Source organism: Zeus faber, assembly GCF_960531495.2.
Source record: "Zeus faber genome assembly, chromosome: 12".
NCBI lineage: Eukaryota > Metazoa > Chordata > Actinopteri > Zeiformes > Zeidae > Zeus > Zeus faber.
The window spans coordinates 5,215,295-5,359,473 of NC_137196.1; the positions used below are offsets into that span (position 1 = coordinate 5,215,295).

Genomic DNA, 144,179 nt, shown 5'->3' on the forward strand with positions numbered 1-144,179 from the left:
GGTTAGTTTGACAATCTGAATACTGAACTGACTAACTGTACAAAATAAAATTACAACAAAAAAAACAAAACAATAACAAACGGGCGTTGTGTGATGTTGGACAGATCGCTCTGTGGATGCAAGGTTGGGGTCTTAAGGAGAGTGGTGAATGTTTGTTTCATGTGCCTTTTATTTAAGTTGGTTGGTTCCGGGGGGCCCGATTACAATGTTGGTTCCAATGATTTATAACTGTTCATAGCACAACATCTCTGAATGCTTGACTATTGAGAAACGTACCGCTCTGCTGCAGCTTCTGACTGTGATTAAATGCAATCCAATGGGGCAAATGTCAAACGTTGAATCCTTACAAAAACATTGAAACTCCTTTTCCAAAAACATGAAATTCACATTATAGTCACACACATATTTTGTATTTTATTTGTGATAAGAGTAATACCACATTTTATCTAGAGCTAGTTTTTGCAATTGCCACATCACAAGCGTGTTGACCATACTAGTTGCCAATACAAAGCGACAAAACTTCCTGTTTCTAGTCTCATAGTTTAGTCGATTTGCAGAAGTGCAAAAGAGTCAATAAAACCCTGCAAGACCTGAGAAAATGCACGCTTTGCAACCCTTTTATTTTTCTGTGGTATAACATATGAAGACTGACAATATTGTGAGCTTCTTGTTTTTAAAAGGAGATTTATTTCAAGGCGTAAATTTTTATTAAGTCTTAAACATTTGCCTCATTGAATTGCATTTAAGCACAGTAAAAAGCTCCAGCAGAGTGGTATGTTTATCAGCAGTGAAGCGCTCAGCGAGGTTGTGCTATGGACAGTTTTAATGATGGAAGCTAAAATTTTAACAAGGCCTGGGTGGAAGAATGGTGAACCTCTCCATCAGACCAAACCACAGCTAAGAGATCTGTGCTGATTTGTGATACTGTTCCTGTCAAGATGCAGGTGTTGATACAGCTGTGATTTTTAGGTTTGTTGTCATATCCGCGCTGAGCAAAGCAAAGCCATGTTCACATGTTTTAGTTTTTAGATGAATAAGAAACCGAATTACAGTTAATTATTATTATAATTATAATTAAAATAATAATAATAATAATAATAATAATAATAATAATAACAATAATAATAATGATAATAATAATTGTTATTATAATTATAATTATTATTATTATTATTATTATTATTATTATTAGGGACCCACTGCCACCATGTTTATAAAGGTGAATATCCCATCAGTTGCGTTGGAGCACAGCTTTAAATCTTTTTTTCAGAATGTTCTCAACCAGGGCGCCGGAAGATCCTGGTCTTGGAAAAATAAGATAGGCATTCACCCGATGAATAAGATCAGGTAGTGGTTCGGCGGTTAGGTAACACAATGCGAAACATAAATCAGTGACATTAAACTCAACGTTGGAGAAAGCCAGGAGAGACAGGATGGTTTTTTTTGTTTTTTTTTGAAGTTGTACAAAAACCTGAGAGCTCAACGCTTGCATATCCACACTTTTTCTTTCCATTCAAACAGCAAAAAAAAAATAAAAATAAAAATAAAAATAAAAATAAAAATAAAAATAAAAATAAAAATAAAAATAAAAATAAAAATAAAAATAAAAATAAAAAAATAAATAAAGTTAAAACTTAACAAATACATTATTAAAAATCTACAGGACGCAGTCGGGGACTGTACAGTTGGGTTCTTTTAATCACCTTCTCATAAATGATCTATTTATGAAAAGGCACACAATTTATAAATATACTAAGAAATTATCAATATCCAGCTCCAGATTCCTCTTAGATAAAAACATAATTGATTAATGATATTGTAACAATAATACATCCGAGGAGATTGCGATAGGAAGTAGACTTAGCTGTAAGTAGAAGCAGCTGTAATTCTATACACATCCCATTGCGACAGATGCAATTTCACACGCGTGCGGTGGATGATCCGTCGCCAAACGCGTGATCAAGAGCACTCTTGTGTGTGTGTTGCGTGTGCGTATACGTATATGTCATCCAGGTGACATAATAAACACACACATCGAAAAAAAAAAAAGAAAACCATTAGCGCATTAGTAATGTAAGTAGAGCACTACCAAAAGGCGTCAAGTCTTTTTCGTTAAAGTGCCAGAACATCACCCGCAGAGGGAGGTCAACGCTCTACATTAACATGTCTGCACTAGCTTTCAGAAACACCACAAACGCACACGCAAATCTCTCTCTCTCTCTCTGCAGATATCACACATGCTTATGCTCTAAATTGCAGTGTCAGCGTATTACAATTCTCTTAGCAAAAGGCAGTAATAATTACGTCAACGGCATACAAGCATGTGGAACCGGCGTTCGATGACTCGGGCGCCAGATATCAACCAGCAAATCCAAACTGTGGCCAGCGGCCGGGAAGTCAAGCTTCTTTAGGAGAAAAATAAAAATAAAATATGGTTCTCAGGTGTCCCTAAATGTATTAGTTTTCGCTTCCCCAGCGCTAAATACCACAGTGTTATACATTTTATTTCCGTTTCGCTTTTCGTTTTGAACCTGGCCACGTCCTAGCCGACACAGAAAAAAAAAAGAAATGTTGAGCCCAGTTACATGAACGGCGAAGATACAAAGCAAGTCCCGTCGTGGCAGGAGGAGTCCTTTTCTGTGTCGACGGGATAATATTTTCATACCCTGACGTGGTAAGAGAGGAATTTGCTATATGTCATGACCGCGTCTCCTGTATCGGTTGCATGATTTTCACGGGCCCCCGAACACCTCAGCATCTGGGTTCTTCTTCATACACTCCTGGCATACACCTTCACATGTACCATCCAGACGGATCAAATGACCCCCTCTGGCTGAGGAAAAACAAAGTGGTGCACCCAACGATGCTCAGTCAACATTTTCAAGTCTTGCAGAATAGTTATTCACAAATTGTTAAGACTTTCACAAAAAATAAATACATTAATACCCAAAAATGGTTATTATTAAAATGATTACACCCCCCCCCCCGCCCCCCCCTTTTCTCTCTTGGTGTCAATAGTCCATAGCAGTGCAGGAAAAAAAGAAACAGGAAGTGCAACAAGAATTTACTGTTATCTGGCTGCAACGCTATATAAAAAGAGTTGGTCACAAAAATAAAATGTTCAGTTTAGTCATTAAGGTTCTCAGTCATAGTGAGCATCATATAGGCTCACAGGTCAGCTCACCACCCCCCCCCCCCCCCCCCCCCCCAACCGCCAGGCAAAGTTTCTGTATGCACATGAGCCTGCTTTTCCAGTGAAATAAAACAGTGACGCCCGTATGAGACAGTGCTTATAGACGGCCACTGTTTTTCAAGTAGTTTCAGCTTTTATCGACATGTAGTTCTGTCTTCCTTCACTCTTGAACCCCAACTCCCCTCCCCTCCCCCCTGCCATTATGGCACTGACCACTGAAACCCCCCTTTCACACATCCTCCGACTCCCTAGGTCACATGCTGGTCTCGCAGGGCGGTGTTACACTGCGGTCCAGAACGATGTGGTTCTCCACCTTCTCCTCATTCACCACCTCCCCTCCTCCCCTGCCACCCCCCGCCTCTGACCCCACTGACTCCTGAGTGCAGTTGAGCGGGCTGGGTTTTGGGGACAGTGGGCTTGCACTGGCTCCTGAACCGACACTCGACCTCTCCATGTGATTCCTCCCCCGGCGGCTTAAACCTGTAAGCTGTCCTTCACCTTCTAAGCCCTGAGCTGCTGCACCTTCCCCTCCCCCGTGGAAGCAGCTCTCAGCGCTAGATTGCTGGGAGAGCACAGGAGACTGCCCCAGGAGCCCCAGCATTGGGGACTTCGCCTCCAGTGAGATAGCGCTGAGCTGAGGCTTGGGGGACCTGGAGAGGGTGTCAACCCCCAGCGGCTGGGCCATCCCGGCCGAGATCGGGGCAATCACGGGTGATGCCCCAGCTAAAAGCAAGTCCTCCTGGGACCCAACAAAGTTGCCTTTGGCAGCATTCATCCTCTGGGGAGTGCTGTTGCCTCGCAGTGAGCTCCGGATGCCCTCATATGCCATCCCAAAGCTCTCCACAGAGTGCATGGAGGCGCCAGTGTCTCTGTTTCCACCTTCCTTTGGCTGGCCGGAGACAAACTCATAGAGCCCCTCTTTGATGATGGATGTGGGCTGTGTGCCCTCCGGACCCCGACTCGCCTCCAGTGAGCTTATCTGGCTGAGATCCAGTGGAGGGGGAATGCGTTGGTGTTGTCTGGTTGCGGTTTGACCGGCACCCACGTTTGGGAGCAGGGAGCCTCTCTCGCCTGCTTCCCCATCAAAGTCAACTCCGCTGGAGATGCTGTCAACAGGGCTCATCTCGGCAATAGTCTGCTCTTTGACCAGGAGGTGTCGGCCTGAAGCGGAGGCCACCACCTTCATCTCCATCTGCTCATCCTCAACCCTTTTTCCTTGCCGTTCTGGGTTTGTTGTCATCTTATTGTAGGCGTCTTCCAGTCGTTGGGCGTTGAGGTGCTGGGGACTAGCTTTGTTGGGTGAGGCCTTGATTCGGTCAGGGGAGCCCAGTTGGATGACCTCCCTGTACCTACTGAGCGGGAGCTGGCGGGTCGGACTGATCCCCTCCAAGTTCGAGTAGTGTTTGTGATAGCTCCAGCGGCTGGGTGACAGGTGGTTGTCCACAGGACACTTGTTCTCCTCCCCCTTTTCCACCAGAACGTCTGTCAGCTCCATGCTGCGCGCGAAGGCATCTTTGAGGTTCATGGAAACAATGCTTCCGTTCCTCTTGGCTCTCTCCAGAGCTTCTCTCCTTTTTATGGCCTTCTCCTGCCTCTTCTGCTCGCGGTAGAACTCAGAGAAGTTGTTGACAATGATGGGGATGGGGAGAGCGATGACCAACACGCCGGCGATGCAGCAGAGTCCGCCCACTATTTTCCCCAGCAGGGTCTGCGGGTAGATGTCGCCGTAGCCGACAGTGGTCATAGTAATGGTCGCCCACCAGAAGGAGGCTGGGATGCTAGTGAACTTGGTTGCGTCCTCATCCTTCTCGGCGAAGAACACCAGGCTAGAGAAGATCATGATGCCCATGGCCAGGAAGAGGATCAGCAAGCCAAGCTCATTGTAGCTCCTCCTCAGGGTGAAGCCCAGGGACTGCAGGCCCGTGGAGTGGCGTGCCAGCTTCAGGATCCTCAAGATGCGCATAATACGGAAGATCTGCACTACGCGCCGCACATTTTGGAATTGCAGCACGCTCTTGTTGGACTCTGTCAGGAAGAGGGTGACGTAGTAAGGTAGGATAGCCAGCAGGTCGATGACATTCAGAGGCGCCTTGATGAAGTTCCATTTGTTGGGCGCCGACAGCAGGCGCAGAAGATATTCCATGGTGAACCAGGCGATGCACACAGCTTCTACGTGAGCCAGGCTGGGGTTGTCATTGAATTGGCCAAACTCGTCCATTACCTGCAACTCCGGCAGCGTGTTGAGTGATAGGGAGATGGTGGACATGATTATGAAGAGAATTGAGATCATGGCCAGGACCTGGAGAGAGAGAGAGAGAGAGAGAGAGAGAGAGAGAGAGAGAGAGAGAGAGAGAGAGAGAGAGGAAGAATGGATGAAGTTGTTAGTATTGTTATCATTAACTCAATTTCACTTTCAAAATGTATAATTTTTTTGAGTGCTAAATAATGAAACCCATACTGTATCTATTAGGCATTTCCTTCCAGAGTATAAAAATTGGTATAAGAGTTATCATTCTTGGGTACTTGCCACTTTAGAGAACTAATACAAATGCTGATAGTGAAATAATGGTGAGATCACTGATTTTTAGGACCATGTAAATTATTTTTAGTAATTTGTTAAAACTGAGTTTCAAATATAAAACACGAAACAAGAATGCGGAGGGAAGTTGGAGGTTGCAGTTGCAGTATGATGCATCCGTAGTATCTGTATCAACTATGTATATCTAGCCCAGATAGATTAAAAAATAATTGTTATAAATAAGTCAATTATTTAGCTTCTTCTTTTTTTTCTATAATGGGCAGGGTTACTGGGTAGGACTGCATATTCACAACTATTTTCAGAATCCACTAAGCACACATGTATATTGAACATCATCTTTTAATATTAGTGATTACTAGTTAATATTCCATTTTTTTATATGTATCTTACAGAAAACAGTATAGTATGAAGTTAGAAGTAGAATGGAAGTTGGGTATAACATGCATGTAGGTCATTAGCCACACAAATCCACGCACTGTGACGCGTAAGGGACATTCTTTAATCCATGTGGCTGTAGACAGTCACAGTTAATTTTGCTGACCTTTAAATAGACGTATCCCATTGGGATGGCGGACATGTGGAGTAGCAGGAACAGAATTTGAGCCACACAAGACAGAGAGACAGCAAGAAAGCACCAGGTTCTATTCAATTCATAGCCAAAGCAAAAATGTGGCTGTAGACTGATACCCAATAACCTGAGAGGATTAATTACATTGCACAGCACAGTCATTTCAGAGCTGGGTTATATGTATAAATAGAGCGACAGACAGAGATAGATAGATAGATAGATAGATCGATCGATCGATCGATCGATCGATAGATAGATAGATAGATAGATAGATAGATAGATAGATAGATAGATAGATAGATAGATAGATAGATAGATAGATAGATAGATAGATAGATAGATAGATAGATAGATAGATAGATAGATAGATAGATAGATAGATAGATAGATATCATCATATTGAAACACAAAGTTATGTCCTGTTCCTTTATCAGCTGACTGGCAGCAGCACTGCACTACACCCTTTAACCCTTAAGCCCTTTTTTACCCATTTAACGTAAAGTTTTCCACGTGGGTGTGCTGAAAGTATCCGATTATTGCTTGATTCTTCCTGCTGGGCAGAGGAACGAATGAGTAACCATTTCTAACCTCTCTCTATCCTTCCTATAGATAGCAACACAATCCTATTACAATTATCCTTAAACGTCCTACCAAGTGGCACTGGGGAAAAAGGCTCATAAGGTGCACAGGCTTTTCACCGTCCACAGCAGGTTCAAACTTACAGCTCCCGCTGTACTGCAGAACTGAGGGCTTCTCTTCAAGATTTATTTTGTAAAGGGAGAATTGTTTTTGTAACAACAAAATGAATTTTAATGGCCACGTGTTGAATTTGCATTTGTACATGGGAATGACCAGGAAGTGTGGGTTAGTTCTGACGGCAAGGGTTTTGTTGCTGTAACTTGTTGGAGAAAACCATACAAAATCTCGACCATGGAAAGGCTCTAAGAACTATTTGGCATTTATTCACCGTAATCGTTGCTGTGCCTTCTTGTTGAGCGGTGGTTAAGTGTACCACTGCCTTCAAGAATGATGAGCATTTTCAACAGCATCGATTGCAGCACAAATTCAGAGTAATAGAGTGACATACAGCGCAAGTTGTTTTTCCTCAAACAAGACGGAAAATAAGAAAAGGTGTCTTGCTGCTGTTCAATTTAAAAGGTAGTTAAAGGAAGCAAATCTGCAAAGTTAGTTATGCTTTCTCAGTAAAATTGATGAAGACGCATTTTTCACATAACTTTATACACACAATTCTAGGCCAGTCAGTTAATTGAAAAAAAAGTACTATGAAAAGTACCATGAATACCAAAATATTAGCGAGAGGACTGACGCAAGGATTAAGAACCAGCACTAATTCAAGATAGATGTCGTATGTGGGACTTTATGCATGGTAAACTGAAAGGTATTTAGCGTTGAGGTGGCTTGTGAGTTGAAAGGCACCTTTAAGTCACCTCGTGAGGTCATAGTGGGTGGGTCTTCAGCCAGGAAACACAAGATTAGTCAACAAGCATTTGCCCTCAGTCACCACACTGAACTGAGAGAGAGCAGAGAGAGAGAGAGAGAGAGAGAGAGAGAGAGAGAGAGAGCGAGAGAGAGAGACTCCTTCAACGAAAGGAGCCAAGAGCTAAGTGCAGTCCAGAGTGCATGGCGCATGCCATTAACATAAACACACATAAAATAAAATGACTAATGGCACGAAAAACCTTGGTTGGCCAATTTTTCTATGGGCAGCGCAAGGATGAGTTCAAATTTCAATTCCCTTCCGTGTAGTTAAAATAAAGAACGACATCAAGCTTAAAATAAAGATAAGTTGAAAAAAAGAGTCTCTCACTATCATTAATGTTTTTTAGTTATTTGGCAAAGCGCTTGTGGAACTGATTAAACTTTACCTGCAGACCGCAGCCCTGGCAGAGGATCACCCACAATTAAAATAAATCCTTGCCTTCATCAGACAAACTCAATTTCCGTAGTAGATGGCTGCAGTGTAGTAAAATTGTGTGGCGTCATTGAAAAAAACAAAATGTTTTATCCTCAATATTTTCTCTTTAAATTAACCATGCACACTTTAAAACCATGTTGTGATGAACAGTTATACAGAGTCATGCTTAGCAGATGAGGAGGGCTATCCCGTTTAACTGTAATGACCCCAGCCATAACCTTAAGCACTGTAAAACAGCAGCTTAGCGGCCTGTAAGCCACAATAATTACCTGTCTGCATGCAATTCAAGACTTAACAAGCCTTCCATGGAGCCCATCATGCTTTGTGGTGTGATATCAGTCAGTGGGTTTTATACTTATTTGGATGCATTTTGTACCAAAACCAAACAATGGCAAAATTCAGTCTCCAGTCGGAGTTAAAATTTTGAAAAAGCGCTGTGCCTAACTTCAATAAATGCTATGTTATGGTAATATATTTTGAATAGTTTGAGGGCAAGAAAATCTAGGAAAATTCAATGAAAATTTAGAACGTAATAATTTGTAGGGGTTGTATGTGTATTTGCGTGTATCCTTTCTACAACAAAACATTGATGATCTGAGAAAATCCTGTTAAGTTCCTCATTGTGTGTTTTTAACCTTTACATCACCAATATGTCAATATTCTATAATGATGATTATATACATGTTATCAAGTTGGCATATTGATCTTGTTTCTGTAGCAAAATGTGCTGCGATCATCTTGCACATGCCATTTTGGAAATTAGATGATTTATCTCTTACAACAGATAACATGGTGTACATTGGCGACTTTATTCAATAAAGCTGCTTGTTAGGGCAAAGGGCCTGCTCCTCCTAACTTCCAATCATTTGGCTTCAACTCAATATACAGTATAAGGCATGCAGAGATAGTGATGAGGTTCATCTGTTAACTGATCAAACATTAGCATGGACAAGAAAGCATCATCTACGCATGACTTTGAGCCTGGTCTGATTCTTGGTACTAGACGTGGTGGTTACAGCTTCTCGTAGATGCCCTTTTAGGATTTCCACACAGTGCAGTCTCCAGAGATTATGGAGAATGCTGTGATGAACACAAATCATTTAATATGTGGCACTTCTGTGGCTAAAAACACCATGTTAATGACTGTGGTCAGAGGAGCATGGCCAGACTCCTTCAAGTTGTGTGTACGGCTGCAAATGCTCAAAAAAGGGCTGCTTACAGTGATTTGCAGGAAGACATCGCTAAACGCACAGCACATTGAACCTTGAAGCTGCTGGCTCGCTGGTTGTAGTATGGCAGGCGTCGCCTTTACATGGGCCGGGGATGGGCATGGGGTGGCTGGGCGGGCAGTTCTGGCGGCCGTCAGTCTGTCGGCCACAGGTCCTGGCTCCAGGCCTGTGCTCTGTGCCTGCCGCCCTCTGTCCAGGTTCTGCACCTGTGGCTGTGTCTTATGCATGTGCATGGGGGTGGGTTGTATGTGTGCACTTCAGGGGTGCAGGGTCATTTTGTGCTCTCTTTGTGGACCTCGGGGTCGTGGGTGTTGCTCTGCGAGTTCTCGGCTTCTCTGTTGGTTGGTGGGGTCTTCTGTGGTCGAAGTGTTCTTGCAGTCATGGGGTGTCTGTATGGTTGCGGGACTCGTGGGTGGCTGCAAGGCCTTTGGCCTTGTATCTACAATGAACACAGTCTACCCTTTTCATATGGATTTTATGCTACCAAGCACACGTCATTTCAAGCTGGTTCCACCAATGTGACAGTGACTTCGGTTTACCCCAATTGCCGCCGCAAAGTCTCCAGATCTCAGCTCAATCTTTTGGGTGAGGTGGAACAGACGGTTTTCTGCATGAATATCTGGCTGAAGAATCTGGATATCTACATGTATCAAAGTATCAAAATCTTGCAGCACCTCATATACCCTGTCTAGAATTAAAGCTGTTCAGGAGTTAAAAGCACTAGATGGGTATAGGCATTACAAGTGTTTTAGGGTCAATAGTTTTAGCAGCCAATACCAATGATCAATGACAACGTAATATACAGCAGAACCACTACATCAATTTGTGGATTTTGTTAAGGGTCCACTGTTGTGTCACACTTGCCTGCAAAAGGCTAATCCAAATGCTCATGCTAACCCCAGCTATAAGGCTCTTTATGACATGGTCACAGTGCACCACTGTCAATGTAGTCAGATCGCTGTCCTGTTCACACTACACAACTTTCTCCTGCCTCTCCTTCCTGGCTCCTCCCTCCCCTGTCACTCCTTGACTGCTCTCATTGGCCTCAGCTCGCTGCGTCACTCCCCAGTGGGTCACAACACAACCAAATATTAAACATGCTTGATATCTCGCCGGCCTCTACTAAACCATTGGCGAGCGCTCGGCGAGCAGTCAGAGGCCGTTGTGAGAAATTTATGCCACACACTCGTCGCTCTGCGGAGTGCGCTATGATTTTCCTCCGATCTGGGGCTTTTCTGTTCTGGCCGCGAGTGGAAAATCAGGCCAGAATCACGCAGTGATTCAAAATGTCAAATAAAAATGCCTCATCCGATGAGGCATGAATGTGTTCATATTCATGCCAAAACATGACAATACAACAAATCACTTAAAGTGGGAATTCAAATGTGAATGTAATGTTTTAACCCTAAACTAGCACCTTTAATTCTCTGTTTATTAATAAGACATTTTTCTCTCAAATATTTGCAGCAGTTAAACTGCACATAATATATGTCTTAGATATACACTTAATAGCAACAGCCCTTTACATTTATAACTAGAAATACAATCCTCTCATGACAAAGGGATTGCCTCCACCACTTCAGGATGAAGAACTGCCTGTCTGGCATACTACGGTTAGTGTCAGGGGTCGCCTGGCAGTATCTGTCACCTTTTCCATGACCTATCAAGCCAAACACACCCGGCAATGTGTCACTGCACTAGCTTGTGAACCTTTGAGGAAGAAGAGCTGCCACCTGCCTATAAGGAATAAGCTTAAGTGGAGAATAAAATGGTAGGGGGAAAAGAGCGGAAAAAGAAAAACTTCAAGAAAATGAGGGGGGGAAGGTTGAAACAATATAGAAAGAAAGAAAAATATAGGGAGAACAAGAAAATGAGAGACAAAGGATGAGTGGAAGGAGAAGGCAGGTGTCGGAAAGTACAGTAACATGCTGTCCACCATGCAACGTCTTAATGGCTTAATGGCTGCCAAATGCTGTGACCTTGGTGCCCCTGGGCCAGATTTAAACTGCTACCAGGAATGTACAAGCTGCTTTAGACACTGCATACTAGACAAAATAATAATTGGAAGTTAATGCTAAAACAAATACCATGTAGACACAGCATTTAAGTACAGAGCCTGCAAATTCTGTTATTTTGAATTAAACACCTGCAAGTCTCTAAATAAACTAAATTTCAGCGCACATGGATTACAGTATACTGAGTTGGCCCAAAGTTGAAGTAACAATTTTCAGAGAATTAAGACCACAATAATACACCATCAAGAATGAACCCTGAATGCAAGCTGGGGTAACCATATTGAATTATAATCTAGCCCGTCCCCACTTGATGCCTAACTCCAATAACTCCTTGCATCCCAAATTTGCTACATAACCCTCAAGGCCCTGCCACAGTCTGCTCAAAGCCCAGGGGGCCTCTGTTGAAGAACCCTGCATCAGCAGCTTTGTGATTTTCAAGTTTGATCATCCTAAAAAGAGAATGAATGAATAAAAACCAATTTTTTATACATATACAATAAGAAATAAGAAAGAATAATAATTTTTCTGGTGGATTTAAAAAAAAAGTGACATACTATTCTTATACTACTATATAAATAGTAATATAAGAATAGAAGTAATTGTAAGGTATATAATACCATGAAGTGTGAAGTCACCACATTGAGCATGAACTTTTACGACTTCTATATTTTAGCTATTACATCAGTCATTCATCATTGTGTGTCTTACAAACATCCTGGACATGCAGACCAACACACACAAAAAAACATGTGAAATACACTCACACAAACACACAGACACACACCCATGCACACACACACACACACACACACACACACACACGCACACGCACACGCACACGCACGCACACACACACACACACACACACACACACATCTGTGTGTGTGTGTCCGCAAGGCTTGTTAATGCTGACAAAGAAGTAGACATTTTAAGAGTCCACGCTGGACTCTGCCAAAGCCCTCATTAAGCAAGAGCTTGGTGGAAAAGCTTATTTGTGCCAACTCCAGTCACTCCTCTGGGTTTCAGCCTTGTGTTCCAAGAAAAAGAAAATGCGACGCTAGCACTATGCCAGGGCCAGCTACAGTACATGCGTTCTAGGGGCCAGGGGACAAGAGAAAATAAATCCTCTTTCCTCTGGAATCTATTAGCCATTATCAGAGGAGCAACAAAAAAACAACAACAAGATAGCTATTTTGACAGCCCTCAATGACAAAACATCTAGAACGTTGGGCCCCAGAACCCTTTGGATGCCATAGGCCTGAGCTGAATAATTATGTATCTAGAAATAACTTAGAGACAATAGCGTGTCTGTGCTGTGTGAACTGTGATTCTGTCTGACTGAATTGTAGGGTTTGTCATTTCTCTCATGTCGCCTGAGAAAAAGATTTTAATCTCCATGAGACAGAGCTCTACTTGCAGTCAGTGTCAGTCTTTGGGCCTGTGTTTGTCTTTAAGACTTTCCCTTTAACTTTTCTTTATATGGAGACGTTTCTCAAAGCATATTTATCATCCAAATACGGTTTTTGAGGCTTCCTGGCTGATGTTCATTTGTTAATAAATGACAGCAACTCTAGAGAATCTTATCTATGAGTGACTGCATTTGGTAAAATTATCACAGGTGTGGAAGCTTAGAAATGAGATGCCGGTTCAATACTGTTCCTTTGTTTCGTAAGAGACTATCTTCATAGATATGAAGTGGAACTGTTTGTCCCAATCTCAGTCATTTGGACCTACAGGTCAACTGACCAGTTGCTGATATTTTGCAGACTTATTCATCATTTATGAATAGGGATTTTTTAGTGAAGTTATTTTTTAACTCATCTCATTGAAAAAAGTATAACGTTAGAAATATGTATTTATATTTCTAAGAAAGGAAGAATCAATTATACTTGAGTGGTAACACTAATGAAATCCAATATAGTTGCTTAATTACAAACCTTGGCAAGGTCGCACTGAGGAATCACAGATCCTCCATGGAGGATCCACTCACTACTCCTAAAGCCTCGCTTATGCTTCTGCGTAGGTACACGTAAACGTCTCTGCAGAGCTATGTGCGCCCAGGTCAAACAAGCTGAATGGTTGAACTGTCCCACCTCCTGTCGGGAGGCGAATTTGAAACTGAAAAGAAAATGTGGCAGATAGAAGAAATCGAAAGTGGATTTTTATTTTCACATTGATATATTTGGGATTTCAAATAAAGTTTGAAAACCCTTTTTTTTCTTTTTTTCTTCTGTGTTTTCTAGACATTGTGGTTCACTAAATGTGACACTCCCTCCCAATGGACACATTATGTTACGCACAAAATCAGTACAAGCATAAAAGCAAATAGCCTCTGTGCACGTTCACTTGCATGCAGAAGGAAAAGCATAATCCAGCCTTAACTCACCTTACTCTCCACCGCCTCCTCGGGAGGACTTAGTACCGCCCTCCCCCACTGCTTCTCCCATCCCCCCAGACCACCTCGCCTCGTCACGCACAACTCGCTTGCCATCCCCATTTTATTGCCATCATCACTATCATCGCCATTTTCATCGTATCAAGTGCCAGTTTAAGATCTTCTTGCTATTCTGAGCAAAAATGTTCTATACATCTCTGCCGACACAGAGCCGAGAAAGGTGTGCATTTTGACATTGTGAAAAGAAAGAAAGAAAGAAAGAAGAGAGAAGAGAGAAAGAAAGAAAGAAAGAAAGAGAGAAAGAAAGAAAGAAAGAAGAGAGAAGAGAGAAGAGAGAAAGAAAGAAATAAAGAAAGAAAGAAAGAAAGAGAGAAAGAAAGAAAGAAAGAGAGAAAGAGAGAAAGAAAGAGAGAAAGAAAAAGAAAGAAAGAAAGAGAAAGAAAGAAAGAAAGAGAGAAAGAGAGAAAGAAAGAAAGAAAAAGAAAGAGAGAAAGAAACATAGAAAGGAAGAGAGAAGGGAGAAAGAAAAGCCAAGGAGAAGAAAGAGCAGAAGAGAAGGCTCGTTATAGACCCACGACGGAGGAGGAGGCTGATGCGACTCAGCAGGAAACCGGAGCCGGTCTTGATCAATACCTGGGGGTATTTCTGGAAGAACCAGACCAGATCTTTTTTGGGATTGTCTGCGTTTTCCACCGAGTCCAAAACGGACACCAGGAGCCACATCTATCAAGTTGCTTGTGTTGAGTAAAGACATCTTGTCCTCCATGTTGTCGCTCTCTCTCTCGGTTAACTGAACGGACATGACACTGCCGTATCTAGCCATCCACCCACTTCTAGAAAACCAGGCGGTCATCAACTCTGCGCTGACTTCACAAAACGTTGGATCATATAAACACGATTCCCTCTACTCTATTCAACCATACAAGCTGTCCAGCTTGATGTGTAAAAAGATGATCATTCATCAGCTTGTGTCACGCCTACATTCCACCGCCCGTACCTGACCGTCCCATCATTTCGGCAAACTGCAAACGATGGGTTTATTGCAGGAGGACGCTCTTATGAAATGTTCATACCAACCTCCTGTGATTGATGTATTGCTTTCACGAGACAAATATTCTGATCACTCTTTATGATGACCACATACCTGTTCATTCATGATAATATTCATTTCATTGTTATATATTGTGTGATGTCAGCCTGGACGACCTCGTCATTGAGTCCCATCTTAAAGTGATATGGACGTTTTGTTGAAAGCAGAAGTTGATTTCGATATTATAATTTCGATAGGCCATATACTATAGGGCACCAGAAGCTTCCATTTGCTTCCCCAAACTCTCAAAAAAACATATTTCTGACTAAAATATGAAGCAGGTCACTAAAATATGGAGAAATCAAAAATGTTGTAGATGCCTTTGCTTTTTTCCCCATAAGCTGTTTTTTCCTTCCTGGTATAAGGCTTTAATGACTTTTCTTTAAATGTGGGTTTAGAAAGACCTTGCAGACTCCATACGGATGCTAAGTCCAAGAACATCGGGTGCAAAGTCACGGGATGCTCCTCTTAAGACACAGTGTTCATTTAAACAGGTTGCCACTGATGAAAATGGTGTAGATCTGTGTGTGAGTGTGAGTGTGCGTGTGGGGGGGGCTTTCATGAGACAATTTGCAGAGATCCCGGTGAATCTACGGTTTAAAAAAGGACCAATGACGTTTTTTTTCATTATCATTAGTGCTTAGTGGGGAGAAGAGCCTTCATTACTCTCAAAGTGTGTGCGTGAGTTTGTGTGTGACACACACACACACACACACACACACACACACACACACACACACACACGCACTGTAGAGAGTGGAAAGGGGAGAGGGATGCAGTACAAGGACAGAAAGACAGCTACAGCTGTGATCACAGTGATTAGGCACAAGCGAGACCTCTGATTGGTCAGTGTGAGACACAGAGCCGAACCCTAGTCTCTAATTAAAGCGACACATAGTATGTAATCAGCCATCAGGGCGAGTCAACTGCATCCCCCTTACCAAAGCCTTCAAGTGGAAACAGCTCTGTTGTGGCTATTTGGGGTAAAGCCCCTCCAAAAATACTGTGTGTATGTGTTTTTTTCTTTTTTTTTTTATGTTAGTAAATCTTATCAAGAAAAAAATAATTCAGTGACTTCAGATCGCTGGACCAAAAGATATTGCACAAGTATGGCTATACTATACAACGCCACATCTCATTTCATTTTAGTAATAGTAGGGGAAAATAGAACAAAATAGCATCGAACATCGATATGTCGGAGGGTCCGACTCCAAATCTACAAGAAATGTTTTATAACTTTATAAAGATATAGAGGCGTATGGCAGTGGTTAGTTCACTACAGCTATGTTTCATCTCTGTCAGCCATTGGCTTTCCATTAACCAGCATGGGCTGCCAGTGAAGATGTCCTCCACACTTAAGTAACAGACAGACACAGACACAGACACAGACACACACACACACACACACACACACACACACACACACACACACACACAGGGCAGGAACACTGCAAAAGCAGAAATCCTTTGAAAATATTTATATATTTTTTTATTTTGTGATCAGATTTACTTGCATATGACTGGAAATTTGTATATGAAATCATTCAGATACATTTCTGCCTCATTCTGGGCTTTTTTCACCAAAACTGATTTTTTTTTTTTACATTTGTTTTTGCAGTGTAGATTTAGCCTCGTGGGGAAAATAAAAACTCCTCAAATTTTAAATGAAGTTGCATCAGTTTACATTAGCAGGTGAAGCAGAGCTGCTCTGCAAAAAAAAAAATCGATGCTAAAAAGAAAAAGCCATATAAAACTTAATTTAGAAGAAAAACAGCTTGAATCAGGTGCAATTATCTGCCAGTGGCATGGGAAAACTTTACTGTGCAGCTTTCTTAAAACAGGAAGAAAAAGAACTTTGACATGCCATACAGTCTTACAAAAACACAAAACATTGTGTTGATAATACAAGGAAAGATGTGTTTAAATGTCTTCTTCTTTCCTATGTGCTCTTCTGAATGACACCCGTCTTGCGGCAGTTTTCAGCATCACAGCTGCTTTAAAAACAATGCGCTGGCCAATTTGCAGCCGGGACTGGCTGAAGCGAAAGACCTAGGTTGCATTAGCCAGAGGTCGGGAAGAATTTCAGGACTTGCTCTGACACCGTTGACCCTGACAGAATAAATTAAAGCGTTACAGCCTGTTCTCAATCAAAGTTCAATGTGTTTTAGTCTCTTACAAAGCTAGGGGACTTTGTTGTGTTGTTGTGTTGAAGTGCGGTACAAGGCCAGTGGGTCCTAATAAAATGAGTTAAAACCAATTGACTGGTGCAAAACAAAAAAATACTTTATATGACCTATAATATTTTAAATGTACCCATAAAAGTGTTGATTTTTAAGCGTTTAAGCATCTACAGTTACAAGACTATCAAAATATGAAGTGGCCATTCTTGTGCAATGATTCCAAATGTCACAAACTGATAAACAGACCCTATTTCTATACATTTCCCCAACCCCTGTTTCAAAGGCACCACTATACTACGACTTACCCGCTTGTCTCGTCCAAAACTAATGCACACCCCAGCAGGGGTGAAATGGCTCTTTGTGGCACGACACGCATGTAAGAACCCAGGTTCTCTTATTTGAGCCGATCAGAAAGAGCAATAGCAATAAGCAATAACTGTGGAAGGCAAATTAAGTGATCGATCAGATCACAGTACGACATTCAATTTAGTTCTAAAAAGAAAGAAAAAAAAATAAAAAATAAAAATCCCTGTTAACTGGCAGGATTTCAAATGCTAATGTAACAATTCATTCAACAATCATTATGCCATTTGTATGTTTTCTTTCATTTATAAAGATACGCCTCAAAATAAGAGGATGTGGCACTGATGCTGCAACTGGGATTTGCCGAACCACCATTACATAAGAGGTTAAATTTAAACTTTTGCAGAAACAATACAGCATGTTTTGGACGTTTTGGTATAAGCCTGCTCTACCCATGCAAGTCCATAATCAAAGATAGAAATGTGAAATCATCACACTGTTGTTATTCTTCACGCACGCACGCTGAAGAAGTGTGAGTGCAGTAATCTGCCTAAACTGTATATGACACTGAGTTTCACACAAAGCGGTCCTTTAGGTTGTGTCGAACCACAACCAGCAAGAAAACTGCAGTGAACTTCCACACAGAGTAAGATGGTGAAAGCCATCGCACGTAAAGCTGTCTCAACACTCACCCCGGGATGCTTGCGGGATGATTTAGCAGTCGTCTCAAGTTATTCCAGGGCGAGAGAAATGCAATAACGAAATGAATGTGCTCAATATTGCCATAAACCTGTCTGAAAGTGGAGGGAACCATTATTTGAAGGGTTTAGCGTGCAGTTTGCATTGGAAGGAAGACTGGCATTTATTACCGCCGCTACACCTTAAGTTGAGTTTCAAAATTGATAACGACAGAGGTTTTTTGGGGGAGAGTGGGGGGTGGGGTGTTTAGTGACACGATAGGATCCAAAATCCAAGATACGCTTCACCCAGCTATCATGGAGGTTTTAACAACCTTCTGTCATTTAAATGTAAAAGGCCCTTTAATTAAATACGTAAAATGGCCAGGGCACCTCTGCCAGCTACGGATTACAGTTTTAAGTGAGTGGAGGACACTTTGGATTAAATGGATAAGGGAAGGTCATAGGAAGTGCAACTGGCTGCAAGGGTGGGAAAAAAAAGAACGATTAGTTAACTGTTAATTCTTGACATTTGTTAATTTACCTTTAGAAAATATAGAATAAAAATTAAATCCTGAGAAGATAGGGCAATCTTCTTTTACATGAATCTGGAGACTTGAACTGCAACTTTCTTGCTGTAATTTGTGTACCGCACATGCTGAATCAGCAGTTTTTCTTCACGCTGGGCCATTTCAGTTGTATGTCGTAAATCACTCCATTTGTTCAAAACGGATCATTTAAAACTTCAGCTTATTAATTATGAATTACAATACCTATTTGATGCACATGTCGGTGATAACTTGTGGATTTTTCGAGGATGAACGGACATTGGGATATAAAATTAGTGGCCCACCAGTGGCCCAATAGACACAAAGAGAAACTATTGAGGCGATTGGCTGGTACTGAATGATGGTTTTAGAGATTTGTCAATACTGAAAGGATGGTATGTGTGTCCATTTTCGAAATACAAAGCAACAATTAAAGGATAGTCCTCAATGTGAGTTTCCGATTTTCGAGATGTAGATTTAAGATGATTTGTAAGTCTTAAACGTTTGGCTTGTCAGACTGCATTTTAACCACAGTGAGAAGCTGCAGCGTGGTAAGTTTCTTAATAGTAAAGCAAGGTTTTGCTATGAATAGTTATATATGGTGGGAACTGACATTTTAATAAGGCATGGGTTGAAAAATAATGAACTTATCCTTTGATTTGAATATCCTTCAGATTCAAACAACCTCCCTCCTCTTCAATCCCTCTCTTCTCCATCAGCTGCCGTGGCTCTTTAATCCACCAATGGAAGAAAAGTTGCGACAGAAACAATGCACATAATGTTGGTGGCAAAGCGCTATCAGATGGTGCTTTCAAAGACGATGGTTACCTGGTTGATGAGACCTCCAAGAGGTTAAAAGGTCAGAGCATGGACCAAGTCTTTGCTTAAAAGTCACAAACCACGATAAGACAAAGTTAAGCAGCAATCATGGAAGAATGAGTATTTTAATGAGTACATTAATTCCCTTTACAAGGATGGTCAAATTTAATTTGTGCATTTGTTTTGGCCAGTGGAACTCTACAGTAAAATAGTGGGTTCTGTTTATATTATGACTAAAATTGACAAATCAGGTTCTTACTGTCACAAAGTGCTTTCTACGTCAATGTTCTGCAAATTGTTGATGTAGCATAGGTTCTGTTTCTTTGACCGGTCGGTTTTAGGTTACTACAAAAGTCCACAGTGCATCTTCAGTGCTTTTATACAAATATCCAGACAGACAAACAGCCAAATTGATCGACTGATAATTCTTGCCACACTCTTGAATTTTGTTCAACAAACAAAATAAAAGTCCATCTTTAAAGAAGCCATATATTTCAACACTTCCTTCTCCCTCTGAACTGCAAGGGGCCATCTTGCTTCACTTGCAACCATCCCCCCATCCCTCTACTCCAGCTCTGTTTGTCCTTCAGCGTTTGTCTGCATCTTTCTTCACTATCACCTTCTCGGTATAGCATTACTAGCAAATGGAAGAATGAGGATAAAGGGAGGCGGACTTGTTGGCATGCCATCCCTCCAAAGAAAGGGAGAGTTCTCTTTCCCTCTGCGTGCTCCTTGACAATGTACTGTCCTTTTACTCACTCTAATCGTGATTTCATTGGGTGCTTGTCAAAGGTTAATTGCAATACTAATAACAATTACAAAGGGATAATTTTGCCGTAACCCAAAAATCAGAACACAAACGCAGATTTGTCCAAAAGGCCTTCACTCATTCAGGGCAAAACAGGGATGCGTGGTAGCGTGACCCCGGAGTCGCAGGCCTCCTTCGAGCCGCGTCTTCACACATCTTCGCGAGGCCTGATCTCTCCGTGCCTGACTTCATCCCTTCCAGGCCAGACGGCACTGAGACGATTCAAACCCCTGACAACAGTTAGTCTATTTGCAGAAACCGCCCTGGTAAAAGCCCCAAAGGAGATTAAGTCACACTGCTATTGCCCACTGCATCCACCCCCCACCCGGCCCCTACCCCCCCCCCCCCCCACACACACATACACAATCACTCTCTCTCTCACTCTCTCTCCCTCTCCCCCCCCCCCCCCCCCTCTCTCCCTCTCCCTCTCTCTCTGTCTGTCTATCTCTTGTTCTCTCCCTTCCTCTAGACTGAATATTGGTGACTTTTGTGTTGTCACATCAAATCCCAGGGCCTCCACTATCATGATCCGGGGTTTATCATCTGTGTGACCCATGCGAAACAGAGAAGTGGATTATGTATCGCAAGAATACTTAACGTATAATCCAAGTCCTTTTGGTATTTCTCTTTACTGAAATTTTGCAATATATGATATTTTTGCCACTCCATTAAATCGATTGGACATTTTTATCTACTTGATGTGACACTGCAATTCTTATTATGGCAGGTATTTAGTATACTGTGAAATGACTAAAGTGACTTAGACCTTACTAATCACTATAATCACAATATTCCCTCTCCTCACCAGACTTATCTGAATTGCGTGTGTGTGTGCGTGTCTGTGCGTGCGTGTGCGTGTGCGTGCGTGTGTGTGTGCGTGTGGAGTGTGAAACTCGGTGACACTGCGAAGGGAACAAAACACTGAAAAAAAAATCCAGTCTAGGGAAAAAAAAGGAGATTACACAGATTATGTAAACTGAATGAAACTAATCTCTCTTATTTGAACTTTAAATGCTGATGTTTTTTTTTCTTAAAATAGCCTCTGTTGTGAATGTTAGCCCATCTGGAGTCCTCTGAGTGTGTGTGTGTGTGTGTGTGTGTGTGTGTGTGTGTGTGTGTGTGTGTGTGTGTGTGTGTGTGTGTGTGTGTGTGTGTGTGCGCGCGTGCGTGTGTGCATGCGTGCACGTGCGTGTGAGTGTGTGTGTGTGTGTGTGTGTGTGTGGGTGTGGGTGTGGGTGTGTGAGCACTCTGCCTGTGCTCTTTGCGTATGTGTGCACGGCAACCTTTCCCTCCCTGTTAGCAATAATCACAGAGAACGTAATTTGGAAAAGAACGTCACTATTAGCTGAATCTGCTGTGACACTGTCATCCCTGCGAGCCGGAGCTACTTGACCCTTGAGCCTTACTGATCGACGTGTGTTTACATTTTTTGTCCGTGTATATTTTAATGGAATGAACACAGTCTAAACATGCTTTCAGAGGAATTTCATAGACACCCTGCCACATGAAAGGTGTTCCCAACCTTCCAATTCCTAACTTCCCAAAAGTCATTTTCAGAGAGGTCGATTGACTTGGGCACTGTCTGGGTCACACTCCTTGGCACTAAATTTGTGGCTGGCAAGAAAATGCTTCGATATTTTGCAATGGGGAGTCCTCGATATGTAACATCATCAATTTTGTTGACAATTGATGGTTGTTATCAATTCTTAGCAACATCATCCAATGACTAGAAAACTGGTGAAATCTGAAATCAGTAATATCGACCAAATGGTTGGATTTCTTTGTTCTACAGCTCAGCGTGATGCCCACTCAACCATTTCAATGGGAATAAGGACAATTTGTCGGTTCAAATTGACAACGTGCCTGTTCTACGCTCCACTAGCAACACTCTGAACAGCAGAGCATCGCCCACTTTCTGTAAAAACAAGTATAACTTTGTCACTGCTAGTCCCAAAGGCTTTATATGTTAAGAAGTACATATAAATGACAGTAAACTGGGTTAGACACTCTGATGATGTCCGATTGTCTGACACACTTTTGATTTGAATCTAGATGGAGATAAGCATAAAACAAAGCCAATGGCAATGTGGTGCCGTAACAACTCCTTCCACAGTTCCCAAAAATGTGGCAAGACAAAATGAATTCTTGTAATTGACACAAAATCCTGCAATTGGCTCAAATAGAACCCAACCTCTCACCATGAAACAATCCAGATCACTGTCTCCCAAAGCACACTTACTCTAGTATCTGTGCAAAGCCAAAGTACCTTACTACTCAGTCCCTAGTGCTCATATCAAATGGAAAAAGAAAGACCTTGCCAACGGGTCAAGGGTCCTCCGGTTCCACCTCTTTCTTAACAGCTTGTGTCTAGACCACCATTTGACCTGACGTATGAGGTGCTATGAGTTCGGTGTTATAACAGTTCTTAACATGTCACATCAGTTTGGTTTTTTCTATCAAGCCACATTACCCCATTCAGTGACCCTATCTTTCCTGCCATCTTGGCAGCACTTTCATTTGCCAAATGCTAATTCGATAGGCCTTTCCATTAATTGGTCGAAGACATCGGAGGCTTGAGACACGTGCTGTAGTTGTTTACGATCCTGCTTTGAATCCATTTACAGAAAAAAAAAGATTCTCAAACGCTTCTCAACAGCACATTCCGTAATGGACTCGATACGCTGCTTTGTGCTGTTCCTGGAAGCTGGCTCTATGTCGGCTAGCTGCCATACATCGTTTTTATTTACTGTATACAATAAAACGCTTTGAAGTACACTCACAGCAAACAAGCAAACACAAGGGAACACAAAGATCAAGTGACTTTTAAAAATGAAACACGGACAGATTACAAACAATATGTGGACACATCTTAAGTGCAGCACGGTGCACATGCTGCACTGCAGCACCGTGGAGTGTTACTGAAGTATCTTTGCAAAAGCAATAATAGAATAGAGGTGATGTATCACAGCTAATGGGTGAACTTCTGCACTAGATATGGAGTGGGTCATATTAGATTAAGGAGAAATGCTTCCTCTACTAAACTGTAACAATAATTGTGTCCAATAGTTGTTACCTTATTGTTGTAAACTGTGACATGCTCCAGCCCATGGGTGGAGATGGCCAGACAACCTAATTGTGTATCCATTTTCAAATGTGCGTACCTTGGCAGCCACCGACGAGCTGGGCTTCTCCAGCAGGTCCCACAGCTTTTGCCTTTTGTCGGGGCAGCAGCCACGTTCCTCCACCTCGCCATCCTTCTCCCGGAGCGTCTCGGCCTCCCTCCTCAACTCCTCATTCATCTGCTCCTTCTTCTGGTGGTAGCGGGCCTGACAGCAGGACTCCAGGTAGATCTCGTCGATGCCCCAGTAGTCCAGCTCCTGGCCGAAGGACAGCGCACACATCTCCTCCATCATGTGGAGCTTCCCCGTGCGGTAGAAGTTGAGGATGGAGGAGAAGGCGCCAGGGTGGCGGTCGAAGAAGTACTCGTTTTCGGGGAGGCTGTAGTCATCGCAGATCTCCAGCAGGGACTCGTGGGTGTTGCAGTCTCTGAGCCTGCCCAGTCGGGTCCTGGGTAGCCGGTCCAGTGTCCTCCACAGGACCTCGTGGACCAGGCCCCCCACATTCAGCCGGACTCGCCGTGATCGGGCCTTGATGCGGATTATGTCGATGGGCTCCGGGGGGAGGAGAGGCGCCTGCCCGGGACGTGGGTTGGCCTTAGGCGTGCTGAAGGTCACGCGGTCAGACATAGCGGTTCCTTGGGCAGGAACTGGCTGAGAAGGGGGAAAAAAATGTATTCAGTTAATTATTGGAAATTAGATGTTTGATTTTTTTTTTCAAATGGTCAAAATGAGATGGCCCGAATTTACTTTATATACCTTGTGTTTGTGTACCTCTGATTTGTAGGAAGTTGTATTCACTTGTATTTTTATGACTCAGATACACTGATGCATCTCAGTTTATATCATGTGTTGGTCTAAGATTAAATTTCCCATTCGCGTGGCGCTGGCATACCGGGGAAGGGCCGAGTCTTTACCTCAGGGGGAGACACGGCAGTAGCTGGAGAAGGGTTGTGCCGTTTGCAGCTTCCTTGGGACTGGATTCAACGGTCTCTGTTCTCCTTAAACCACTGGGTGGGGAGTGGGGTGGGATGGGTAGATGGGTTGGGGGTGAGGGGCGATGAAGCCCCGCGAAGCTCAATAAGATCTGTTCGAATCTCTGGTCAGCAGATCAGGAGATCCATGGCTGAGGAAATGAGGAATCATATCTGTCAAATCATTTTCAATTAACTGATACTGATAGTAAACAAGTAAAGGTTCCCCAGGGCAAAGTGCAAGGGGTAAATTATATTTATGAAATTCATGAAATAATCAATATTCATGAAAGAGGTCCCGGTTGTACAACCACTAAACTTCTAATCACTTCTATGTTTGCTGACAGGACTATATGGTAAAAATTCCCTGAGTCAAATCAAATCAAGTCAGCTTTATTTATACAGCCCTTTATTATAGGTTACAGGTTCAAGGGCTTACAGGCTCCTGAGCCCTCATTCTATCGAGCCTCAAATTAAATCTAGAAATTGCACTGAACTCAAATTTGTACCACAATTTGACAAAGTGGAATAGCCAAGAAGCCTTGACCTTTACAGGACAATTTGATATTTAGGGCTTTAAGATAAAAGTTTGGCAAATACCTGCCTTAATAAGGCTGAGTAATTCTGTATAATTAAAGGACACTGATTTGAAAATAATGAACAAACATGAATAATAAACCTTCGCTTTAATAATGAAATAATGTACAGAACCCAATATCGGACATATAAATATTTACCCCTTCCTTGTCCTGTACTCTTTTACTGGCCTAAGTTCCCAATCTCTCGAAGGGATAGTTTATTACAATGTTGATGGTTTTATGTTATTTTCCCACTTTCCCAGCAACAGATACACATTCAACTTCATAGAGGAATAATAATAAAATACTTGGTATTGATATTTATTTCACCTGAGAGCGGATTTTGAAAAGGGGAACCACAAATAATAATAAGATAAGACAACCCTCTTTTTTATTCATCCCCAGGGGGAAAAAACAAAATTGTTGGATTCTTTTTTGTAGAGCATGAAACAAGATTACATGTTCATGCATGTATCCAGAAGCTATTGGAGGAATCCATTTCACTTGTTGGATACAGAGGTTTTATGCTGCCATTTAGATCCCCCCCCTCTCTCTCTTGGCTGGGCAAGAGATTTAGTCTGCACTGGCCAATAGGCTTTTATCTGGTTGTATAATAAGAGTTCGATAAATCCCAATAGAGGTATTAGGCTTCCGCTCCACCAGCTCTGGTGTACCTGAGTTAATTATAGACTGTCTATCTACTCCTGGGACAGAGTAGGACACAGACATACGTCAGGAACACAGTGACTACATCATAACTGTGAGGGCGTGAAGCTTCCTCAGCCCTTTCCATTCCTCTTCACCACCTGGCTAAACTGAAATTAAAAAAGAAACATAAAGCACTTTTTTTACTCCTCTCCTATAGGCGCATTATTTTCCTAAACCTTTGGAGCTTTAATCTATCAAGTTACATTAACTTTATGTTGCTCTAAATAGATTGAAGGGGCTGAGCTGTGGATGGACATATTGTTTCAGTGGTAAGGGAGGAAATTCATTACAGAACCGGATGAACTTGTCAGATGATAGCCTAAAGTAATGAGAACTTCTAATCGATGGGCCGGAGATTAAGGAAAGCATTACAGGACTTTAACTTCAAAAGGATAAAAGAAATAAAAAGTGAAATTTATGATTTCTGTGCCTCTTGTACAGTAATAGTTTTTTTTATGTAGTGTAGTAGAATTTTCAGAGTAGTTAAAAGAGCAGTCTATACATCTACTTTATTCTGTTCTGTTTTATTCAGAAATCACTCTTTCAAAGAAAGATGAAAGATTACACGAGTTTAACTTGTTTTTAAATGGAAATGTAATGACAAATCAGGATGTATGTGCATCTTGTAAAAAAAACAACAAGAATGTCGTGGAGTAACATTTTTAAGATTGATTTTTGTAATATTTTAAGTCGTTCAAAGTCTCTATTCTGTTTTATTCCTGGTGATATTCCATTCAATTCTATTCAGTAGTGTTTTGCTCATTTCGATGCCCATCATCACCCTAAAATCGTAACACATAAATAACAAATAAATAAAGAAATCATTTAATTCAGGGTTCTTTCAGGTCTCTACTATGTTTTTTGCTTTTTTCTATTTACCTTAGCGGAATCAGAGATGGTCTCCTGAAACCCTCCTCGCGTCCTTTCTCCGGCTGGTGGTGGAGGGTTCCGCGTCCCACAGGGTTATCCCAGCCCGGCCGGGTCAGGGCTCGCCTCCCATCCTGCTCCGGCTGCAAGCCTCCCCGGGAGCGAAGTGACAGGTGCGTCTCCACATTTTATTTTATTTGGAAAAGATGAAAAGAAAACCTCTCTCTCTATATATGTGTGTGTATGTATACACACACACACACACATATATATATGTGTGTGTGTGTGTGTGTGTCTGTAAAAAGAAATGTAAAAAAAATCTCGACAGAAATTGAACTTAAATGAGGAGAGAAATTGAGACTAAATCACCGCGGCGCGGGAGATGAGCGCTCTGGGATCGGGTTGCCCTGGGGGTGGGGGTGGGGGTGGTGGTGGGGGGTGGAGGCTACAGTCCGAGCATGTAAAAATAAACGGATAAGTGAAGAGAGAGAGAGAGGGAGAGAGAGAGAGAGAGGGAGAGGGATGGGAGGGCTAATTGGATTGAACCGTACAAGCACCAAGGACAGCTCCAAACCGAGACAGCCGCAGCGCTCCGCCAACCCCACTGTCCGTTCGAAAAAGGAACCACGAGTTTTGTTTTATTTCCCATTCTTTTCTCTTTTTTCCCCTTTTACTTTAAGTTTGTTTTAGGGCTGGGGAGTCATTTGTCATATTGTCCCACTTTATGTCAGTTAAATCAGTTCAACACACATTTGCCGTATATATTAAATACTTCAGAATTCCTATTTCCCCAGTTTTACTGTTAAGTTTACAAATTAAGGGTTAGGGTTGGACCATTGGTGTATACATACAAATAGCCCATAAAGCACCCAAGGACCGTCTCCGGATCATTTGGGCTTCTATAGTTAAGAGAAAGTAGAGATTTTCTACCTCCATGAACTATACTAAGATGGGGTTAGGGTTAGGGTTAGGGTTAGGGGTCAGAGTGCCCATGCTGACCCCTGTCCACTGCTGAAAGCTCCTACAATGAGCACCTGAGCGTCAGAACTGGACCATGGAGCAATGGAAGAAGGTGGCCTGGTCTGATGAATCACAATCTCTTCTACATCATGTGGATGGGCGGGGTTAGGGTCCGACGCATGGAGCATCTGCGGGATGTGCTGGAACAATAAGCCTGATCCATCCAAGCCCCACCTCACAACTTGCAGGACTTAATGGATCTGCTGCAATGTCTTGGTGCCAGAAACCACAGGACACCTTCAGAGGTTTTGTGGAGTCCATGCCTCGACGGGTCAGGGCTGGTTTGGCAAGAGGGAACTACACAATATTAGTGGTTATTAGTGGTGGTTTTAATGTTGTGGATGATCGGTGTATACGTAGTTTATTCAAAGGTCGACAGTCAAGTTTGATTTGTTCTTTCCTAAATATGGTCGCCATTTATTTTCCTTCTATTATATAATAAATAAATTAAAAATATATATATATATGTATAAAAGATTACGTCAGCTTTTGGATGAAAATATGTTTCACTTCCAAACTAGACCATTAACGTGCATGTAATCTGCTACTTCAGGCTTTCGCTTTCAGTTTGAACCTGCTGGACTTTGACTGCAGCCGCCATGTTGCTTGATCACACGGATCCTCTAATTGGGTCAAAGTGTCTTCAGTGGCATTTCCTACGGTTAAGGGTGCAGGATAGAGCTACTTTAAGGAAGCATGTGCTTGAAAAGTAATGAGGCCATTTTCTCGCTTTGACTAAATATGTCTGGTGTCAAAGGAGATGTGCTACCTGCACCTGAGATTTTACCACGTCCCGATGGCGATACATGATGCCTCTTCAGTAGCTAAACCTTATATACTTTTAAATAAGTTGAATTGTAAAACTTTCGTGACATCGTCACATACGTCTACACGCCTGACGGTGTGATGAAAGGTTCACTCTTTTTGTTTGGAGATGCACTTCTCAAGGAATCACTCAGTCGGAGGAGTCAGTGGATCTGAGTTGTGAATGAAATTCTCACAAGAATCATTTTTATTGTGTAAAAAAAAAAAAAAAAGAAAGAAAAAGTCCATTTTGGCAAAATGCAAAGTGTAAATAGATTACATTCCAAATGCCCCCCCTTCCCCCCGTCCACACACACACACACACACCACGGGGTGGTGCAATGAACAATGAACAATGAACCACACCTGGTGCAGGGGGCCCGCCCCTCCCCACGCCGCGCGGCGAGCACTGAGTCCACGGCTCCGGGAGGCGGCGAGGTAAGTGCAAGGGGCGCTGTAACCTAGGTGTACATTATAGTTGCTTAAGTAACATAGACTGTTATTGAAAGGCAGGTTTCAATTTTTGTAAAAGTGTGGCATAAAAGTGCAACTGCACACAGAAACTGTAGGGGCGCCACAGACCAAAACGTATACAGATGCCGCTTTAATGCATTCCTCAGTAATTATCTTTCAGTTTGTGAGTTGAAGATTCAGACTCTCAAGTCATCACAAATGTTTGTTCGCGACAAACAAATCTTTCACGAGTCATTCATCACTCAGTAAAAATTCAGTTATTTGAATTGAATTTTTTCATCGTTTCATCAATCATAAAGTGTTCTCAGGGGGCAGTTGTATGAGACAGCAGGGATTTTCAATAGGCTGGTGAATGTCACATTTAGAAATTGTCTTTCGGGCTCAGATATTGGGCCTTTTACTTTAGGTTTAGTTGTTTTGTCAAGTGATTTATGCCTATAGAAACTATACTACTTTATTTGTATCCCATTATTTAGCCCGGGTTGTTTAAAATTCAACGTGGAAAATTGCTACGAAAAATACATTACTTAGTATTCAGACACATAAAAAAATATTATTCTATCACAGGTGTGTGACGATCCTACATTGAAAAGTGACTGAGGTATCAACACCTTTATAGGGATTTATTGTTTCAATTTCCCTTTAATTCCTCGTTTGTCCAGTAGATGTCCCCACCGTACAACGCTTTGGACTCTATTAAGCAGTCGCAATTTTCTATAATTTTTCATAATAATTTAAATCATTTCATATTTTCTGTATACTTTATTTTCAATGGCGGGCTTTATTAAACAGAAATTGTAAATCGATTGGCTAGAAAGTGTAAATTAGTTTAATTTCTCATTTGATCTATCGTTTCGTTCATTTTAATCTTAAGGGAATTTTCCAATCATCGTGGTTTATTATTTCATATATCGCACCCAAGTTTTTTCCACATTTGCAGATAATTACTATACAAAACCCTTTCTCAGTTCTCCCTTTTTCTATCACATTTTAGACCAGATTCGGACAAGACACAAAAAATAACTCCTCATTTAAATAATTTTATCAGGAGTTAATATAGTATTTCAGTGTATGAACCGCCCCCAATGCAAGCCATCGTCGAATTACAAAAATAGAGCAATTATTTTTAAGCTCTATTCCGTCTGGCATTTAAATATATATTTTTTATTTTATTTCAATATTTTGAAGTAAAACATTTAAAATATTGTTTTTCTGATTGTACTTGCTACAAATTGATATATACTAAAATACTATATATACTACTAAATACTATATATATATATACTAAAAATACAATTCAAGCCCAATACTATGGTACTGAGAATCCACTTCGACCAGCAGGAACCAAGACACACGTGTACACTCATGAACTATAGAAACCTGCAGAATGTTACTTAAGAGGCCTTTATTCACTTTCAAAGCTTGTTGAAAAACATTAACATTTAAACAACAACTACAAAACAGACTACAGCCATCACTTTAAAAAAGCAACAACAAAAAAAATAATATTAAAAGACATAATAGTTATTAATAGGCACTGCCCTCAAAAGGTGCTCAGGGTGAGAATGTGACACGTAGTCCCATAATTTTAAACAATAACGTGCTGGAACCACCAAATTAATGTTATATGTGTGATATGTGTTCTGACATATTAGAGGGAGTTTGACTTGCAAAACTGTTGAGATTTAGTCCTAATTTACATTAAAAGATGATTTATTTTCTGAGTTATAGGGGTTTATCCCTTCATCTATTGTGTCAGTGGAATTCTTTTAAGTGCGATTCTTTTTTTATAACATCGAAGACAGCAGTTAAGGTCCTAACGCATCTCACCTCAGCACCTATAACTTAAAAAAATGTTTAAAAGGGGTTATCGTCACATCTCTCAAATTCTGACAATTTGGTCATGATTACAATTCGCAAACATTATGAATTTATGTTCACTGTTTGCGATGCGATGATGCAAATATTTCATTCATATTTTTTGACAGTGAGCAGGTTGGTGAGCATTTGTGATGCCAAACGTGGAGTAAACGTGCACTTTTTCAAGTTGCGGAGAATGCAAAATGTTCTTTTTTTTTTTTTTTTTCTCAGAATTTCTCTTACGAGTTCCCAGGATGAACTCACAATGTTTTTAAAAGGTTTTTTTTTAATACGCCCTTCACCAGTTCTAGATTGGTGCCATTCAAAATGACTGTTGTATGTGCGTGTGTTTCATGATCTTCTCTTCCTCACATCATCTTCTTGGGTAAAGCTTCTTTTCCTCTTCAAGTCGGTTTGAGTTTGACCTGGGGATGAAAAAAAAATATTCTCAGTATCACTGAACTGCGATCACATTTGCACTCGGCACTTGTTTTCCTATTGCTTTCATTAAACATTGCATAATCCAATTTTTGAAATCCCAAGTTTCAATTTTACTGTATTTACTAGCTTTAAGATGAGTTTTCGTTCCACAAAGGGGAGCATGAGATGAAGGGTCTCAACAATTTATAGTTAAATTTAGGGTTCCCCACTCCACATGAAAGGAAAATTTCCTGACTTTTCCATCACCAAATCTCATGTCTAAATAAATAAATAAATAAAAATAAATACCATTCACATTCCTTTACCTGTCTCAATTTTAGATTTTTTTCCCCCCAACTTTCCAGAAATCCCAATGAAATCCGTACAAACTCTGTAAATCTGACGCCGACCGCTTCTTAATTCAGCCAGGCGATGACCACATCTGAGGAGAGAGACTAACTAGTCTTATAGAAGTTTGTAAGGATATCAATTGCAGTGGTGTAAAGTAAAAATACTTTGTTACTGTACTTAACTTGAGTAATAATATTTCTGTCGACTTTTACTTTTACTTAACTACATCTAGCCCCCAAAAATTACACTTTTACTTCGATAAACTTCCCCTGAACACCTTTTTTACTAGCTACAAAATAAAATCAGAGGAAAAGTGTGTAAACAAACACTGTCAAGCAACTGTTGCCAGGTCCACCAGGTAAGTGTTGAAGCGGGTTGTTTATTTGTTTGTGTGTTGGGGGATGGCGGGAGACCTGGCAACCCTGCCTGTTTCAAGTTCTGTTTTTGCGGCATTACTTCTTAACAAGCACAGGTATGTCCCAGAGACTGAGCCAGTAGAGATGGGAGGTTTGACTCATTTTACTGACTCGAGTTTGTACAACTCACTAAAGAGAGTGGGGTTTTCGAGTCACTCGAGTCACCAAGTCGGTCGCCCAGAGTTTGGGGAATCCCCCACTGGCTACAGCGCCCATAGAGCATGTGCACGAGAGACTTCCACCGGCCGAGCTGGCTAACTTGAATGGAATAAAATTATTAAATTCTTCTAGACTTTCCAAATGTTATCAGAGCGAATAGATCAAATTGTGATCGTGAAACGAGTCACGGGGGTTGTGACGCTCAAAAAAAAGTATCCACCGTTTTACAGCCGCTCCCTTTCCCATGATTTTGTGCAGGAAAAATGCTTTTTGGGCACCTGCAGGCCCGGTTGTAATTACACAGTTTGATCAATATGTGAAATTGGCTTCAAAGCCCGGCGCTGTTCCTTGGCGCTTGCTCAGAAGAAGCACTCAACCAATCAGAGCTACTCTCACTGAATGACAAGCTCACGAGTCAGAGTTGCTCGAGTGACAGCGAGTATCAAGCCATCCAGTCACTGGCTCGCACCCACTGAACCAACAAGTTCCACCCACTCCCAGTCCCCACTGATTCACATGATCAGGCCACCGATTTACTACAGGAAAATGATCCATATCATTGTGATAAAAGACTGAAAAACCAAGAGGCAAAGGCAAAACTTTTATTTTTAAATGAATTTTAATATAAATTCAATTTAAAATTTATGATTGATCAATACGAATCAAGTAGTAGTAAACTACTAAAGAGGGACAAATTGAAACTCATGGACGGTTACTGACTGTCACTCCGGGATGGAGCCTAAGTCAGACCTTCAGCTCTGGGCTGGGAGAGCGAGTACTGAGCGATTCGGGTTGCTCACTCACTCACTCACTCACTCACTCACTCACTCACTCACTCATACTCTGAGTGAGACATTGACTTGAGCTCCAGGCAGGTTGGTAGAGCAAATCAGTGAGTGATTCTTGGAGTGGGTGGGGCTTTGGGCTGGGAAAGCGACTCGAGCAAGTACTGAGTTAAAACAAGTACCAAAGTGGTTTATTTTCTCACAGGGCTTGGTTAATACAATAATTAACTGGATACATTTCCACAAATACAGTTAATATAAGAGTTGCACAGTAGTGTGAGTGACACGTTGTCTAGCTAGTAGCAGGTAGGAGGAGCGAGTCAGTGAACAAGTTAGTGGAGACGAGAATTTGTCAATCCCGAGTCAGTAAAAACAGTCATTCGTTCAAATTCACACATGACCCATGAGCCAGAGCCACAGCTAGAGCAGCATGTTAGAGAGCGACATCGATGGAAAGAGGAACTATGGCCATATTTACAAGAAATATCTTCTTATATCGGAGTGAAAGATGCGTCCGACATAATGAAGGGCCTGGTATGTGTATCGAAAAATACAGAAATATTGGCATTTGAATTGGCAAAAACTCACCATCCAAGTTAGTTATCTTGCTATTTATGCGCGGGCGCGCGCGCGCACACACACACACACACACACACACACAGACACAGACACACACAATAACAATTCTAAATGTTAGGTTTTTGGTTTTGGTTATACCCTGTAAAGTTATGAAGTTATTATAGCTGCAGTTGAAAACAATAAAGTCAGTTGTAAAATGTGACAAAAACCCAAGTTATTAAATCAGTGTGATCATTTTCAACCTGTCTTACACTCTCTGCCTCCGAGGAATGAACGTTCTGCACTCGTTCTCCCTGTCCACTCGCTCCCTCCCCAGCTCCACGCTGCGGTGCAGCCGGTGAGGAAGCCACGCGCTTGTGCCCGATGTCCCTGCAACGCACCCCTAAATGTAAAAGACACGTCTAGTGTCTGAGCGACATTTTTAAGAAGAAAAATAAGACAATTTATTAAGACCTGTGTCCATAGAGACTGGACGTGTTTCAGTTTCTCGTCTTCGCAGCTGAGCTCCACGGTTCGGACTGGCCATTTTTCTGGATGCTTTTTTCTTCCCCATAACAAATCATTTTATTTGAATGATTGAAATGAAAATTATTTGCGTAAAATAAATAGTGGTAAAAAAACACTATTTGTGCTTTATTTGGATTCGGCTCCACCGCTACGCTACGGAAATTGTATTGCTTCTATCCCCACACACTTGCATTCACAGCCGACATTTTCCCAAATGATTCCAGATCACGAGTGGGACTTATGAAACAACTTTCACAGAACATCGACACTGGCCCTTTTTCTGACATGACCCCGATACGGATCATATCCAGTTGATTTTCGGCTTTCGGTGCAAGTGGGAAAGGGGCTGAGACGCCAGTTAGTTTCTGGACTGCTCAACTACGCTACCTGGTGGTGGTTGGTGCGCACTACAGCTAGTGGTCTTTTTGCAAAAACAATCTCAACGCAGGAACAATGCCGCCGGGGGATGGGATCAAAGCTGCTGCAATCGTGATATCTGAAACTAGAAACATCTGTAGCTACAACATACATTAATTCTTAAGTTAAAGTGCTTTAGAGAAGATAATTAAGTGATGTCTTTCTTTTTTCTTATTGTTTCAGAGAAAGCATGGGCGCCAGCTTATAAAGGATACAGGGCTGACGTCAACAAAGAGAAAACAAGTTCCTGAGACTCCCTCCACCAGTAAGCAGAGCACATTAGTGCACCAAGACAATGTCTCAAAAGGTTGTTGACAAAGCAGCAATGAAATATGTGGTCCAAGGGCTCCAGCCATTCTCTGTTGTCGAAAAAGAACCATTTCGAGACCCTGTGAAGGAACTGCAGCCTAACGCAAAAATGATATAAATGACGAAGGAGGATGTGAGTGAGGCCATGAGAACAGTTGACCATATCGCCACCACCATCGATGCCGGTCTGTCAGAAGACAGAGCTTCATCAGCGTTACAGCCCATTGGATAGAGCCTGACAGTCTCAACCTATGCTCGGCAGCCCTAGGGTGCAAATATTTGAGAGGCTCACACACAATGACATCCCTTCTGAGTTTGATACACTGTATAAGATTGTGAGAACAACAGGCAATCAAATTTCTGAATAGCTTTAAACGTTTTTGGTGAAGATGAAAACAACAATGCTGTCGGTGATGGTGGTGATGCAGCTCAGCCAGGAGAGGAAGAGACCGAAGAGGATCAAGAGGGGAGTGAAGTTTGTTGATATGCTTCTGAATGAACATGATGAGCACCAGCCACCGAAGCACCAGTGCTGTGCTTGCCATCTACTCAATTTAATATCCATGGTAGATGCCAAGAGAGCAACATCCAATTAGGGCTTCAAAAAAGTGTAATGCACTCTGGAACAAAAGTGGAAGATCCACACATTCAGCCGAAACTGTTGAAGATACTTGCTCCCTCCAGCTGCTGCGCCCGGCTGCTACAAGGTGGAACTCCCTTTTCCTGGCTGTGGAAAGACTACTCAGAATAATCAAAGGAGAGGCGGCCATCAGAAGTATCTGCACAGGCTAAAAGGTTCAGATGTCAGTAAAGGTTATATGTGCTGTGTTATTCATTATAATCCCTTGGGGACTAATAATTGTCACATTGTATACATAGTACACTATCATTTACCCATTTGGTCAATTAGTCATGCAACCATTGATGACTTGAATCAGATGAAATGGTTATATAGGGTTATAAAACACAGTATTGTTGTTTTCGTCACAGGTTCCACCCAGCTGATCTTGCATTCATCACAGAGTATCCCGCTACCATGAGTCCAGCTGCCCAGGCAATCAACATCTTGCAGGCAGAAACCAATGTCCAGATAGGATGGCTCCTTCCAATGATCAACCTGCTGACCTCCAAACCTGACAGAATCAAGTTGCCACTGAAGTACTGTAAGCATCTGGTGAATGCTCTACAGCTGGGAATAAAGAATCACTTTGGCCATATGTCAGGAGACCCGGAGTTGATCGCAGCTGTGATTCTTCTTCCAAAATTCCAAACAACGTGGACAAGGGATGATGCAATAATCAAAATGGTTAAGATAACGTGGGGTGAATGGAAAAAATAAGTCTATTGGCATACATAGTGTACTGCAGTTTTGAGAACCACACATGTAAACCAAAATTCTGATCGACATGACCAAAATGAAGTAGCAGAAGAGTCCATCTCAAAGAAATTGTGAGTTATCCGTTTAAGACCTTAGATCGGGGTCATGATATGTTCAGAGTTTTATTGATACCATCATTTCTATCTCCATCCTCCGTTTCAGGACTCAAATACATCAAAGTGCACATGGAAGAACCCTCCCTGCAGCTAGGTGATGCCACCAGGTCCAGCTCATTGGATAAAGAGGATTCTTCTCTGCCCTGAAGACCTGTCACACACAAGATAGCGCCAAACAACTGGACGGACACATGACCTGTTCAGCAGATCACATGGACCTGCTGAAACCCTTCCCAGCTGTTGGCAAGCTATCTGTGAAGCTGGAACCCATCTACGACTATTCAGCACTGCAGGACCTGTCTTCTGCCAAACAAGAGCAACATGGTTGGATTCCTGCAACTTTGAAAACCAACTCCATCTAAAGATAAAACCACACATTATTCAACTTAAATGAAGTGTCATTGATAACAGCATGGGTCCTTATTACGAAGCTGAAACGCTGCTTTCTAATACAGTTCCATCAGTTGTGGTGACCTCTTGTTCATGTTCAGTGTAATGGAGTCTCCGATGTATGTTTCTTAAGGTGGTCTTCATGCTTTTTATCACCAAAATGGAGTGAGGGAATTCACTATTTTTGATTTTTTGATTGTGATAGTGTGTCCTTGAGCTCAATAATTAATACTATTAATAAACATGGATCCTTGTTACCAAGCAACATTATTGAGACACATTTATTATTCAGTTCATCGTATGTCAGCTGGCTGGCATACGTCACTTGAGTGTTCCTACTGGCGGTGTGAATGCAAACAGAACAAATGCCCTTGAAGGTACAGGTAACGTAGTTCTCAGGGGAGCTCCTCAGTGGGCAGCTTCTCTCAGGGAGTCCCCAGATCTGTTTGGTCCAAAAACACCTATAGAAGAGCCACTTCTGGTTTCACAGAGAACCTTTCAGGATTGAGCCCTTTAAAGCAGAGTTTCCTAACTATGTCTGCAAAACTCACCAATGGAGCTCTAGGAGGTAGAGCAGGTCGTCTAGTGATCGGAAGGTTGCCGGTTCGGTCCCCGGCACCTCCTGGTAGCGTGCTGAAGTGTCCTTGAGCAAGACACTTAACCCCTTTTGAGTCGTATGACTAGAAAAGCTCAGTATAAATGCACCCATTTACCGTTTAAATGACTCGGGAGTCAGGAGCCACTCAGACAGAAGGGTCGGCGAGCAAGTGAATCTTCAATTCACAAACTGAAAATAATGAACTCCCGTTTACAGAAGACCGCCCTCGCTCGCCGTGCATTAAATCAAATGGACAAAGAGTTGTAGAATTAGTTAAATAAGTGCAGCTTTGCAATTTTGATCTTGCAACACAAAAGCCACAATTTGTTTACTTTTTAAGTAGAATTTGAAAAAAATTCACCGAACACCTGCTCGAAAAATATTTAAAGGACCATTTCTTTGCATTTCCTTGCCTAGACACCGGCCGCGTGATTTTGTTTGCAACTTGCAATATTGAACATCTGTCAATGGCTATATCGGCTATTATACCTCCACCAAGGACCTTTTATTATCCACAAGAACCATGAGGAACATGAAGAATGACCCACTAAATAAAGCTTCTTCTTTTGGTATATGGTTCCAAAGTCTGAAGACTTCTTTCACTTCACCAACCTCAACTTTCTCATGCGGTATGGGCTTACCTGGCCTTGAGCTGTGCGCTTCTTCTCTGTGCAAGTTGCTTCCTTTGGGTGAAGTGGAAGCGCCCTTCAAGTGCTGTGATTGGCTGAGGGACGACGCCTGCGGGGGGCGGCCTCCACCGGCCTCCACGGCAGCAGCAGCAGCAGCAGCAGCACCACCACCACCACCACCACCACCACCACCACCACTGAGCTCGCCGGCTTTACCTACAGCAGGTGAGAATACAGGACAACTTCACAATGCTTTCTGATGACTCCTGCAGAGCCGCGGGGAAGGAAGTCTCAGCTGTTTGGTTTGCTCGGCAGACCTGTTTACCACCTGATGTGATGGAGATATGATTCAGGAATTTCAGTGTATTTCAGTTTGTATTCACTCAACTCAACAACTTGCCCAAGGACGGGCGATATCATTTTTCAGTGGTTTGGCGTGAGGGAATTGTGACTACATTATGTTGTGACAGATCATTTTGTGTCCGAAATTAGCAATTAATAAAGGTGATATGGCCAAAACCTTGTCATGATTTGAACATAGATAGTATTTGACGAGAAGTTTGGGTGCTGAATGTTGCAGAACAAATACAATACAAAGGATCAACAGCTGTGATCAGATAAGTTGTTTTATTTCAATGTAAGTGATCAAACGATTCTTTGAAGTGCGCTGGAAGCGCTGCACACTTACTCTTGCATATAATTACCCGAATTTTGCTGCACTTCTCCTCCCCCCATATTTGAGCCACAAAATATATCAAAACGACCGGCTCAAAGTTGGCAGGTGTGCTATGTTATTGTGGAAGGTTCGGGCCAGCACTTCATTAAATATTCCACCATTTGTGCAACATTTTGCCCAAGAGGAAAAATGCGGATTGCGGCAAAGAAATCCAGTCATCATGGAAACATATGTTAAGATATTAGAGGAATTTCCCACATAACTCTGCGCACGCACGCACGCACACGCACACGCACACACACACACACACACACACACACACACACACACACACACACACCACAAATTGCCTAGTTTGTTTTATAAAAAAAAACTTCAGTCATTCACCAGTCATTCTGGTCGCAATGAATGTATTGGAGTTCTTCTGATCTTACACACCATATCCCACTTGAACGTGTGTTTCAATTGTAGTTGGATCATTAACATGGGCTTTTAATTACGTAAGCGACAATCAAGAAACATGTATTGATATTACATGGAAGTCCAAAAAACAGATCATGAATATGTATTCGTTTTCATCGCTGAGCTCTACTACCCACTGTTGGTCAAGTCTTCTCTTACACTGTTGAAATTGGAATTTTTACTTTTCGCAGATGAAGAAAGAAACATCTTGTACCGATTCTCAATGATTGCAACTAAAAATATACCTCTGACGCTGACCTCACATTGGGGTGACTAAAGGTGGAACCTCTCTCAAATTTAAAGTTGCCATTTTTTGTGGCATTCGGGATTTTGGAACTCTTGACAAAGTTCAAATTTCAAGGCTTGTTAAAATGGAACTTTGCAAGTGACACCATTTTTCGAGCTGGCACGCCCACTCACCGTGAAATAAAAACATTTCTTCACACACTATTATCAATGCAAGGTCGTAGCCTAGCATTGGTGAGAATCTGCATAGTTCATCACTGGTTGTTGCCTGGTTGTTTTGACTAATAAGATGTTTGCTTTCAAATGCAGGAATATGAGGGTGGGAATAACAGTGCTTTCCACATTAAAAACACCTCACGAAGGATTTTGTAATCCATTGTGTTCCGTATTTAACGGGCTAGCAAATTGTTGATATAGGGAGGTGCCAGCCAGAGAGCGCTCACACATCGTTTAGGGATCTACACACATGAACCAAAGACTAAACAGGTTTAAGGTTGTATTACAGCTGCTCTGACTCGTTTACAACTGAAAAATGACTTGCAATTCCTAAATCGCCACAAATGTACGATGATGGTATGTTTTCTATTTGTCTCGACTCTGGAAAGCTCCAACACCAAAACATTCGATTGGAAAGAATATACGAGTCTTTCTGATTCATTTGTGCGTGACCAGACAAGAAGTATTTAGTCTACTTCATACTTACGCCGCTTTTTTGGTTTATTGTGTGAGGAAATGAAAATGTTCACAATGTCACGTGACGTGGCTGATGTTAAAAACGATGAAACATTTGTTGATAGTTACCGCACTTAAAATGGGTCTGCCTTCCACAAAGGACAGATACACAGAAGAAAGCAGAAGATTTTAAAAGAGAAACGTCACACTCGACCAGCGTGCAGATCATGCAGGGAATGCTTGCTTGAATTTCAGAGTAATCACACTTAATTAGTTACCAACGAGCGTGCAGTTTCGGTAGAGCGGAGAAAGGTAGTGGAGAAAGTAGATTTAAAGAATGCTAGTGAGCAAAGCAATTTCAAAATCCCAGATTAACTGTTGGCATCAGAATAATATTTTCTTTTTTTTAATTGATTGTCTTAAAATATGCACCAACAATGTGATTTGGGATTTCACAGTGCATCCCTGGAGACGTCAAAGAAACGGCACAGGCCACGCCCAAAATTCCACATCCCCAAAATAGGATGGAATTAAGATTTATTGGTTTTACAAATTCCACAAAAAAAAAACAAAAAAAAAAAAAACCTTCAATACTCTTTCATTTAGAGGACGACTTCCTTAACGTATGCATTGTTATGCTGCTTTGTAACATTTAAGACTCCAACATTTACTGCCATACATGCTGAATAAATATGTACAAAAACAGAACAAACATACAGTTTAATTAGAACATATCGCATAACACATTCTACCAGCACTTTAATATTTTACTTTTATTCTTTCTTTTATTATATACAAAACAAAACATTAGTATGGGGGTTAAGACAAGCCATTAAACAAAGGCAGGGGGTGGGGGCTTGGTCATAGCAAACAAAGATTTGGTTACTATTCATAACTTAAAAACAAAACAAACAAAAAGAAAAACTCCAGTTCGGCAAGTTATTATTATTTTTTAAATGTATATTAAGAACATGCTCCGTTTTCTGAACGTTTCTAAAGCCCGACAGGTTGGAACAAACAAACAAATAATTTCTTTTTTTTTTTTTTTTTTTTAAGCAGCGGAGCTAAGAAAGACAGATCCATAGATGAAGAAATGGATTGAGAGATGACAGTGAGGGGGAGGAACAAAACGAGAATAAAAGCAAAGAGGAAGAAGAACTTTGAGGAAGGAAGAAACTGGAAAATCCTCAACATGGATATAGAATTAACATTGTGGCCCAAAGACATGTTCCCCTCCCCCACAAAAAAAGGAATGTTAAATGCATAGAATTCTTTTTTTTTTGGCATCAAAAAAAGTTCTTGGCCTGTCTTGTGTTAAAAATAAATAAAATAAAACATGAGTAGGATTGAAGTGTCAGGGTTGGGTACACTACAATAGAAAATAAAAAAACAAACACATCCCAACAACAAGTACAGCACTATTTTAGCATTGTTGCTTTTTTTTTTTTTTTTTTTTTTTTTTTTTTAAACCCCACTCATTCAAGTTTGTGTTGTTTTGTGCTGCGGATTTGAGGATTCGGAAGAGAATGGTTTTTTTTTGTTGTTGTTTTTTTTAACACATTTCCCACGGCGGCAGACATTTCCATTTTCTTTGATTTTTTGGAACAATCGAGTTATCGAGTCCAATCAATCCAGTCGGAGCAGCTGTTCCTTACCGTTGATGGTGAATGAGCGCAGCTGGCCGTCCTCCTCCACCTCCACGCGCTCCTGCCCATTCTCCACAATTCTAGAGAGAGAAGAGGGAAGAGAGGGGGAGGCTTGAATACGTACCTCTCTTCGTTTTCCTATTTATGGAATCCATATAATTTTGTTGATATATCCCATATTTAAAACAGCCATACCTAAAATGTTGTCAGCCTTTCCATTTTGTTAACACTGAAGTAAAAGTTTAAGTGTACGTTTACTGTGGAACTTTTTGTTTATAGGCATATTGTGAACATTTTCATCACTTCCTATTACCGTTTAAGCCTGTTCTACATCACCAGTTCTATCTTGCGTTCATCTTTCTGGTTTACTGTTTATTTCATAAGTTGTGGTATAGGAGGTGGTATACTTGAGTTTGACCTTTTACTTTTTAGGACTTTTTCATACTTCTATTTAGTCATTAGTTTTAGTGTGTATTGCCATATTTTATTGTGTACAGTTAACTGTTAGGTTTATTGTATATTTTTTTAAAAATTCAATATACTGCAATTTTCCTTTTTATATTTTTATTGTATTGCTTTATTATTATGTTGCCGAGTGTTTTGATGTGAGCTGTTGAGACAATTGCAAATTCCCTTCGGAGATGAATAAAGTACATCTATTCAATGTATTTTTGCCTTATGTACATGCATCTCTAAAAAAGTCATACTTTCCATAAAATAATAAATTAATGGTAAAATATGGTATAGATACGCTATTAACAGAAGTTACAGATTGGCAGTGGGTGCCGGGATGGCCACGTACCTTTTTGTGGTGATCTTCCTGCCATTGACGAACTTGGTGGAGGTGGAGACGGAGCGAAAGCCACCGCCAGAGCTGGTAAGGAAGGAGTTGAAGCCGCCGCCGCCGCCGCCGCCGCCGCCCGGATGGCTTGGGTGGGTCATGTGGCTCATGTGGCTCATGTGGCCCATGTGGCCCATGGAGCTGAGGGCGCCGAACGAGCCAAAGCCTGAAGGTGGACGGAGTGAAATGGAGCACAGGACAATATGAGAAAGGAAAAATCTAAATGGCCGATGTCTTGGTATTCCAATCAATGGTGAGCCATTCGAGCGAAAAGGAACGACTAAATGTTTATATATTAATTAATCAGTTTTAATAAATTGCTTCAACTCTCACCTGGATCGAATGGGGCAAACCCGGCGCCGAATGGCGGGAAACCTCCGAAACCTCCAAAAACCGATCTGCTGCGACTGACCCTGTTGTGGTGCCGTCGGCCGCCGCCAAAAAAGGGGTCATCAAATGGATCTCCACCTGATAAGAGAGGAGAGTGAGTGAGCGGTGCCAAGCCAGATACTAACTTTTAAAACACTGATTGTGCAGAGATCTTTTGGGAATGGAATTTTGCCTTCAACAAAATGTTGTTGGTTGTCAGCCCAAATGGCATATGTACTCTAGCTTTGTAGATCGATTGTCTATGTTCTACAATAATGTCTGCACTTTTGAGAGTTTTTTTTATATATAAATCAGAAGTGAACACTTGTCAAATTGACATTTCAGACTTTCTAATAGAACTCAAAGGATGAGGCTGCCGTGATATTACACGTTCCTAAATGTCAATGTGGCCAAAGAACAGACCCATCGGGCATTTCTCCTCCTAGCTTGACACCAGATACACGCTGTACATCTCGGAAGCCGTGCTGTGTAGTGTACGAGAGTGAACTGTGAGATTCAAAATGAAACCTACCAAAGAAATCGGCAAAGGGGTCTCTGCCTCCAAAAAACTCCCTGAACACGTCCTCGGGGTTACGGAATGTGAAGGTTTCATGGAAGTGGTCTCCGTTGTGATAATTGCCTCCTAAGAACGAAAAGAAATTTACAATATGCACTCACTTAAAAAAAACAATTAAAAACTCCCAACACTGCAGCGCAGTGCAGTGGAACTAAAAAGTTCTTCCTTCCTCTTACCTCCTCCGCTGCTGTTTGATAGTCCCTCTTTGCCGTAACGATCATATAAACTCCTCTTATTGGCTGAAAGAGAGGCATGAACATGGAACCAAATCAAAGTCACTCCACAGTTCTAGAAGAGGTACATTTACATATACTAGGAATTTGTTTTGGTGAGGTTTGGTGCGTGACACTGCAGACCATTAGAATTAAAATAATAATAAAAAAAATCTTAAGAACCTTTGAGAAAAAGAAAGATGAAAAAATAATACAAATTATTTTTTTTTATATATATATGTGCATGCGTGTGTTTTAAATGAAAATAAAAATTTTAATTTCAAATATATAGTCACAAAAACAATTCCAAAAAGATAAGATATGTAAAGATATGCAATTATACAAAATGCGACACTATGCACAGGATAAATTATTGTTATGGGTATAAAGAGTATAAATTCTAAACATGAATTATAACTATTTGCTAACTAGCTTATTACAGTATGTACAGTGTAATACCAGTATCATTGCATGTACATCATTGCATGTGTCATTATCATGCTTGCTTCTGTTCCCCACCAAATAGCGTCTTTCTCACTTGACTTCATCTAGAGAGCAGCTGTGTGTTGGTGGAAATAAGGGTGTGGTTGTATGTTATTAAACTAGCCAGTGTAATATTTATGGAACTGTATGGAGCACTTTGTGATTGTTGGACTGAAGGCACGTCACTGGAGAGAATTCTTCAATCTTGCTGCTCCAGTTGCCGCATCACCATAGCGACAGCCAAGGAAGCTCATTGGTATTGTAGTATTTCTCAGAAACCCAAGTCGTTATCCAAGGATTGTCGCATCGGGTGATCACAGAATGTCATTGTGAGGTGCGGCATGGCCCAAGAACAGTGTTGGTCTCGTTACTCAAAAATCGAAATTTATTACTCATTACTCTTCTCAAAAGTAATATTATTACTTTACTTTTTACACCCTGCCAACAGTAATTCACACTACTCATTATATTACTTTTCCGTTACACCAACAAATTTGGTAATTGCATCCTTTCTCCTCAAAACTCTGACTTGGCACATGTGCCTCTGTGTGAATGTCAAGGTAATCACCTGTAATCGCAGTTAAGGCTTCAACTACTGACTCTACCCGTGTCTTCTAGATGTGCTAAAACGCGATCAGCTCGGTCGTCAAAACTAACTTTATGTAGTCGCCTACGGACAAATGTTGTAATGATCCATGATCCATCCAATGACTAATTTCCCGAAGGACCACGTTCCCTCCATCCTTGTTTACACTCGTTCCCACATGCAGATAATGTAAAGCACCGTGAACTTAAAATATTTCCTTAAAACCGTTCTGCCGCTGATTTGCGACATAGTTTAGCGGCGGGACCACATGTGCAGCTGTCCTATCACCTGAGCATGATCAAATCACACAACGTATTTGTCATGACGTACAGCAGATATACCCAATGAGACCAACAAATTTGTTTTGGGCTAACTGTAATATTGTCACTGAAATTGTTTTAGTAATTAGTTACACTAATTGTTACCGAGAAAAGTAATGTTTTTAATGTAACGCGTAACTGCCCAACACAGCCCCAGGACTTGCAGCGTTGTGTTATTTGAAGTCACCATTTAGAATAACATCTCCTACGGCGCTAACAATGCGGAGACATTCCTTTGGGGAAAATAACTCCGTGTGCATTCCTTAACTCGATACCCACCATCTGACAGAACTTCATAAGCCTCGGAGAGCTCCTTGAATTTCTTCTCCGCCTCGTCCTTGTTCTCTGGGTTTTTATCAGGGTGCCATTTCAGGGCCAGTTTCCTGTACCTGGAGAGAGAGGACCAGCAAGCGAGCGAGAGAGAACAGTATTTTAACTCTGATTGACCACCACAATTGCGGATATCAATTTGAAAAATAACAAAGTGCTGAAATCAAAATTGACCCCACATCAACAGTAACATATTTACTCTTGTCAATTCTTGAGAAAGACGTACACACTTCTGACGACAGTATGAAACAGGGAGGTCAAAAAGGACTTAAAGGAATATCCTTATTCTACACACAACGATCGCAGGAGCTCAGGTCAATGGGAGATGCAGTATACAGATTAATCTATTAGATATGGGCCATATTTTAGTCAAGTGTCCTGCATAGCTCTAAAGTCTGGAATGTTCAAAAAGAAAAATCCTACTATTTTGATCTCTGACTGATTAATCCCTTTGGTTACATCCAAGTTTTTAAAACGTGAGCTTGTAGCTCAGGTCTAATGATAGGGGTATTATTGTGAGCCGACAATCAGATAAAAACACCTGAGAGTGCCAGAGCACACAGCAGCCATTATCAGAGCTATGGAGCTAGGAAGTAACATCTGGGACCATTATGTTTGTATTGAAAACAATGAGTGCTAAAGGCTGAGGTCAGCCGCTTCTGTAGAGATGTTTAAGACCTGGGGGGCGTCTCTGGATATGGATCTATTGTGGCACGCCTCTCCTTTCTCTTACTGCTGTTTTGGCATGAGTGAGGATATTGTGTGTGTGTGTGTGTGTGTGTGTGTGTGTGTGTGTGTGTGTGTGTGTGTATGTGCAGAGTTCAACAAAAGACTCCTATACTGGCTAGTTAAACACCATATTATATTGTTTAAGATTTGTTATGTTATTATCATAATAATAATGTTGGGACTTTTACCCTCTTGCTCAAGATAGGGGCTATGACTAGGGGACACCAGGGAGTTCTTGTGTGAAGACTGAATGGTGACAGAAATGAATTGGGGTATAGGGTGCTTGATGCTGCATTGAAATTTGGCAGCAGTTACATCTACAGTACAGTTGCAATGCCGCTTGAAAGTCACCAAAACAAAATTTTATGTTCCCCAGTATTTTTTAAATGGGCCTGACTTGCATACTAGAAGATTTACATCTTTTCACATCATTACAACATCATTTAGCGTACACTTTTGTCAAAAGTGACTCACAATTATTCATACACTGAAGGACGCAGACATCAGGAGCAACTAAGGGTTAAGTGTCTTGCTCAAGGACACATTAGCATGTTAGTAGAAGGAGCCAGGGACAGAACCGGCAACCTTCGGACTATCTTACAACCTTCGAATTTGCATCCTACATTTGCGGGGAATAGTTTTCAAACTACTGAGACGTTCTACCATCTGTGGAATATAATGATTCGTTGACTCAGTGGATTCGGCCCCCGGACCGATATTCTCCTACTCACGCTTTCTTTATGTCTTCTGCGGATGCCTCTCTTCGCACGCCTAATATCTGGTAGTATTCCACCATGGTGAGTGGATAGATGCGAGGAAATTCCCGGGAAACAGCAAACCTGAAATGTAAAAAATAAGTGAATATCTTGGTTATAGGATGCCATGTAAGATATTCAAAAGGTACTAAAAACACACTGCTCTGGAGTTGGAAGTTAAGACACAGCACTGAAATGGCCTGAGGATTTTACTTTTTTTTTTTTTTTTTAATCTGACATTTCAACCAACAGAATATGCGACAAAAGTTTAGGGCGACCAGATGTCTCGGCTTACTCTCCTTTTTTTTTTTAGGAGACCTTGTTCCTTTATGACACTTTATTCAGCATAAGATTACAAAACGAAAACATTGTTGAAACCCCTAATATCTTCAGAAATACGATAAAATAGGAATCATAATTATTCACTAATAATAAAGTGATATATCACTTAGTTATTTTAACTATTGGGATCATAATTGATATACATATTTTTGTATGATTTGTTTATTTGTATTTCACAATAACAATAAACCACGGCCGCGTCTCGCACAACAATAACACCAACAGTTTCTTATCTAAAGACAAGCAATTTAAGATGCACCGCTCGCCCCCTCCTGCCAACATGTCAACGCCGCTTAGTTTCCGTGTCATTTGAGCAGCAGCGGAAACGTCGGCTTGACTTTATTGAGACATTTTGCGGAGGTGTTCGGTCCGCTAGCCGCTACGTAGCCGACCTGCTCCGTCTACAGGGTCGCTCTCTGGTGGAAAAGCTAAAGGGTGAACTGAAGCTGGAAAGCCGTGTGCGTTGAACGCCAGCTCGGGTCGGTTCAGTCCGGCGACCCAAACAAATAGGCACCACCTTGGCGATGCGGAACGCGATTTAAACGATAAGCGTTAGCAGGCTAGCCACCTAGCTCAGGCTAATCAAATTAGCAAGTGCTGCGTTGCTCGTTAAACGCGTGTATGTTTGTTTGTTTGCTTGTGCGGCACGACACCGCCGTCCGTCGGGGTGTTTGGATACCTTGCTCGCGGTCCAATCTTCCGTGCCGCGGTGTGATATTCACGACTAAACAAGCTCTTGATTCGCGACGCTGGGAGCTAAGCGGCTGTCGTCATGGTCAGCGCTCCTGGAGGTTGTTATGGATTTGACGCAACTTCCTGTGCGCTCCTTCCTGTCCTGTTGTCGATTTACACTTTAGCTTTGATAATGATAATAATAATTATTATTATTAAGTAACACGAAAATCCCTGATGAAATTGTAAAATTGTGCTGGCCCTGTGTGAGTATGTGCTTATGCCAGTCTGGGGGGGGGGGGGGGGGGGGCGTGACGTCAGAAATAGTGACACGCTATGATGGGACATGGTAACTATGGCAACCGGGAGGCGGAGTTAATAATATGTGGAATAATTGTAATGTGCAGCAGCGCCAACAGAATCGTCATTGGTGAAAAATAAGTTTAAGCTACTCAAGTTAAGTTATTTTAATTTGATCCCAAGTCACATGTCTATATGGTTGGGTGGTCTGCAGTTTATTCAGTTACCAGACACCTCCACCATAGACCCCAACCGCAGAGCAACAAAGATGTCACAGTATAAATCATTGCTGTATTCTTCCGAGTACTCAAAGGCCATCTCATACATACTTGAATTATGGCGCTGGCGCGTGCGTACCCACGCACTCACACACACACACGCATTCATTCATTCACTCTCTCACACACACACACACACACACACGCACGCACGCACGCACGAAAATGGTATTGCATGTGGGGTTTCCATTCTTGAGCGACACTCTAAATCAAGCAATTTATTTGTAATATGCAGTGATTTTTATATCGAAAAAAATTACAAACCTTGATCTGGTTGAATTGGCATCGGAATCACATTTCCCTTACAGAATTTGTTTGTGTTTGAACACACTGGATTAAATATGGAAATGAGTCAAACGACATTTCAGGCATGTGCCAAATGACACGACGTAAGAGCCAGCGGAGACGATGTGATAAGACAGCGAATGTAAGCCACGAGACTTGATGTGTGTAATTAAATAGGTCACAAAAATATTCTTCATAATTAGGGATGTCTTTCCTACATACCACTAAATGGCTTTCTGTAGTTTTTTTCCCCTGTATTAAGAGGGCTGGGGGCTTATCAAAAAAAAAATATATATAGTCCTGTTTTGGATGGTATGACACTGACTGTCACTCACCTGTAGTGAGCTAACAACATTCCGTTCCAATTATTAAGGCTTTTAGTCAGCTTTGCATGAAATAAGAGGAGGGAAAAAAAAAAAAAAAAAAACAAATCACACTTAAGACTTCATAACGATCTCGCGGGGAAAGATTGCACATCGACAGTGAACGGAATGTAAAATGACGCTCTGAAAATAACACCACACACGTAAAAAATAAAATAAAAAACTACGAATTTTGCACAGTGGCCTCCTTGCCCAATACCTGAGATTACAAATTAGGTTAAAAAAAAAAAAAAGATGGAAGAAAAAAACAAACAAAAAAAAAAAAAAAACGGGAATTATTAAACAATTGGAATGCAGTATTTCCAGCAAAGTTCATTATTTTGGGACGGGTGCCGGGGTGTGGCGGCGGGCGGGGTTATTGTCTGTGAGCCATGTTTGTGTGATGAAGGGTGGTCTCCGGGCAGGACGACGAAGACGGAGAGCCCTGGAATGGAATGGATCGCCCCCTTTTGGTCCGGTTTCATCTTTACATCCCCATACGGATACTTTGGATGATCTGGAAGATGGCTGGTGGAAGAAATAAAAACTGAATAAGGTAAAAATTATCTTGCAGGTTAACTTCGTCCGGATACACACACACACACACACTTTATTTTTTTACTTTGGAAAGTGCCTGCATAGTGTTTGCTGTGCATGTGTGTGGAGCGTGCAGGCCGTCCTTGAGAAAAGGTCAAAGGGGGGGTGGGGGGGTTGTGTGAGATAAGTTCTAATTGAGTACCCTTCTGTACCGGACACCGGCAGCTGAGGCAGAGATAACTAAACACCTGTGTGTGTACCCATACAAGCTGACATTTTGCTTAACTTCAAATTCTCATAAATGAACGACAGAGTTCTTTTATGATGTCCCTGGTATCCCTTTGAGCCTAAAATTAATATTTGGATAAATTTTAAAGGACATTAACCAAAGCATAGTCAAATAAGAGGTAATAGTGACTAGCAGCCCATGAGAAACGGAAGTCGACTAACCCCAGAGTCTAGTGTTGCCAACGCAGCCCACTGGATGCCCTTTCGGGCTCATAAAGTTGGAATCAAGCAAATTAAAAAAACTATGACTAGAAAATTGGAGTTGATGCACAGACTGGATCCTGCTGGAATGGACTCAACTGTGCCAGAGGATCATGGGATATATATGGAGGCACACATATGCGGTGCCAAGTTTGCACTTTAAAGTCACCAACATAAAAACGTATTTTTCTTTTTTATTTTTTTTGGCGAGTGACTCCCCACTCATGAGTCATTTAAAAGATGTGTTCGCAAAACAAGCAAAACCTTTGTGAGTCTTGTGTCACTAACTAGTGACGTTCTCAGCGACTGCAAAGCTTCCGCTAAGAAAATGAGCGCACAACGACTTATCAAACTATTTTTTCCCCACAACAAGAGGAACCTTTTATATCAATATGTTAGGTTTGCAACGATTTGCTCATTGCGAACAAATCTTTCAAATTACTCATGAGCGGGAGGTCACTCCGACAAGAGTTTGGCGAGTGAGTGACTCTTCCAACTCACAAACTGAATATAACTACTGAGGACTAAATAAAGGCAAAGGCTTTTGGTGTAATTCATATTGAATGTTGACTGGTTTACATCTTGCAATTCACCAACATATATTTTTTGACTGAGTTAAAACGATTCCTGTAAGAGCTCAGAGCCGACTGACTCTTCTGACTCAAGTCCGCCCTGCCCTCACCGTGCGTTACACCAACTGAATCAAACAATATTATCATACGACTCTTTTCGCTCAGTGCCCCGTCAAGAAACTAATCTCAAAAAAGAGCTGACCATTTCACTACTGTTCGCCAGGCATACTTATAACTTACATATAGTCTTTTAACCCTTTGCTTCTGCTTGTATGTCCCAAGATCCTCTGGCACGGAGTCCACTCCAGTCCAGTCTAGGATCTAACCCTGCATAAACTACAACACCAATGCCTACCCCCCCCCCGCCCCCAACATTTGTTTTGCATTCAAAAATATTATTACATATATGTGGATTTAATTTCATTTATTTATAAATTGTGACAGAGTTCGTCCCATATAGTTCCCCAAATAATCCCGTGGGCCACATCTCTGACACCCCCGGTCCAGGCCCTGGTTAAACATTCAGTCTTGGGGAAACACACTTCAAACAGTGCAATCCTATTCCCAATCGGCACATAATTCGCACTACTCCAGTTGGATACTGTGGTGATTGGAATGTTTCAACCGAATACCAAATTTGAGATGGATTTGACACTCACCTGAACCACACACCACAAAAATGAAGAGTGCCAGGAGCCAGGGTCCCACTGCCACCTTGTCGTCCTGGGTGCCCCTCTGCAAAATGATCCACCCACACACACGCAATGAGAAAGGGTCTGTTCCAGGACTATTCACTGGCCCTTTGAATAAAATAAAATGGCAATAAACGGAAAAAAAAACATTAAAAGGGAAAAATTCCCTCAAACTTGCCGAAACACATCCAATCAAAAAAGGCCGTTTCTCAGTAGTATCGCCCACTGCCGTCTCAACCAATCACGGTTCGCTTACTCACTTTTTGTCAAATTACTGTTTTTTTATTTGTATTGAAAAAGAATTGGCTTTTTATTATTATTATTATTATTATAAATGTGTAATTAAGGGGTGTTTATAACGAGTGGGAATTTCCTAGTGAGAAAACATATTGATAAGTTGATAAATTACAAAAAGTAAAATAAAAAGTCTAAATGAATACCTGAGGGCTGAAATCAAATAAAAACAAGCATCTAGACAAGCAGAAGCCAGCATAAAACGATACTTATTTAAAGAAAGAACATTTATCCAAATGTAGTTATATTTTTTATTCCAATATGATGAATAGCCTAGGTCTACCTGATCCTGAAGCACATTGCAGTGGCTACGTGTAACTCGGTGGGGAGGAGGTGGATCTTTTCCTCTTTCTTTTTTAAATAACTTTTGCGGATAATTTGAACTAAATGCCTTTTAGGTGTGACACCCTCGACTGTACTGTCTATAGTCTGTGGGTCAATAATAAAAACGGGTATATTGAATTACTACGCTATTAGATACAAATTATATAGATCTATAATAAACCCGATATAATGAATCAGTACTGTAGATCCGAGTCAGGGAGACCTACGTGGGAAATCGACGGTTCATTTCATGCATTGAAGAGGACAACGCGATATCAAAACTCCAATCGTTTCCCTCCAGGTGAATGAAAGGCGAACTTCAGTACCGTTGATTTGGCGACGTTGCCTCTCTGTGTGATGTTTTTGCTGTGCTTCTCGTTGGCCATGCGGATTCTCTGTTTCGCGACCATCTTGCCTATGTCGATTTTTCTATTTTCCTTTTTCCACCTGAGAAGAGTGAGGCTTTGTGATCGACCGCTCCCCGCAACAGCCCGCTCAGGAGAAAAAGGTCGAGATTGTGAAAGACTTAAATGGTACTAATGCTACGTATGCAAACAGTAAGGCCCCACCCCCTGTGACAGAACGCTTCCGCGATTGTACGGTGGCGCGAATGGGACTACGTACCCCACGTAAACGCTTCGTTTAAATAGTTCATCCTGGATGAAATTTGACGGTTCGTTCCATTTTGACCTTTTAAGGATTTTAAATGGCATTCTAATAATCGATCAGTTTAGTTCAATGGGTTAAATATGCAGAGAACGATATATGTTGTTGTAGTCATTTAAATATCGTCCCATTTCACCTGGTTGTCGAGTTTTGCTATTTGGTTTAGAATGCGCATGCGCACGATGACACGTCAGTTCTCGTCCGTTGCGACGTTGAACTCCTGACTCTCCAGGCCGAGCTGACATGCGCACACGCGTTGGCTTGGAAGTCCTTTTTGCGGCGCAAGAGAACACAGTGTTCAATGTATCTCAATCAGGACAAAGTAATTTGTCCTTTTAAATCGCAGAAAACAGCATTTAATATACATCATGATGTAATGCAATGGTCAAATATAAAATTAAATAATAAACACGAATTTTATAGGATTCTATAAAAGAATCCTATAAATATACAATCCTATAACACATATCACCTGCATGCACATCTTTAAGAAAGTGTATCATACACGTCTTTTTCACTGTTTGAAAAAATAGATTTCAAATACAGATTTCCTTTTTTTTTTTCTTATTCTAATTCTAATATTCCTATTTTCGATTTACCTGTCAACAATGAGTTACCGGGCACGAGGCAGATTTACCTGTGATCATCCTTCCGTTGAAGTGAACGGGGCCACAGATAGAAGATTGTGTTACACACGATCTCTCGGTTTCCGGAATATTCTTAACCAATGGTTCTCAACATGGGGTCCGGGGAACCCCAAGAGGGTCCTTCAAGAGGCTCAAGGGGGTCCCCAGCCAAATGATTAATAGTTGATGAACAATTATCTGCTTTCTCTTTCACACCAGCGGATGGCGCTGTCTATTGCCTATTGGTGTACAGCTTAGTTTAAATACTGTATGACGCGCAAACGTAATTATTTGAGTAGCCAATTAAAACAGTTTGTGGTGATTGTGGGACGACTGCTTGGATCCGCCAAACTTAATTTATACTTCTTTTATACATCCAAGAGACTCCATCTGCTTCACATGAAATAGTACATTTTAAAGGGCTATAGTGATTTCAAGGTGGGGTTTTGTTGTGGGATATACCTTTAATGACATCTAAATAAAGGAATAATTAGGAAGGGGGGTGGGGGTCATATTCTGCCCCTGCCCTCGCAACTGTTGACTCTACGACGTACTGTTGTACATTAAATAGTAACAGGCTAGTTATAGTGTCCCCTACCAGTCTACGTGCCAGGGCTTTGTGCTATTTATATTGAAAATGCCTCAAAAATGCAATTATGAGAGGCGGGCTTGAGCACATTAATAATAAAATACATGGTAAAAAATAAAACGAAAGAGAGTTACACTGATCAACGACAACATTAAACCCACCTGTCTAATATTGTGTAGCTCCTCCTCGTGCCGCCGAAACATCTCTGATCCATAGAGGCATGGGCTCCACAAGACCTCTGAAGGTGTCCTGTGGTACCTGTGGCACCAAGACGTTAGCAGCAGATCCTTTAAGTCCTGTAAGTTGTGAGGTGGGGGTCCATGGATCGGGTTTGTTGTTCCAGCACATCCCACAGATGCTCAATCGGATTGAGCTCTGGCGAATTCTTTGAGGCCAAGTCAACACCTTGAATTCTTTGTCATGTTCCTCAAACTATTCCTGAATATTATTTGCAGTGTGGCAGGGTGCATTATCCTGCTGAAAGAGGCCACTGCCATTGGTGAATACTGTTGCCATAAAGGGGGGAACTTGGTCTGCAACAATGTTTAGGTAGGTGGTACGTGTCAAAGGAACATCCACATGAAGCCAGGACTCAAGGTTTCCCAGCAGATCATTGCTCAGAGCATCACACTGCCTCTGCCGTTTTGCCTTCTTCCCATAGTGCATCTTGGTGCCATCTCTTACCCAGGTAAATTGATGCAAAAGAAAACGTGATTCATCAGACCAGGCCACCTTCTTCTTGCTCCATGGTCCAATTCTGATACTCGTGTCCAATGAAGGCGCTTTTGGTGGTGGACAGCATAAGCACTCTGACTGGTCTCTGGCTACGCAGCCCCATACACAGCAAGCTGGGATGCAATGTGTGTTTTGACACCTTTCGATCATAGCAGCATTAAATTTTTCAGCAATTTGTACGACAGTAGCTTTTCTGTGGGATCGGACCAGACGACTAAGCTTCACTCTCCATGCGCATCAATGAGCCTCGGGCACCCATGACCCTGTCACTGGTTGTCCTTCCTTCCTTGGACCACTTTTGGTAGGTACTAACCACTGCATACCAGGGACACCCCACAAGACCGGTTGGAGGTGCTCTGACCCAATCGTTTAGCCATCACAAATTGGTGTATATCAGTATACTTAGGATATTCACAAGACTGGGAGCCAATTCATGGGAGTTGAGGGTGAAGAAGAATGGTCACGTTACGCCACCAGGGCACGGTTACCAGCACTTGATTCTGCCCCCTAAAGCTCCAAGCTGTCACACTGCATCAGTTATTCTGCCACTGTGTGTGTGTGTGTGTGTGTGTGTGTGTGTGAATGCCAAATTCAGTGTGTTCAGTATAATTGTTGAACACAAAAAAACTCAAATGGCTACAATAGGCCTGAAATATTGGTAAATGTAAATATTAGTTCCAAACTTGCTGCAATTAGCAAAGTAATCTTTCATATCGGTAGCTCAGGCGGTGGAGCTGGTGGTCTAGTGAGCTAAAGGTTGCTGGTTCAATCCCAGGCTCCTCCTGCTAGCATGCTGTAGTGTCCTTGAGCAAGACAATTAACCCCTAATTGCTCCTGATGGCTGCGTCCGTCGGTGTTTGCACAATTGTAAGTCGCTTTGGATAAAAGCGTCTGCTAAATGTAATATCACCTGGCCCTCAAGGCTATATAGACCTTGAATGGGTTAACAGAAATAGGCTAATATACTACACTGACATTACTTCAGGATTCATCCTAGCATTACTTAATGAAATTCAAGGTCTTTCAAGTACTTTTTTTAAGCACTATATTTTTCATTTTCAAGGACTTCACGCAAAACAAATATAATGAATTTTCAATGTGATCTTTAATGAAAATGTCCTCTTAGTCTCACTGTTCAAGTTTAAGTTCAAGAGATTATTTATCACATACATTTTCTGTTAGTATATACTATACATCTCTATATACTGTATCGATAATTAATGTCATTGTCATCTACTATTATAAGTATCTATTTCCAACTATGCTGGATTAAATGTACATTCCCTGGCATCATCTATGTCGTAAAAGCGACTCTGGAAAATGTTGGTTACATTAGAATTTGAATAAAAAAAACCTCAGGGAATATCATAGGTTTTCAATGATCGCACATTTTCTTCAAAGACTTTCCAAGCACTTCAGCACAAACACGCTACTCAAGAGAAATAACACCCCCCCAGCAGAGCGGGGCGCACATGGTGCGTGCATATGGTTTACTGCGTCGCATGAGGAAGTCAAACAGCATCACTGTTAGCGTGCAGCCCCCGATCAAACATTTAGCAGGAAATTGACTGTGACAAGGGAAGAGCCCTTAACCCCCCAGGCAGGAACAACCCCCATTACAGCCCCCCCCCCCCCCCCCCCTACACACACACACACACACACATACAAACATACATACATGGTTTTGAAAGACAGTATTGTGAAAAACCGAAAACATGAGACAATTGATTTTGATTGCTTTCTAAAATGGAGATTTCTATTTCTTTTTGTTCTTAAAAACACAATAAAAAATTATAAATATAGCTGCAGGCAGCAATACGCGGGTCCAGTTTAGTCATGTTAGATACTGTACGTATTACAGTTCTCCGGATTCTGTGCAATGTCGCACAAGTTACAATTTTTGGATTTTTACAACCACTAATCACCAGGTGTCATGTATGATCGTATGTATATGTATGTGACAAATAATCTCTTGAACTTGAACCACTCAGAGACAAAGCCGTGGACTTATATGGCATTGGTACATGATGACACAGAGTAACTGTTTTCCATTTAACACCAATGTTTTTCAATATTGGGTGATTTTGTAAGGTTTTATCAATATGTACAAATGTAGATTGGTGTGAATCAAACTAGGACGACAACAAGTATGAAACGTTTCCATTTTTGGGGAATAAAAACTGGGAAACATTTTGCTTCACCTGCCAATAATGGTACAGGGTTGTTCCCTTCTGCTGGTGCTTCAGACACAATGTCATCAAAGTGCTGCACCAATACTTCCTGTACAATATCAACTGGTTGGAAATGATGTCCTTAAACATATTATTTATTCTGAACTTAAGTCTGCATTTTCAATATGATAAATGCACATAGATTCATTATTGTTTGTGATTTTTGGATATCCTTCATTTTGGAAAGAGGATTATTCCATTCATTGTTCGATTCTACATCCTTATTATGTATGTATGTATGTTATGTATGTATTATGTATGTGTGTTGTGTATTTTCAAATATGTCAATGCCGACTTTCAGCTATTTAATCTTGAATAATAACAAAAACAAACTGTTATTACTTTACATAAAAATAACAAATTATGGAAGAACTTGTCAATACTGAATACTTTGTTTCTTAATTTAAATCTGCTTAGTTTGGCTGTAGAAAACTGTTATACATGTTTCTTTAAGACAAATTTTTATTTTCAACTTTAAACCAAACCTTATCATTGTCATAACTTACCTTGTTGTATGTAAGTTCATGTGCAGTCATACCTTGTTGTATGTAACTACATGTGCAGTCTCAGTGACGGTAGGTGACGCTTGGGCTCGTGTGTGTCAATGATGACGTATTTATGCAGGCTTACGTATTTAAGGAAGTTTACGATAGTAGTTGAACTTACGTAATTTGAGTGGTGACTTTTTTTGTGAATTACATTTTCAATAATTTTTGTTTCCATAAAATAGGGCTGGATATGGCCAAAAATGTTATCACAATGTTTTTTTATACTGGGCATGTTGGCGAAGGGATCAGAGACATAGGTGACGAGAAGGTAATGGGTAGGTATGGTGTAAAGGAGAGGAATGTGGAAGGACAGATGGTGGTGGATTTCACCAAAAGGATGGAATTGGCTGTTGTGAATACGTATTTCAAGAATAAGGAGGAACACAGGGTGACATACAAGAGAAGCAAGCAAAGGAAAAGGCATACGACGAGTTGTATGAGAGGTTGGACGGTAAGGAAGGAGAAAATGACTTGTACCGATTGGCAAGACAAAGGGACCAAGCTGAGAAGGATGTACAGCAGGTTAGGGTGATGAAGGATAATGATGGGAATGTGCTGACTAGTGAGGAGAGTGTGTTGAGAAGGTGGAATAAGTACTTTGAGGAGTTGATGAATGAAGAAAATGGGAGAGAGAGAAGAGTGGATGATGTAGGGATAGTGGATCAAGAAGTGCAGCAAATTAGCAAAGATGAGGTGAGAACAGCATTAAAGAAGAGGAAGAGTGGAAAGGCAGTTGGCCCAGATGTCATACCTGGGGAAGCATGGAAATGTTTAGGTTAGATGGCAGTGGCGTTCCTAACGAGACGGTTTAAACACCATGGAGAAGAAGTGTAGTGGTACCCATCTTCAAGAATAAGGGAGACATACAGAAATGTAGTAACTAAAGGGGAATAAAGTTGATCAGCCACAGCATGAAACTATGGGAAAGGGTAGTGGAGGCTAGGTTAAGAGGAGAGGTGGGGATCAGCGAGCAGCAATATGGTTTCATGCCAGGAAAGAGTACTACAGATGCAATGTTTGCTTTAAGAATGTTGATGGAAAAGTACAGGGAAGGTCAGAGGGAGTTCCACTGCGTCTTTGTGGATTTAGAGAAAGCATACGATCGGGTGCCAAGAGAGGAAGTGTGGTATTGCATGAGGAAGTCGGTTGTGGCAGAGAAGTATGTAAGAGTGATACAGGATATGTATGAGGGCAGTCAGACAGTAGTAATGTGTGCAGTAGGCTTGACAAAGGCATTCAAAGTGGAGGTGCAATTGCATCAAGGATCAGCTCAGAGCCTTTCTTGTTTGCAATGGTGATGGACAGGTAAACAGATGAAATCAGGCAGGAGTCTCTGTGGACTATGATGTTCGCGGATGATATTGTGATCTGTAGCGAGAGTAGGGAGCAGGTTAAGGAGAGCCTGGAGAAGTGGAGGCATGCATTAGAGATAGGAGGAATGAAAGTCTGCAGGATTAAGGCAGAATACATGTGCCTGGATGGGAAAGAGGGCAGCGAAAAGCTGAGAATGCAAGGAGAGGAGGTGGAGAAGGCGGATGAGTTCAAGTACTTGGGGTCGACCATCCAAAGCAGCGGAGAGTGCGGGAGAGAGGTGAAGAAGAGAGTACAGGCAGGGTGGAGTGGGTGGAGAAGAGTGTCCGGAGTGATCTGTGACAGAAGGGTTCCAGCAAGGGTGAATAGGAAGGTCTGTAGGACGGTAGTGAGACCAGCTATGTTGTACGTTTTAGACACGGTGGCACTGACAAAAAGGCAGGTGGCTGAACTGGAGGTGGCAGAGTTGAGGACGTTGAGATTTTCATTGGGAGTGACTAAGGATGGACAGGATTAAGAATGAGTACATTAGAGGGACAGCTCAGGTTGGACAGTTTGGTGGAAAAGTGAGAGGCCAGATTAAGAAGGTGTGGATACGTGTGTAGGAGAGATGGAGGTTACATTGGGAGAAGGATGCTAAGGATGGAGCTGCCAGGCAAGAGGAAAAGAGGAAGGCCAAAGAGAAGGTTTATGGATGTGGTGAGGGAGGACATGCAGGCGGTTGGTGTAAGGGAGGAAGATGCGCAGAACAGAAGGTATTGGAGGCAGTGATCCGCTGTGGCAACAACTAGCCATGAGCTTGAATGTTATTCTATGTCATGTAGCTTGAATGTTATTCTCCTTTGTAAGTGGCTTTGGATAAAAGCGTCTGCTAAATGACTAAATGTAAATGTAAATGTAAACTAACGGGAGCAGCTGTAAGAAAAAGAAGAATGTCTCCAATACTGATCGGTGTTGATAATTATCATGATATATCGAATAATAATGCTCAATTTACAGTTTTAAGTGTATTCGCATGTCTTTACCTTAAACACTAAGTAAATAAAATAAAATATGAGTAAACTAAAAAGAGAAATAAATATATAAATATATCAGGGCCGCAGATATTCTTCTATTATCCCCTTCGACTTTGTCTGCTTTTTATTTTTAATACAAAAATGTATTCATATTTTCAATGCTCAAATTTAGTATTCTGTGATTATATGCGGTGGGGCTTACACACGGTTCGGCAGCTCCAATCAGAGCGATCTTTTCTCAAAAAAAAGCAAATAAAAACTCTCGACGTATTTCATTTACTCAGTTTCTAGCTGCTGCAGAGCAGATTGCAAATCGTCCTGAAAAAATCCCGCCCGTGTTCTCATGGCCCGCTGGCAAATGTCCAAAAGCCCAGTGTGGTCCCCGAGCCGGTGGTTGGTAAACTCTGCGCTAAAGGACATTCCGTCAGTGATGAACAGGTTTATTTCCCATTTTCATCGCCACATCAGTGGAATTACTGGACATTCTGGTCAAAGACGCACTTTCCCTTGTACACAGCTGCGCTCGTGTATCTCCACCTACGCAGTTTTTGCAGTGACCTGATTATTTCTCTCTAATGTGTGTTCACTGTGCAACAAACTGGATTTACTTATATAACTATCGCTCATCACATGTCGATTGATTGGCTAACGTAAGCAAATTTATATTTATAATAAATTATTTATCGATAAAAAAAATACACAATCGAATGGCAATTCCAGGATTCTAATAGTTTACTTTTTGAATCTTCGAATTTTATTAAAATGTCCTTACTGCAGCCCTAAAATATATAATACAAATATCATGGTCGTCTGAGAACAGCCCAAAAAGTTGTCAAATCTGTGCTCTGTGATTATATGCAGGGACGTTTGGAGCAGGGACTCTTTCTGACTGTGTCAGACCTGACGTCACTGAAAATCGCTGATTCTTTCTTTAATTGCTCTCCTATTGCGGAAGTCGCACCGGGCTCGGGTTGGTAGGAAGGCGAGTTCAAGCTCAAGTAGTTGTGTCAGGAAGACCCGCCGCATCAGCTCCAGGGCCTCATTCTAGCTGTGCGCTGCTGACCGGAGAGCGGAGGAAGCACCGGCGCTCCTCCTGTATGATTGGCTATTCGTGTCACATGTTTGTTTCTCTGCTGTACAATTAGCTGTCCGTGTTTTGTCTTTGTAGGTAGAGGAAAACAGACTCTGTATTGAAAATAAACCTCATAAATGTATCATCGTTATCGTGGATTTTATCGTAAGAATTATCACGATTGTTTTATCAGCAAGCCCTACCATAAAATACGAAACACATTCCGGTATTTCTGTCAGCAATTACCATTGCATTGGTTTCTATTTTTTCCGATGCCTCACTGGATCTTGAACGCATCACTCAGTCACACATTTGAGTGGATTTGACTTGACTTGGTCACAAGTTTTTGTGGATTACATTTTTTCATATTATTTAAGTAATGGGGACTACGTAATAATATATATCAATCGAACAGATGTACTGACATCTACCAGGTAAGAAGGTACATAAATACACACATAAATAGATAGTTGGTCACATCAAACCACTAGAGTGACAGTGTACACCCTATACTGGACTCTGTATATTTATCGTAAATAGTATGATGTCATAAAGAGTCTTACTCTAAATCTCATCTTGTTGCATGTCGGTTAAGCAGGACCAACTGAATACTTGGGGTCAAAGTTGTTTGGTATTTCACAAATTTCTGCTCCGTATGTGGATCAATTTGGATGAAACGTAAACAATGAGATGCTTGTGACCTACCGGTTTAAATTACACCTTAATCGTGCTTGTAGCTTCTGTCATTTTTGTGTTCCAGATACTTTTAGCTGGGTTGGACATATTTCAGCGTGAAATATATTGGACCGTGTCTGTGATATTGATCAAATTGGGTCGGTATTTCCATATTTCTGCTCCGTATGTGGATCGATTTGAAGAACCTGCAATAGCGAGGAGTTTATGACATACCTGTTCAAACAAGACATGCCTTGTTCGTAGCTTTTGCCGTTCCTCTGTTTCAAATAGTTTTTGAATTTAAAATACAGAGAACTTTCCCGGAACAACAATTTAGGGATCCTGCTCTATGGGCTGGACCCCTAAATTGTTAATAATTATTAGTAATAATAACAATTATTAATATGACTAATAACAACAATTAATATTAATAATTTTATCATTAATATTGATAATAAAACAAATTATTATTCATATTAATAATAATAATTTAGAAACAGTCATTTAATCAGTAACACTTAACTAATCGATTATATTAATACCTTATTAACTCATGGAAACATCTACATACGACTGCAGAATTTTGCACAGTAACAATGGTATAACAGTGTAAATACTGTAATAAGCTTGTTAGTGCACAGTAATAATTCATATGTATAATGAATACCATATGTACCCATAACAATAATTTATCCTGTGCATAGTATAATCTGTACATTTTTATATAGGTCTATTTGCTTCGTTGTTGTTAAGTCATTAAGTGAGGAGTACCTGTATTTTTCTTTTTTGCCACTTTTTGTTCTATTTTATTTAATTCTAATTTATATTCTCATTTTTTTAAGACTTAAGCTTTTTTTAATGCTAATAGTCATTGAAACACACCTCACCATAACAAATTCCTAGTACATGAAAATGGGTAAGATGGGTATGGATGTAAATCGCAACAGCTGAATAAAGTTCTATGTGTTGGAATTAGTTAACGGCAAATGGGGAAATACCATATTATGTGAATAACAATTTTCCCTTCCATTAAAATAAGATGATTTGGGCGTTGGACAGTGTCAAAAAGACATTCATTTAATGAAGACCAGGTCTCCAGATATTTGTGCACATTCAAAAATGAACAAACATGACACGCGTACAACTTAGGACTCTTACTGTGTGAACCCCTTTGGATGAGAAAAAAAACAACCCAAAACATGGTGAATAGAAACAACCACGTGAGGCATTGAAAATCACTTTTGTCTTCACTGTTCATCATGGCCTCTAGGGAAAAGAAAAACAAAGAAAAATAAAGATTTAGATGGCAGACATTGGCGCCCTCTGTGGGTTACACCTGTATTGTTTACTTGAAATAATACGTATATCGTAAACTAATAAACCCAATTTTGCTAGGATTCCGACCTAGTGAGAAGCATTTGGAACATACCGAATCATTGTACAGATATACATCATATTTACTCCCGATAGGGTCATTTTCTCATGTCAGCTAATACAAATGTGTTAAAGTGGGTGTGAAACTACTGACGCCGCCTTAAGAGTTTATTTATACCCCCCCCCCCCCCCCACAAACACACATTCATATATATATATATATATATATATATATATATATATATATATATATATATATATATATATATATATGTGTATACATATATTCTATAATTACCTGTTGGAACTGCCTATTTGAGCAGCTTGCCGGTGGCTATGGCCGACATGGTGGTTGTGATGGTTGGCACGGCAATGTCTTTGAAGATGGGTTGTGTGGCCCCCGAGTAGGAGGGTTTGTTCTGGCTGAAGGTCTCGATGATCATCTGTCGCATGTCTCGGCTGGCGTCACCGCGCACAGCTAGCAGGGCCAAGATGTGCTCCTCCCTGGGGAAAAAGGTGGGCGGGGGGGGGGTAACGTTGTGGGTGGATGATGACCAAAACCACTGGTCACCTGTATCTCATAAAAAAAAAAGACATTAGAGCTCCTTTTCGAAAACAGAAAACTCCCATTATGGCCACACCTGTCTTAGTGTATCTTTTGGACATCTTTTGACTTAAAGGTAAAATCTAATTTAATTTAAAACTAGTTTTTGCAATTGCTGGTTGTCAGTAGGAAACGGCACAACTTCCTGTTCTATGTCAGGAGGCTCCACCCCTTAGGTTCTATGCTCCTATTGGTATACATCGAACTCTGTGTAGCGGAACTACTGAAATTCATCACATGCACTCACTTCAACCAAACAGGATGGCAAAGCATAGCCTACATAAATCCCGGAAGTGCCCCCCTTCGTCCTCTTTTCCAATTCAGCAGCAACTGATACATGAGCCCCACCTTCTAATTTAAATCCTAGTTCAAGTTCAAGATCACAGTTGTTGAGTAGACTCTACTCGGCATCTTGAAAATAGCTTATCTACTGCCCACCAGTATATGCACAGGACTGAGGGTAGCAGGCGATGCCCACGACAGATGCTTTCTCTGTCCAGGTGCGGCGCCGCCAGCGCCGGCCTCGTGGAGCCACCAGCGTGCGTGGCCTGCTGTTCTGTCTTAGCCGCCGAGCGAGTCCGTTGGAGTGGATTCTTCATGGTCGGGTGGGCCCCTCCTCCCGGCCTGGCTGGAGTCCTGACGACTTACGCCTGGTGGCTTGGGATGTGCTGCGACCTGGCGGGGCTGCAGAGAGCACCACCGGGTGCCTTCTGGGGCCCCTGGGAGGACTGCTTGTCGTTGTGGGTGTGGGTTGGGGTGTGGGGAGCGGCTGTTGGCCTTTTGCCTCTGCGGCGGGCGCCCCAGGTGCTGGGGGTGGCGGAGGGCACTCACGCCGGGCGTGGGTGGGCGTGGGGGTCTTGCCGGCCCGCCCATGGTCATGCTCCTCGGGCTGGGCGCGGGAGTTGCTCCACGGCCCTCTGGCTTCTCTGGAGGCCCGGGGGTCTTCTGTGGCCGCATGGCGGGGCACCCGGGGATCTCCTGCAGCCAGGGGTTGTCCGCGGGGCTGTGAGTTCGAGGGGCTTCGGGGCCCCTTGCGCTGCTTGGAGGCGCCGCAACATAATACCGACCTTCTACACCAGTACCAATGGGGATAAGTCATGTACTCACCGGTGGACATCTTACACACACACACACGCACGCACGCATGCACGCACGCACCCCTGCTTGGAGTGCACCCCAGCAACCGGGGGTGCTTTCCTCTCCTTTCCTCCCTTATTTACTGCCATAACTTTGACAGGAAGAGGCCACAGGACCAGTTGTAGTTCCAGTTTTCCTGGACCTAATTCAGTTTTTCAATACATGTTGTCATCCAATGTTCATGTTTTTGTGTAAATGCTGTTTGTTTCTATGTTTATTTGTCTCACCGTGGTGATTCTCCCCCTCTTGGAGTAGTGATCAGTTGTTTATAGACCCAAACATGATGAATAGTTCTCCAAAGAGGGGGGTTGGTGGTGGCTCTCCACAACCAGAACTGTGCTCTTGTCATTCTACAGGGCGTCCACAGGACAGAGTTATTGCAGCAGTTTTTGATGATTTGAGAATTAATAAAGAGTTGCATTGCAGGTTGAGAACTTGAACTCCTCTTGCAGACTAACTATGTCCTGGATGCAAATGGCATACAAATACTCTGTGTTCTATGCCCAGCATGCTGACAGCACAGGTTTAAAAAAAAGGTCACATTGGCACAAGGTCACAGACCTTGTGCCAATGGGCCAGGCCACCGTAAAAATGATGGGAAGATGACGAACCCCTCATCGTAGACGATGGGGATATCGTCCCCCAGGAACATTGTGGGATTCAGGGGGTCGCTGGCATACTACTTTGTCCCGACCTCAGCGGGATGTTGGGCATCCAAGAAACCACTGTTGTTGTCGGCGAAGAACTGTTTCACTGCCTTACTGGCCGATAAGATAAGTGTCTTACTGACCCAAGTGGTGGCGATGTCTGATCTGGCCATGCTGGTAGCCTTACACTGGCCGATAAGATAAATGTCTTATCGACCCAAGCGGTGGCGACATCCACTGTGGCGATGCTGGTGGCCTTACTCTCCGGCATTTCCACCGGCAGGGAGTCGCTAGCCCCCATCCTCCACCTCAACCAGGCACAGGCCGTATGCACGTAATGTTACACGGTGTTGTCAGTGTTCAGCCACAGGCATCTCTGGCTGCACATGATCGCTATGCAGGAATCCGAGAAGAAAGCCTTACTCAACGCACCCATCTCGGAGACGGGACTCTTTGGCGACGCTCTGGCTGAAACCATAGAGCGCCTCAGGAAGAGGGAAGAGGGCAGCTCTCCTGGGGGGCACGGCTCCCCGCCCCCGGTTCATGGCAGCCAACAGAGCACATCCTCCCTGCATAGAGGGAGCATGGAGCCCTTCCTTAATGAAAATAATAAAGTTCTATCATCCTTCAATCCGCTCGCTTGACGAGGTGATAGAACAAGAGGCTGCTTGCACACGGAATCTTGCTGGTTGGCACATGGCGTGTCTCACGGTTCTCCTCTTGGGACATGTTGGCCCTCGGTCCGAAGCACACAATAAGCGCCTGAACCCCTGGACTACTGGCGAGATCGGGGTTCAGGCACGTTCACGTGCTATGGCTGCATCGCGCTCCAAGGGGAGCTTGTGATCATCCCCTTTATGATTTGTCCCCCTTAGGCTGAGCCCCCGCCTGTCAGGCTGGTGCCAGCGGCGGTGTAGACCGGGATCAGGAGGAGTGTTTAGCCAACACCCCAGATGGTGTTCCTACGTGTTCTGCCCGGTGGTTGGATAGGACACTGCGAGGGGTTATGCACTGCAATTTCCTCAAACCCACTGCCTTTCCAAGGCAGTAAAGAAACCATGAGAGCAACTGAGGGTTCTATACAAACTACATCCTGGTTACGAAGTGTACAGGCGGTGTGTACCCCATCCTGGATCTACGCCACTAAATCGTCATATAGCGTCTCGTCCATTTCGCATGATTACCGTGAAGGTGCTGCTGTGCGCAATCCACGGGGCAATTTCGGCACAAGCATCGACCTGAAGGACACCTACTTCCACGTCTCGACCTGAAGGACACCTACTTCCACGTCTCAATAGCGCAGAAACACTGGAGGTTTTCTCCGTTTCGCCGTCCAAGGAATAGCCTTCATCAACCTCCAAGGGGGTGTGAGGTCACCAGCGCTCCATTACACGGCCGGGAGACAGTGGGAATGGGTGCTGCTGCGGCTTCACTCTCTGTTGGCGAGCCGCAACCCAGGCCACCCCAATGTGAGGGCGGACCTAATGTTGCAGGGAGGACCCCACCAAGCAAAGGGGCCTTCATCTGGATATAGTGCTCAAGTGGTGGAGACTATTTGGGATGGTGGACCTCTTTGCGTCGAGGGAGACGGCTCAGTGTCCTCTGTTGTTCTCCCTACACGGGAGGGACGACCCTCCCCTAGGGGTGGATGCGTTCGCACACCACCCGTGGCCCGTGGTCTTCCTTACGTGTTCCCTCCCTCGGGGCTGCTACCCAGACTGGTGAAACGGGTATGGGGGGAGGGTGTGTCGGTGATACTGGTAGCCCCCGATCGCCCCAGGTAACTTTGCTTCACAGAGCTCCAGCCACTGATCATAATGGGGCCGTGGCAGATCCCCATGTCGCAATGCGGCATTCCAGTCCTGGAATGTCACTGTTGGCTTGATCCTGAAAGGCGCTGGCTTGAACAGCGTGGACTGTCACAGGCTGTGATCTCCATCATTGTGGGCTCTTGCGCATGGTCCACTTCTCGACTCGACACCTCCATGTTAAATGTGTTGGAACGGTAGTTCATCGACAGTGCGGTCGACCGCGGGCTGCAGTGTCGTTCCTATATTGGAATTCCTGCAGTGTCTCATGGAAGAGCATTGCGCAGCGTCCACCATTAGCGTGTACACGTTGGTGATTTCATGAGGGTTTTCGCAATCTGGAACTGGTTTTGGATGCGCTCTGTAGCACGCCCATGGAACTTGTGTCTCTTACAAAAAAGCACAGTGATAAAATTTCAATGACTTATTATAAATAAGGGGAACACGGCTCTCCATGCGCCCTGATCGCGGACAGCTCCATTCCTGAAAATAAAACAACTAAAAACAGTTTTTAGCTATTTTATTTGGAGGAACCGTTCCCCGTCAGCTTCAATTTGGTTGTAGCATAGTAGCCTAGCTCCTAAGGGCTATGTTGTTCAATTCTGATTTGCTGAAGTGAGTGCATGTGATGAATTTCAGTAGTTCCACTACAGAGGGTTGGATATACCAATAGGAGCCCCCCAAGGGGCTAGGCCTTCTTCATAGAAATATAGTTACAAAGCTACAGTAACTCTCGTTTCTAGTCTCTGTTAGCGCGGAAGTAGCCAAGACAGCTCATTTGCATTTGGAAGTGCAAAAAAACTAATAAAATGCACAGTTTGCGCCTTTTTAATGGTATAATATATAAATACTGTCTGACTAGCATGTGAGTTTTTCCATTTTTGAAAAGGAGACTGAATGGGTCCGAAAACTAAGCATTGGATGGGTTGTACCTGATATCTTGATACTTGGACACTAGAGTGGAGACCTCCAGATAGAGCAATGTGGGGTCGGTCAGTTTGAACACTTCAGCGATGGCAGCGATGGAGTCACACAGGCGGTCGGTGTCCTCCCCCTGGACCAAATAAGTACAAGCGGGAGGTCCACAGGTTTAAAAAGGAGACCCTGCTGTGTGCAGCACAACACCCCCCAATCCCCATCACCACCCCCCATGGTGCCGAGAGCTCAGTGCGTTTCAGAGTCTTTCAGACATATTTCACTACAAGCACTAGAAATTAAAATTTTAATTTTTTTAAAAAAAGATGAAAAAAGGGTGTTTGAAGTTTCATCCAAAGCAGAGTGATGATTTTTTAAGTGTGGTCTGTATTAACTAGATCAAATAAAACCATTTACATCACTTGACACAGTGCGATCGGTTGGAGTAGTCGATTCAAAGTGTCCTTGTACTGGATAGTACATTGGCAGGAAATGCTGTTATATACAGGTATATTAAACATCATATACAGCAATCAGCCATAACATTATAACCACCACTAAACACCAATAATATTGTGTAGCTCCCTCACGTGCAGCTAAAACAGCTCTGACTCGTCGAGGCATGGACTCCAAAAGGTCCCCAGGCCCCATGGCTCGGGCTTGTTCTTGCAGCACATCCCACAGATGCTTGATCGGATCAGACCCTAACCCCGGCCATCCACACACATGATGTAAGAGAAAACATGATCATCAGACCAGGCCACCTTCTTCCATTGCTCCATGGTCCAATTGTGAGGCTCACATGCCCATTGTAGGTGCTTTCGGCAGTGGACAAGGGTCAGCATTCGCACTCTGACCAGTCTGCAGCTACGCAGCCCTATACGCAGCAAGCTGCAATGCACTATGTGTTCTGAGACCTTTCTATCATAGCCTGCATTAATGTTTTAAGCAATTTGTGCTATAGTAGCTCTTATGTGGGATCGGACCGGATGGGCTAGACTTCACTCCCTGCGCACATCTATGAGCCCATAGGCACCCATGACCCTGTTGGCAGTTCACCGGTTGTCCTTCCTTAGACCACTTTTGGTAGGTACTAACCACTGCGTACTGGGAACACCCTACAAGACCTGCCGTTTTGGAGATGCTCTGACCCAGTCGTCGCGCCATCACAATTTGGTTCTTGTCAAAGTTGTGTAGATCCTTACACTTGCCGCGTAGGGGGACCTATTATGCCCTTCAAAAACATGATTTTGAAGTTTTTTGCTGAAAATACCACTCAGATTATGCATTCTAGCCATTCTAACATACCTCTATACCCTTCTATTACAGAATGAGCTATTTGTTGTGGGAGGAGCCACCCTCCCAAGGCCCCATGTTCTGTGACTCGATGGGATTTGAACACAAGGTCTGGGTTCTGTTAGCCAATGACTTTTGAGCATGGCTTCCGGGCTCCATTGTATTAGTCTGTAATTTTCACTGATTTCACCTTTTCAGTCCACCAAAACTTGTTTCTGATCAAATTTGAGGTTAAAAAATAAGCAATCCAGTTGCTGAATCTTCACTCAAATTAGATCTACAAGGCCTAATTTAAAAGCTAGTTCTGACTTTTGTTGCTGTGGGAGACACGGACACTGCACTGCGATATACTGGTACTCTGATAAGGGGATTTTTTGTTTCACGTAAACATCGGAAAATAGAATAAAATAATTAAATACATCTACAATTAAATACACTATTTTTATTGGTTTTGTTTGGAGAAACGCACAGTCGATCGCGCACCACGGCGTAGTCTATGTACCACATAATTTTATTATATATATATATATATATATTTTTTTTTTTTTTGAAAGAAACACAGCAGAATTATTTTTTTCACTACTTTAATTTCCATCGTCTGCAGTTTCAGGGCCACAAAGCTGAACAGCTCGCTTCAGCACGTCTTCTGAATTAGAACATTCGTATTTCACAGTTTGTGTTAGTAGGCCCATCAGAAACGCAAATGCATGTGCACCAGCAGTGAAATAGTGAGTTTTACATAATAGGTCCCCTATTATGAACTACTGAGTAGTCCAGAACGACAGTAGACGTGTTTTAAAATCCGACATAAATGGTCGTTCCTTTACATTTTTCAAGTACGAGGTTGGATTTTTTAGAGTTCCAACATCAATGGATTGCAGCATTAGCTATTGCACCTAGATGCGAAAAAACCCATACATTTATATATTTCTTTATTATAAAGGAGATTTATTACCCCCCCGCCAACATGTGACTAAGGAGAGTACCAGCACTTATTTTTTTCCACTCTAAGCATTGGACCAATTGAATCGTTTCTTATTAACACATGACTGAACTTGAGGTGGGACTCTTCTTGGCATTCAAAAGATCTAAGAACGCTGAAACGCTTTGAAATGTATTAAAAAACGGAGTCATTACTTTCCCCAACAGCCAAAATAAGTTTATAATGAAATGTTGGAATAATTCCCTACAATGACTGGTTAAATGGCCAATCTATAAAATTAAAAAAAAACTTTGCTAAACTGCACGACTCACTGCGGCAAGTTTCCTGAAGAGGAACTTGAACTGCTCCGCCTCTTTGATCATTCTGTCAGCTCCCTCTCGGCGCTCCTCTGCGCTCCTGAAAGTGATCCTCTTTTGCATCACGGTCTTGATATACTCCACCACCACTCGGCGGTGGGCCTCACTCGTCATCTCCTGAAACAGACCACAACCCCAAACACACCCCCCCGCAAGGTCGATTAATAAAAACACTTTCTGTGTTCAGGGCTCGGTGTCATAGGTCAGGGTCTTATCGAACTCAAACCCACGAATTGTGAGGGTTTGGACACACGCACCTGGTTGAAGGGTTTCTTGATCTTGTTGAAGTCATTGAAGTAGTCCTCTACTGTGACACAGATGGTGTCCACGGCGTGGGAGCCCATCAGCCACTTCCTGGTCAACAGCTCGCTCAGATGGTCCTGTAAACGTTACCACTTCCTGTTAGGGACGTGGCCACTACTTGTGTTCTGCAACACTCGACATGGATTTTGCATTAGCAATTGTGTCACAACAGGGTTTCTGTAGGTTTCAATAAGTTAAAAGGTTTAAGAGCAACAAGTTTAAGGCCTAAAATTCAGCGAAGTGGATTTTAGACTTTTTAAGGACCCGTGGAAACCCTGATTATAATTGTGTTATATTAGTGGCAAAAACAGACATCACAGTTCCAACGACAGTTTACGCTAGAACTACATCAGGCGCGCCGGCACAACGGAAAGAAAAGAAGATTTATGATTTCTGCTTATTACTTGTTTAAAAATGACATAACATGTTGATCTTGTTTAGACTATTTCACAATATGCCCCATGAGTTACAACTCTGCATTCACATTAAGTTAAAGGAGCAGTGTGTAGAATTAGCAGGTGAGGTCCTTTTCCAAAATCGGAAGTGCCAGCCGCGGTAAAGGTAGAAGTCCACCCGACGGTAGAAGTCCACCTGACACACTTCCTATTAAATCCATGTTAATCCACTGCTGCGGCTCCGCCGGCCACGTCAGCCAGGCACCATTTCTTTATTTTTGTGCAAAACTACAGAGAAATGTTTTTTATAAAGAGTGAAATTAATTAAAATGTGTTTTATATGAGTCTACATTGTACCAGATACCTATGAGCTGCTGTTGGATATCCTTATTGAACAAGACCCATTTAAAATAAAAATAAAAAACCCTGTGTCTGTGTGTGTATGACTGTGTGTGTGGGGTGGGGGTGTTCATTGTTATAATGTGCATGAGTTAATCTGATTGGAGGGGAGGTGCCCAGGTTTGTGTGGAACTGAGAGGAGAGAACTCCCTGGGACTGGGTCATGCTCCTCGGGGCTGGGCTTGGGGGTTGCTCAATGGCCCTCTGGGGGCCCGAGCGTCTTCTGTGGCCGCAGGGCAGGGTACTCGGGGCTTTCCTGCAGCCGTAGGGTGTCCACGGGGCTGCGGAGTCCGGGGGGGCTTCTGGGCCCCTTCCACTGCTTGGAGGCGCCGCGACATAATATCGACCTTCTACACCAAAGTCATGTACACTCACCAGTGGACATCTTACACACACACACACACACACACACACACACACACACACACACACACACACACACACACACACACACACACACACACACACACACACACACACACACACACACACACACACACACACACACACACACCTACTTGCTTGGAGTGCACCGCAACTTAATACCGACCTTCTACACCAGTACCAATGGGGATAAGTCATGTACACTCACCGGTGGACATCTTACACACACACGCACGCACGCAAGCACACTTGCACACACGCACCCCTGCTTGGAGTGCATCCCAGCAACCGGGGGTGCTTTCCTCTCCTTTCCTTCCTCATTTACTGCCAGTTGTAGTTCCAGTTTTCCTGGACATAATTCACTGTTTTTCAATACATGTTGCCGTCCAATGTTCATGTTTTTGTGTAAATCTTTTTTGTTTCTATGTTGTCATCCTATAGGTCATCCACAGGACAGAGTTATTGCAGTTCTTGATGATTTAAGAATTAATAAAGAGTTGCATTGCAGGTTGAGAACTTGAACTCCACTTGCAGACTAACTCTGCCCTGAATGCAATGGCATACAAGTACTATGTGTTGTATGCCCAGCATGCTGACAGCACAGGTTAAAAAAAAAAAATATATATATATATATATATTTTTTTTTTTTTCTTTTTTTTAATTGAAGATTAGAAAGAGTGTATGAAGTTTATGAAGATTAGGAAGTTCTTAATAAAGAGACACGGCCATCCTAGGGTGTTATTTTCTGACTGAACACCTCAACCCCGGGGTAGTTATAGCTTTGCGGCAGGCAATAAAAGCGGCTTTGGCTCCACGGGTGTTCCGTCTGCGTTTCCTTCATTGCGTCTGTCTGATCGACCCCACCACAGGTCCCAGTATTATCAAACTGTGTTTTGAAATCGTTATTGTTTCCAATATTCCTCCTCTCTCAACGACGTGTCTGGGACGCTTCACCACGCAGCCGGAGAAGACTATGTAAATACATGCTGCGTGCCGCGCCCATACGCTGCGCCAACATGTCAGGTGCACATTTTTATTTATGATTCCCATTATTTATAACTCCCCAGCGGCGCGCCGTCCACGGAGCCAAGACCCGTACCCACAACTGGCACCCTCTGCTCCTGACCTGAGCCCCAAACCCACAACCACACCACCTTAGGGGTACCCCTCCTGGAGACTCGCCAGCGCAACCCAGGGACAAGAGCGGGCGCCATGACCCGGCCCCCCTAACACCCCTGTGGGGCCCGGCCCCCCTGGTATTATTGGTCTGATTTTAACCAGAAAATCTGGGTTGTGCCAGATTGGCATGAATTTGTTAGGAGATAGAGTGTGACCACTGAGTTTGTTGAATCTCCACCAGGCTGACAGTCATTGCAATGAATGGGTTTTTAAACTAATAAAGTTTACTTCAAGATTCAGTAAGGAATGGGAGATCAGATATTGATAAATCCTGACCCGTTTTTTAAAAAAAGAAAAATGTATTTATAAATAACAAATATTGTATAAAAACATAATAAAAGAGAATGTTGAAGAGAATGTGATTTCATGCTTTAATTCAATCGACATCATCCCTTCTTCTTCTCAGCACTTTCTAAGGACCCATGGTTAAAAAAAAAAAAAACAATTGGCAAAATAACTGCACAAAAAGCATAAAACGCAAGCACAAAACAGATGCTTCCACGGTCAGGTAACCACGTGAAGTGAACGAGTGAGACGCGGGATGCTGGCCGGATTCGCTCGCCACGCCAACTAGCGGCAGCCTACCTGAAGCTCGCTCCTCGTAACTCGGAACGGCACATAACTCGGAAAACTCGTATGTTAGTGTACTCGTAAATCAAGGTACCACCGTATATTCATTTTCACTGCTGCAATCCGACCAATTAGTGACATGGGTAGGTTGTTCCATCTAATTAGGTCTTCTTCAATGGATTTGAGCAATGGTGTAAAGTAGATTGATGGAGACATCAATACCAAGGTATCTAATGTTGCCCATTGTGATGGTTAAGGGAAGTTTCTGGGTTACAGCATTGCAGTCCATCCCACTGAGTGGTAAGACCGTGGTTTTAGTCCAGTTTATTGTATAGTCTGAGATGGCTGAAATTTTAGGTATAAAACTGAACACTTCTGGTATGGATGATATTGGGTTCTGTAAATATAACAAAATATCGTCTGCATACAAACTGATTTTGTGAACAGTTTGCTGTTTGTATAACAATATTACTGTTTTCACGGATGGCCGCCACAAAGGGTTCAATAAAGATGGCAAATAGTAAAGGGGAGAGCCGACATCCTTGTCTTGTGCCGCGTTGTAGACTGAAACGCTGTGAAGTGTAACCATTGGTGATGACAGAAGAGTTTTACAGAATTCTGATCCATTGAATGAGTGACTCTCCAAAGCTAAATTTGTTGAGGGTGGAAAAGAGATATGTCCAATTAACTCTGTCAAATGCTTCTTTGGCATCTACATTAGATTAGACATTAGATTTCATTTAGCGGACGCTTTTATCCAAAGCGACTTACAATTGTTCAATCACCGACGGACGCAGCCATCAGGAGCAATTAGGGGTTAAGTGTCTTGCTCAAGGACACTACAGCATGCTAGCAGGAGGAGCCTGGGATCAAACCAGCTCTACCGCCTGAGCTACCATCCCCCCTAAAGAAGCAATAGCAATATTTAAGTTGTTCATTTGAGATATGCTGAGAATGAATAAACGGCGCATATTGCTGGATGAGTGTCTGCCTTTGACAAAGCCCCTTTGGTCTGGGTGAATTATAAATGGAATTACCTTTTCAATTCTGTCGATTAGTGTTTTACTGATTATCTTTAAATCGTACTTTATTAGGCTTATGGTTCTAAAACTGGAGATGAGGGTTGGGGCCTTATTGGGTTTGAGCAAAACCGAAGAGAGCGGTATTGATGTGCGGAGGTATGGTGGAGGTTGACTTAATCTCTGGAACCATTCTGATGAATACTGGGGATCTAAGTGGCCAGAATTGTTTGTAGAATTCTACTGGGTAGCCATCTGGTCCAGGTGATTTATTGTTGTGCATATAGAGCTTTCCTGAGTTTTTCTAGAGTAAGTGGTTGATCTAATGTGGTAGCCTGCTCTATGGATAGTTTAGGGAGGTCTATATCTCATCGAGGATAGTAGTAGTAATCGCGTTATTCAAAATGCATGTAAACACCCTAATCAAATGATAATCGTAACCTGAGGATTGAGCTTAATCGGGTATTAAGCGCATGTAAACCCAGTGAATCATTTCCATTTCGCTGCGCATCAAAACCCCTCTGTGCCACATTACTGGTGTAGTCCAGTTCCAACGGCTCTTACCTCGAGGTCCAGAAAGACCTCGTCCAATAGGAACTGGCATCCCTCTTTGGCCACCTCATTTAGAGTCTTCTCTATGGCTGCGTCGCTTGCGGTGGGCTCTGACGACAGCGAATACTTCCTCTTCAAACTGTTGATGGACTCTCTAGGAATGTAAGGAAAGTGGAAGTTGATCTATGTAGATAATGCCACACTACTATCCCAGTTACAGCCCAAAAAAGGTTGACTTTTTTATTTTGATGTGAACTTTCATATTTATCAGTAAGACAAAAACCTTTTATGGCTACCTGAAACGCGATGCTGAAGAAGAAGCAGAGAACAATTTTGCGGAATAAACTACCTGTTCCTTCCTACTTCATTCGGTGCCACATTAAAAAGAAAAATTCTCTCAACAATGTGTGAGAGAACAAGGTGTGCATTTCTTACTTGAATGTCTGGCAGTTGTTGATGATGCCGATCATGTACTGGACGTAGAACTGAGGCAGCTTTCTGTCTCGGAGATGCTCCTCTTTGTAGATGATGGCCTCCTCTTTGTACCTATGAAGAATGACAGAAAAAACATGCATTTCCTCATTTATTTATATGACACATAAGACTTGTGTCAAAATATATACAGTATATTGTATATTGGTTGTTCAATCTTTATTCTTAAAGTACCAATCCATAACCCCCCCGAGGTTTTAACAAAAGTATCTCAGACTCACAATCTCTCGCCACTTCAAACTGGCTGCTGGCTACTGAATTCTACCCCTCTATTCCCATGGGACTTGTTCCCATTCACAGGATTCGTTTATTATTCTGGATGTGAACGGTACCAACATTAACTTGCCTGTGTGGTTCTGGAGCCTCACCTGATGAGGAAGGTGTTCATCTGTTTGAGGCAGAGTTTGAGGACCTGCTCTTTGAAGCTCTCGTCTATCTGGGCAGCGACCTGCAGGTTCTGCTCAAACATCTGGAGGGGAGAGGGGCGGAGAAGAGAACAGTGTGCGTTCATCAGTTGTTTAATATCAAATCTCACGCATCAAAAATGATTTTGCGATGTTAGTTATCAAAGTTAACGAGCCAAGGCCTTTACTTAAATAAAATTTATTTCAGCCTGTTTCCTATGTTGGTAAATTAAGACAAAGGATGTTCTCTTCCATACAGTGTGAATAAGCTTATACACACATTCACCGTCCACTTTATTAGGTACACCTGTTCAATTGCTTGTTAACACAAATAGCTAATCAGCCAATCACATGGCAGCAACTCATTGCATTAAGGCTTGTGGACAAGGTGAGGATGACTTGCTGAAGTTCACACCGAGCGTCAAAATGGGGAAGAAAGGGGATTTAAGTGACTTTGAACGTGGCATGGTTGTTGGTGCCAGATGGGCTGGTCTGAGTATTTCAGAAACTGCTGACCTACTGGGATTTTCACGCACAACCATCTCTAGGGTTTACAGAGAATGGTCCGAAAAAGAGAAAATATCCAGTGAGCGGCAGTTGTGTGGACGAAAATGCCTTGTTGATGACAGAGGTCAGAGGAGAATGGGCAGACTGGTTTGAGACGATAGAAAGGCAACAATAACTCAAATTACCACTAATTAGAACAAAGGTATGCACAACACGTCGAACCTTGAAGCAGATGAGCTACAGCAGCATAAGACCACACCGGGTGCCACTCCTGTCAGCAAAGAACAGGAAACTGAGGCTACAATTCGCACAGGCTCACCAAAAACGGACAATAGAAGATTGGAAAAACGTTGCCTGGTCTGATGAGTCTCGATTCCAGCTGCGACATTCAGATGGTAGGGTCAGAATTTGGCATAAACAACATGAAAGCATGTATCCTTCCTGCCTTATATCAACGGTTCAGGCTGGTGGTGGTGGTGGTATAATGGTGTGGGGGATATTTTCTTGGCACACTTTGGGCCCCTGACTACCAATTTAGCATCGTTTAAATGCCACAGCATAATTGAGTAATGTTGCTGATCATGTCCATCCCTTTATGACCACAGGGTACACAGGGTATCCAGCTTCCAGCAGGATAATGCACCATGTCACAAAGCTCAAATCATCTCAAACTGGTTTCTTGAACATGACAATGAGTTCACTGTACTCCAATGGCCTCCACAGTCACCAGATCAATCCAATAGAGCACCTTTGGAATGTGGTGGAACGGGAGATTCGCATCATGGATGTGCGGCCGAGAAATCTGCAGCAACTGCGTGATGCTATCATGTCAATATGGACCAAAATCTCTGAGGAATGTTTCCAACACCTTGTTGAATCTATGCCACAAAGAATAAAGGCAGTTCTGAAGGCATAAGGGGGTCCAACCTGGTACTAGCAAGGTGTACCTAATAAAGTGGCCGGTGAGTCCACACACACACACACACACACACACACACACACACACACACACACACACACACACACACACACACACACACACACACACACACACACACACACACACACACACAGTATATTATACAGTTCTATTTATGCTATATTTACCAATTATTCAACTTTTTCCACACTTCAATCTTAAGGCTTTATCTTTTAGTGAAGGAAAGAAAAAAGTATCTGCACAAAAAAATATAGCATTTATAGCATGATTATCAGTACAATTAGAAAACAGAAAATGAGAAGGGAAAGAAACTGTCAATCAAAAGAAGTTTGAAGTATCAAAATGGTTTGGAGTTCAAATTATTTTTTCTTTACAGGGTGTTTCATAAGGAGCTCTGACTCACCTGGAAGACTATAGCTGGCAGCGTAGTCTGGTAGTAGCCATCTTGGTCTGCCTCCGGCTCTCTTTCTTTCTGCCAGTCCTTCTTGTCCGTTTCCAAAGCTTTGCGCAGCCAGCCGGTTATATTAGACTGGGCACAGGAAAAAAATAAAGCCTGAATGAAAAACTACAGAGCTATAAAGCACTTGTCTCATTGACACCAAAAGACATTTGGCTTTTAATGCAGCTCTGTCGCAGTAAAATATTTTCGCAAGAAGAGTTAAGACCAAGACACATACAGGCAATCCTGATTATCAATATTTAGCACGCCATTTTACTTTATTTAGATGGTTAATACCAGGTGTTAAATTACTGTGCAGACCTGGAGTCCTCAACATTGCCAGCTAATCTCCCTACGCCAACAGTGAAATGTGAAAGGCAACGTTGAATTTGCATGTTTGAGCAAAATTAAATTTTACTGTTTACTTATTGCTTCCAAAGAGTTGAATGATGACTCCTATTGGTTTGTTAAATCATTTGTTAAATACTTTATGTTCTTTAGATAACATAACTACCACAGTGAAATTGGCTACAAGCTGTCGGAAGGTTTAACGGTAGCCAACATACACAGATGAGCCACAATATTAAAACCACTGACAGGTGAAGTGAATAACATTGATCATCTCCTTCCAATGGCACTTGTCAAGTGGTGGTATATTTTAAGCAGCAAGTGAACAGTCAGTCCTTGAAGTTGATGTGTTGGAAGCAGGAAAAATGGGCAAGCGTAGATCTGAGGAACTTTGACAAGGGTCAGTTTGTGATGGCTAAACGACTGGGTCAGAGCATCTCCAAACGGCAGGCCTTGTGGGGTGTTCCCGGTATGCAGTGGTAAGTACACGTATTCCTCACTTAACGACCGAGTTCCGTTCCTAGGACCAGGTCGTTAAGCAAATTGGTCGATAGGCGAGGACCAGTGTTATTTCACGGTAAGGGGGCGTGGTGTTTGCAAACGCTAGTGTAGTGAATACTGACAGACTGCAGGATCGAGACGGACTGAGAACGGTGATGCACGATGAGATGCTTGATGCTGAGACGGCGCACACGCAGGGCACACACCACAGTATTGTATGCAGCGTACAATACTGACTGGTCAGAGAGCTGGTCGTAAGTCTAAACAGTCGTTAAACAGGTAGGTCGTTAAGTGAGGAGTACCTTTACCTACTTAAAGCGGTCCAAGGAAGTACAAGCGGTGAATCGGTGAGAGGATCATGGCCCAAGGCTCACTGATGTGCGTAGGGAGCGAAGGCTAGCTAGTCCGGTCCGATCCTTCAGAAGAGCTACTGTAGCACAATTTACTGAAAAAAGTTGGATGCTGGTTATGATGAAAGGTGTCACAACACACAGTGCATTGCAGCTTGCTGCGTATGGGGCTGGGTAGCCGTAGACCAGTCAGAGTGCCCTTGCTGACCCTTGTCCACCACCAAAAGCACCTACAATGGTCACCTGAGCATCAGAACTTGACCATGGAGCAATGGAAGAAGGTGGCCTGGTCTGATGAATCACATTTTCTTGTACATCATGTGGATGGCCAGGTGCGTGTGCATGATTTACCTGGGAAAGAGATGGCACCAGGATGCACTATGGGAAGAAGGCAAGCCAGCGGAGGCAGTGTGATGCTCTGAGCAATGATCTGCTGGGAAACCTTGAGTCCTGGCATTCATGTGGATGTTCCTTTGAGACGTACCACCTACCTAAACATTGTTGCAGACCAAGTACACCCCTTTATGGCAACAGTATTCCCTGATGGCAGTAGCCTCTTCCAGCAGGAAAATGTTCCCTGCCACACTGCAAATAATGTTTAGGAATAGTTTGAGGAACATGACAAAGAGTTCAAGGTGTTGACTTGGCCTCCAAATCCCCCAGATCTCAATCCAATCGAGCATCTGTGGGATGTGCTGGAACAACAAACCTGATCCCACCTCACAACTTACGCCATGTGCACACGACACAACTCAAGTCGTCAGATTGCTGAACTGTTCACACTCCACAACTTTCTATCTTGTGACCGGGAATCTTGCAGTCTTGTGGTTTGCAAATAACATGACTGAGCGGTGACAGGGGGACACACATTACAAGATCTTTCAGCAGGAGGAATCCCAGACGAGTCTGTCGGGTGTCCAAAATACGTTTTTTGTCACAAAAACACACGCGAGAAGTGACTCCGGAAATGACACTGTGTAACTTCCTGGCCACTGGTGGGGGTTTAGCGAGGGAGTCTTTCTTTCCATGGTTTGCCAACATGAAGAGAGTTTCCAAGGAAGGAAGAACAAAAAGGCTCGCTGGAAAGTCTAAATAATAATAATGATTTTGGGCGCAGGAGGAATGATGTTTCAGTCTTGCTCCTGGTTGGCTGACAAGCTTGTGTGCTGATCCCCTCTGCAAGACAGACAAACATTAAAAAATCTCCCTGCCTTGAGTCGGACCAATCAGCACTGTGTAGGGAGGCAAGGGAACTGCTGTCGTCTGCAGCTGGTGCTTGACCACGCCCCTTGGTCCGCCATGGACGTGATACCATGCGCAGGACAAGATAATTTTTTTAAAGCTTCTGGATCACTGTGGAAATATATTAAAAACCTCGAGAAGATAAGTAAAATAGATATGTTTTGTGCTCCACACAATCCATTTCCCCGTCTATACTTTTCGACTCCTTCCCTCCGCCGTATCTGCTCTCATTGTAGCTAGTTGCGTCAGTCCCGCCTCGATCCTGACACGAGCAGATATTAAACATGCTTGATATCTCGCCTGCCTCCGCAGATCGCATCGTGTGCAGTTCACACCACACGCTCGTCGTTCACGGGATCATGCTGGATTTTCCTCCAATCTGGGGCTTTGCTTGGCGATCCCCAAAAACCTGTCGGTGATCGGAAATTTAGCCCAAAATCACGCAGTCCGAACTCGGCATTACAGGACTTAAAGGATCTGATGCTAAAGTCTTGGTGCCAGATAGCACAGGACACTGAGGTCTGAGGTCTCGTAGAGTGGATGCCCCTACGGGTCAGAGCTGTTTTGGCGGCATGAGGGACCTACACAGTATTAAACTGGTGGTTTTAATGTTGTGGCTGATCAGTGTATGTTGGAAAAACAAAATATAGTCAAGGGAGCGAGCAAGTTAAGAAAGGTCCTTTCTGATCAACATATGGAGACAACAAAACTAAAGACAACACCACTCACAGTGAAGGTCTGAACGTATTTGCTGAGCAGGTCGTCTACCACATCCTGAGGCAGCAGCGGCTCAAGCTGGTTGACATCGCACTCAGAGCGAAGCTCCGGATGACCCATCATGTCCTCACTGGAACACACACACGCATCATTCATTCATCCATCATTTAACTGTTCCAGTGCGCTGGTGTCCAGTCTGATCGAACACATGTTAATCCATCAAATGAAAACAGAAAATCATAAAGAGGAGGGGTTTAATCAAATGAAGAGCGTTTCTAATGTAAACAAGAAGCTGACTGTGTAACCTAATTAAGAATCCATCTATTCACAGGCATCCATTAAGCGGCGTCACATCGCTTCTGCCAATAAACCTCCATCAGGTTTTCCGGCAGAAAACAAAAAACACACTTAAACATAACCTGGACACTTGAATGAAGGCCCTGTTTGGAGGCCGTAGAAGGTAAAAACAAATTGAAGAACTTGAGTATAATATAAGGAAATGTACAAAGCAGCTAGCGGGTATGGATAGATTAACGTACCCTGAAAGACTTCACAAGCTTCACCTGCCAACACTGAGTTACGGGCGAGATCAGAGATAAGATCCTAAAAGTGGCGAACCCATCCTTTAAATCTCCCCTTGGAGTTAAACAAAACATTGTTCTTGAAATGGAAATTGGTAACTAGTTGGGTTTCTACCCTGCAAAACTTGTCCCAGTCAACTGTAAATCCTGTATCTGTGGAGTGAAAATGTCTTGGGAGCAACAATAGCTCCATCACGAAGCGGTAGGTCATACAATCTCACAGAAAGGAATTGCCAAGTGCTGACACGTGTTTAGCTTGCAAAAATGGTCTGTCCTCCTTGCAACAGTCACTATCGGGTTCCAGAGTAGTGCTGACCGATCAATTGTATTTTCATCTCACCGCAACATGAACGTGCACGATAAACACATGGCAAAAGACTGCCTGAAACGTGATGAATAAGAAATTACAATACGCTCCATGCATTCACTGGTTACCTGATTGTTTACTGGTTTTACTGCCGCTGTTACTTTCTAAAGTAATAATTCCATAAATCCCGATGCAGAGTTGCAGTGAAAAGAAGAGACAAGACAGTTGCATGCTGTGGTTTTCTCTGCGGCGCAATGATTGGTATACGGTACGTCGGGCCATGTTGCTGCTACTGCTGCGATGTCAGGAATGAGCTGTTGAATGTCGCCGCTATGCGTCTGCATGTTTACCATAGAGCGGTCAAGAGTCGCTTGTCAACAAATATGCTGTGTATTGAGAGATGCAGACTTCTCTACAAAATCGACTGTAACTTAATAACTTATGATATAATAACTTAATTCTGAATCGATTTTAATGAAATTTTGTTTTTTATAAACATCAGAAAATGAACATGATACCGGTATCTTACAGGAATTTAATTCAGTTACTGGGGGCGGATCGAAACATATTTTTTCATCCACTACCATGTTTAAATAAAGAAGGTATCATGCAAGCATCATATTGCACTTTAATTTAACAATTGAGTATTAAATATTTTATATATTTTAAGATTTTATTAAAAAATTGGACATCTTGTATGTTGTTTTCATTTAAAACCTTGGGCAAAAGTGTTTTACAGAATAAATGGAAAGCAAAGTTATACTTGTCTCCCTTTCTTTTTTTGCTAATAAATACAATCCGAACTGTGAGTTTTGTTATCCATTGCACCCCTACTATTCACCAAATTAATATATGGTCTCTGAGGTCCCGAAAATGCTGAAAATACCACTCAGATTATGCATTTGAGCCAATTCAATTAACACTACAGCATGCTAAGGACACTACAGCATGCTAGCAGGAGCCTGGGATCGAACCAGCAACCTTTAGATCACTAGACCACCAGCTCTACCGCCTGAGCTACCATCCCCATATTATCAATTATGTTTATTATGTTATTATTATGTTTTCCTTTACATAAATAAGTAATAATAATAATAATAATAATAATAACTTACATTTGTATAGCGCCTTTCAAAGAACCCAAGGTCGCTATACAGGAGAGGTGCAGGGGGGGGACAGATTTATGGAGAGAGGAACAAAACAAAAACAAAGGAATAGCTAAACTAACTAACTAATGGGGAAAGGCCACAGTGAAAAGTTGGGTCTTGAGGGTTGTTTTAAAAGTTTCGGAGCGTTACGGATTACGGGAGGGAGAGAGTTCCAGAGGGTGGGGGCTGCCACGCTGAAAGCTCTGTCCCCGAAAGTTCGTAATCTGGTACGGGGCAGCAGACCCATGTATGAGGACCGCAGATCCATGTCTGAGGACCGCAAGTTCCAGGATGGAGTGTGCTGGTAGAGGAGGTCGGACAGGTATTGGGGGGGGGTGAGTGGATTCCCAAAGATAGTAGGTATTCCACATGCACAGAAATATGGTCTTGGTGTAAAGCAGCAAAGGGGGGACCAACTCCATATTAATGTCCGTGATTTTGAAAATAGATGTTCAACAAGCATGTATGGGTGCGGTGTTCGGGTGTCCATACTTTTGACCATGTAGTGTACCTCCCCTTCAGCACAAGTGATACCTATCAGGAACCCGCTCAGATAGACTTGCATCTTCTCATTTACATGATCTCTGGTTCTGAGACAGTAATGTACCATTCCCATGGTAGCATCGCATGCAGTCTAGTGAGAGAATCAGATATGAGCCAAGTTCTCTGTGTTTGTGTGTTTATGTATGTGTGTTTGGAGGAGCACTTGGTGTTTTAAAAGCCCCATGGGGAAGCCTGTGTGCTTTAATCCTTCCAAGCCTACCGATGGCAGCACGCGATGTGCGAACACACACCAGACACATACACACATACACACACAGTTACAGCACGCAATGTGTGCAGCAAGCATGATGTGCAGTCATTGGATTAGCCACAACAGCTTAGCTTGCATGCCAACCCTTACCTTTCATGCTATGTGCCCAAGTGTGTGTGTGTGTGTGTGTGTGTGTGTGTGTGTGTGTGTGTCTAAAGGGCAGGGCTAGCTTTAAATATTGAGTTAATTGCTTTACGAGGCATAATGACAAAACCCTTTCTTTCCTTTGTGTTGTTGGCGGACATGATTTGATCATTGTAAAATTCATGCCGACAGTTTCAAAGAAAATGTAGGGTTGACAGTAGATGCAGAAGTTGCTAGCAAGCAGCTTGTACGGTTTCAGGTGACTTTCTGTACACACACACACACATACACATGTAGATCACCATTTCAATCAACCAATTCACCATTACTAAAACAAAGTAAGATAAGACCTGATTAAAACCACAAAGGCTACTCTTGACATAAATTTTTGAAGCAAGGTGGTAAATTAACTTTTCCATCACAAGCCACAGTTTTTGTAGGATGCCCACATTTTACGTGGATTATGTCCACGCATTTAAAACAAAAAAATAAAATACAGGTATTTCCATTTCACAAATTTCAGACATTAATCATCATATCATCCATATCTCCATAACAACGATCTCGAGTGATGAGATCGTCACTGGATCTTTAAGACGTGTGGTACGTCTTAAAGATCTGAGAGGCTGACTTTGTAGAAATCGAATGAATATTTAAAGATGATTCTTTAGAGAAATACATGAGCAGCGGGTTGTCTACAGAAAATAATAATAAGAATTCATATCAGAATAAAATTGTGTGTGCGGTACCTCTTGTAGGTATTGAGGACCCAGGTGAGCAGAGACACAATCTCGTTGGCCTCCAGATTCTCAGAGGTCAGCTCCTGGACGCGAGCCAACACGGTGTTATGGTACAGCAAGAAAAACCTGAAATACAAAGGAACCCATCATGGGCCGATCTGGAAGTTAGTACCCCGAGTTCCCAAACGCCTCCTAAGCCATTGATCAGCTGTCATTGCACTCACAGCAGCATTTTAAAATGACCATGTTTTATAAACTAAAAAAAAATGATATTTTTATAAAAAAAATATTTTGTATACATTTATACAACATTTGGATATTATGAATATTTGTAAACCCGATGCCACATACATTTACTGTAAAGTAATTATCTAATTACACAAGTATTTTAGAATAAATTTGTCCAATTTATTATTATTTATTTATTTTTCCATTTTCACATACAGGGAATATGTCATGGCAAGATTGGTGCATTGCTCAACAGACCATTTGCATAAAATTTGCAGCCTGAAAAATAAAATAAGAGAAAAGAAAACAAAAAAAAAACCAGCCAAATGTTCAAAAACAGCGAAATTTGCTAAGATTGCAACCAAATAACCAAAGAATCCCATATAGCAAAAAAGACAGTATGTTATGAAACATGGCTTAAAGCCTTCATGTGCAATGTATTCTAGGTAGACACAAAGTTTTGGAACTGTGCTCCTGAAAAAGCACTCGTGCTATCCAGTCATTGGATTTTAATTTTCACTGATCAAAATTGGGTTGCTCTCATTGCTTTATCTTGAGCCAATCCACTTTTGCAGCAAGGTAAAAAGGTAGTCAGCTTTTTTACAAATTGCTTACATGCCAGGCAAATCTATTATTATCCTTTAAAAAGTTGACAAAAGCAGAACGAAATTGAAATATTAAAAAAACTGGTACCTGAACCTGAAGTTCAATAAAATCTCAAGCACTACCCGTAATTGCCTCCACACCGTGGGGGTACGTCCTACCTGTTGAAAGTGTTGTAGTGCGGCGGGAAACACTGCGCCATGAGGTTCTTCACCACGATGAGGTCGTCCAGAATGTACTTCCTGGTGAGCTCCAGGAGGCGGACTAGCCACATCTTGTCCGACTCCCGTGTCTCCGACTGGGTGCCCTCGATGCGTCTGCTGACCGTGCCCTCCAAGACCTGCCGGGCGGGATTTTTCTGCAGTTTCATTCCGTTTCCCTTGTAGTATGTGAACATTTATTCATTTTTTTCTGTACAAGCCCCGAGGAGTCCTTGTAAATCACTTGCGCCAAATACATACAGTACATGATATGTATTTCGCAATTGGAAACTGCAGGAAAACGAGTTAAAGTGAATCAAGAAAGTTAAAACTAAAAATATACAAAATTAAGAAATATTGACAAAATTAAAGACACATTTACAAAAATTTGGAAAAAGGAGGAAAAGTAAGCAGAGAGAATTTACAAAACTTGAGGTACCTTTTCCTATTTCTTTGTATTTTCCAATTTCCATTAAAAAAAATGGAAATTGCTATATAGAAAAGGCTGCCAAAATTCACAACAGCTTTGCAAGAATGAATTGCTGATAATGATGAATTATGTTTTATCTCAAAATTAATTATGTTAAATCGGGAAAAGTCTAAAGTTAAATCGAGACTCAAAAGCGGAAAAACTACCAATGGGACATTCATTAGGGATGCAACAATGGCCTTTTCAAAAATCCAATCATACACACTTCCACCATGCAAAACACTTGGCTGAAAGCCTGACTCAACGACTCGATGTTAACCGATTACCGGGTATGAGTTTTTCTATGATTGGGCGACACGACTGCTCCCCTTCTTCGGCCCCCTTACCTGGAACATGCGCTCCTTCCACTGTTTGGGCCGTCCCATCGGTATGAATCCCGTCTGCTTCTTGCGGTCCAGCATGCGGCGGTCAATCTTCTCCTCACGCTCAATGATGCGCACCACCGAGACCAGCATGGTGGGGTCGTGGCGCACGGTGACTATGCAGCGCTGGAGAACCATCCACAGCTGCTTGGCCAGTTCGTCCGACAAGGCCTGAACCTGGGGGGGTCACGGCAGGGTCACAGCGAAGTTAGCCTATGTTTGACCACCAAATGAAGAAATGGCACGTGGCTTTAAATGGATTCGAAGAAGCGCGCTGTGGTAACATTCTCCCTCCCCTACTGATTGTGGGAGAACTGGTAAAATCAACTTGTGATGTCACTACTGACACTACAGTGCCACACCTGTCTTAGTGTATTTTTTTTACGTCTTGACATAACAGCAATATCACATTTTATTTCGAACTAATATCAAATACAATTAAATAATATCATAGCGCATGATCTAAGAAAAATAGTTTCTGTGCCGTGAAGACTAAAATGTTATTTGTGCTAATATCACAGAAAAAGCCATGCTAATTAAATAAGGTCATAGTGCCTGATTTAGAGAAATTTAAGGTTTTACTCTCGATCGCTATATTTAATGAGCTCATTGTTGTCATGACAGTAAAATCCAAGACTCCATTGAATAATAAAATACTTCACTGAGGAATGACCGTGATCCTTCATGGGCTCAATTGTTGACCCCAAATCTGAAGATTTTTATGATATTTACACTTTTTATTAATTTTTGCTTGTCAATTTTTTTCTTTTAATGCAATTTTGTATATCTACTTTTATTAGCTTATTCTTACCCCGTTTTTAATTTATTTCATAAATTTAATTATTTTAATATTCTAATTTGTACATGCATTTGGCTTGTTTGCTTTGCTTTTATTTTTACTATTTGAAGGCCTTCATTTAATGTAAAGCACTTTGAAATGACTTATGTATTGTGTATGAAAGGTGCTATACAAATAAAGGTAATTATTATTTACAATTGCCGCAGAGCAGCCAAGGTGCAACATTGGCTACAGTAGGTTGCTAGTGGGAAGTGGCATAACTTCCTGTTTCTAGTGTCTTACGTTAGCATGTATGTTGCTAGAACAGCTGATTTGTGGAAGAGCAAATTCCTAAAAACCTCATAAAGTAGTGCATAGTTTTCAACCGATTTTGGTATCACATATACAGACTGTCTATAATTTGAGTTTCCCCATTCTACCATTCTCAAAAAGGACATTTGATGGAGATTTTTTTAGGGTTCAACGTTTGCCGAATTGGATTGCATTAAAGCACAGTGAGAAGTTGCAGCAGAGCAGTACGTTTATTAATAGTAAGCAAGGTTTTACTATGAGTGGTTATAATTGATGTGAAGCAAAGTGCTAATGAGGCCTGGGTTGACAAATGGCAAACCTATCCATTAACTTTTATTTCCAACCACATGACACACGACAGTTTGAAGTCCTGTCGTGTGCGAGCACATTGAAAAAAAAACGTACGTCTTCGAAGTAGATGCGGATGAGGTTCATGTCGCTGGTATTTCTGCTGTCCATGCGGTACTGCTCGTACATCAGGTCGTCGCGGGAGAACTCCAGGTCCATTAGCTTCCTGTGGGCCGGCAGCAGGTCGGCCTGCTCGATCAGCTGCTGAGTCTCCAGCACTATCTCTGGTACTGCTCAGAGAGAGAGAGCGAGAGAGATTATTATTATTATTATTATTATTATTATTATTATTATTATTTCAGTTCCCACAATAGTGAGATTGCTGATTTTGACACTGTTTATTATTGTTCGTTTTCTTTCTTTCACTCTTATTTGAGTGTCAGCGACGTAACTACATTACATTACGTTGTATCGGGTTTGAGTATCGGAGCATTTTTACCAGTACAATACATGAGCAAACTAACGGGCGTGTAAATTTGACCAGCACAGAATCTGAAAAAATATGGCACTGAACGGCCGGTCATCGGTCATGGCTGATCAAGCTGAAAACCGGCCAATTTTGGTCACCGGCCGATCGATGCATCCCACGTTTTATATGTAAACATTAGTCACATTTTTGTGCCTGATTATTACTCCCCCACTTCCCATTTTACCTCAGAAATGCAGCGCCGGTGGATAATAAAGTACTGCTGTGCTGTGTATCAGTGGATGTTGAGTGAGAGGAGAGGGAGGGGAGGGGAGGGGTTACACAACCACAGGTCGTAGCATCTGGTCCAATCCGAGGGATGTAGTTTAAATACCAAACACATGCACAGTATTATTTTGTATTGATTGATTGTTTGTTTCCGTAATTAAATTACAATTATATTTATATAAAAAATAGATTCCGTAGTTTCAGCTGGCATTTCGTACCTGCGTATTATTAGACTAAGAATTGCATAGTTGATACACAAAATCCCTGCAGGTTGGCAGGTCTGCATTTAAGACTGATAATTTGTAAAACAGTCAAGAGCAGTGGCATATGCATAAATGGAGATTCCAATACGCATCTCTGCTCTGTTGCGCATGCCCTTTACCTGTGTGCGCGCGCTCCACGGAGCCTGCAGCGGGCTCCCGCTGGCGCCAAGATATAGATTATTTTCTTGCCACATGGATAATTGTGATCAGACGAAAAAACAAGGGCAAATTGCACTTAATTGCAAAACTTTATGGGCACATTTGCACTGTCATATCATTAGCGCACTATATTTTGTGAATCGGACACTGAAACAGCACAGATAGAGGGTGCAATTGGGGGGGGGGAAGAGTCCACGGTCAATTAATGGTGGAGGCCAACGCTATTAATATACGATAAATTGTGCAGCCCTAATATATATCTGTATCACTGTTCTGGGTTTCTGGGTTACTGCATACTGTGCTGTATTGTTGTTCTAAATTAGTAACTATTGTGCATCATCTCCGCGTTGTAAAGGCATTTCATTGCATATATGTATGTAAATGTATGTGACGAATACACCTCTTGAATCTTAAATCTATCTAATATAGATTTATTTTGTATTTCATCATTTTGCTGGTCAAAGTTACAGCAGTGCATATGGTGTGTGATATAAAATATAAACACAATAATCATTGTTGAGTTATCATCACTGACTGTCTGCTATCTTAAATTGAAGGACTTCTGGAGAAACTAAACTCTGCAGTTGCTCCACTCCTCACTTCAACTTTGCGCGCCGGCCGGGAGGGGGAGGGACAGACCATTAAACATATGGGGGATTTATTTTGTGCGTGTCAGATTATTATTTATCATTTCTAGGGTTGTACTGACTCAGAATTTTGTCAGTCAAATCGGATTTGGCTGTTCAATGCAAATGAAGTGCACAGTTTAATTCACTGAGGAACGGCTTTGTGCCCCGCCCCCTGATTCTCCAAATAAAACAACTAAAAACACAGTTTTTAGTTGTTTTATTTGGAAGAACAGGGCACAGCCCTCCACCATCAGGGCGCACGGAGAGCTGCGTTCGCATCGGTCTCCGGACGCGGAAGATTCACACATATAAATATATACAACAAAAGAATATATATATATATATATATATATATATATAAAATAACATTTAAAAAGTGCCACCCCCCCCCCCCGTTGGTTAAGCACAATCCCGCAAAGATACTTGCTTTTTCACCGCGGTAACAAAAAATTCATGCCGTCACAGACCTAAGTACAGCTCTATGATGAAGTAGTATGTCCAGTAGAAGCCATCATTTTTTTTACTCACGTATTAAAGCCATTCTTTGACGCCATTCTTGGAGCAGCATTTGATTCTATTCAAAGTGTGTCAATACGATCAGATGGTATTAGAGGAAGAAAAAACTAAGTCACAGAGACATTATTTGGGGTGTTATACTATACTTGAGCCACAATTTTCACTAATTCACCACGCAATTTAACAAAGGGGGGCACTCGGGCGAAAGACAAAGACAATAAACACTTCTAATTCTTCTGCTGTCACTTGTGGACTATGGCATTTGAGCAGTTGCTCTGGACCTCGCTAAGGGGAGGCAAACCTTTATTTCCGTGATACTTTTTTGGTTTGTTTACCGACCTGAGAAGATGTTCTTGAGGTTCTCCACGGCAGACGCAAGCTGACTGTGCTGTACCACTGCGTCTTTGACATCCTTGAGGTTCTCGATGGTGTTGATGCTCTGCCTCCAGTCCTTGCTGACGTCGGCCAGCGAGCTCTGGATGTCCTTGACGTCCACCAGGGCGCTGTGCAGCTGGGTGAGCCCCGTCCTGACGCCGTCCAGCTGGGACTGGATGGCTGCCTGTAGGAGGTGTAGTTGGATGATCGACTGTTCGATTGACTGATTGATTCATTGAGTAAACAAGTTGGTGGGTGAAGGAATCAGCATTGTGAAATTAAATGTATGAATGAATAAGTGAATGAATGAAGGCAGCCTTTCACCTTCAGTCTGGCTTCCACAGAGGCCTTCTTGCGAGCCTCTCTCCTCCGATACTGTTCGACCTTATCCAGCTGGTCGGAGCGCTGGAGCATCCCGGCCACGCGCTGCACAGCCGTGGCCACGGCCTCTCGATTAGTTTCCTCCATGGTGGTGACGAAACGGTCTCCAGGAATCGGTAGTGAAAACAATCTTGACTGCTGGACCAAAACAACAGGAGAAATATAATAAAGCTTTCCCTAGATCTGCCCATGTTTACGAGCCCAAGAGTCACAGAAAGGAATCACCTTCTGGTATTAACCCTATTCAGACTGTTCTTATCATAGCTAAAACACACAGACATCCGTTTTTCAGTGATTAAGCCATAATTATTGAGTATACCAAAATACAGAGTAAGACATTACTATGACTTAATTAGTATATGATAATTACATTAGGCATTACACTGACTGTACATACTGTAATAAGCTAGTAATCACATAGTATGTTCATATTTATATACCCTTGATACCCAAAACATTAATTTATCCTGTTCATAGTATCGCATTTTGTAGATTTGTATATCTTAAATATCAATTACTATATCAATTACGACTATTTTTTAGCTATTTATATATATTTGACAATTTCATGTATCTTTATTAAATTTTTTATCAATTTAATTGTGATTCTATTCTCCATTTTTTCAGACTGTTGAGCATTTTTATTTTTTATGCTAGTGGTCTGTAATGAAATTCACCAAAACGAATTCTCATTCTAGTTCATGTTATATTACATAGCCTCATATTTATATCTATATAAGGTCTTACTACATCAAAGTTATGACCTAGTTTTTTATAATTACTGTATGACTTGATAAAAATCATGATCATCTCATTATCATTAGCGGCTGATTCACAGACATTGCGCTAAACACGGCCATAAAGTTTTTCTGCCGAGTGTGATTTGCGCTTGTTTGCGTTCAATCGCAATTATCCATGTGGAAAAGAAAATAATCTGTACATCCCAGAGTCGGGGGTTCCACGGAGCCTGACATGGGACTGGAAACACAGGGCTTTTTCTGTTTTGTTCAATTTTTATTTATTTATTAATTGTACTTTATTGTTCTCTCTGGGGGAAATTAATCCTCTGCATTTGACCCATTCTATACCTATGCAGTGGGCAGCCGCAGTGCAGCACCCGGGGACTAACTCTATGCAGCTTATTAACTGATCATTAATCCAATTACATGATCAATCCATTCAGCTGAGCACAAGATGTGAGCGACATCAAACCATCAACCACAGGCTTGAACAAGTAAAAACAGAAAAGTGAAATAATTGTCGTTGATCGGTACTAGAACCAGATACCTTTCTCAGGGGGGGACGAGACATGCATTTAGTTGTGTTTAAACACACACGATTCATTCACAGTAGGGGTTCACCAGGGTCGTGTCTCACAAAGTAAAATTTCAACATAACATAACCTCATTATTTGGCTATTATGACTTTTTTTTCTCCTTACTTTAAAGATGTTACTGTCAAATATACAGTGATCAGCCACAACATTAAAACCACTGACAGGTGAAGAGAATAACATTGATCATCTTGTTCCAATGGCAACTGTCAGGGGGTGGGATATATAAGGCAGCAAGTGAACAGTCTGTTCTTGAGGTTGATGTGTTGGAAGCCGGAAAAATGGGCAAGCACAAGGATCTGAGACACTTTGAAGAGGGTCAAATCATGATGGTTAGATGACTGGGTCACAGCATCTCTAAAATGGCAGGTCTTGTGGGGTGGTCCCAGTATGTAGTGGTTAGTACCTTCCAAAAATGGTCCAAAGAGGGCAACTGGTGAACCAGCGACAGGGTCATGGGTGCCCGAAGCACTTTGATGTGCGTGGGGGGTGAAGGTTAGTCCTCTGGTCCAATCCCACAGAAGAGCTACTGTAGCACAAATTGCTGAAAAAGAGAATGCTGCTATGATAGAAAGGTGTCAAAACACACAGTGCCTCCCAGCTTACTGCGTATGGGGCTGTGTAGCCGCAGACCGGTCAGAGTGCCCCTGCTGACCCATGTCCACCACCGAAAGCGCCTACAATGGACACGTGAGTGTTAGAACTGGAACACGGAGCAATGGAAGAAGATGGCTGGGTCTGATGAAACATGTTTTCTTATACATCATGTGGATGTAAAAGAAAACATCATGTGTGCGCCGTTTACCTGGGGAAGAGATGGCACCGAGATGCACAAGGGGAGAAGGCAAGCGGGCAGAGACATGCTCTGGGCAGTGTTCTACTCGGAACCCTTGGGTTGTGGCATTCATATGAATGTTACTTTGACATGTACCACCTAACTAAACATAGTTGTAGGCCAAGTTCACCACTTCATGGCAACGGTATTCCCTCATGACAGTGGCCTCTTTCAGCAAGATAATGCAGGATGCCCTGCCACACTGCAAACATTGTTCAGGAATGGTTTGAAGATCATGACAAAGAGTTAAAGGTGTTAACTTGGCCTCAAAAAATTCCGCAGAGCTCAATCCGATCGAGCATCTGTGGGATGTGCTGGAACAACAAGCCCGATCCATGGGGCCCCACCTTGCAACTTACAGGACTTAAAGGATCTGCTGCCACGTCTTGGTGCCAGATACCACAAGACACATTCACAGGTCTTGCTTCAACGGGTCAGAGCTGTTTTGGCGGTTTTAATGTTTTGGCTGATCAGTGTATGGCCGTAGTCATTTCTGAATATTAGACGTTGTAATAATTCAGCAATAACATTGAAGCAATTAATGAAACTAAATAACAGAATATCCCATCTATATTTACACCCACGGTCAATATTAGCAACCTTGCTATGAAAATGTACTGGCCGAATAAACAGATTCAGAATTACAGTAACACTTAATGGTAAAGTCCCGTATTTTTATTTTATTAATCCCGTCTCTTGATCATGCTGTTAACGCTTTGATTTTGGATGTATTATCGTTTTTCTTTTCACACACATCACACCCTAATTGATCAGAATCAGTATCATAAGAATTGTTTCCATCCATCGTTGCCTTGGACGAAAAACAGTTTGAAAAATAAACCTTATACAACGTTTGGTTTTCCGGTTTTCTCCATTAAGACATTATTTTCTAGCTAGGATTCTCTCCACTACATTATGGTACAAATATCAAAATATAATTTTGTTTCTTTACGGTAACTTTTGAACAACTCTCTGTTAGCGCGACAAGCTAACGCCAAGCTAACAACAACCCCGGCACACACAAGAGTGGACGGCCTGTTTTTCGTTGCCAACTAACGGCCTAAAACAAAACAAACATTTCTCACCCGCTCAAGTTAACATCGCAGAGAGCGTGGAAAACAAAGCTGATGTCTAAAAGCTAAATCCCAACATAACCGTTTTGTGCCCAGTGTTGACAGTTCCTGGTCGGTCACTGCGAGCGCCTCGCCCAGCCGCAGCTGACCAGCGAGCTGGAGGCTCAAACGCTTCAGTGCTGCGTGCTTTTTGCGCAGTATCGCCGTTTGAATGCGCAGGTCTGGTCGTTTGTATGCGTCGGAGCCTCAAATGAATTATGAATTAAGTACGAATTAAATAATATCAATTATTATTAATTATCAATGAAGCGTTATTATTAACGTAACGTGTTGGGAAACGACAGGAGGTTATTATGTAAAAGCTCGGGCATTTGGAAGACAGTGGGTTTTATTATTAAATTAAAATGAATTAAATGCATCACTGTTATTGGGAAATGGCTATTATCAAATATTTATAAATAATAATGTTAATGTTTTAATGTACTCTTTAAAACTTAAATGGTGGCTGTGTTTAATTATTCTCTTATTTGAATATTTATTAATTTAATAATTTGAATTTAAGCGATTTGGTCCTCCATGCATTCGTCCCACTCACATTGGCCTTCCTCTTTCAGAGCTGTGTGGGATGCTTCAAGTTGTTGTATCAGAATTGGCTGCAGGCTCAACAGGCTCAAATGAAGGTCAGACACTTTTATTTTGCAGTTGTACTTTTATTTTATTATTGTGCTGGGTACTTCATTGGTGTTGGCCAGCTATAATATTGTGGGAAGTGTAGCTATTCAAGTTAAAAAGAGAAAAAAAAAGACATCTGTTTAGTCTTGCAACATTTATTAAACAAGGTTCACTTCACAAGTTCAGGAGAAGTATTTTGGCCGTCTGTCAAAAAGTAGTGACTGGAGCAAACTTGGTTGTGTAAAAAGTATACTTTAATGTTGTTGTTTTGTTCATTTTCAGTGTGTTTGACCTTAAATATTTATTTTTAATGATTCAACTTATTATGCACATTTTATACTTTCGCAAAGAAGCCTATACATTTTAAGACTCATACTTTAATCTGTCATTATTTAAAAAATGTATAAATTGAATGATTGTTGTGTATAAAAGTGAAATAACTTTATACCAAATTAATGAATCAATCGATTTTCTAGATCTTTGGGATCGATTAAAGAAAGCATGAAATATGTTCACACCTTTCACACTATTTTCATCGAAACACATAAAAAGACAGCAATTTGCTTGAAATGCATTTTATTAACATTGTTCACCGCTCCAGCAGATCCCATGGATACATTTGACAGTAGGCTGCTACCAAAGCTAGAATGTTGAACAACACAACAAATGTGAATCTGAGACATCTGAGAGTTAAGCACAATGTTATGACCTAAAATATCACAACATATCAAAATATATGTTCTATATAGAAAGGGAAACAGAATAGAAAGGACACAGGAACTTTAAACCGTGCACTGCCCTACAAACAAACACAAACACCAAAAGCACAAAAACACTTTTATCCTGCACTGAATACCCATCTACATTTTGTTTCATAAAAAACAAAACATTGAATAGAACAAAAAAAATATACATTTGGGGAAATAAAAACAAAAAAAGCTAATGCCAGTGCAAATGTGTTGGAAAAGTTTCAAAAGTTAAAAATAGGAAATCCCGTTACAATAGTGGGCATTCAACGCTGTGCCTATGAAGTGATGTTATTGACATTGTTGAAATCAGATAAGTCAAATAAAAAAAAAAGACTTTGAACCATCACAAATGAATAGACGACACAAAGCTCAAACACAAATTCTACCAAAAAATAAAAAATAAAAAATAAAAATCACAATTTGAAGGGATTCTAGGTTATTGTGCCGTGTTGACAGAAAACAGTTCTAATTCTGATTCCACTCCGAGAAAGAAAATGTGTTTATATACTTACTGAAGAGTGCTTTCAAATTTAGTACGTTACCCAACTATGAAAATACATACAACATTTTAAACAACATTAAACAATTCAATATTTTGATGGGGTCAGAGCTCATCAAATTAAGATGGGAAACAAATGTCAGAGAGCCGACTGACCGGGTTGTGTCCTCTTGTTTTGACACAGTAGATATTAGTCATAATTTCACCTCTTTATTCCCAAGCTAATTTTATTATTTTCACTCAAACAAAAAATCTGAACATTTCGTTAAAATGATCTTCAGCCATTCACAGAAAAGGCTAAATGAAAGTAGTACATTTTGGACATTCTGTTAAAAAAGTATAATTAATTGAGCCCAAGTACACATTCTAGATACTATGAAAAGGAGTAGGGTAAAGCTGGTGAGGTGACTTAAATCGCCACACAGACCTTTCCATAGAATATGTGAAAATATTTCAATGATTGAAAGAAGAACTGTTAAATTCCAGCATTTTTTTTTTAAATTTCAACATTTTTGTCCCAATGACTGTATTACTCATGAGTAATTACAAACACACAGAGTCATTAAAAATGCACAAATCACATTTCAAATCCATTTACAGGCCTTCTCACCATAAACAAAGGCAAAGTAACAATTCTGTGTTAGGCTTTACTGCAATACAAAAATATTTTTTGTGTGGAAACGTAACGTTTAGTGTGTGAAAACATAAAAAAACTACTGCATGTATACATAACCGTTTGATCGATTCACCAGAGTGTTCAGACCACATATGGGCACCACGTCTCTCTGTAGCTTTCCAATGTCCTGTCCCTCGCTGTCGCACCACGGAGGCGAATCCAAAGGTTCACGCTTTATTATAGAGTGGATCATGCCGAGATGGGGCCCCAGGAACTCATAATCCAGTTTGTCCTCTTGGTTCATTCTGCCAGAGTTGTAGCCTTTGGCGATCGTGCCGTTGTCCCAGTAAACCTGGTCCGTCTGGCCCACCTGGCCGGTGGAGAAAGGGTCCGACGCTCTATGGGGGGCAAACAGCGCCAGGTGGTCCTTGCTGGTGAGGAGCGCTTTGGCGGGCAGTCTGCTTAGAGCTGCCGCATAGAGGTACTTCTGCTGACCACTGAGGGGCGGAGGGCTGAGCCTGGTTTCTAGACCTCGGCCACAGGATCTGCCTTTGGGACAGGTGGTGTAGTGGGTGTACAATTCGTCCTCGGCCTTCACATGGTTGTGGTGGCTGTGGTTGTTATGCTGGTTGTGGATCTGATTCTCCGGGTAAGCCGAGGCGGTGAAGCGATGCTTCTCCCACGCCCCGTTGTGTGCCATGGCAAACAGACCCCGCCTACCCGCTCCCTCCGAGTCAGAGTCGTCTTCCGTCTTGATGCTGGCCTCCGGCGGAAGAAGTACACTGTCGAAGCAGTCCATGGCGGACGCGTACTTCCCGTCTTCACTCGTCACCTCCCCTCCTCTTCCTTGCCCTTTGGTTCCCTCGCAGTAGCTCTCTGTATCTTCGGGAACACTTTGGTACTGCCGCCCCCCCTCCTGTCTGTACACCCCATTGGGGGACATCCGCGGACCTCTCCCCTGGCTGAAGGCCGGGTGTTTGCCTGTGCGCCCCGACAGGACGCTTGCTCCTCCTGGGTGGCTTCGTGCCGAGCTGCCGTGCCCCCTAAGGGACTCCCAGTAGTGCAGGTTTTCATTGGGAGCTTTGGGCCCTCCTCCGCCACCTGTTGAGGACAGGCAGAAGTTAAGCGGCTCCTCTTGGAGGTAGAAGGCATTTCCGCGGTACCGCAGAGCCGGGTCTTTGGAGAGGGGGGCCCACGGGCTGTAGTCGTCGCAGGAGTCGCCTCGGGCCAAGCTAGATCCATTCCAGTTCAGGAGCAGGAAGTCGCTGCCATCACATGGTCCTCGTGTGAGGTGCTGCTTCTTCTCACTACATGAAGGAAGAAAGAACCCATGATTACAAGAATATTGGTCTTGGTTCAGTCTTCAGATTGGACTCCACAAAAGGCACTTCCACATACATCAACAATATTAGTGCACTGATGACTATCAATATGACTATTCCAGGGTTCGTAAAGTTGCAACATGAATGGCAATTCACCAAAATCCAATCCTCTGCTGAACTTGTTGTTCCAGGTAGCGGTAAGTATGGGCACCAATGGGCCAATAATGAAGATGGATGCCAAGGGAGGATTTAAGGAGTAATTTGCATTCTGGGTAAGGAGTTTTCAGGGTTGCTGAAGGTTGAAGCCTATTCAAGATTCAAGAGGTATATTCGTCACATAAATATACATACTTTTATACATATATGCAGTGAAATGTAATGCAACGCAAACGGTGATCACACACAATATGTCCTATGCCTATTCGGGAAAGAAAGGCAGCATTTTTCTGGATTTTGACTCTTACTGTCTTGCACTAAAGCTGGTTTGCCTTTGAAGAAGGAGAGCAGGAGCACACAGCAAGTTCATACCTGTGTTCCTGCACAATGCCAATATTTCCCTTGCTTTTTCCACGGACGGCCATTCCCTTCATCTTCAGCTCAGTGATGGAGGGCAACAAGAGGGGCACCGCCACGCAGAACAGTGCCAGCTGGGGGGGCAGTGGCGCCCCGGACTCAGTCTTCTTCTCCTGACCTTGCAAGAACTTTAGGCTGCCCTGGAACTGCATGCTCTGAAGAGGGTGATGGGGAGTCATTTTGTCGTACTGTACGTTAAATGTTTCTGGATCTACCTCCCAGTTAACCAATCCTGTTAATGACTAGAAACACAAGATATATACTGGGTTTTGTAGTGTTGCAGTATTGTCAGTGGTTTAGAGTTAGGTTTGATTTCCCCTGGAGGATTTTTCTTTTTACAGAAATTTTTATATTTAGCTATTAGGTTACAGTTGGTTAAGGTGGTGGTGCTTACTGTGTAAAGCCAGTTCCCACAGAAAACAGTAAAAACTTAAAGGATAAGTTTGTAATTTTCAAACCTAGACCATTGAAATGTTGGCTCCCAGACCCAGTGGTAAGTTTCTTAAAAAAAGTTTCATGAGAGAGTTTGTGCAATGAACAGTTATAAACGATTAGAACTCACAATTCTGTAAGGTCTGGGTTGACAAATCCAAGATCACTGATTCTATGCTTTAACATGACAGGATTTGAACTGATGCTCACATTCAATCTCACTTCAGTTGTCGGTTTTGTGACAGTAAAGTTGAGAAGTTCTGCCTGTTGGTGCTATGAGTATTGACCAAAGGGGCTATTTTAATCAAGCTTTTGGAACTATTTGACTTTCATTAGGTCTATCACAACATAGCTATATTTATTATCACATCAAATCTAACTTCATTTCCAAGCACACAGGTTCTTACTATACACACCTGAAATCCAGAGGTGCTGTCCAGAAGACAGCGGACGCGTGCGATAAAACAGCGTGTTAGAAATGACGCCAGTTCTACTGGGACCCCGTCAGGCTCCCTGGCACTGAACAGACTGCCCACAAAGAACTTCTCGCCTGCAGACAACACACACACACACACACATACACACACACACACACACACACACACACTTAATCAATAGTTGACAACTTTTACATAAGGTGATATTACTGTTGGTTTTTCATAAGCGCTTTTTCACTCCATCCATCTGCTTTGTTGATGATGGTCACATGTTAAAAACCACAAACAGCCAACTTTCATGAAAAAGGACATTTTGAATATTATTTATAATAAATAAATAAGATTAAATAACAATCATATTATTATTATAATTATTCATAATATTCAGTTTTTGCTATGCTGGAAAAACTGAAAGCTTAACACGGCAGAAAATCTTGAAAAATACCCTTTTTTCTCATTGAGTTAAATTTGGCTAGTCTAGGTTTGTGTGTATACAATTATCAGAAAGCTGGGAGAAAATATGTCTTCAACTTGTCTACTACAGCTCTGTAACAAGACTATAGTATAATTTCCATCACAACTTTGAAGTGAAATTATCCCCATTTTGGCTCAGATTTGCCTCGATATTTTTTTTCTTTCTAAATTAAATTCTTTCCGTGAAGTCTGACCTGTTGAAGCCGGCGTGGCTGGCTGGGATGCGTTGGATGCTTCACCCTGCTGCTGTGAGCTGGAGCTCTGGAGTGGCGGCGGGCACATAGACCAGTGGAGCTGCCGCCGGAACTCCTGACGCTCCTCCACATGGATGTAGTCGAAAACGTTCTGGTGCATCACGTCCGTCTGGGCAGAAGAAAAATTGTTAATTCTAGACTTATCTAAAGTGGAAAAAAGTTGTTTTCGTTCAGTCGTTCAGTGGACGTTTGTGGTAGCAACACCAGGCCCCGCCCCTTATCAAGTTCAAGTTCAAGTCCAAGAGACTATTTGTCACATACATACACATACAGTCGTACATATATGCAGTGAAATGTCATGACACCCGGTGATTACGCACAAGCTCTATAAGCTTGAAAAATACTCAAATGTGCGTAACGTGCGTGTCATGACACGTGGTGCTCGTGCAGGCAGCCGCAACGGGCGGCGTCACAATCGCGATTCTGGGTTCTATGATTATATAATAGGATTAATTGTCTGTGTTGTATTAAATATACATCTAAATCCTCCTTAATGAAACTTTACCATAACTTACCTCCAACGACAATATGTAGGTAACCTATCGATTTTTAAAAGCTTTGTCATTTTTTTTTCTCACAGACTTATTTTTCATTTCACTTTTGAAACCCACTTTTGTGATGATAATTCAAGATCACTGACAACCAAGGCAATATTAAATTGGGAATAATTTGTCATAAGCCTTAACTGATACAATTCCAATACCCCAGAATTCCCCTGCGCTACAGTTTTTACTCTCAAATCGGCAATTATTCCAAATGGCGGCATGGTGGCTCAGTGATAGCACTGTTGCCCCACAGCAAGAACATCCTGGGTATCTGTGTGGAGTTTGCATGCTCTCGCTGTGCTTGCGTGGGTTTCCCCCGGGTGCATCGGTTTCCTCCCACCATCAAAAGACATGTATGTTAGGAATGAATACTCCTGTCGGTGCCCCTGACCAAGGCACTGGCGTTTGTCCCCGAGTGCAGCACTGCAGCTGCACACTGCTGTTGTGGTGTACATGATGGGTCAAATGCAGAGGATAATTCCATTCTCGATGTATGCTGAGAAATGACAATAAAGAAATCTTGATCTTAATCAAACTAAAACTGAATTTAGAACTGTCTGCTTAAGATAAAGCCCATTTAAGCTTATTTGCTGAGGGTGAAATCGATTTTCATGATACAAACCATGATCAAGAGTGGTTGTGCAAGTAGGGTAGTTTAAACACCAATGGTAAGCTAACCTATTGTGGAATTTGTGGTATGGCATTATTTAAATTTGTATATAGTATAGCTATGTTATGCTGTACTATATAATGTAGCACATCATATAGTTTGTATTTTCTAGGACAGCTTATGAGAGCTGGCTGCAGCTAATGTTGTTTTGAAGATCTCTACGCCCTGAAAGAAGACATTTTAAGACATATTTCCTCGTTTTAGGCAAGATTATTTTCTTGTTCAAACAATATCAAATAAATCTCTCTCTCAAATGGACAGATCATTTTGCCTTGGCCCTCGGAGGCAAAGCCTGAACACGAAAAGGCCTCCTCGAGTCTTTGAGCTGTCAAAAGTTTCAAATGACAAGCTTCTTTGAAATTAGACCAAAATCCTCCACCATAAAAAATGTTGTTTGAGTTGTCGCTTCATTCACTTTTGGTGAAAATCTGCTTTGCTTACTGTATAACAGTAAGAGTGGATCTGAACAGTGGTTCAGTCTGGTTGCCATCCTGTTGAAAATGTGCGATGTTCGTTTACTAACTGCGCCCTGCAGGAGGTGATGCTTCAAGCTCACCCTTTCCATTTTTTATGTGCCATTGAACAATAATGAAAAAAATCTTGTCCAACTCTGCCGATGTTTTGATACTAATAACAAATATATTTAGTGTAGGTCGCTGTGGTTGGACAACACTCGGCCCTATTAACCCCGTCGTCATGAAGGGGGGTCTGTACATTGTCTCTGAGCCCTGGCACATTAACCTTTCCACTTAACCTCACGCCATGCTCGGTCGCCCTCAGCTCGCGCTGGCCAAGGTATCAAACGGACACTGTGACAAAGTGTGGCCGCAGGGGTGGGGACTGAAAGAGAGAGGACAGGGGGCCACAGTGCCCCCCCCCCCCCCCCCCCCACACACACACACACACACACACTGACCCTATGTGAAAATGGGGCCAGAAATGTCCCCTTTGGTGAAAGTTCCCCACTGTATAGCAATAAGGAGGCAAGGCGGTGAGAGACAGAGAGAGAGAGAGAGAGAGAGAGAGAGAGAGAGAGAGAGAAAGGTGAAGTCCAGGCGATTACGGTGTTTAAAACGCTTGCTTAGAGCTTTAAACACCGTTTCGTCTCATTGTGTTTCGTCTCGTTGCGTAAGTCCATCGAGCCGCCCCCAATGCGCCGTCATGCATTACTCCCATCCGGGCTTTTATCATTCTGAATAAAAGTCCAGCCTCTAAAGTCTCTCCCTCTCTCTCTGTCTCTCTCCACACTCTGTCCACTACTTTTGGTTGCGGCTGGCGTGACTTCAAAGCCGCTTGAATTCGATTGGGGGGGGGGTTACATCCTATCCTACTCTGATGGAAAAAGCAGGCAGTCCCAATTCTTGTCATTATGATTTCACCCCTCTCCCACTTTACTTTAATTATTTCACCCCACACATAAGATCTGTGTGTGCAGGCAAGCAAGGAGGCCGCCATCATGTTTGTTTCATAATTCATTAATTCATACAATAATTCACCAGTGCAAAATTTGTTCCGAGCCAAATTCCTAATTCCTATTATTTCCATTTAATATTTTAGTTTTGAGTATTCCGACTTTATACACTGGGGGCAGTAGAAGGAAGAAATTAGCTGCATAGAGCTAAACAGCGAGTTTTTCCGAAAGTGAAAATCCCTTTCATACTCTGAATCGAGGTTTTCATTATAAGCCATAATGTCGTAACCATCCAAGATAGACTGACCGTGAGCTATGACATTGTAAAACGATGGTATATGCTCCTGTAGAAGCCCGGATGATATCAACTTTGTTTTAAGAAAAACCATGTTTGATTCACGATGTCATGGAAAAGTACTACGCTACCCACAATCCGACAGTGCAACAGCAACGTCTCTAATCAGGCTGTGTCAATTATGTATGTGTTTTGTCTGTGACGTTACCGAGGCACCATTTTGAATTTATTGGTTAGTGATATAAATATACACGTAAATCGATAGTTTGGTAACTTCTGAAGACTACAAAGGGACCCATTCCACACCACCCAATGGACACACCACTCCATCGGAACCTCTACATTTAGAGTAAATAATATGATGTCATAAAGTCTCTGTTACTGTAAGTTTCTTTTAGACTTATATTACTATATATTATTTTAATTTTTTTCTGTTTCGCTTTGACATAAAAATTACTTTGGATCACTAGCTGAATGGCTCTTACCTGATGGAATCCCAGGTAGTCCACGATAGTGGCAGAAGCGTAGAAGATCAAGCCGTCACTACTGATCACCAAGGCAACACCTGTCAGAGACTGGAACGGGTGGGGGTGCTCCCTTCTTAGTCGAGCAGCTGAGAATGCTGGTTTCCATCATTTGTAACTGTTCATAGCACAACCTAGCTGAACCTTACCTGTCAAACTTGGGATTTGCAAATAAGGTGACTGAAAACTGTTGCCGTTGCAGACAGTGTTTCATTTGGTTTCATTCAATAACAATAGTGACATGTACAATAAAATGCACCGTCATTATGGGTGGCATTTTTATTTAAGGGTTAAAAAGGGGATAATTACTGGAAAATAAACAACTGGGATGACGGCGGGAGAGAACAGTAAAATACAGGACAATCCCTGGAAAAACAGGAGGGTTGAAGTCTTTACTACTGAGAAACGTACCACTGCTGCAGCTTGGACTGCAGTTTCTCAATTGTAAAGCATTCAACCAACCTATACTTTGAACCAGACTAAGTGATTTGGAATCAGCTAGCTACACACAAACTGAACACACACATACACAAGATCTCCTCTCTCACCTCCAGCAGCAGGTTGCTCTCGGCCACGCCAGCACTCAGCGACGGGGTGAGTTTAGAGGGGTCAAAGTGGGCCGGGTGCTGCTTCGGGGGTCCTGGCTGTGCTGGGGCACAGTACCCTGAGCTGGACTCCCGATCAGGACTGTCCTGGATGGCTGGGTGGGTAAATAAATGAGTGGATGAAGATGAACGTGTGAAGAGCGAACAGAAGGAAGAGGGGTACGGGAACATGAGGACACACAAACGGAATATATGAAGTTAATAAATAACTACTATATATTTTTTCTTTTTAAATTATTATTCATTTAATTATTTTCAAAGCATTTGTGTGTCATTCAACTTGCCTGAGTGTTACAATTTTAATAAATACAGATACATTTTAAAATTAAAACATGATTTTTATTTGGACAAATTCAAATGTGTTCAAGAAAAAGTGCATAATTATGCATTAAAATTAAGTACAAATCAGTGGGTGCACGCTCATTTGTTCATTCGTTTATTCATCCTGTGTGTTGACAAAAAACAACAACTTGAAATAGAGAAAAACAGTTTGGAGAGAGTGGCATTGTTTTTCACCCAAAGAGAAAGAACGGTAATGAGTATTTTGGCTAAGTGTGTGTAATTTAAATATTCATTAAATTTAAAACGCGAATAACATACACACACCACCTCTGGATTTCCCTCGACATGACAATGTCTCTAACAATTGATCAGGGATAGATGTACAATAGCTGGCTATTGTGGCTGTGTTAAGGCATGCACATTATATATTTTAGATATACAGAAGGTTAAACCCCCCTACACAGACACACACGCTGCAGGGGGGCTGTGAGTGGTATAGTCACAGAGAGAGAGAGGGGGGGGCGGGGGGAGCAATAGGAGTGATTAAGCTTTTGAAAATCGTGCAAACAAAACCTCTACGGTCACGCACAGCCCGCCAGCTCCCTATTGGTGCAGCTCAGCAGGCAATCAGAGAGCCACACCGACTTGGGGTGGGGGTAGAGTTCCACTGAAAGCAGCGTATGAGAGAGGGGTCTGACATACACTAGTATGTATGACTTGTTTGAATTGACGTTAAAGCAACAAGCGTTGCATTTCACCTTGCAATTCAATGTGTCTAAATTGGCCTTACGAAGCCAATACGAAATTGCCGGCTTATAATGACAGTCTTTCGATTCTCAGAATGTGAGACTGAATTGGGATTCTATGAATCTGGTACTGCTCTTATTTCTTTATTTTATTTATTTATGTAAAAAAAAAAAAAAAATATATATATATATATATATATATACACACATACATACACATGTGTGTGTGTATATATATATATATATTTATTTTATTTTTTTTTTTCCATGTAAACAGGCTTGTCTTAGCACTTGGCTCAGTGCAAAGGAAAAGTAGAAAGATAGCGGCTTGTTTAAGGTAAAAATGCCATTAAATACATTTTGATGAGAAGATTATTTTGTATTTATGTTCTCAGTAATCAAATCACATTATGGTTGTAACTCATAAGCAATGCTTTTTAAATAGAATAATCTTTGTCCAGGATTAAATTTGAAATCAGCCATAGCCTGAAAACAGCCATAGGTGAGGGCCCCATACCGGTGGTTGCCTTAGGAACCCCAACTTACTATGTCAGCCCTTGGTTTCATGTCCAATTTTCATCCACTTTTCTTTTTCAATTAAATGGGTTAAATAAGTGGTGTTCGCTATGCTATGCTAATGCTATTTTGTAATGTTTTTAAACTATGAAATCATTATATGCTGGATAAGGATTGTATGGATGGCGTGCGGGCGCAGAAAAGGAATTCTGCTTCTTAGAAATGTCCTGGCTACTGTGGCGTGTTTGGTGGCCTCACTACTTCCTGTCTGCTCTCTCCCTCCATCCTCATCCTCCACCCACACATTGAACAATCCTCCATCTCTTCTTCTCCCCCTCAACACTTTCCCCCCTCCTTTCCTTTCCTCCCCTCTACTCCTCTCCTTTTTTCCTCTCCCCTCTTCCCCTCTCACCCCTCCTCCTCCTCCTCCTCCTCTCCTCCTCCTTTCTCCTCCCCCTTCTCTACTCTCCTCCTCTGCTGTACTCCTTTCTCCTTTCCTCTCCTCCTCCCCTATACTCCTTTCCTTTCCTCCCCCTTCTCTCCTCCTTCCCCCCTCGCCTCTCCTTCTCGCCCCTTTCTCTCATTTTTTCCTCCTGTCCTCTCCTCAACTCCTCCTGTTTCTCTCTTCTTCTTCTCCTGCTTTCTTCTCCTCTCCTCCTCTGCCATCGCCCTCCTCCTCATCTCCTCCTCTGTCTCTTCTCTCCTCCTGACGCCTCCTATTTCTCCTCCTTTCCTCTCCCCTCTTCTCATTCTTCCTTACCTCTCCTCATCCTCTCAGCTCTCCGCTCTCTCCTTCAATCCTCTCCGCTCCCGTTCTCCCGTCCCCCCCCCTCTTCTCTCCTCCTCCTCCTCCTCCTCTACCCTCTTCATCTCCTCTCCTCCCCTCTCCCCTTCTCCCCTCTTCTCCACGCAAAGGTGGCGAGGTCTCACGAGTCCCTCGGCTCCGGTGACACAGCATTTCTCTCGGACAAAAAGACGAGTCTTCGCCGAGGGCACGCTGGCGGAAGCGTCCCCTCCACCGCACTGACGCCGCGCACACAATCTGTGAATCCTCCATCTATCGTGAGATCAGTCGCCGGGCGGACCGACACCATAATCCACGCAGTGATCTCATTACCTCCCTGCTCCAAACCATCAATCCATCCATCCATCCCTCCCTCCACCCCCCCCACCCCACCCCACCCCCATTAGCCCCTCCAGCAAACCCACAAATGCTTGAGTTCCATCACGCAACCCCGGGGGTGAGAATAGGAGCGTATGTGTATATGTGTGTTTGTGTTACTATGTGTGTCTGTGTGTGTGTGCGCGTGCGTGCGTGCGCGCACTCAGACCTGTCCATTTAGATACATTTGGGAACAAATCCCACATTTGGGCTTCACCCCCACCCCCCACCCCCAGCGAGGGCATCACAATACAGGACGTATCCTGCTTGCGTGATTTTTAAATCCTTGTGCCTGTTGACAGACAAACACGCGCACACACACACACACACATACATATATATATATACAGTATATACTGATAACACACACGAACTTCAGCGCACATACAGCCACAAATGTGCATACCCTGTATCGGTTTATGCAATTCAGTGTGGTTTGACACAAGGATGAGCCAGTTGAAGGAATTTGAAGTAAGTCCTGATATGTGTCCATGTTTGACAAATATCCTCCATGTTTTACTCAGTTTTGCAATAAATTTATTTTTTTCATAAAAAGGCATTTTTTATTTTCCCATTAATTTTAAATTTTAATACTCTATGGTGTACTTTTGTGTCTTTGCTGTACCTTTTCTGCCCTATGCCATTATGTGTTTGATGACATGTAACAAAGTACCATAAAATATACACGTTATGTCAGCAGCCGCGGCAATTGTGAACATATCGATTAAAAAGGTTATACATTCCTGTACATTTGTGGAACAATTTGCATTTTGCAAACTCACACCGGGATAAATACTAACTTTAATAGTGAGACCACAACGTTGGTAAAAACAGGGTGACAGTTGTATTGAGTGTGGTGTTAGTGAATTCATTCACAAGGGTCATCTGGTATCTGCAACTTTTGTATGTTGCAAGAAAGTCACTCGGACAAAAAAAAAAATTGTACTTTCGATTGGAACTCTGGGATTCATGTGTAATCCACCCAAAGACCCATATTGTAATGTTCCATTTTTTACTTTGTTTTATTTTATTTTTATAGCGTGAGTCTGTGTGAGGCACACAAGCAACACTATGTTGGAGTGGCTTTTTTCCGGTGTGGTGAGGTGATCGGCCCTTAGCCGACAAACCACTGACCCTGCACCACAAGGTCGCTAGATGGGACAAACCTAACCCTTAACCCTTTTTTTTTTTTTTTTTTCTCTTCATTTTACCAGGCTTCCTCATGTCAAACATCATGCATGGCCCTGTAAAGCTGGCCCATTAGGTCAGCCTCATAGCACGGGTCAAACTGGGTTCCAAAAAAAAAAGAAACATAGCCAGAGACAGACTGGTCCATTCATCCGATAGGCAACAGGAATAATTCTTTGACCGGCCTGCGTTCTTCATGTTAGCAACTGTTGGCACGCCACAGTTATGGGGTACATAGATGGCTTAAAAAAAAAAAGAAAGAAAAAAATTTAGTTACGTAATTCTAAGAATTTGTTGAGGTGAAATAAGTAACTTCTCAAAGAGAACAGCAGATTTTTAATTCGAAAGAAAAAACTTCAAGACGTTGTTCCTTCTTTCCTGCTTTTTGAGGTAAAGAGAACTTCCATCACACCATTTTTTTTCTTGCTGAAAGACATTTAGGTACATTTTCTGGTCTGTATTGGCTTACAATTTTTTTTTTAACATTTATAAATAATGTACTGATATTGTATTATTATGATATTATTATGAGTACTTTTTGATTTATTTTTATTATTATATTATTATTATTATTATTATTATTAATAATAATACAAATAATTATAATTTATTATTATTACTACTACTTATATTATTATTATTATTATTATTACTACTACTATTATTATAATGAATGTAGCTTCCCTTAAATGTTTTTTTTTTTCCTCCTTTTTGGACTTTTTTTAATTTAATTTTTTTGTGGCACAGAGAAAAAGTTCCTAAGAGAATCCCGTGATCTCGATACATCTGTAGCTCTGTCTCGCTGTCTGGCTCAGGGGCCGAGCAGGGGTCTTGGGGGGCTCATATCGGACGGAGGGGGTGGCAGAGTAAGAGATTGAGACCACGGGAGGTTGAGCAGCCTGCCTAACGAACCCCCCAATTGCTTGGAGAACAGGACCACTGTGTGTACTACGGTGTGTGTTTGTGTGTGTGTGTGTGTGTGTGTGTGTGTGTGTGTTTCCCGCAGCTACACGGAGGGTATATGTGGCTATGTCGCAGGGAATTGGGTCCTCTTTAAAAAACAAGACTTTCTACGCTGTGCTGGTAAGTATGTGTGCGTGTGTGTGTGTGTGTGTGTGTGTGTGTGTGTGTGTGTGTGTGTGTGTGTGTGTATGTGTGTGTGTGTGTGTGTGTGCACAGCATGCAGCTCTCACTCCGCAACAACTCTTGACAGGGTCAATGAGGCCTAAACACTTCAGGTTAAAAGCCTACTGTGTAAAAGCCCCCCCACCCCCAAAAGTGTTCACACACTTTTATCTGTCAAGCTCGCTTAAAATCCTTTCGCACATAGATACACACTCACTCGCCAAATCCTCCATCTTGTTGGATGTTAAACTCCTCTCCACCTCTCACACACACACACACACACACACACAACTTTTTTCACACACACTCTCCTAAATATGTCTACATTGTCAAGCGGTGTACTGTACATGTGCTTTTGTTCACATGCAGGCAAACCTCTGTATATCATCACTGCAAAATACCGTTAAACATTGTATTATTAAAATGCTGAAAGATATCTTTAACTTTTCAGCGGAAAAAGTTGGCTGTTGTTGCCATAAAGTTACTTACTTCATTTTATGATAAACTCTAGCCAAATTCTGAGTTTTTAAAGTGAGATACTAACAGACAAACCATTTCTTACATTTACCATATAAGGTTAACTAGGACTATGTGCAACTCCTAAAATAATGGAAATATCCAGTATAAAGGTCTACTCTTAAAAAGATCTATAAAGCTTGTGTGTTGCAAGATCAAAATTACAAGGCATTCTTAATCCATCTGTTCCATCCAGAATTGCAGTTCTGTGTTCATCAGAACAAGCGAAAGTTTCACACCGAAACTGAGATCATATCGGTTGTGATGAAAGGTTAGATCCTTTGAGATTGGTCGATTGGCAAGTCACTGAGTAAAGAATAAAGATTCATACAGTTCGCTTGATTCAGTTAGTGTGACGCACGGTGAATGAGGGAGGACTTCTGATAACAATGGACGAGTCACAGTATGAATGATGACAAATGCCTCAACCTTTTTATTGCCTTGTTCTTTAACTTAGTCCTCAGTAATTATTTTCACTTTGCAAGTCCACGACTCGCTCGCTCACTCTTTTGACTCTTTTGGAGTGAGTCCTGACTCTCGAGTTATAAGATTTGTTCGCTACTAAAGAATCATCCACAAGACTTGCATCACTATCTATTAGTAGTAAAGACTCTACCTCTACCGCCCTCAACTCTACCTCCCTCTACCTCTACTATACCCACCTCTACTCTGCCTTTACTCTACTCTACCGCCCAAAACTCTACCTCCCTCATACCTCACGTATACTATACCTACTAAGAGGTAGGTACAGTATACCTACCTCTACCTTCACTCTACTCTACCGCCCACAACTCTAACTCCCTCTACTCTAGTTGACTCTACCTCTCCTCTACCGCCCTCAACTCTACCTCTACCACCTCTATCGTACTCTACCTCTACTATGTTGCTATTCTACCTTACTCTATTCTATACCTACGTCACCTCTACCTCTACTTTACTGTCCTTAACTCTACCTCCCTGTACTCTAGTCGACTCTACCTCTTCTGCCCTCAACTCTACCTTTACTCTACCTCTCCCACCCTCAATTCTACCTTTACTCTTCTCTACCTCCACTTTGCAGGGAACTGATGAGGAACTCCAGCATTTTGGTCTTGTTGAAAATATATATTCAAGATTCAAGACGTTTATTTATCACATACATATACATACGAGCATACATATACAGTATGTAGCTATGTAGTGAAATGTAATTGCAATACACCTGGAGATTATGCACAATTAGTAAAAAAGACAATAGCTAAGTTAATTAAGTAATTAACTAACTAAAATAACTGAATTAACTTATTCCTGAAATGTAATTCAGTTAGTAAATAGAATAAAATGTGTAAAAAGGTAATATACTAGACGGGAATGCAAAATAGAAATAACAGGAATAGGCTATTTGTAAAAATAGTGTGTGTTGAGATATACAGTACAGTACACTGTACTCTATATCTGTATACACTGTGGCAGTTCCGCCTTCCACACACCATCCAAGTGCCGTTTTCAGGGCCCTCCAGTACAGAGACACAGAAGATGAAGTTGTAGACACACCAGTTTATTGTAGAGAGTTGGCCAGTTGGAATTAGCCAGGAGCAGATAGAACATGTCCTGACAGGGCTCCTCTCCTGAGTGTGTGTGGGGATGGCGGTCTTACCTGCTGCTCGTTAGACCAACCAACGAGCAACAGGTATGCAACCACTCTGACCCAATCACCTAGATCCAGGTCAGCTGTGGCTGCTCAACCCACACCAGTCCCACACCACAGGGGCCTATGTGAGTGTCTCAGTGAGGGCCCCTGGTGAGTTCAGCATTGAGCCTGTGGGCTCTGCCATTACATCTCCTGGTGTATAAGTCCTGTAGGGAGGGGAGGGTAGTTCCAGTGGTACATTCAGCTGAACGCACCACCCTCTGCAGGGCCCGCCTGTCCTGAGCAGTCTTCTTCTTTCGGCTGCTGCCGTTAGGGGTCGCCACAGCGGATCATCTGCCTCCAATACCTTCTGATTTGTGCATCTTCCTCCCTTACACCAACCGCCTGCATGTCCTCCCTCACCACATCCATATACCTTCTCTTTGTACAGTTCCTAAACCAGGCAGTGATGTTGCCTGTCAGGACGCTCTCCACTCTCCAGAGTAGAAGGACATTAGGATCCTCTCCGAGACGGAATTTCTTCAGCTGCCTGAGGTGGTAAAAACGTGTCTGTGTGTATAGTCCATGTAAAGTCCTCCGTTATGTGGGCTCCCAGGTACTTGAAGCTGCTCACCCTGTCGACAGAAGTCCCGTTAATCAACAGCGGCACATGTGTCCTTGGTTGTAACCCTCTCCTGAAGTCCACAATCAGCTCCTTAGTTTTGCGGAAGTTCAGGAGAAGGCTGTTATCCTGGCACCAGAGTGACAGGTCAGCCACCTCCTCACGGTAGGCCTTCTCGCCGTCATCATTGACCAGGCCCACCACAACGGTGTCGCCAGCAAACGGTGTCGCCAGATGTTGTTGGAGCTCGACCTAGCCACACAGTCAAGTGTGTACAGGGGGCTGAGGACGCAGCCCTGGGGGGATCCTATGTACAGGGTGAGGGTGCTGGACGTGTACTTTGCCACCCTAACCACCTGGGGTCTGGTTGTGAGGAAGTCCAGGATCCAGGTACACAGCGGAGTATTCAGTCCCAGCTCCCCCAGCATGACAGCCAGTCCGGTTGGGGCTATGGTATTGAAAGCTGAACTTTAATCAATGAACAGCAATTTCACATAGCCTCCTTCAAGCCAACCGGGTGTGTGAGCACGGTGTGCAGTACCTGGGAGGCCGCGTCGTCCGTGGATCTGTTCAGCCGGTACGCAAACTGCAGCGGGTCAATGGCGCAGATGTAATCTTCAGTCTCACAAAGCACTTCATGACCACCAAGATGAGGGCCACCAGACGGTAGGCAGAAGAGGCGATCTTCAGCACATGGAAGTTGGTGGACCTCTTGAAGTGGGATGGGACCACCGACTTGGCCAGGGAGGCATTGAATATCCTAGTGAGGGCTAGCTGGTTAGCACAGGTCTTCACTAGTCACCCAGATATACCATCTGGACCCACAGCTTTCCCGGTGTTCACACGCATCAGAGCCCTCATGACTTCATGCTCAGACACTGAGAGTAAGCGCTCATCCCCAGCGATGTAACTCAAGCTAGCCGGCGAGCTAGCAGTATTGTTGCCAGCCTCAAACCGCACATAAAAGGAGTTTAGTTCGGTGGCAAGGGAGGCGTCCACACTTGTTACTGGGGAGGGCATGCTCTTGCAGTTAGTAATAGTCTGCAGCCCCTGCCACAGGTGTCTGGTGTCCCATTGATCAATCTGTAGCTCTACTGTGTCTCTGTATGTCCGTTTAGCGTCCTTAACCATCCTCGGTGGTTTGTTGATGCTGCTTTGTAATTGTCCATTTTTCCGGATACAAGACCGTCGTTGTAAGCAGCCATGCCAGCTTTCAGAGCACTGCCGATGGAATTAGCGACCCACAGTTTCTGGTTAAGAAATATCCAAACTTTCACGGTGGGAACGATGCTGTCTGCTACCGTGGCTATGAAGCTCATGGCTAGTTCCTTAAAATCGCTGATGTCACTGGAACTCAGAGCGTCCTGAAGCATGGCCTCTGATTGGTCCGACCGACGCGTTACATCCCTCGTCACTACCGTTCCAAGAACAATGCACGGCCTGTAAACAGCAAATAACGAGATTGCGTGGTCGGATTTCCCGAAAGCAGGGAGCAAGACGGTCTTGTACGGCTCTTGTACGGTATGATTTTGTCACTTCATTTGATTGCTTAATTTGACATACTGTAAAGACATGACACATTATAACTTTTTGTCCCCTTATTTGAGGTTTATGTGCTGTCTGCTTTGGCCTTGATATGTGGCTCATGTCAAATAATGAGAATCTGTAGAGCTGCTGGTTTGTCTTGATTTGTCCCACCGAGGTCAAGGCCACTACCCTGGGCGACAAGCCCTGCAAAATAGAACAGCCTTGGCAGGCTGAGGATGACTGCAGTGATGATGGGAGGCCTCCTGGCCTCTAAGTGTCGATCCATCATTGATGTGTCAGAAATAGTGCTTATTACACGGGGACAGAACATGTTTGTACCACGGTGGTTTTTCTTCCTCTCCACACACACACACACACACACACACACACACACACACACACACACACACTCTCTCAGACCATCCAGACATGCATATGAGCACTGAGAATAACCTTAAGGCTGGTTTCGATTTGTTTGCACTTAAACATCCCTCCATGCCCAATTCTATGCTTTGCTCTACTACCACAAAGTTAAAAAGAACAGCTAGAAAAAAAAACCAGAAAACAAAGACAGACCAGAAAATCTTAAAATAAAGAATACATCTCCTTTTAAAGATGACTTGAAGAGGCTAAAGTTGTGTGGAAGTTTATTTAGCTAGCTTTGAGAAAATATGGATGTCTTCAACAACTGTATCTTACTTTGAAAAAACCCCAGCTAATTCTACAAATTTATTGAAATTATCCATCCGTTCATTTTCTAACTCACTTATCCTGGTCAGGGTGGCAACAGGGCCAACAGAGCAGTCCAGAGTCCCTTTCCCCAGCAACTACCTCTTACCTTTCCTGGGGAATTCCGAGGCATTCCCAGGCCAGCTGAGAGAGATAATCCCTCAGCATGTCCTGGGTCTGCCCATTGGGACGTGCTCCTCACCCTATCACGGAGCCCCGCAACCCTACGGAGAAACACCATTTCAGCTGCTTGCATCCTTGATCTTGATCTTTTGGTCACTAGCATAGCTCATGACCATAGATGGTGGGGGCACTGGTAGTTGAGAGCGTCACCATGTGGCTCAGCACCCTCTTCACCCCCACGGTCCAGTACAGTGGGCCATATTACAGCAACTGCTCCACCTATCCGGTCACTTTTACCCTCATTCGTGAATAAGACCCCGAAATACCTGAACTCTTCCACCTTGGGGAGCGCAGAAGATCACAGTGCAATGGTGCCAAAAGCACAATATCATCTGCAAATAGCAGCTTATATCATCAAACTGTACACTCTCCAGACCACGGCTATGCTTTGATGTCCTGTCCTTGAAAACCACGAACAGGAGAAAAGACACAACCTTGTCGGAGTCCGAAGCCCACTTTGAACAAGTTTGACTTCATGCCGAGAATACAGAGGTCTTGCTTTTAGTGTATATAACTGAATGGCTTGACTTGACTTGGCAGAAGCAGCCTGAGCACCCCATACTGCTGCAGCACCTCCCACCACCTCAGGGAACACAATCGCAAGTGTTCTCTAAATTCACAAAACACATGTAGACAGGCTGTGAAAACTCCCATGCTTCCTTGATCATCTGCAACAGGGCAAAAGCTGGATCACATTGGGTTCAGGAGTTCCTCAAGATGAGCCTCTTTCCTCTACTGAGTTGCCGAATGGTTTTCAGAGCCTCTTTGAGGACGCCTGAAATTCCTTCTTCATCGCCTCTCCTAACTCCTCCCACACCCTGGATTTTGCTTCCGCAACTGCTGTCGCTGCGGCCTCTTTGGTCTGCCGATACCTCTCCTCTCTGTCAGGAGTCCTTTGAGCTAACCAAGCCCGAAACGCCTCCTTCTTCTGCTTGAAGGCCCCCTCAACTGCTTTAGTCCACCAGAGAGTTATTGGGTTGCTGCCAGGAGGCCTCGACCAACTTTTGACCCCAGCTCCCACTAGCTGCTTCCACAACAGAGCTTTTGAGTTCTGACTCCATGTCCCCAACCTCTACTGTAGGAGAAGCCCTTCCGGAGGTGAGAGTTTAAGTCATTCCAGACAGGTTCCTCCACCAGTCATTCCCAGCAAACCCTCACTACATGTTTGGGCTTAGCAGGTCTGTCTTGCAGCTTCCCCCTCCATCTGACCCAACTAACCACCAGATGGTGATCAGTTGACAGCTCAGCCCCTCTCTTCACCCGAGTGTCCAGAACATAGTAGCTCTGCTGAAACAACTACAAAGTTGATCATTGACCTTTGGCTCAAGGTGCTCTGGTGCCATGTGCACATATGAGCATCTTTATATTTCAACCCTCCAGGTTTCCTCATTGTTGCCAACATGAGCGTTGAAGTCTCCCAGTAGGACTATGGAGTCAGTGAGTGGGCCCTTCTCCAGCGCCCCTCCTACCTTTTCCCAGAAGGCCGAACACTCTGAACTGTTGTTAGGTGCATATACACAAACAACAGTCAGAGTTGCAACTCGTAGTCACATTGAGGCGACCTTCTCATCCACTGGGACAAACTCAAACTGTGCCGCCGCCAGCCGGGGACTTGTGTGTATCCGCACACCTGCTCCTCGCCTCTCACCCTGGACAACTCTTTAGTAGGGAGAGTCCACCCCCTATCAAGGAGTTGGGCTCCAGAGCCAACACTGAGCCAAACAATCTAGTTGGTATCACTCAACCCTCACCAACTAGTTCAGCCTCCCCCCAACGAAGTGACATTCCACAAACCAAAAGCCAGTTTCTAGTGACTAAGTCCAGAACGTCTGGAACCACTCCGCTGGTTCCCCTTTCCTGTCGCATTGCATTATTGAAATAAGTAAGTCCTTAAAGTCAACAGCAGACTCTACTCTCTCTCTTTACCTGACTATCATTCATATCATTCACTCCCTCTCTCCTCCTCTCCTTTCCTCATCTGCAATTCCCACTGGACTCATTTTTGCCTGCTAGGTCTCGATGTGCACTACAAAAAAATATGTAAATAAATGATTAAATAGGATAAATTAATAAACAATTTGAATCAAGCACAATTACCTTAATAACCTTAATTAAAAGGTGAGTGCATTTTACTTAACAGGAGCTCTTAAAACAAGAAGGAATTGGAAAACAGTCTACAAAATGTATTGTTAAAGTAATGTGAGATGTCTTGAAATGTCTTATTTTTGAGTAGAAAGTATTTATAAAGGTAATAATTTCCCTTAATTGGGCTACATTGGTAGACTACAATTTGAACTTGTGGACATATTCTCCTGAAATGAGCTGAATAATCTTCACGCATGGAAATTCCTTATCATTCACATAACTCTGGAGGGCTTGATCATCCCATATGAAAAAAAAGGTGTCTTGTATATATTTTCTGCCTCGTTAAAAAATCCTCTTTTTGCAGTGTGCGTTGCTCTGCACTGTAATCGGCAGATCATTTTCATCGCATCGCTGAGGTCAGAACCTCAGTCTGTTCCAGTCACGCAAGCCTCTCGCCTAGTGAACCCTCTGTGCCATCCCGACACGCTAGCTAACGCTTAAAGGGACAGCGTGCGCTGACACACATACACCAGACCAGCAAGAGAGACAATGGGGGGCGGGTTACATGGGTCATTTGGGTCAATACGGTCTTGTTCACGATGTGTCATCCTCTTATCAATTCGACTCACGACAGGAAAAAATCGCTGCCAACGTTTGCCAAATAAATAAGGATAGGAAAAGACCGGGACTAGGGGAGGGGTTGAGCAGGTTGAAAGACCTGAGGCACGGTCACCATTTCTCATCTGGTCACCCCTCCCCATCTTGTTCCGCGAATCCCAGAGATGAGAGGTTAAACAATTGACACAAAACAATTCACCCCTCGTCCTGATACGGCTTGTAATACCCGGTTTCCCAAAATAGAACAGCGAGACAAAAAGTGCCAGGTCGACAGAAAGGCCGAACCAAAGCATTTTCCCATGTCTCACTCTCATGCACCATCTCGTCTGGTCTCCAGAGAACAGGCCTAGCGTCCATTTCCCGGTTCGGTGAGACGGACGTCAGTTCAGCGCGGTGGCGGGAATATATACGCAAAGACAAGAGTGAAGGCCACAGTTCGTGACGACGCCGGCAACCAACCTTCATGCCACGGAGGGCATTTTCATCTCCAATTAGGTCCCAGCCTCTATTGACACCCAAGCTGATGGACTTCATTGTGTGAGCTGATGGTCCACTCACTACCACTGACCCATAAGCGATGCGAAGAAGTGTGTGGGTGTGGGTCTGTGTGTGTGTGTGTGTGTGTTCGTGTGAACACGACCTATCTGCACATCCATATTTGCATGGTAATGTATGTGTGTGTGTGTGTGTGTGTGTGTCTGAGCTCCATGTTGCGGTGTAGCCAAGCATATTGAAATCAACGAGGGGCTCACCGTTTTAATAATTGACCGGCGTGTCAGAGGGCCTTTGTCTAACGTGTGCGTGCGGGTGTGTGTTCTGCCGCCATGAGATAATGCCAGAGCTGCCATCAATTGTTGGGAACAGACTAAATACATTAAAGCCACGTTGGCGACAATATCATCTTGTCTCCCCACGTCCAAATGGAAGCGCTCGTCATCATCCTTCAAAACGGCTTTAATTGTTTGGTATTTTGTGGACAACGAGGCGGTGGGATGTTTCAGCACGCAAGACATGCCGACTCCCTCAGAAAAAAAAAAAAAATTATATAGATATATATATATATATATATATATATATATATATATGGGGTTAAATTTAATTTATCAACCTGAACCCAAAGTTTTTTGCAGTACACTGTAGATTGTAGGCAGTTTATGTTCTAGATACAGAGTTTGCATTATACTAGCATGAAGTAACATACACGTAGATATTAAGGTTTTACACTCTGTGTCCTAATAACACATTTGGCCCCACAATGCTTTTATCGGGGGGATTTGCTGACATCTTTTCGAGATGTTGGGGTTCTGAGGGAGTAGGTTGCCTTTATCCCTTTGGTGCCATATTGGGGTCAATGGGAGTCACACGATTACCATGGGAACGTAAACAGGTTTCCTTTTGTTCTTCTGCTGTATTATTTTGTCGCCTCTGGCCAGAGCGCCAGACAACATGTCATGGATTTACTTTCTTTCTTTTAAAGGATCATTCCAATGAGTTGGTGGCTAGGTCTAACTTCTTAATGTGTTAGGAGTGCCATTTACACTGGATTTTATTTTTATTGGTTGACTGCAGTAGTGGAAGAGGCACTTGGACCTTTTATTTGAATAAAAGTACAAAAACCTTGACAAAATGACTCCAGTAAAAACTGAAAAGTAATATAAAAAGTATATCAGTACTTTCAGTAGTAAGTGCTACTGTCTTTTTTTTCTACTAGATCTAGATCCTGATTAGAATTTACAATAAAATAGTATATGTGGTGGACCTGCTGGATCTACTAGAGTCATGGCTTTTAGTATATAACAGGTTGTTTTTTTAAATGATAGATATTCTCTTTGAAATGTAATGGAGTAAAAGTCGAAAGCCTAAATTCAATATACTGTTCTTGAGCGATATATAGAGTACAGATACATTGTTAGTTAAAGGGAGATGGGATTCAACCTGTGAGAAAAACTAAATGGAAGTCGGAAAAAAACGGAATGGAATCAATGACAAAATTATCAATTAGCAGAATCTAAATTATGAATGGTGAATATGAAGATTATAACTTTTTAATAGTAATAGGACCACAGCGGTTTTTGCTTCCTTACAAAGCCATTATACATTTTTTCCGATTTTAACTATTTACAATATAAAAAAGGAAAGTCAGTTTTAGCATTAGAGTGAAGAATATTATAGTAAGGTTATTCACAATCACAGTTTCTTGTTTTGAGAAATTCAAGTAAAATGTTCTCCCCCCAATGGCATATACTGTGTGTGTATATATATATATATATATATATATATATATATATATATATATATATATATATATATATATGGCCTTTTTTAACTTAATCATAATCATTCTTAAGGATTACCAAAAAAGTGGATGTTTTTTTTATGGTGTTTTACGACATTCATATTCTTTACGTTGTCGTTCTTGAAATACAAATACTGGTACAACCCACTCATCCAGCCTAGTGCAAACGCCTCAACACTGTAAATAGCTAATGAGACGTAAAAGGCAAACAGAAGGGAGAAGAGCAACAGAGACAGAACGCAGAGAGAGAGAGAGAGAGAGAGAGAGAGAGAGACCAAGTGAGCCCGGGGGTATCGTGGGCCCAGCCATGGTACAGTCACGCTAGGGTTCCTTGCCCTGTGGGGTTTCAGGGCCCCACAGGGGTTTTTTGTCCTGATTATGGCCACTTTTATACAGATCTCACACAACATTGTTTGCATTGTTATGGGACGGTTTTGCAGACACTGATCAGGTCCGAGGCCTAATCTTAGACTAAATCACACTTTTAATATGGACTAAGTGAAACGGTCTTTCTTAGTCATGGTTTAAAATAGTCTCCGACTTGCCCTAGTCTTTGTTAAAAAAACATCTGAATCTCAGAAGGAATATTAGACCTAATCTAGGTCTAAATGAAGTCTTAAATTAAACCTGGCCAGAGGCAGGTTTATCTTTGGATTCATGGACGTGGGCCTCCAGGTCGACCTTAAAACCAGCACCAAGACCATACAGAAGGAGCTGACTAGGCCTTTATTACCTTAGTCTAGGATAAAGTAATAATAATATAATATAATAATAAACCAAACTCTCCCACTCTCTGGTACACCTCCACCTTGCTCTAATTCTCCTATGCCATCAATGTCGCCATTTCGGTACACAGTAGGTCTGAGAGCGAGCAAGGAGAAAGGCCAGGGATCTTTGAGGAAGAGGAGGGACGGGACGAATGCACTGGGGGCTCAGCTTCAACGCTCGACAAACTGTCTGACTGAGGGAAAGAATTGCGAAGTGACTGACAATTGTTGGGAAACCTACTGTACCTACTGTACTGTATGTAGCATTCTGTACCGCATACTGTTTCACTGTTCAGGGTTGTTCGTGATGCCGTATTGCTGCGCCGTACTGTTGTATACTGTGCTGTATTATCCCAAACACTACCTCACTCTATTCACATTCACATGCCACTTTAATTCACATGCCACATTAAATGCACATATCTGTATATACATAGGCATATTCCTTCTATCTATTCCATTTTATTTCAATTCATTTTTATTGTATTTTATTCTATATATTTTTATCTTATTCTATAAGTATTCCACTTACTGTATTACGTTTTAGGAGTCAGTTAGTCGGTCTATTAGAAAGGAATTTTCTACTTTTTATTTTATTTTCTATTTTTTCCTAGGACATATTGTGTGCTATCACCGGGTGCGTTGCATTACATTTCACTGCATATATGTATGGAAGTATGTATATGTATGTGACAAATAAAAAATCTTGAATCTTGAATCTTGAATCTTGAAAGACGGCATGTCACAGTCCCTTAGAATAGCAGTATAAAAAAATGTCACTAATCAATGCATACTGTATATACTGTTTTACCTGTGTCTGCTGTCGAAATCAGATCATGAAACCCATCAAACTCCTGTACTGAGAAATAAAAAGAAGTGGTGATACCTGTTGTTCCCCCAAAAAATAGGGACAAGTGTGTCTACACAACCTGTACTGATGAGGAAATCCAGGATTTTGGTCAATATCTTCATAAAAAATGCATGATTTGTTTGTTTATGTGGTGTGGCGATGGGATGGTTTGAGCAGCCACACCTGACCTGGATCTAGGTGATTGGATCAGGGTGGCTGCATACCTGTTGCTCATTGGTTGGGCGAACGAGCAACAGGTTAAAACCCCCATCCCCACACACACTCAGGATCGGAGCCCTGTCATGACATGTTCTATCTGCTCCTGGCTAATTCCACCTGGCATCCTCTCCTCTCTATGAGTTTTCTGTTACTATACACAAACATACCTATACTAACATACTAATATACAAACATAAATCTTATCTTATATGACCTCAGGTTCTGCAGTAAATCCCGAACTGTAAAAACATTTAATAGGAAATAGGGGAGGTTCTGAAGTCCTTTGTATATTTGGAGGAGGTGCAAAAGATTTTCCCCAGTGACCAAAATGGTTTTCTGTGCCAGGATGACCTGAAGACTCCTGGCAGACCATCAATAGATTTATGTTAAGCAATGGCAGTCCGTCAACGCGGCCATATCTGCATGGCGTAAACTCATGATTTTAAGCAAGATGTCAAGGGCTCTCCATCTCCGCCTTTTTGCATAAAAATAAAAAACTACAGCCTCGGAAACAGACATCTTCCATCTAATCCTTATCCCTCCAATAGGCAGTGCAAAAGACGCTCCAATTTAAATAAAACACATTGCTTTACTCCAAAATGTTGATGAGCTCTGCAAAAATATATGGATTATTGATGTTGACATAAACATGCCGAATATCAACATGCATGCCCCAATATTTATCTAATCCTTTAATAATGGCTTCCAACGCTGGGGTAATTGATTTAGACAGGCTCGGACACTAATGTTGGGCCAACAATGACCTTAGTGGCCACTTTCACAGGCTTCAACACACACACACACACACACACACACACACACACACACACACACACACACACACACTGCATTTTCCAGGCTTGGTGGTGCATTCTATTGGATGTCTGGGTTGTCGGTTGAAAGAGGGGGCCAGTCACATAGGTCTTTGTTAGGCGAGCTGTCCCAATCTGTACAATTACCGATTGCACACTGGACAAGAAAGCACATGCTGGGACGAACGGTGGGTGGGTGTGAGGGGCTGCCAAGGGTGGGTGCGGTGGGGTGGGGTGTAGAGTTAGGACACTACTATGTGCAGCTTATAACTAAATAACTCCATACCCGTGTTTCTCCCCCATTTTTCTGCAAGCTTTTCTTTCAGAACACTGTTTACAATAAAATAATCCCATGGCACACCCCATCCACTATTAATTAAGACTCTCGAATGATTTGTTGGTAGCGAACAAATCTTCTAAATGACTCAGGAGTCTGGAGTCACTCTGGCAAAACAGTTTATCTTCGACTCACAAACAGAAAGTAATTACTGAAGACTAGATTAAAGTTCATGGCAAAAAGGCCAAGGCATTTGGCACATTTTATAATAAATGTGACTGATTTACGCAATGCATTTAGCCAATGTCAATTATTTTGACAGAATTAAAGATTCTTTTGAGAATTCCCTTCACAACTCAGAGCAAAACGGACTCTTCTGACTCTCTTTCACAGAAGGTCCGTCCCCCGCTCACTGTGCGTCATGAATCAAACGAGCATGTTGGAAAATCGAATGACTCTTTTTACTGAGTGACTCATCAAGAATCGAATCTCAAAAAAAACAGTCAAACCTTTCATCATGATGAATAACCCTCAATTTCAGAGTGAAACTTGTTCTGATGGATCCGCTATTCTGTCTGGAACTGATGAATTCAAAGAAATTAGTTCGGCCTTACAATTTGGATATTGCAACAAAAGTGCTAATTTCCATTCTTTATTATTTTAAAGTAAAATTTAAACTAAATTCATGGCACACCTGGTGATCTCTTATGGCAAAGTAGTTGAAAAACGATGTTCAGTGGTGTAATGAGAGATGATTGGGATCAATGAATGCATACATTTCGCAATTTTTAAACTACATCTTTTCTTACCTACAACACTTGGTCGCAGGGTATTTCAGAAGCCCTCCCAAAAAAGCCACAGAACACTTGAAAGTATCAAATATGTAGCCAAATTACATTGAGCCTCATTTTTGTCACAATTCTCCGTGTCCCAGGTAAAGATTACAATTTTTATACGATTTCTACGTAACATTCCATGAACTCTCGGATACGCAAAAAACAAGGAATGACAGTGAATGTAAGGCAATAAACTAAAAAGGATAACTGTTAAATGGCAGAAATGTGACTGTAAACCAAGGCTAAATTTGAGTGGAAGAACTTTGCAATGTATCCAAATACTTTCATTGATCTCTGTGGAGCAAAGATGAGTGACTACCTGGATTCTTCCTGCAGGAAATGGAAAAACATTCGGAATTCTCATAGTTCCTTCTGTTCACACGGGTCTAATCTAATGAGACAACCAAATCGAACAAAGTTATAATGATAACGACACTATGTCAGGAAACCAGAATTTGACAAACCATACAACAAAAGCTATACTCTCATCATCGCCATGTTCGACGAATTGTGACGCATATTACCATATACAGCACTGACATATTGCACAGGGGGTGCCCTCCAGTCCTGTTCTGAAACTGTCCCCGTCATGTCGTGTCAAAGTTTGTCCCATCCCTCAGATTGCTGAAAAACTACAAGAAAATTATGTTTGTTTTTCCCTTGTGAGTCGTCTGCCCGTCTTACAGTACATCCTAGCAACTTCCTGCCGGATTTGCAACAATGTATTTGTATTTCGTATGTATATGTCCATTTAAATGTTTAATTATAAAACAAAATTCTGTGTTAAAAACAAAAAGGGCATTTTAACACCTAAAAGCCCAAAGTCTGTGCCATGGATTCATCAAAGGGATGAAGGGATAATTATTTTAACTTTTGCAAAGAGTATAGATTTCTAGATACAGTATATTTAACAGAGCAGTTATTATATATTATGAATGGCCTGTAATGCAGTAGCATTTCCACATATACGTATACCATAACCTCTCGCGACCCCAAAGGCAGATATCAAAACCATTCTCTGTTAAATAGTTTTGAGGAATGCTTCGAAGGTCACTCTGCAGTCACTGGCTACGGAAACCCAACCCTGCCATTATGCATAGGAGGCTACAAGCTACTTCCACACCCACGGCTTGTAGAGCCCCCCTACCATGGAAAAAGCCTTTGACGCGAAGGTAGGAGACGGCGAGCCGTAGCACCGATAGCTTGTCCAGCTTGGAGATGACGTCCGGGGCCAAGGGAAGCATGCTGGCCAGCCGCTCCAGCTCGGCGTTGAGCCGGTCGCGGTGTCTCTTAGACGGGTTGGTCTTCACACTGGCTGCCGACACCTTTCTGGGGAGAGAGACAAGAACGCCCCCCAAAATGCATCAGTGAAGAGGCCAGAGCAGTGACATTAGCAGTTTGTAAATCGGAGGACACACACACACACACACACACACACACACACACACACACACACACACACACACACACACACACACACACACACACACACACACACACACACACACACACGTTGTTCATCCCCAGAGGGACATTGTGTTGTCACAGCAGCTCACATGAACCTCAAAGTTAACTGGAAACATGTGAAAATACATAATAAACCGAATGATAAACAATCAATATGACCTTAAAAGTAACAAAAAAACAAAACAAACAATGACCGAAGAAAAAGTCATATTACAATAAACCTAGAAGATTGGTTCATCACTGGTGGCTATGGTGTTGCTAATACATGATACGTGTTGTTCAATTACTAACTGCAGCACACGCTTTTCGGTTGGGAGCAAAAAGAAAAATCTAAGGGGACAGCTGAACAGTGGAAATGGGCTGAAGGATGCCTTTAGATTCGGCTTTATGAGACGTACAGGAAGAAACGACAAAATGGCAGCAGATTTCCAAGCTACTTATAATACTTTTCTTTTTAATTATTAGTTTATTACTTTAACTTGATATGCTTTAATTACAAATTCCACAATAGTATAACTTGTATTTGACAAACGAGTTTCAAACTTGTCTTTAATATATACACCGATCAGCCACCACATTAAAACCACCACTTATAACCACTAATATTGTGGAGCACCCCTCCATGCCGCCAAACCAGCTCTGACCCGTCGAGGCATGGACTCCACAAGACCTCTGAAGGTGTCCTGTGGTTTCTGACATTGCAGCAGATCCTTTAAGTCCTGCAAATTGCAAGGTGGGGCTTTCATGGATCAGGTATGCTGTTCTAGCACATCCCACAGATGCTCGATCGAACTGAGGTCTGGGGAATTTGGAGGCCAAGTCAACACCTTGTTCCTTAAACCATTCTTAAACTATTTTTGCAGTGTGGGAGGGCACATTACCCTGCTGAAAGAGGCCACTGCCACTGCCAGTAACATCTACATGAATGCCAGGACCCAAGGTTTTCCGGCAGAACATTGCTCAGAGCATCACACTGCCTCCACCGGCTTGCCGTCTTCCCATAGTGCATCATGGTGCCATCGCTTCCCTAGGTAAATGATGCACACGCACTCGGCCATCCACACGTTGTAGAAAAAAACGTGTTCTGCTGCTCATGTGCCCATTGTAGGTGCTTTCAGCAGTAGACTGGTTTCAACATGGGCACTCTGACCCGAACTTTTCTATCGTTGCAATTTTTTCAGCAATTGAAGCTACAGTAGCTCTTCTGTGGGAACAGACCAGACAGACCCGACAGGCGCTCCCCACGGACCACTTTTGGTCGGTACTAACCACTGCGGGGTGAAGTGAATAACATTGCTCATCTCGTTACAATGGCACCTGTCAAGGAGTGGGATATATTAGACAGCAAGTGAACAGTCAGTTCTTGAAGTTGATGTGTTTGAAGCAGGAAAAATGGGCAAGCGTAAGGATCTGAGAGACATTGACAAGGGCAAAATTGTGATGACTAAACAACTGGGTCACAGCATCTCCAAAAGGGCAAGACTTGGGCTTGGGCTTATCGATCTAGGTAGGGAGCGATGTCCAGCCCGTCTGGTCTGATCCCACAGAAGAGCTACTGTAGCACAAATTGCTGAAAAAGTTAATGCTGCTGTGATAGAAAGGTGTCAGAACACACAGTGCATTGCAGCTTGCTGTGTACGGGGCTGCGTAGCCGCAGACCGGTCAGAGTGCTCATGCTGACCTCTGTCCACTGCCCAAACAACCTCCAATGGGCACGTGAGCATCAGAACTGGACCATGGAGCAGGATCTGTTGCTAACATCTTGGCACCAGATACTACAGGACACCTTCAGAGGTCTTGTGGAGTCCATGCCTCAACGGGTCAGAACTATTTTGGAAGCACGAAGGGGAGCTACACAGTATTAGTGGTTATTAGTGGGGTAATGTTGTGGCTGATCGTGTGTGCACGCACGCACGCACGCACGCACGCACGCACGCACGCACGCACAATATGACAATGCCCCTTCCATGAATTTAGGAATTTATTTTTGGCAGAAACCCATTCCTGATGGTGATGCCACATGACCTGTATCACACCCTGTGTGAATTTTTTAAGTACCCCAGAAATTACAATGAAGGTGAAAGGAAACAGATTTCATGACTGAAACTAAGAATTGGCAGAAAGAATTGGTACAAATACGCATATAATCTTTGGGAGACTTAGAGGGGTATACAATATTATACAATAATTATGCATGTACATTATTCTTTGAAATATTTGGAATCTTTTAGTTCAAAGCATACAATACCAGGTCAATTTGAACCCAGTGGTTAATAAGAATACAATTTGAATACAATCTGAATATGTTTCTATCTAGGACGGAATAAACATTTTAGCAGGTTTTAGATACATCGGGTAGAGAAAAACCGGATCAGAAAAAGGTTCCTTGGAGTCAAGCTGTAGAATAACTATAAAGAAGAAGAAAAACAACACTAAGAACCGCACAATGAACACAAAGAATCATTCACTGAACACAGCAATTTGTGTAAATCTTTTAGCATGTTGGATTTCATTTCATTTTGATACAGTACTATAACAGTAGACCTACCTACTGTCCACAGAACTCATAATATCAAGTTCATTTAATGAAGCACCACAATGACCCTCATGTGAAATGATAAAACACTTGATTTTTTTCAAGGTTTAAAGATCAATGTGTCTTTAAAACAAAACATGTCTCTTTCCAAAATATGTTGGTAACTTTATGAACTTTTTTCCTCTCATAAATGGGTTTATATATATATATATATATATATATATATATATATATATATATATATATATATATATATATATATATATAAACAGATTATACAAGTATAATAACTGTGAACATGCTCTTTGGAGAAACGAATAAATACCAAGAAGTATATTATTGTTTAAATCACTGTATACAAAAATAAACCAAACACAATACAGCTGCCAAGTTTTGGAATAAACAGAAACTTATTGGGATTTAGTTTTAGAAATTTAGTTAAAAAATTTAGAAATCAGCCTGCAAAGTTTGGATAAAATACCTTCCGAATCTGAGATATTGTGTCAATGCAGTTGATTACGTTAATGAATTAAATTAAAATAATTATGGTGGAATTGAGTCTTAGTGCAACATTGAGTCTTAATTATCACTACATTAAGTACTATATATTTACGGATATTTACCTTGGTGTGCTGCGGTTATATAGTGCCGATATCCATTATAGCTATAACATACATCACATTTCACAACTTTTTATTTTTGAAATAATTATTTACAGCATTAACATTAACAAATAAAGAATCCCCGTTGCTGTTTGGAATATAGATAATGAAATGAACGTAAACAAAGCGGAGCGACACTATACAAGTAGTCCGTTATAAACCGCGGATAAAATGCGCGCACACACGCACACACACACGGAGTATCTTCTGTTCATCCAATCACGGTGCGCGGTCCAACGTGGAACTAAAACATCTTGTGAGCTGGACAGACGACGAAGAATAGTTTTGGAATCGGCCTATTTCCAAATCGAATTAGATCTAATCGAAGGGACTTAAATATATTTAATATATGACCAGCCTTCTTTGTAAACGGCCGAATATAATATGATAATAATAATAATTTACTTTTAACTGTAAAACAAAAAATAATGCTTAAGGTCTATTTGGGTTCCCACTTTTACATAATGAAAACAGAATAAAATACAAACGAATGAATGAATGAATTAATTATTAACAACAATAAAAATAATAAACGGTACTCAACTGTTTCTGGATGGGTTTCCTCCTCTTCCTGCCCGCATAGAGACAGTCTCCTGGCGGAATCATCATCTGACCAAAGCAACACAGTTTAATTTCGGATCAATAGCAACTTAAAACGAATATATATATATATATATATATATATATATATATATATATATATATATATAAAATTATTATTTTATTATTAATAATAATAATAATAATAATAATAATAATATACTTTAGGCCTATATAAAGTGACGATAGCCTGCTGTCACTGTATCATGTGAAATGTTTGATAGATTCCTCCATACAAGCCAATCCCCACATAAACAGCAAAACAATTTTAATTCAAAACCTGATCCAGATATCGTGTGAAATTCTTTTATCATGATACATTCCTCCTGAACCCACCCCCACTCGTACATAAACAGCAATCACATCTGACCTGCAACTAACTTAACTAGCCACGCTTCTAACACAGATCAAACCTGTTGCAATGAACTTTAACACGTTTCTAATCATAAAATCGCGCATCGATCATACCAATTATATCTAATAATATAAAAAAGCTTACCAAAAAACTCCCTATGCCCGATATAAAAACGCAGGAGGAAAAACAACTTCCCGAAGGACACCAATCAATAAAGATCAATCAAGCGATCCCCCTGTGCCACACTCTGACGTTTCAATCAGTTGGAGAAGCCTCTGTTTTGTTCTTAAGCGGGGCGGTGTTCTTCCGTTTTTTGAGAAGCGGCTCCCCATTTCAGGTGCAGTCAGCGCGGATTGGTCCCCGGTGACCCACGCCCACCCTGCGCCCTTGGCACGCAACCCTCCCCATCACGCACGACCGACGCACACTCTTCACCAGCGGCGGCGGCGGCAGCGGCAGCACGCTGAGCAGAGAGGATCACGAAGGGAAAGGAACACGTCATTTGCTTATCTATTGATTTATTCACCCCGATAAAAAATATAGCTAGATACAATTTATATTTAATAATTCATTATTTTTCACCTCGCCTTTGCATGCATTTGACTGGTAGGAATTCGTTGTGCCTTCATTGTTGGTCCATTTTTGGATGATTCGTGGAATAATCTGTTTCCGTTTCCCAAATATTGCTAAAAAAAACCCAACAACTAGATATTTATATTTTTCTTGCAAAATCATTACTTGTCCAGTTGCAGAAATTGTTTTTAAGACAATGGTTGACTTTCTGAACGCCTTTTGTGTTATATGCACTTACAGCTTTTAATGGTACCCTTAAAAAGTGCTCAAGTTGATATATAAAAAAAAAAAAAGTCACTCCCTTCAGCCTCCAAGTAAGCCTAATTTCCCTTGATCTTAAAAAGTATTCTAAAATCAACAACCTGAGTTTAATTTAGGATATGCCTGTGCTGTCTTAATCTAGTAAATGGTAGTCTAAATGTCTTTCTGCCTCAAACCGTGGCGCAAGCAAAATTATTTTTAATCTAAATTTGCTCTCATTTTGGTAATTTTGCAGTTATTGTATCAAGGGACCCTAAATTTGATTCGCATTAGGGATCACAAAGTGAGATTTGAGTGTTGGATATGATTAAGTGAAAACTAAACTCAACCAAAACAGTGGTTATTGTACACTCTCCAATGGTGTCAACATCATGTAAATGATATAATTCTGGAGTTGAACCATTAATCCTTTTGCCGAGGAACCCCTGGAATCTCAGGAAGAATGCCTGTGGACCCATTTGCCACAAGTAAGGCAATGAAGAGTCAAGTTTTTTTGGGACGGGATTCTATAGAGATGTCAACATACAAGCTGAGAAAATAATCATTGATTGGAAATATTTATTATATTTTCATCTCTTGATTCACACAAACATTTACACCTTACCACAACACTGGTGGAATGCTAGAATGATCACAGAAGACCAAAACCGGGGGCTGTGGACAAAGCACAGGCACAGCTAATCGTCCAGTATGTAGTTAGGATTTACTACCAGGAAGGGGTCCTCTTCAGTCACTGGATCCTCGCCATCTCCGACCTTCTTCAGCCCTGTCTGCGTCAGCTCAATTATGATATGGTCCTTAAAATGAAGACCCAAATATTAACATTTGACAAGATTTTTAACCCTCCAAGAGCCTGTAGAAACAAATCTATATTACTAAATAAAGTGGGGCCTCTAGAGATCTGGTGGTCCCCAACCAGTCAACCTGCCTCAACTCCATCACATCAGCTCAATACGATTCTGAATCAGTCTATTTGAGGAAATTCAGAACTTCGGAAATGCTCACATAGTGAAGGAGCCGGTGAAGGACCTTCTCAAACAGACTCTTCTTGCTGATCAGATCCTCTTCCGTTTCGATCTCACTCTCCATTTCCTTGAGGTACCAGTTTACCAGCTCGCTCTTCTTCAGAGCACTCTCATCATCCACTGTGAGATGAGCATGAGGTGTTTATTCATAAAAATACAATACATAATACATCTTACAGTTGACCCCCGTGCCTTCAAGAAGAAAAATTTGGTACATTAATATTGATGCCTTATAAGGTTAATAAAATGTGCTGTAAATTTGATCCGTGTTAAAGTCACATTGTTACTTGACAACTTTTCCCAATTTTTGTAAATATTTGTACATTTGAGTCAACTTGCTTGGGCTCACTTTCTGTAACTTGGTACCAATTAGAAATGGCACAAAGAGTGAGCATTTCAGTACAAATATGACATTGACAAACACAACTTGTGTCAGTTTTCTCAGTCAAGATGCGTACGATGAAAACCCTATATGGAATTTGTCAGATGTCTGGTTTTTCCCAAGAAGGAAGTTGCAAAGTCCTTCATGTTGACCAGCAGTCTACCCATTAAGCAAGGTGCAAAAATAAAGTGTCTAGTTCACATTTCACCAACTTTCACTCACTGTCCTCCATCTTCTGCATATGGAGAACTATAAGGTTGGAGATCCGGCGATACTCGGAAAAGGACATCTTCAGGGCGGCTTGGGTGGGGGCGGTAGGCTTCTCCTTGAGTGGCGGCTGCTCGGTGTCCATCATGTCTGCCACATGGCCACTGGTTCCCTGTTTTGCATCTCCACCCTGCGGTGGCGTGTCGGTCTGCTCTGGAGAGGAAGATCCATTTGGCTTTAGATTAACTCGCTGGAAGTGCGTCCCAGGATGGAAATTTAAAAAGAAAAACTACAGATGCAGTGATCCAGAGAAGGGGAAAAAAAACACAAACAAAAAATAAATAAAATTAACTAGATACTTTAGATACGATGTACTAGAAATAGTCTCAATCTGTTCTGCCTGGGCAGTAAAACATTATTTGATGGCCCGGCCTTGGTTGTAATTACATACAAGTTAGAAGTCAAGAGGTCGTGAATAAAGTTGAATTAATATGATAAATAATGTATTTCAGTACTCAGTGCTGAATAGTTGAGACAAATTTCTCATCCATGGCTATATAGCTACAGTACTCTTTTTTTGGGAAACCATTTGTTTTACTCAGTTCAGTTAACTCTCTGATGGATTTCTATTACTAGAAGGGCCTTACATGGCATAAAAAGAATTACAAAACAATAATAAATCAGTCTAGAGCAATTTCAGGTCCTAATAAATGATGCGTAGCTTGCAGCACTAGTTTTATCAGACAACTTGATAGCGCCACATGCTTCTTAATGGGCCGGCCTATTTAAGCAGCCAATCCCTCCTGCTCTCCCTGCTTTGCTGTAATTATTGTAGATCCTAGTAATAACTTGTCCTATCCACCTCCATTTAGTTTGAAGACGGAAGGAGGTGCTGGTGGTGGCCTTTAAGTCAGTTTAGATGGTGTTTTGTGATTATAAGCTATTGCACATTTACACAGTTTTTAAAGAGTTTTTCTGGTCAATCCAATCACCGTTTATCTCTTGGTCGTCGTCTTGCTCTTGGTCAAAATTGATATCGGGAGAATCGACTCTGATGATGGACTTGTTGAGCAGACGAAAAGCCTCCTTCACATGTTTAGGATAAACCTGGGGAGGGCGGACATTCAGGAGTCATTTGTACCATTATAAAATGGCAGCCGGCTAAAAAGCTGACTTCCTTGTATTTAGGATGAGATTTAAGTACAACTGATTAACTTTGAACCTTTGCTTTACAGAGAAACTAGTGCTTTTGTCATGCATTATGTCACTAGCCACAAAAAGCAAAATTTGCATTCAGAAATTGGCCAACTTTTGACAAATGCAACAAAAAACAAATTTTACAATGCAGTGAGACTTCTTGATAAGAATCTTCTGAAATGTGTAGACAATTGGAACAGCCCACAAAACAGTGAAATTTCTTCTTGTTGAAAATGGCTATTTTATCAAGAAAAAATATTCTAGCCCAATCAATGCATTTCAAAAAGACTGTAGTCATTGCTGCCATTTATTTTTTCTAAACGCCAATGAATTATCACTAGAAATAAACCGGGGGTCTCCAAAAACATTGCGAGAAAAATCAAAAAGTGACTTTTTCCAGACCAAAGGATGTTAAGAAGCAAGGGATTACACTGTGTGTATGTGTGTGACCTCATCGCTGCAGTAGAGGCGTGCCATGGCCTCTGACAGCCTCAGCATGCTCTCCAGCTGCCTCACGGTGATCCTCCAAGCAGACTTGGTGTTTCCGCCGCTGTCCCGCTGCCTCAGACGTTTGTACTGCTCCACCACAAACTCCTGGGCGGCCAGTGTGATCTGGATGCATTGGTATATCAGATTTAAAGTGGTAATCCTTAAGATTGTTTTTTGTTTAAAGCTGGCACTTTTTTAAAGAAAAAGCCATTCAATGCACTGGTGTCATGCATGTATATAAAAACTGATCATCCACAACATTAAAAGCACCACTAATAACCACTAATATTGTGTAGCTCCCCCTAGTGCCGCCAAAACAGCTCTGACCCATCGAGGCATGGCAATCCACAAGACCTCTGAAGGTGTCCTGTGGTATCTGGTGCCAAGACGTGAGCAGCAGATCCTTTAAGTCCTGTAAATTGTAAAGTTGGGCCCCCATGGATCGGGCTTGTCATTCCAGCACATCCCACAGACGCTCGATCGGACCCTCACTCTGGCCATTCAAATGATGTAGAAGAAAATGTGATTCATTAGACTGTGATGCACTGTGTGTTCTGACACCTTTTATTTATAACCAGCATGAACTTTTTAAGCAATTTGTGCTAAAGTAGCTCTTCTGTGGGATCGGACCAGACGGGCTGGACTTCACTCCCCACGCTCAATGAGCCTTTGGTGCCCATGATCCGGTCCTTAGAATCACTCAGATCCTCACACTTGCCCATTTTTCCTGCTTGCTGCCTAAAATATCCCACCCCATGTTATTCACTTGTCAGTGGTTTCAACGTTGTGGCTGATCAGTGTATATTAAATTACGTAAATCTTTTTTTAAAGCAGTACAGGAATGACTGACCTTGGGTTGGAATTGCCTGGCAAAGAGGATATACCTCTGGATTTCATCAGTCGAGTAAACTCTCTCGACAGACTCTATGTTCCTGCAGTGGAGATCCACGATGCGCCGAGCTATAGCATAGTCCGTTACCTGGAAGAGGACACACACACACACACACACACACACACACACACACACACACACACACACTTTGACTTTTGTAGCAGCCTCCAGAATTAACAGACACACTGAGTAATGTAAGAAAACATGTCAGTTTAAAACAATTCGTACCTCGTTGCACTCGTCCACAAGAATGAAGAAGAGGTCGAAGCGGGACATGATGGGCGCGGACATGTTGACATTCTGCTTGAGGGACTTGGAGCGGTTGTAGCGGCCGTCAATGGGGTTGGCTGCGGCCAAGATGGATGTACGAGCGTTCAAGGTCGCCTTAAAAAGGGGATGAAAATGTTTTAAACTTTATTCATACACATCACCAACTCTTCCCTTTCCGCTAATCTACTGGGTTTGAATGCCCAGGTTGTGAACATTTAGAGATGAATAAACCTTGACTCCGGCTTTGGTGATGGAGATGGTCTGCTGCTCCATGGCTTCGTGAATTGCCACCTGGTCCTTCAGATCCATTTTGTCAAACTCGTCGATACAGCACACACCCTAAACGGTAAGTGTTGCACAGCATGTGTTCTACAGGTCCAAGTGTCTAAGAGATTCACGTGTTTTAATTGAGGGCAAACCTAAAATCGGACCTCCATACATACAGTACCTGTACATTTAAAGGCCGCACCACCACCACTTCGACTACTTGCCCCCCCACCCCCCTCAAGTTTATTCCAAACAGAGAAATCTGCGTGCGACTGGTAATTAACGCCATGTATTGGCAACACCCCTTTAGTGCAGCAGCTGTAGAAAGAAAAAACATTGAATAGCTCCAAAACACAAAATAGCCGATTAATACATTGTCAGCCAGCATCAGGGCTCCAGCTTCGATGACAAACTCGTGGGACTCTTCATCTTTGACCACGGCGGCCGTCAGACCGGCCGCACTGCTGGCCTTGCCACTGGTGTAGACTGCACGAGGGGCAAAGTCCTCCACATGCCTGAGGAGAACACACACAAACATACAGTAACATTTCTAACCACTTCCCAGGTTCAAGGTAGGGGAACCGGCTCGTACTTAAGGAACTGGCTCTTCGAGGTGCTGGGGTCCCCGACGATGCACACGTTGACGTCCCCCCTGAGAGACGTGCCCTCCATGGTCGTCTTGGCGACGCCGCCGAACAGCATCAGCAGGATGCCACGCTTGATCTCGTCGTTACCTGCGACACCCGTGGGAGTCGGAGAAGCTCTGGGGTCAGTGGGAATGTTAACATGCAGAGGTAGAATTTAGGGAGCGGAAGTTGTACCGTGGATGGTGGGGAAGAGGCTGGTGCAGAGGTTATGATAAAGGTTCTTGTCCTGGGTCATTTCAAACACCTTCTCCCACTCCTGGACAGTCATTTGGTTCTTAACGCTCTCGGCCGTCTGCTCTTCCTGGCGGAGCTCCTTGCCTCCGAACTGATAGATATGCGCAGAAAAAATCCTTTTGAATAGACATAAACTTCACACCATTCACCGTCAACATGAACCAATTCTGAATTTCAAGAAATATTTTTGCTCAGGAAGGGGAACTTCAGCCGTGTTTTCAGTGGTTTCAGGCGACTTCATTTTCTGTGGATCGTGTTCTTTCAAACACCTTAAAACATCACCCTCTGGTTTAATTTAAACCAGAGGGTGTATTAATTTGTCCAGACCCATGGAACGTGTGGCTACTAACCCTTGGGTTGGTGGGAGCCACATGGCAGGCCAGGTAGGCCAATCTGTACGACAGCTCCCTGACCCCCAGGGCCTTCAGCCCCTGGATCCCGTCTGTGTCAAAGCCCTCCTTCCCGGTCACTCTGCTGCTGGTTTCTGAGCGAGTTGCTGGTGGAGGGAAGCGCCAGTTTGTATGATATAGTAGGTCATCCTGATACTTTTCCACATACTTAAACACTATTTCAGGGGACTAATAGTAAGCGCATTAGAGATTTCAACACCTTGGGCTGCAAGGTTTCGCAAATGTTGCCTTCTTTTGTAACAAAGATCGGAAAGCGGTATAGCCTACATAACAAAATCACTGTACAGCATGACAATGTATCAGCCACCCTGTCTATATGGGTTCGCAAACACATCATACAGAGGCTACCCAACATGTCATTTTCAAACCCCAAGAAGTTTAACGACTTCAACTTTCTCTGAAGTTTTTTTTTTTATTACTAGCATAAATTGTAGTGAGCATGTGTCCATAAGATGCTACTTCCACCATAAACTGTTTTAGGGTAACAAGGGTAGCCTTTTTCTCCCAAAAGTCTGCCCGTACCGGCCATAGCCAGTGCTGCCACGTCGGGTACGACGATGAGGGTCCCGGTGAAATCGCAGCGATCCCCTGCCTGGGCCATCTCCACAGCCTCAGCCCTCAGAATCACCTCCACGCTGCGCGGGATGGCTCCACGAGGCAGCTCAGCCTGAGTCTCCTGGATGCGTGCCTGGTCGGAGGGCAGAACGTCACATAAAAAGGGGGCGCTAGTGTGGCTAAGTTCAGAAGAGTATTGTGTGGAATAAGAGCTTAGTAGTGCCTGGATATAAGAATTTGAATAACACCACTGGCGTTAACACGGCACTCTGCTACCAACTCTCTCATGGCGATATTAAATTACTTACTTTTATACCTGACCCTACCTAAATTGGACTGGACCATCTGCACAGGTAAGTGCGAAGGTAGACTAAGCATTAGACAATAACAGAAACAACATATCAAACACTTGGCAAACAAATGTGTATATGAGCTTACTGTATACAACCATGTTGACTTATTTTGACCGTGACAAGGCACTTCCTTTCAATCACTTAACCATGGTTTGCATTTGCCAATTCCAATTGAATGTACGGCATAGTGGGGTCCTGTGTTCCTATCCAAAGACAAGACTAATACGTTTGTTTGGAATCAAAATAATCTCAAACTTAAAACGTCAAATGAAACGCACCAAACAGAGGCCTGTCCCAGTGCAGCATTGACCACTGTGCATCGTCCGGATGTGCATACCTTCTGAAAGTCCACGAAGCGGGACTTGTTGGGGTCCAGCATGAACCTCCTGCGATTGGAGCACACGGGGTTCTTGCAGATGGATGGCTGGGTGTACCTGAACTGCTGCTCCACGTCCTTGATGACCGACTGGCAGTCCAGGCAGAGGAAGGTGCCGCTCACCAGCTCGGGGTGGACCGGGTGGGTCCGGACCACCTGGCCGCTGATGCGGAGCAGGGTGCCGATGCGAGCTGTGGACAGCTCTCGAATCCTGGGGGGGGGGGGTATGATGGTTGTTTAAAATTGCCTTGGATCCTTATTACAAAGCTACAAAAATGTGTGACATACTTTTGTCTCGAAGGGAAGTCAGAAAAGGCCACATAGAACTCTTTGGACGGAGGGATGGTCCCATGGTCTCTGGCAAAATGTCGTACAGCCTGGCATAGATATGGATACACTCTGGGAGGTGGGGGGTGGGGGCCAAGTCAGAAAGTTTCACTCAACACGTCTTTGATAGGCTAGATATTGAAAGACAAAACCAGACCCGTCAAACTGTTCAAATAGACTAATAACAGCTTACTCATTTACCTGTAGTATTCCTCCTGGACAGTGGTTGCCAGTTGCTGGTTAAAATGTTCAATGTTGGTGAAGCTCACAGTCAGGGTGTTCCTCTCAGGTCGGATCAGCTCCTCAGCATCCTGGAGGTACAATACCTCGCCCGACGGGCCCTGAAACCTGGGTTGGTAAAGCAACAGTGTATTTTTTATTTTATTACAGACCATATCTTGTCTTGTCACACAATATCAATATATCTTCCAGCCACAGCTTAGCCATAACTGCCATCCCAACCTTTAACGGACTTGAAACATGAGGCGGAATGCAGTGTAAATGAGACTTGATGTCCATCTCTTTCTAGCGATGGAAATACTCACTCCTCGAGGAACTCCAGGAACAGTTTCTGACATTTCTCTGAGAGCTGGTCCTTCAGATGGACTCCCGCAGCCCCTGCTCCCACCTCCCCGGCTAACGCAGGCTCCATAAGGTCAATCACAGAGTAAAAGGTGGGAAGAAAAGAAAAAAAAAAATCAAAACTGAAGCCACTGGATTGAGTCACCTTTTAAAAGAGCTGACGCACAGGAGGGTTGCCAGATGTGCGGTTTTCCCCCTCTCTGATAAGGAAATATTATAATCAAATTAAAAAAATGTAATAAAATATAATGATGATATTTATACTAATAATCCCTCTATCCATTTCCATCACCACTTATGAAAGTATTGCTGGGATAATACATGCAGGGACAATGCATTATAGTTCAAGTTCAAGTGATTATTTGTCTCATACATACACATATGGTCATACATATATGCAGTGAAATGTCATGACACCCGGTGATTACACAACTACTTCTCTGGTAATTATGCCTGGATACTTATTTTCTAGTCTGGTCTATGAGTAGACCAACTATGACAGTACAGCAAAACAAACATTTCCTAAAACCTTGCGCTTTGAACCTTGAAAATAATATAATATGATGTAATGTTATATGATGTAATATAATATAACAGTAGACCAATCTGTTTAGAGAGTTTTCATAAAGTAAAGTTTGGAAATGGTGGTTGGAGGTGTTTACATGATCTGGCAACCAAAATTGACAGTCGCAGTGCTCAGGTGTGCTGTGCTCCCAGCTAATTGATAGGCAACTTATTTTTCCTCCACCCAGGAGGGACCACCCACAATTTTCCTAACCACCCACTTTCTTTTTATTTTTATTTATTTATATATAGATAATTTAGTTTAAAAAGCCTTTTTTTATTATTATTTTTAATATATATATATACATTTTAATTTTAATTTTATTTTATTTTTTTATTTTTTTATTTGAGCTGTATAGCTCTAATGAGCTTTATATATTAGAGCTGGCCTACAGCTGACAGTTATGCAGGTGATGCAGGATTGGTTTCTTGGGTCTCTAAGGCTACAAAAGCACCATTTATTGCGCGATAGTTGCCTTATCAGGGTTAATTGTGATATAGCATGCAACGTTAAATCATTCAATCCCAGCAGTGATGAATGTTTTCAACAAAATATCGACTGCAGATACATGATTGTGGCCAATGGCCAGCTATATGCACTTAAAGTGTGTGGATCTGCAAATAGTGTTGTATTTATTTGTGACAAACAGTATTTATTGTAATCAAAAAATAAAAAAAATGGTTTATTTTATTGAAGCATTAATAATTAGAGCTTCAACTGTCAGCTCAGTTGACATGGGTGTATTCAGAGATATTACCCTGCATATTAAAATTGTGTTAATCAGAGGATATAGAGAGAATCCTATAGTGCCCCCTTGTGGTTATACAAAGGGTTTAGTGAAAAAATAAACATGGGGTATTTTATTAGGTAGAGCGAATTTTGTGAGATATTTTCTGTATTTGTAACCAATTTAACATAAGTTTTGTTAAATATACTTGCAAAATGAAACCTGTTCCAAAAAGCCTCTTATGCTGTTTTGTCTTTTATAAAATAAATAAAGTGACTTGATCTTGAATCTTGATCTATGTAAGGAGGCTCCGCCCCTTAGGGGCTATTTTGGTATACATCCAACTCCAGGCAGCTGAACTGCTGAAATTTATCAGTTCATTTAAATGTGTATGTACGGGGACTGACGGTAGCAGGCAATGCCCACGACAGACGCTTTGTCTGGGAGCGAAGCATGCCGCCGGCCTCGTGGAGCCACCAGCGTGCGTGGCCTACCGTTCCTCGCTCTCCCGCTTATCCACTAGCAGGGAGTCGCTGATGTCCTCCGAGGTAAAGGAAGTCTCGAAGGCTTCCGCGGCAATCCCAGGTGCAGGCCCCATGAGGGTGTTTCCACAGCGTTGTCAGTGGTCAGCCACAGGCATCTCTGGCTGAATATGACCACCATGAGTGAATCTGAGAAGATCTCACGCGTTCACACAATGCGCCCATTTCGACCATCAAATGACATGGTCGCAGCAGCGCAATCCACCCTGGTGGCCATTTCCTCCTCTCAGACCAAGAGGGAGTGTGTGTTTATGCATGTTGATAAACCACTATTAATTGTTTCCTATCCAGTCATGAATTCTTCCACTGATGGTCAGCGCTCTTCCTTCTCTGCTTTATCCAACGCGATGGGCTCCGGCACAGATTGTGCGTGGTAGCCCACACACCGTAGTGACATCTACTCAGGGTAGAGTAGTGTTCTCCACCCTTGACGCCGGGGACCATGGGACTATGGTTACGGCTGTAAGTGACAACCCTCAATCGTGGCGCCCCGGGCGCACAACTGAGCAAGTGACTCCAGACCTCCCACGCACACAGTGAGCACTGAGTCCTTATAAGCATGGCATTACACTTCACAGCGTTTCACTCTACAATGTGGCACTAGACAAAGATGTCCACTCTCCCCTTTACTATTCAGCATTTGTATTGAACCCTTGCGGCAGTCAAAGCAATATCATTGGCATACAAACAGGAAACTGTTCACAAAATCTGTTTATATGCAGATATATATATTTGTATATATTTCCAGTCCAACCAACAGTACATTGGTTTCATGCTCTAGACTCAATAATCGATAAATTATATTGGAAATACAAGAAACCGAGAATTAAACTAGCAACACTACAGAAAAACAAAGTGTGGAGGCCTAGCAGCCCCAAACTTCCGATACTACTATTAGCAAGCCATCTTCAATTTATAATTAAATGGTTACAACCAGAGCAACAATTGAGCCATGGATGGTGAGACATTGAACAAACAGAATGTCAGGATTTATCAATATCTGATCACCCATTCCTCAGTGGTCACACTCTATCTCCAAACAAATTCACGCCAATCTGGTACAACCCAGATTTCTTGGTTAAAAACAGACAAATAATCTTTAGGTCTTGGAAAAGACAAGGAATTACTCATCTGGAGCACATTTTTAACAACAATTTGCTTATATCCTTCCCAACCTTAACCCAAAGGTATAATATTGGTGGTCACAGTTTCCTGCAACTGCTTCAACTACAGCAGCCTCTAAAAGTTAAAATCTAATTAACGAACAACATCCTACAACCACCTCCAATGACTGAAATCTCACTCATATTGGTCATTTAAAAAAAATCACTTTTCTAGAATATACAAACTTTTATTTAAAACGGATGACACTTTATCTTAACTTACCATGGAATGGAGAAGAGACTTTGGAAAAGGCTGTTTCCACTGATATCAACCTGTGGAAAATTCTTTGCAACACCTTTTCCATGTCCCGCAACTCCAAAATGCAACTCATCCAATGTAAGATTTTGCACGGAGCACATATCACCTAACACAATATTTTCTAAATGGGTTTGGATAAAGAATAAATGGATAAAGACCTTTGTTCTTATTGTTTCCTTAATACTAGAGATGCCACCTGGCTCTGCCCACCTATCAAAACATTCTGGACCAACATCACCAAGAAGCTATCAACCCTCTTGGGTCACACTATTCCCCGTTGTGCCACGGCTGGACGTTCCGTCTGGTCCTAGGACCTGCACGGGGACCTGAGCCTGGCTGGGAGTGCTTGGTGTGGGCTCCCTATGTGGTCTCCTTCGATGGGGGGAAACTCCTGTCGTCACTCCAGGCTGCCTGGGTACCTGTTGTTAGGTTGGTTGGGTTCGCCCTGGGCCGCGGTCGGGTCCGGGGATGGGGGGGTCAGCATGGCCGCTGCCGGGCCTGCTGAACCCCTGCGTTGATCTGGTTGTGCTTCGCCTATCTCTCCCAGGCTAGGGTTTGCGGGATGTGGGGTGTCAGGGTGTGAGCTATGTTGGGAGGGATGTGGCAGGCGGCTGTAATCTTGCCCGTCACATTCTTGCCCTGATGTGCTTCTTGTCCGTACTGCAATTTTAATACCACTTATATTAGCTTAGAACACATACACTCGCACATAAATCTTACTCCGAACAACACTCCACCAGACCAGGGTCTGCGGGACAGGAGGGTTGCAAGTGATTTGGGTATGACATGCTTGGAGGACTCGCAACCCCGCAATTTAAACTGCAATTGCCATCAGCATACATTGAGCACTGTGATTATCTGGGGTGGCGAGGCACTGGTGTGTTGGTGTGGGGATGCAGCTGGCAGGGGGCGACAGTTTGTGCCCCCTGCCAGCTGAATTCGGGTCTTGGAGGCTTGCACCTGGTGCCAGGTGATTTCTGCAATGCTGTGACCCGGCGGGGCTACGGAGAGCGCCGTCGGATGCCTTCCACTAGGAGGCCACTAGCTGTCGTGGGTGTGGGTTGGGGTGCAGGAGGTGGCTGTCGGCCTTTGCTCCCATTGCGTGGCTTCTCTGCAGCAGTGCCCAGGATGCCAGAGGTGATGTGGGGCCCACATATCTGGTGGCCTGCGAGCGTCGGCGGGGGTCAGGCTGACATCCAGGTGTCCTGCACTGAGCACACTCGGCTACGTGGATGGGGGCTTGAGGCTTGCGGCTGGATGGGGCGTCTGGCCGGTTGCGGTGGGGGAGGCCTCGCCCTTGCTCGGGGTGGTGGTGGGTATGGGGGCCCTGACTGCTCGCCCTGCAGGCGGGCAGTCAGGTGTCGGTCTGTGGGCACGGGACCTGGCTCCAGGCCTGCGGTTCGTGCCAGGCGTCTGCGGTCCGAGTCTTGTGCCTGCATGTGGGTGTGTTGTATGTGTGCGCCTACGGGGTACAGGGTCTCGTTGTGTTCTCTGGAACTGATTTATTGCACCTCGGGGCCAGGCGTGGGTGTTTCTCCTTGGGCTTCCAGCTTCTCTGGGGGCCTGGTCTCTGTGGCTGCAGGGCAGGATCCTCTTTCCCCACTTGGAGTATTAATTAGTTGTTTAAAGACCAAAACATGGTAAGATCACTCTCCAAAGACGGGGAATTGTGGCGGTTCCGTGTAACAAAACGCTGTGCTCTTGTCTAACCACAGATTGTCTACAGAACAGCAAGCAGTTCTTGATGATTAAAGAATGAATATAGAGTGGAATTGCAGGTTGAGAAGTTGAACTCCACTTGCAAACTAACTCTGTCCTAGATGTAATGGCATACAAATACTCTGAATTTTATGCCCAGCATGCTGACAGCACAGGTAAAAAAAAAAAGGGGAAAATAAATAAATAAATAATATATATATATATATATATATATATATATATATATATAATATAAATATAATAAAACCATTTAATAAAAAGTGTGCATTAAAGCAAGCAGCTTCATGTTCCTCCCTGTACACAGGGAGCAGGGATCCCTTCATTAGAGGAAGGAATAAAGTTCTATCATCCTTCACTTTGCTCACGCGAGGAGGTGATAGAATTGGAGGCTGCTCGCTTATCTCGACAACCTCCTGCACAAGGCTAATGATTGCATACCTCATAGACTTTGGGTTCCTGATAAACTGGGAGAAGAGCCCTCCCATACCCGGTCAGCAGGTTGGCTTTCTGGGTCTACACTTAGAGACCATCTACATGACTCGGTTGTGGACGGGTGGTGTCCGTGCCACCCCACTGACCTTGTTGGGCATAATGGATTGCCAGGGTTGGAGTGTGTGCGTGTGCATTCACTGTCAGCTTTGGCTGCTTCTGCCTTCACCCTGGACTGTGACGCACTTGAGGTGCGTTGGGGTCCAGCGGAGAGTATAGTATTGGGGGTCTCCGCCCCTTGTACACCAATCGGAGTGTAGCCCCTAAGGAGCGGAGCCTCCTGACATCGAGCAAGAGTTACTGCAGGTTTGTAACTACAGTTCTATGAAGGAGGCATAGCCCCTTAAGGTTTTAGACCCCACTGGACCCCATCAGTTGCTGAATTGGTTTCAGAGGGCGAAGGGGGTCACTTCCAGGGTTTATATAAGCTATTGAATTTCAGTATTTCCGCTACCCGGAGTTGGATGTATATGTAAACTAATGACCCCATACAAGGTGCTACGCCTCCTTCATAGAACTGTAGTTATAAAGCTACAGTAACTCTTGTTTAGTACAAGTCATCTTAAAATTAAGTTTTAAAAAATGTACTGATTTGATGTCACTGGTATATTACATTTAGCAGACGCTTTTATCCAAAGCGACTTACAATTATTCAA

The 144,179-nt window shown here is 42.4% G+C and overlaps 5 protein-coding genes across 6 annotated transcripts; all 5 read right to left on the bottom strand.

Moving 5' to 3' along the window:
* Positions 1-3,446: 3,446 nt before the first annotated feature.
* On the bottom strand, positions 3,447-24,046 carry LOC307238294 (potassium voltage-gated channel subfamily B member 2-like; the record flags this gene model as incomplete). Its single annotated transcript, XM_080011227.1, has 2 exons — positions 3,447-5,492; positions 23,462-24,046. The coding sequence occupies 2 exons, from the start codon at positions 24,044-24,046 to the stop codon at positions 3,447-3,449; spliced, it is 2,631 nt and encodes an 876-aa protein (XP_079867353.1).
* Positions 24,047-30,227: 6,181 nt separating this feature from the next.
* On the bottom strand, positions 30,228-47,797 carry LOC307237911 (dnaJ homolog subfamily B member 6-like). The gene is made up of 10 exons (XM_080010711.1): positions 47,681-47,797; positions 46,636-46,743; positions 45,125-45,234; positions 43,421-43,483; positions 43,200-43,310; positions 42,632-42,766; positions 42,260-42,464; positions 41,467-41,537; positions 37,768-37,971; positions 30,228-31,126 (listed from the first exon to the last, which is right to left on the bottom strand). Exons 2-10 carry the CDS (start codon positions 46,698-46,700, stop codon positions 31,053-31,055), a joined length of 1,038 nt encoding a protein of 345 aa, XP_079866837.1. The 5' UTR covers positions 46,701-46,743; positions 47,681-47,797; the 3' UTR covers positions 30,228-31,052.
* A 657-nt stretch (positions 47,798-48,454) lies between these two features.
* On the bottom strand, positions 48,455-52,297 carry LOC307237816 (stress-associated endoplasmic reticulum protein 1). Its single transcript, XM_080010584.1, has 3 exons — positions 52,133-52,297; positions 51,156-51,231; positions 48,455-49,426 (listed from the first exon to the last, which is right to left on the bottom strand). Exons 1-3 carry the CDS (start codon positions 52,214-52,216, stop codon positions 49,386-49,388), a joined length of 201 nt encoding a protein of 66 aa, XP_079866710.1. The 5' UTR covers positions 52,217-52,297; the 3' UTR covers positions 48,455-49,385.
* Positions 52,298-62,331: 10,034 nt separating this feature from the next.
* Positions 62,332-94,485, bottom strand: exoc3 (exocyst complex component 3). Of its 2 annotated transcripts, none has more exons than XM_080011051.1 (17): positions 94,362-94,485; positions 91,052-91,243; positions 90,692-90,911; positions 88,149-88,321; positions 86,618-86,830; positions 85,763-85,941; positions 84,780-84,896; positions 81,109-81,226; positions 77,903-78,028; positions 76,017-76,117; positions 75,592-75,702; positions 75,169-75,310; positions 70,613-70,735; positions 70,311-70,472; positions 67,778-67,899; positions 62,948-63,153; positions 62,332-62,541 (listed from the first exon to the last, which is right to left on the bottom strand). In XM_080011051.1, exons 2-16 carry the CDS (start codon positions 91,193-91,195, stop codon positions 62,961-62,963), a joined length of 2,244 nt encoding a protein of 747 aa, XP_079867177.1. In that variant the 5' UTR covers positions 91,196-91,243; positions 94,362-94,485; the 3' UTR covers positions 62,332-62,541; positions 62,948-62,960. The 2 variants fall into 2 exon arrangements, with proteins under 2 accessions (XP_079867177.1, XP_079867176.1); XM_080011050.1 differs by having other exon boundaries at positions 91,052-91,246.
* A 36,038-nt stretch (positions 94,486-130,523) lies between these two features.
* Positions 130,524-139,949, bottom strand: mcm6l (MCM6 minichromosome maintenance deficient 6, like; the record flags this gene model as incomplete). Its single annotated transcript, XM_080011228.1, has 19 exons — positions 130,524-130,643; positions 130,852-130,991; positions 131,476-131,673; positions 132,453-132,567; positions 133,108-133,269; positions 133,997-134,125; positions 134,267-134,422; positions 134,540-134,647; positions 134,949-135,090; positions 135,168-135,309; positions 135,397-135,547; positions 135,807-135,952; positions 136,389-136,554; positions 137,112-137,361; positions 137,439-137,549; positions 137,679-137,825; positions 138,023-138,113; positions 138,722-138,726; positions 139,846-139,949. The coding sequence occupies 19 exons, from the start codon at positions 139,947-139,949 to the stop codon at positions 130,524-130,526; spliced, it is 2,583 nt and encodes an 860-aa protein (XP_079867354.1).
* Between the last annotated feature and the right edge of the window lie 4,230 nt (positions 139,950-144,179).

Excerpts from the sequence above, each read along its gene's own strand:
- LOC307237911 (XM_080010711.1), bottom strand. The coding sequence starts at position 46,700 with ATGGTGGAATACTACCAGATATTAGGCGTGCGAAGAGAGGCATCCGCA. Across the intron at positions 41,538-42,259 it reads AGGAAGATCACCACAAAAAG|AATTGTGGAGAATGGGCAGG; the intron begins GTACGTGGCCAT and ends TTCTCTCTCTAG. Across the intron at positions 37,972-41,466 it reads GCGCTCATTCACCATCAACG|GTAAAGCCGGCGAGCTCAGT; the intron begins GTAAGGAACAGC and ends CACCTGCTGTAG.
- LOC307237816 (XM_080010584.1), bottom strand. The coding sequence starts at position 52,216 with ATGGTCGCGAAACAGAGAATCCGCATGGCCAACGAGAAGCACAGCAAA. Across the intron at positions 51,232-52,132 it reads GCAACGTCGCCAAATCAACG|AGGGGCACCCAGGACGACAA; the intron begins GTACTGAAGTTC and ends ATCATTTTGCAG. Across the intron at positions 49,427-51,155 it reads TTTTGTGGTGTGTGGTTCAG|CCATCTTCCAGATCATCCAA; the intron begins GTGAGTGTCAAA and ends TTCTTCCACCAG.
- exoc3 (XM_080011051.1), bottom strand. The coding sequence starts at position 91,195 with ATGGAGGAAACTAATCGAGAGGCCGTGGCCACGGCTGTGCAGCGCGTG. Across the intron at positions 90,912-91,051 it reads CTGTGGAAGCCAGACTGAAG|GCAGCCATCCAGTCCCAGCT; the intron begins GTGAAAGGCTGC and ends CACCTCCTACAG. Across the intron at positions 78,029-81,108 it reads AATACGTTCAGACCTTCACT|TCTAATATAACCGGCTGGCT; the intron begins GTGAGTGGTGTT and ends TCCTGTGCCCAG.